At 50.0% G+C, this 143,657-nt stretch overlaps 1 protein-coding gene across 7 annotated transcripts; it reads right to left on the bottom strand.

Annotated features, from left to right (window-relative positions):
* Positions 1-26,485: 26,485 nt before the first annotated feature.
* On the bottom strand, positions 26,486-141,704 carry MAMLD1 (mastermind like domain containing 1). Of its 7 annotated transcripts, none has more exons than XM_057538266.1 (7): positions 140,963-141,227; positions 82,081-82,239; positions 61,308-62,999; positions 59,089-59,211; positions 35,786-36,029; positions 29,595-29,679; positions 28,532-28,670 (listed from the first exon to the last, which is right to left on the bottom strand). In XM_057538266.1, the coding sequence occupies exons 2-6, from the start codon at positions 82,174-82,176 to the stop codon at positions 29,639-29,641; spliced, it is 2,196 nt and encodes a 731-aa protein (XP_057394249.1). In that variant the 5' UTR covers positions 82,177-82,239; positions 140,963-141,227; the 3' UTR covers positions 28,532-28,670; positions 29,595-29,638. The 7 variants fall into 7 exon arrangements, with proteins under 7 accessions (XP_057394247.1, XP_057394246.1, XP_057394248.1 ...); XM_057538267.1 differs by having other exon boundaries at positions 61,308-62,993; XM_057538268.1 differs by lacking the exon at positions 59,089-59,211.
* Positions 141,705-143,657: the final 1,953 nt, after the last annotated feature.

Below are 143,657 nucleotides of genomic sequence, written 5' to 3'. Positions count from 1 at the left end.
GTCAAGCCCGCGCCAGGCGGGTCTTCACTCAGTGAAGAGTGCAGAGCGAAGAGTGGTAACTGTGCGAACAAAATGCCCCCAGCCTGACGCCCACAGCTTCCTGTCTGTGGGCCATTTATTTGCTCTGACTCTGACAAGAGGGTCCATTTCTTGAGCCCTGAACAGAGCTTCCCATACAGTATCTTATTAAATCCTCACAACTGCCCTGCAAGGTCAGGATGATCATTAGACCCATTTTAGAGATGAGGAAACAGAAGTTCAGAGAAGGTCGGGGGCCATCCCAAGGTCATGTGGCTCTTAAGTGGCACCCAAAGCAAACTGAAGCCAGGCCAGTCCTGCCCAGAGCCCACGCGTGTGCCCTCCACTGTGGAGAGGGCGAGCCTGGTGCTTCAGCCTGCACTGGGCCGCTGCTTCATCTGCTGGTTCGTTGTGGTTGTTTAACGGTCACTTCTGAGATGGATGGGCTACTTCCCAAGGCCTCCAATTCCTACAGTAAATGTATGGGAGCTAGAAAGAAGGCATTGCCCCTACCTTCCTCGGGGCAGGTGTGTGTGTGTGTGTGTGTGTGTGTGTGCGCACGCCTGTTTCAGGAGTGGAGCGATCTAGACCTTTAAAATACTGTCCCCCTCTAAAATGCTTCTAACTTGTGCAAAAGCAAACAAAATCATTGCTAGTTTGCAATTTCTTCCTGTTCGCATCTTTTATTATAGGCCAAATTAAGTTCTGGTTTTATGTGGGCCATGTACACTTTGTGTGACCTTGTACACTTTGTGTGTCCCGGGCCCTGTATAACCCATGTCCAGACAACATCCGTGCCCTGGTGAGCCCTGATACTCCCTTTTCTCTATTTTCAGTGCTTCTCGGGATTTAGAGAGCTGCTGCAGTTCCTGGGGGCCACACCTGCACCCTGGGAGCCCTGAGTTGCTGTCAGGACCAAAGCCACTCACGTTCCCTTCCCCAACTCGACCCCAAGCCCTGCTGGGGAAAATGACGAATTCCACAGCCTCTCGGAGTTCTCAGGGCATCGCTGGCCTGGAGCTCGGCAGTCCCTTCTAGAAATCCTCTCCAGGAAGCCTCTAACCCTTCAGGCCTTTATTCCGTGGGTGGGACTCATCCTAATTCCTCTCTTCCTCCCCTCCCCCACCGGGGGCTGCCCCTCCTTTATCACACAGGGTCCAGGGCACTACTGGACAACAGTTGCCGCTCGTTCCAGGGCTCCAAGTCGCTGTAGAGACAGTTTCATTCTAGGGGGTAGCGCCAGACTGGGGACTCTAGTCAATGACCCCACTGCTGCTCTTCCCAATGTCCCTTTGGGCCATTCCCACACGGCACTCCCCAAAGTTCCCAGATTTAGAAAATAAAAATACAGGTTGCCCAGTTACATTTGAATCTCATGTAAACAATGACTATTTTTAGTGTAAGTACATCCCATGCAATATTTGCAATATACCTATACCAAAGTGATGCCCTCACCCCCGTTTGTTTGTTTGCTTATCTGTAATTCAAACGTACCTGGGCATCCTGTATTTAACCCCATACCTCGCACCCTGCAGCCCCATGATTCACACCCCACCTTGGTGTTTGCACAGGGCAGCGAGTCCCGCTCGCAGCCCGCGCTGGAGCCTGAAATGACTGGTGTTAGCAGAAAGCCCAGGCCCGCTCACACTGCATTCTCTGGGCGCGCAGAGTCAGGCCTTGGGCACAGCACTTCCTGGCTTCCAGTCTAATTAGGGGTTTTCTCGTCTTACTCTCCACTGGGCTTTGGGAGCTTCTTGTGGGCTTCTTGTGGGGTGATTCATCTTGACTCTTGTCCCCCACTCTCTCCAGCCAGCCCTCCGTAAAATGCCCAGCAGAAGTCGGGACCCAGGGTGGGGAGAGCTCAGAGGAACACCCACAGAGATAAATGAGCCTCTGATGGCATCTAAATACAAAGGGCTGGGCCACTAGAATGGCGGGTCCCTAAGGGCAGGAATCTTACCTGTTTCCAGTCCTACTCTATCCCCGCCCCCCCCCCCCCCCCCCCCCCCCCGCTCACCCAGCAGGCGTCCAACACCCAGCAGATGCTCAGTAAACACACTTGGCTTGAATCAGCGGTTGCTTTCAAGGCGACTGGCCCACCGTGTCTGCTACCCACCTCCACTAACACTTCAGAGCTGCCGGGTCCCCAGCTCCCACGGAGGAGCTGAGCTGAGTTGACAGTGACCGGCTGTAAGTCCGCGGGCCGGAGGGCAGCGGGAGGGAGGCTGAGGGACGCAGAAGGGGCGCACGTAGGGAGGGAGCGAGCAGCGAGCCGGCGGCGGAGCGACACGGGGGCCCGAAGGGGTGGCCGCGCGCGGGGGACTTGCGAGAACCCGGCTCGGCGGCCGCTCTGAGCTGCCGCCCGCTGGTCAGGGCGGCCGCGCACGTGACCCGGCGGCCAATAGGGAGGAGGCGAGGCCCGCGGTCAAGGGCACGGGTAGCCGCAGAGGCCCTGGGAGGGCCGTGCTTTTCCGGGGCGCTGTGGGGTGGAGGGGGACGGGCTGCCCGGAACCGGCTGGGACTCCCCCTCCAGCCGAGTCCTCCGGGAACGGGACTCCTAGTGCGGCCCGACGGGGAAGGGGAGGCGGCCCCTTAGCAGCCGGCCTGCCCTCCCTCCCGGGGAGCCACCCTCTGATGTGCCCGGGACAGCTTCGGAGGCCCCCTCCTCCCTGTTCCACACACCTGGAGCCTGAAAGAGGGGCAGAGAGGTACCCAAACCCTAGGGGATGGTTAGTGAGGGAACCCCATTGTTCACGATCAGCTAGGCGGGGCTGGATCACTCAGCCCGCACCTCACAGCCCGCACCTAGTAGGTGCTTCCCAAGTATTTGTTGCTGAAGAAGCACGTGAACGGTTGAATGAATGAATGAATGAATGAGGCCTCGGCAAGTGCTGCAGAGGCTGAGGACTGGCCTCTTGGGGGATGCTTCCCGATCATCATCGTGGGTGTCTCCATCTGAGGGGCTGTGAGCATTCTCCAGTGAAGTGTGACTTTTGCTGCTGTTCTCTTGTTCCCAAATGGAGTGACCTCAAACCAAATAACCACAGTGCCCCCTCTGGGGGGGATATCGGAAGTCTGAACAATATGATAATACAAGTCTCCTTCTTGTCCCAATGTCCACTCCTTCCAGCACCGCTGTCTCAGGCAGGGACCCTCATGGGGTCCCCACTGCCACACTTTAGGGGCCCTCCAGTTCAGCAAAGCCAGCTGCTGGACCTCCTTCTTCCACCAGAGGCACGGACCCCTCCCTCCCCTGGACCTCCTGCACTTTGTGTCATAGTTCCACCCTCTGGGCGGGTCCAGTCTCCTGGAGTCTGAGAAACCTGGGTTGAAATCCTGGCATCCCCACCCCTAGCTTCTGTCTTTGAGCCTCTTTATCTGCATCTATAAAACTGGATGGTCATAATAACACTAGGATCATTATGAGGCCTGAACGCAACGATTCCTATAAAGTGTCTGGCACAGAAGTGGGCCTTGACAAATGGTAGTCCTGGGACTGCTGGAGGGCAGGGGCTGGATCTTCTTAGCTCACCACCGCATCAAGCTCCGAAGGCTCTCAGACAGCCTGGTGCAAGTAGGCACTCCCGGGAAAGGCGCTGAGTGAGCTGGGCAGGGCTGGGCTTGCAGGCTGCTGCTGGGGGAGGGAGGGAGGCTGACCAGTGTGGGGTAGTAGTTCAAAAGTCCCCACCACCGAGACCAGTTGGGTCTCTTTTAGAGCTGGGTGTGGAGAACTGCCTTCCTGGGAGCTGAACCCACAGACAGGAATCAGCGTGCTTGGCTGTCCCCCTAGTTCAGTGGCATCCACAAGATGGCTGCTTCTGGAGGGCTGGGCAGCCTTGAAACCCCACTGCAATTTGCCTAGTGACCCAGATTTGTGGCCAGGAGCCGGTCTAAATCCCAGCTGGTTTGGCTGGAGCCAGGGTTTCCAGTTTTAGCAAATAAAAATACAGGATGCGCAGTTAAATTTAAGTGTCAGATAAACAGTGAATAATTTTGTAGTATAAGTATGTTCCATGCCATCTTTGGGACATACTTACACTACAACACTATTTACTGTTTCTCTGAAAAATCCCATGTAACTGGACTCCCTGCATTTTCCCTGGCAAACCTAGCTGGAGCTTGTCCAGCCGCTGGGGATTGGAAGGGACTCAACCTTGGGGGAGTGGAGGGGGGGGACTGCTCCCACCCAAGGCACTTTGAATTGATGTCAGAACAAAGGCATGGGTTGTTCTGTTTTTCTTTGCATAGAAAAAGAGCATTCCATGTCACTCAAAAGAAAACAGAGCGGTGGATTGCAGCTCTGCCTTGCTCGACTGATGTTGACCCGGAACATGCCTGGATTCTGAAAGGGATATTGACTCTTAGACAAGTGGCTCTTTCATCTTTCTCTGCACCACGCCTTCTCATGGTTGGTGCCCACCACCCCGTGGCCTGTTTGAAATACACTCGGGATGGGATGGGCTGTGGCCATTTGCCTCTCCAGAGGTCCCTGTTCCGCTGGGCTATTTGGATGCTCCAAGTACAAAGGCCAATTAGTCAAGTGGCTTGAGCGGTGGACTACGGAACAGATACTGTAAAACAAAGAAGGGTAGTTCAATTTCCCGAGTACCTCTGAAGCATCGGGCCTTTTACGTCACATAACTTCTTCACAACAACTCTGAGAGGCCATGCCATTATTCCCATTTTACAGATGGGGAAACTGAGGCCCAGACAGGGAAAAGCCTTGTGTGGTATCATACAGCAAGCACGTGGTGAGGCTGTGGTTCAGACTCCGTTCTCTCCGAATCCAGTGCCTAAACTCTTCCCCCTCCAGCCCCCTGCCCTGTGACCCTTGTGCCTGCCAGCTTGCTCAGTCCCTGCTCCAGGCCTCAGTTTCCCCATTTGGTAAATGAGGGGAGACAGACGAGGTGATCCCTGAGGTCTGTGCAGAGATTGTCTTTTCACTCACCGTTTTCATGCATTCACTAGTGGCAGGAAAGAGACTTCTCAGGATATTATCCTTGTCTCAGAGCAAAAAGACTGACCAACATTCATATTGCAAAACTTGGCCAGTAACACCCCGTACCCCATAGCATGGGCCTGGTGGCTGTATAAACACACTGAAGGTCAAGGGCTCACAGCACTTCGTATGCAGGCTGCGGGCCACTGCAGAAAACCCTTGGTCTTCAGGCCTGAGTAGGAATGGGGCAGTAGGATTAGCTATGTGCCCAAAATACTGTGCACATAACCCACATGTAACTCATGAAGCATGGGGCCGGCCTCTTCACCTGGACTCCACTCCCCCAAACATCATGAGGACACAGGAAAAAGCAGGTCTGAGAAGACTTGCTCTGCCCTCCCCTCCCAGACCTGCTCTGACCCAGCAAGTGGCCAAGATGCCTCATAGATGCTGCCAAAGCACCTGCCAGTTGGCGGCTGTGCAGCAGCGTGACTGGAGTTGGCTGGGGCTGGGGACCAGGAGGCGACGCTCTTTCTCAGTGGGAGCAGCGTTGTGGTCTCAGGAGTTCAAGGCTTTCCCTTCTAATAGGGAAGAGCAAGTCTGACTGCCTATGAGATCTGTTCCTTTTACTTTAACCGTTTGTGCTTTGTTGCCTGTGCTTAGTCATGCTGGCTCTGCACCTTTTGTAGAAGAATGTTGCCAGTAGCCTGAAATATACAAGATAGACCATTCTCAGGACTCTGACCTTTAAGAGTCCATTCATATAGAGATAAAAAGTTGCAGAACAGAGAATAACATTTGTTCTGTTGGAGGTTTACAGGAACATCGTGACCTGACCTATGTGGACAGCGGCAGGAACGAAGGATTCCAGCACCAAGAAGTCTGCGGCAACCAACCTTGCCCCTCCCTCACCTTGCCTTTAAAAATGCTTTGCCGAAGCCCTTTGAGAATTGGGGGGGTTTGGAGGCAGGAGCCACCTGTCTTCTTGCATGACCCTGTAATAAACCTTTCTCTGCTCCGAACTCTGGCATTTCGGTTTGTTTGGCCTCACTGTGCGTCCGGCACACGAACTTGCGTTCCGTTAACACCCCTTCTTCTTGCCCTGGCTGACTCTTGCCCCATTCTTCGAGGGCCAGCTCAGGAATTGCCTCCTTCCCTGCCCTCACCTGCTCACCCAGACAGAGTCGGCACCCTCCTGTGTGTCCCCCCAGTACTCCATGCCTGTTGCTCTCGGAGTGATTTCACTGTCACTCAGCATGTCTCCCCCACTGGGCTGCGAAGGTGGAGTCCACGTCTTTCTCATCTTGTCCTGGAGTGGCCTTCTCCCAGCTCTTAGTGTGACAGGCTGATTACCTTCAAGTCTTAGCTTAAATGTCATTTCCTGTGAGAGGCCTTCATTGACCTCCCTGGCTAAAACCCACCCCACCCTGGTTGTTCTTTTTTCAATGTCTACATAGCACTAATTGCTACTGAAATCAAGTCATGTATTTGGTTTTCATGGAGGTGAAATTCACATAACCATCTTAACCTGTACAGTTCAGTGGCAGTTAGTATATTCACAGTGCTCTGCAACCATCACCTCTACCTAGTTCCAAAATATTCTCATCACCCCAAAAGGAAACCCAATCCCCATTAGCAGTCACTCTCCAGTACCCCCTCCCCCAGCTCCTGGCAACCACTATCTGCTATCTGTCTCTATGGATTTGCCTATTCTGGACATTACACATAAATGGCAGCATACAATACGTGGCCTTCTGTGTCTGGCTACTTTCACTCAGCATAATGTTTTCAGGGTTCCTCCATGTTGTAGCAGGTGTTAGTACTTCATTCCTTTTCATGGCTGAATTATACTCCATTGTATGTATCTAACACATTTTGCTTTCCCAGTCACCAGCGGATGGACTTTTGGGTTGTTTTCACCTTTTGGCTATTGTGAAATATGCTGCTATGAACATTGGTGCACAGGGTTTGGTGTGAACATCTGTTTTCAATTATTTTCTGTCTATAGCTAGGAGTAGAATTGCTGGCTCAAATGATGACTCAATGTTTAGCTTTTTGCACAACAGCCAAACTGTTTTCCAAAGTGGCTGCACCCTTCCACCTTCCCACCAGAAATGCACAAGGTCTGCAATTTCTCCACATCCTTGCCAACAATTGTTATTATTTGTCATTTTGATTAGAGTCATCCTGTGGGTGTGAAGTAGTATCTCATTGTGGTATTTTTTTAATATAAATTTATTTATTTTATTTATTTATTTTTGGCTGCGTTGGGTCTTCATTGCTGCTCACGGGCTTTATCTAGTTGCGACGAGCGGGGGCTACTCTTCGTTGTGGTGCATGGGCTTCTCATTGCAGTGGCTTCTCTTTGCTGTGGAGCACGGGCTCTAGGTGCGCAGGCTTCAGTAGTTGTGGCTCGAGGGCCCCGTGGCATGTGGGATCTTCCCAGACCAGGGCTCGAACCCGTGTCCCCTGCATTGGCAGGTGGATTCTTAACCACTGCGCCACCAGGGAAGCCCATTGTGGTATTTTTAAATTTCTTCTTGTCCTTCCCTCCTGAATGTGGGTTTCACGAGGTCAGGGGTCATGCCTGGCCTGGCCTTTCCTATATCCAGCTCCTGCCCCTGGCACATGGAAGGTTCTCAACACATGGAGGTCAAGTCAATGCATGAGTGAATTCGTTCTTGCTGAATCCTCGGCTCACAGCCCAGGGCCTGGCACAGAGAAGGCCAGTAGTGGCTGTGTGTTGCGTGTCCTGACCCAGTGGCCCCAGGATGTGGTCTGGCCCCCAGGGGAAGGGGCTCTCAAGGACCACCCAAAGGGAAGGACCCCAACCATGTGGGTTGTGGCTCAGAGAAGTGGTCCTGCCTCCATGGGACCTGGAGTAACAAGGCAGGGACTGGAGCTGGGGCTCAGCCCATGACAAGGATCCCTGTTCCAAGTGAGGGTTTGCAAGGAGGTGAGTAAGCAAGGCAGCGGCACCCCAGGAACACTGGCTCACAAGCTGACGGCTCCTTGGCAGTCCCCCTTCATAACTCCTCCTGTAGCAGCCCCTTGGGAAGTTCCTTCTAGCCTGGCCTCCCCATCTCATGTTGCCCTTTGGGATTTGGAGACCAGGCTCTGGGCTACCAGCCTGTGGGGACTGAACCTCTTCAGATGCAACTCCTGGTAATTATCTCTCAGCTGCAACCACAGGGATGGGGGGCTCCTCTCACTGCCTGGTGGGGGAAGTGTAATAGGGAAGAACAAATCTGACTCCATATTCAATCGGTTTCCTACTTTAACCTTCTTCTTCTATTGCTTTTGCTACAAGTTAAGAATGTTGCCTCTAGCCTGAAATATACAGCATAGACCATTCTCAAGGCTCTGACCTTTTCCATTCATATAGAGACAAAAAGTTGCAGAACAGAGAATACCATTTGTCTTGTTGGAGGTTTGCAGGAACATCATGACCTGACCTACTTGGACAGCTGCAAGAACAAAGGATTCCAACACCAAGAAGTTTGCAGCAACCAACCATACCCCCTCTCCTTTTAATATAGAAGAAGCCTGAATTCTGACTTGGGGAAGATGGTTCTTTGGGACACGAGTCCACCATCTTCTCGGTCTGCTGGCTTTCCGAATAAAGTCGATATTACTTGCCCCAGCAACTCGTCTCTTGATTTATTGGCCTGTTGTGTGGTGAGTAAGTAGTTCAAGCTTGGACTCGGTAACAGTTTCTCCAAAAGTTAAGCACATAGAGTTACCCTGTGACTCAGCAATTCCACTCCTAGGTTTGTACCCAAAAGAATTGAAGACAGATGTTCAAGCAAAAACTTGTGCACAAATGTTCATAACACCATTATTCACAATAGCCAAAAGGCAGAAACAACCCCAATGTCCATCAATGTACGAATGTATAAAATGTGGTATTTTATTAAACTATTAAAACATGAAGTATCAAATCAGTATGTTGTACACCTGAAACTAATATAATATGTCAATTATATCTAAATTTTTAAAAAAAGTAATAAAGTATTGATCCATGCTACACCATGGATCAACCTTGAAAGCATTATGCTAAGTAAAAGAAATCAGATATAAAAGGCCACTTAATGTATGATTCCATTTAAATGAAATGTCCAAAATAGGCAAATACACAGAGACAGAAAGTAGATTACTGGCTGCCAAGGCCTGGGGGTAGGATGGGGACTAATGGCTTAATGGGCACAGGGTTTCCTTTTGGGGTGATGGAAATGTTTTAAAAATAGGTAGAGATGTTAGTTGAACAACATTGTGAATATACTAAATGCCACTGATTATTTTTTTTTTGGCTGCGCCACGCTGCATGTACTAATAAGATCTTAGTTCCCCGACCAGGGATCGAACTGACGCCCCCTGCAGTGGAAGCACGGAGTCTTAACCGCTGGACCACCAGGGAAGTCCCACTGATTTATTTTAAATGGTTAATTTTATGTCATATGAATTTCACCTCTATTTAAAAAAAAAAAAAAGCAGTCTTCTCTACCCAATGCCCTTTTAGCCTCAGGATTGCAAGTCCTCATCAGGGCTCCGTTTCAGGTGAAGGCAAGAACATGGTAGGCAGCCTCATGCCAGGAATCACCGGACTTTGGCATAAGAGCCCGCTCAGGCCCTGTCACCCTGCTGACAGCTCAGGCCCATGGAGCCTCCCCGACCACGGCTTCCTGGCCTTTGTCCATCACCTAAACTTGCAGCGTCACTATGCCCACTTTAAAAAATTTAAACAGGAAGGAAAGTTATTCACTCATAACAGGAAGTCCAAAGGTAGGGCAGGCCCCACAATATCATCAAGCACTCAGATTTTTCTGCCCCTCTTCGCTGTCAGCCATAGCACTCATCCAAAGGCCGACCCCCCTGGGGCCCCTAATATGACAGCGGATAGCAATTCTGGCTCCGGGACTTCTTGTTTGCATCAAGAAGAGCCAGTAAAGAGCCAGTAAAGGTTTATGAAAGAGCCAGTAAAGGTTTCGATGGGCCCGCTTAGTTCACAGGCTCACCCGTGGATCAGTGACTGTCACGGAAGGAAATGCCACGTGCCTTTGGCTTAAACCTAGGTTCCCGCTTTTCACCCTGAACTTCGGAACTGCACGTGTGGCCAGGCCCCACCCAGTCCCCGCCCCCTCACCCCGGGCTGAGTCAGGCCTTCCCTTCTTGGGGCTCCCCCAGCCCCTGAGCCTCCTTATCACAGCGGCGCTGCCACTGTGTGTTCATGGAGGGTTTTCTTTTCACTATGATCTCTGGGAAGATGGGGGGTGGCGGGGCGGCTGTCTTGGATGCTCTGTGGCCCTAGGGACCGTCCCAGAAGAGCTGCTTTGCGTTACTTGTTGAATGAAGGAGAGGATGAGTGAGTGAGTAGTTGGGTGGGTGGAATGCCAGGGATAGGAAGGAGTGGGGGTGAGGGCAGGCCATTGCTACGGGCAGGTCCTGGGGAGTAGAGGCCAGAGTTGAAGCGGGATGTGCCTGCGTGTGAGCGCTTGGAGCAGCTTGAAGTCCCCAGAACTCTCCTCCCATCTGGAAGTCCTGAGCTGCAGCCACAGGGAGCCCCGGGTGACCAGAGGCCAGCCTGGTGTGGCTCGTTTAAGCAGCTGGGCCCGCACCAGGTCTCACCCACCCTCCCTCCCTCATACTGGCCTTTCCTGGCCACTGACCTCACTCCTCCTTTGCCTGCCTGTCTCACCCTCTGGATTTGACACACACTGGTGCCCTCTGGTTATTAATAATACTCCAGGGTCATGCTAACAGTGCCTGTTCCCGGAGAACTTTCTCAAAGCCAGGCCCTGCGCTAGGGGCTGCACCAGGCGCTGGATCTCCTTCCAGACACGCAGTGACGTGGGAGTCATCACCCTGATTCCCAGAGGGCACTGGGTTGGGGGCGCAGGAAGAGGGGTGCTGCCTGAGGGGTGGAGACTCTGCGGCTGTGCCTGGAGAGAACAAAGCTCAGTTGAGGCCGAAGTCAGGGTGCAGCACAGTGCAAAAGCTGCAGAGCCCTCTTTCCAGGGAAAACATAGGTGTGTCCCTGTAGAAAGATGGATGACGATGGACCTGCTGGGGCTGGGAGTTGGGGCCAGGAGCCCTGCCTCTTCAACTCCCCATTTCGTGCTCAGTGGACCCTGAGGCTCAGCCTGTGCTCGAATCTCATCTCTGCCACTTAGTAGCTTGGTGCCCTGAGCAAGTGGCCTTAGCTCCCTAAGCCTCCGGTGGACCATCTATAATGAGGGAGGGGGGAGGGGGAGAGCCGGGAGAGTCTTCGCCTCTGAGGATTCTTGTGAGCATTGCTTGGTGTGCTCGGTGGGCTGCCCAGCACACCTCCCTGCATTCCAAGGACCCCTTCAGAGTGCAAGCCTGCTTTCCCTGTAGCTCTCCCCATCCTCTCCCAGCCTGCCCTGTATCGCCTGTGTTCCCTCCCCATCCCTGCATCCGCCCATCCACTTATTCATGTGACAAATCTCTGTCGGGCACCTACTATGTGCCAGGCATTGAGCTGGGCATGGAGACCCCGCCAGGTCTCTGCCCTCACGGCGCACTTGTGATCATTCAGCGTCAGGAGAGTTGGACTAGGAAGGCATCCCTCTCCAGCCTCCAGCTGTTGCCACAGGACCAATCCATTAACATCTCCCCATGGCCCCTGCACTTGCTGCAGGGGAGGCTCTGGGGTGCGTCCTGATGGTGCTGGGAGAAGGCAAATGATGCTAGGCTAGCCTCCTGCCCCCCTCCCTTGGCCAGGCTTTCCCCAGGGTTCTGCTGGTGCCCTCAGCCATGCACATGTGCTGGACAGTCCTGAGCCCAGGAGACCCCCTCGGGGCCACTCTGGGTAAACCCTTTGGGGCTTGACTCAGGCAGCTGGAGAACCCCTCCCTCCGCTGTGAACCTAAAATCCCTTGAAATCACAGTCACTGTGGAGGGGAAGACAGCATTTGATTTACAAAAATCCTGTGCATATATGTCCAGCAGCCTTGAGTGACTTTCTGGGCACTCTGTGGTTTGCCACTCTCCTAGTCCATTTGGGCTGCTATGACAAAGTAGCACAGACTGGGTGGCTTATAAACAACAGAAACTTATTTCTCACTGTTTCGGAGCCTGGAAGCTGAGATCAGGGTGTCAGCATGGTCGAGTTCTGGTGTCAGCCCTCTTCCAGGTTGCAGACAGCTGACTTTTCGTTGTGTCCTCACATGGAAGAGAGCAGAGAGGAAGCAAGCTGTCTCGCATGACCCTTATAAGGGCACTAATCCCATTCACGAGGCTCCACCCTCATGACCTCATCTAATCCTAATTACTTCCCAAAGGCTTCATCTCCAAATACCATCACATTGGAGGGAAGCGCTTTAATGTGTGAATTTTGGGAGGACACATTCAGTCCATAGCAGCCCCCTTCCCCTGCCATAGGCATGGGCATGGGGAGTTAGGGGGATGCCCCTCGAATGAGACAGCTACACCCTCCCTTCCCCCCGGATCCCTGAACTGGGCCAATGGGGCCCTACTTTGGCAAGCCGGGATGCCAGGTGGGCGCACGAGCTGCTCATGTGCTCACGGGTGCTAATCCGGCCTGCCAGCCTGGTTCTCATAGCACACACGTGGAGGTACTTGGAGATCCTTAGCTGAAAAGGGTGGTCGGTTCTCTGATTATTGAAAGGTCAGCACAATGGCAGGAGCACGTGCTGTTGGCTTCACCTGGAACGCTTTTCCTTCCCCAGATTCTTAGGGGTCCTTCTTGCCTCATCGTACACATCACTTCCTCCAGGCGTGACCCCTCCCCCGGCACCCCCGGCCCTGGCCAGGCCTGGCCTCCTCCCTTGCGGTTTCACAGCTCCCGGAGCTTGCCTTGACCAAGACACCTACCAACCTACCATCCTGTACTATCATGTCTTTTTCCACCATGACCCTGTGATCACTTCCTTACACCCCAGCTCCTGGCCAAGGACCTGGCATAGAGTAAATGATCCAGAGCATGAATGAGTGAGCATTCCACTGTCGAGGATGTCTTCAAGGGCAGGAGAGATTAGCCATACGGAGCCCACCAAATGCCTCCGATCGCCCAAGCACAGCCCTGGCATCTCAAGTGGTGGGATGCAGGGCCCATTGCCAGGCCTGGGGGCATGTAGGGGCCCTGGGTCGCTGCCTGGCTGAGGTATGCAAGGCCTTGAGCCCTCACAGGGGCCAGGAGCACAGACGGCCAGCCAGGGACGGCATGGGGCCACCAGGAGGAACAGGTGCCAGTGCTGGGAGGGGGAGTGAGCAAGGTCAGGAGGACCTCTGCCCCGTGGGGAAGGGGGAAGTGGTGAGCACTTGTTAGTACTGAAAGGCAGCCTGGAGCAACGCCAGCTTTCTCCAGCTGGGATCCCTACAGCCTATGCCCTGTCTTCCTGGAGGGTAAATTTTGCTCCAAAACTGGGATGAAATAGTTACTTTAACTGGTCAGTAATGTAAAGATTAGGTTTTTCTGTTTAAACATCCATGGATGTAGTATGCCTTCGAATGCAAACTCCATATGGAGTTTTGAGCTATAACATGAGGTATCAAAATGGCAACTTTGGGCTATGACCCAGCCCATCCTCGGGGGCTGCACCTCACTCTGTTCAGTTGTTAGGGAGACGCAGCTGAAAAACATGAAGGGCACTGGCATGTTGGGGGGGCCTGGGGAAGGTGGCCTTCAGCGTCAGATGGGCTTGAATTTCCATCCCCCTTCCCTCCATAGCTTGACCTCCCTCCCCATGGATGAGACCTCTGGGAGCTTGAGCAGGCAATTCTTTTTTTTTTTTAATTTAATTTTTATTTTATATTGGATTATAGTTGATTTACAACGTTGTGCTAGTTTCAGGTGTACAGCAAAGTGATTCAGTTATACACATACGTATGACATATGTATATGTATCATTGAGCAGGCAATTCTAATACTTGGGAATGACGCCTACCTTTGAGATGGGCGCAGGATGAGAGACCAAGGAAGGATGGCAGGCCCTGCACCGACCCCGCCTGGGGCCAGGAACCCAACCACCTCCCCCCATGGGCATCCCCGTCGGAAGTGCCTGCTCTTGCTGTCTGGTGGAGGTGTGTGTGTGCTCCTGCGCGTGTGGGGCGCCTGCTGTGCCAGGCGCTGGGCTGAGCTTTTACCCCCATGATTCCCCGCCGTCTTCCTTGCAACTATGGACGAAGTTCGGGGGCCTCTGGGGCTTTGGGGGAGAAGGGAGACGGGGGCTTGAGGGCCCAGGAAGGCTCTAGTTTGGACACCGAGCGGTGATTGGCTGCTCCCACCCTTGGAGAAGCGCCCTCCCTCCCTCCTCTCTGGCCACCCCAGCTTGTGGGTCAGCCTTCCCCGGTCTGGACTCTACATGACCCCAAGCAGTAGACTGACTCAGCCTGACAGCCTGTTCTGCTCGCTTGGCCACAGTGACACCTGGGCCTCCATGTGGGGCAGTGGTCTGGTTCCCGGGCCCAGGCAGGACTCTGGCAGGGGCCGCCGTCCTTCCTCAGTCTCTTGTCCTCACACCAGCCTTTGAGCAGGTGTCATCAACCCCGAGTGTTAACATCACCTGCTCAAGGGCCCAACGATCTTCTCAAGGGTGAAGTCAAATTGCGGAGGGAGGTTGTATTAGTTTTCTGGGGCTATGATAACAAAGTCCCACAAACTGTAAACAACAGAAATGCATTGTCTCCCAGTTCTGGAGGCTGGAAGTCTGAGATCGAGGGGTGGGCAGGGTTGGTTTCTTCTAAGGGCTGTGAGGGAGAGTCAGTTCCAGGCCTCTCTCCCAGCATCTAGTATTTTGCTGGCCATCTTTGATGTTCCTTGGCTTATAGAAGCATCCCCCCAATCTCTGCCTTCATCTTCACTTGACTGTCTTCTCCCTGTGTGCTTGTCTGTGTCCAAATTTCCCCCTCTTTTAAGGACTCCAGTTGTATTGGGTGAGGGGCCCACCCTATTCCTCTAGGACCTCATCTTACCTAATCACATCTGCAACGACCCTATTTCCAAAGAAGTTTACATTCCGAGGTCCTGGGGGTTAGGATTGTAACATATGGATTCTGGGGCGGAGGTGGGTACGCAATTCAACCCATAACAGAAGTGAAGTGGAAATTTAAATTCATCTGATACCAAAGGCCGCCTTTGATCCCAATTTGCTGGTGCTTCTCAAATTTTGTCACCGAGTCTCCCTAACAACTGAAGAGAAGGAACTGCATTCCCTGGGCCTCCACTGGAGGACTTGGAGTGACCGACTCTAGTCCCACCCTCCCAGGGTGCCTTTGCTCAGGGCCACCTCCTGCTGCTTCACATGCCTTGGTCTCCCATTTCCCATCCCACCCCCAGCCCAGGCCAAGTCCAGGGTAGGTTTCAGCTCCCCAGTTTGTTCTAGAGTCCTAATTTTGATATCCCAGCCTTTCTTCCAGAAGGGAGGGCTGGGAGCTCTCACGCAGAGAGGATTCCCATTGGTCTACTACCCAGAGCATCCCTAGTGGCACCTGGGTTCGGTTTCCATGGGCACCCTTCCTGCATTTCATCATCCCACCCATCTCTGGCTTTCCCTAGGCTGGGAGAGACATCATCCTGGCCCAGGCGCCTGTGTTTGTTGGAAGCCTCCAGACTGCGCCTTGAAGAGCAACTGCTGGGGGGGCCACGTGGAGCCCTTCCCTGGAAACGTGCCTCCCCGTTTGTGCAGTCTGTGTCAGTCAGAGTGTGAGGTCTCTATGATTGCCTTTGCTGCATGCTAACCGCTCATTTATCTGGACTCCTCTCGGGAAAGCACCTGCGACTTGATTCCTTTCAGCCACACTGTTACGCTGCTCTACCCTATTTCTATTTAACAGTTTGAGCACTGAAGTGCCTTGATTAGAATAATCAATTCTGTACCAAGAAACAGCCTCCCTGGGAATGCAGAATCCAGCCAAGTGCCCAGATGCTGAGTAAACAGACCTCTCTTCCCAGCCACCTCCCCCAGACCTCAGGAGAGCTGTGCGTGGTGGGCTCCCCAGTCCCCAGGTCCTGCCACTGTGAAAAATGAAATCGATTTTTTTTTTTTAAAGATTTTTTTTTATTGATTGATTGATTGCTATGTTGGGTCTTCGTTTCTGTGCGAGGGCTTTCTCCAGTTGCGGCAAGTGGGGGCCACTCTTCATCGCGGTGCGCGGGCCTCTCACTGTCGTGGCCTCTCTTGTTGCGGAGCACAGGCTCCAGACGCGCAGGCTCAGTAGTTGTGGCTCACGGGCCCAGTTGCTCCGCGGCACGTGGGATCCTCCCAGACCAGGGCTCGAACCCGTGTCCCCTGCACTGGCAGGCAGACTCCCAACCACTGCGCCACCAGGGAAGCCCCAATGAAATCGATTTTGACTGGCTCCTTCTCACAGGATTTCCGAAGGCAGCCTGCCCCCTCCTGCACCGCAGCCGCAGGTTTGAGGCTGGTCAGCATTTTCCGCAATCCCGTTGGTGGTAGGTGCATTTCAGGACGATCAGGAGTGTGTGATAACAAGATGCGAATCGCTCGCCCTCCTGGAGCACCCCTGGGACAGCTGCTTTCCCTGCGTGAGGAATCTCACTTGATCCCTGCAAGCCTTCTTCAGGGCAGGTCTCATTATGACGCCCATTTTACTGATGAGTAGACTGGGGCTCAGAGGAGGTAAGTAGCTTTGGGATAATGTAGTTAGGAAGTGGCAGCGGCCAGATTCAAACCCAGATTGTCTGGCTCCAGGCCACCAGAATAGAATCACCCTGCGGAGTTGAGTGATGGTGCTAGAAAGAACTTGAGGATTTCATCAAACCCCTTCATCTCTAGGTGAGGAAACTGATGCCCAGGGAGGGAGGGGAACCTGCCCAAGTTCATAGAGCAAGTGTGATGTCACACGTCCCCACGGTGGGTGGGGGGGTGCGTCGAAGGGCACTGGTGGCGGGTTTAGTGGGAGACTCTAGTCCTTTGGTGAGGTCCACTCGCTGCTGCCCCTTCAGGGACACCTTGCAGTGGCATGGCTGCCAGAGGCGGTGGGCAGTGGCGGCAGCAGAGCAGAGGAGGAACGTGGCCTACGGCAGAGGTCAGCTTCTGGCCGGCCCTGGCAGGTGGTGACTTCCCGCCGGCAGCAGGGGACCAGCTGTCCCCTTCCTGCCACGGGCAAACTTGGTTTTCCCCAAGTCCTCTCGGGTATCAACTGCAACCGGAGCCTGAGTTCCTGATGCCCACAGGAAGAGTTCTTAGCCATCCGGGAGGTCTGTCTGAAGGACAACAGACACTGGACCCTCTCCTCAAACTTTGTGAAGCCTGAACTAGGCACCTGAGGAAGCCCCCTGAAGTCTTCACGCCAGGAGCCTCGCAGGGACCACTCAGGACCTGCCAAGCTTCTCATCTGCAGAACCTCGACTGGTGACTTTTATAAGAACTGACGTGGTGAACTGATGGCCCTGGAAACCCGACTGGAGTGGACTGGGGAGACAGTGGGAACGAAGAAATGACAGCAGGCTGTATAGATGACTCTTCTAAGAATTTATGCTGTGAAAGGAAGCGGGGAAGCGAGGCAGTTAGCTCAGGGAGATAAGGAGTTGGGGGAGGGAGATACTAGAGAACCGTGCAGAGAAGGGAGAAATTGACAGTGCAGCCGTGAAAGAGCATAGCTGTAGGAGCAAAGCTCTTTCAAAGGTGACGAGACTGGGATCCAGGATCCTGGGGAGGGGCCCGGGGCCAGGTCTCCTGTGGTAACAGCAGGGAAGGCAGGTGAGTGGTTCCAGTTATGAGGCCTTGGTAGGTATGGCGACCAGAAGATGAGACAGTTCTGGTCTGATTGTTTCTACTTGTGGGTGGGAGGGAGGTGAAAGTGTGAAATAGCTGTTTAGGGAAGTGGAAAAACACATGTACTTGGGGGGTGTAGTTGGATGATGGACAGTGTGGAGGGCTCAGATGGCGTGTATTGTTATCATTCTAATTCGGAAGACAGATAACATCATCTCCTGGCATCACTACTGGGCAATGTGGTATCACGGTTAAGAGCACTGGCTTTGAGCGTCTGCATCTTGGATTGGCCCTTCCTGGCTGGGGAGCCTTGACTGAGGCACCTGAGTTGCCCAGGATCACACCGCCAGAGAGGGACTGAGCTGTGACTCAAACCCAGAGCCTGCATGCAGCCTTCCCCCTGGGCCACGTGGCCTCTATTCACCAGAGAAAATGTCAAATACCAAGAAATAGCCAACATGCTTCTTGCCGTTAAGATATTGTTTGGGAAAACATGACTTTGGGGGCCCTGCACTTTGCCTTATGTTCATGTCCGGTTCTTCCAGCCTGGGTTTGAGAGACTCAGGAATGCTCCCTGGGCTGCCCCTGCCAGGTTCCCAGGCTCTGCTTCTTTCCTCCCCCCAACCCTTGGGCAGCTTGTCCCTGGCACCTCTGAGCCCCTCTCTTGGGGCCTGGAGCCCAGCCCAGCCCAGCTCAGCTCTGTGCATCGAGAGTTTTGAAGAGAGACAGCCTTTGTCAGGCTCTGTGGGATCCTTCCCTCATTTTCCCAGAACTATGAGGGGTGAGGCCTGGGACTCTCTGATGATCAAAAAAAAAAAAAAAAACAACCCCAAAACAAACAAACAAAAAGCTTCTCCAAGGATCTTGAAGAGACTGGCAGAGGGGCAAGCTTCCACCTCACCAGGCACCCATTAAAAACGCTCAGCCCAGTGCCGGGCATTCACAGAGAAAACACAGCAAGCACTATGATTGGTGTTGAAAAGAACTCTAGAGGCAAAGATATTTTAAGCCAAAGACAAAATCTCTTATCAGAATTTTGGGGGGAAATCTTCCATTTTTAAAAACGTTGGCAATGAACTCAAATCAGAACATGACATTGAGTGCCCTGCACTCCTGTCCTTGTCATAGCTGCACCCAGCAGAACATGAGCTAGTGGGAAGCAGCCGCATAGCACAGGGAGATCAGCTCGGTGCTTTGTGACCACCTAGAGGGGTGGGATAGGGAGGGTGGGAGGGAGGGAGACGCAAGAGGGAAGAGATATGGGGACATATGTATATGTATAACTGATTCACTTTGTTATAAAGTAGAAACTAATACACCATTGTAAAGCAATTAGACTCCCATAAAGATGTTAAAAAAAAAAAAAGATTCTTTGGCAAAATCCTGCATCTTGTTGCTACTTGTTCATTCCTCATTGCTTTCAATTCCTAGAAAGCATCTTTGCAAGGCAACATGGACATTCACACCTGTATCCAATCTGATCTCCATCCTATGAGTAACATAAGCCTTTACACATAAATCACTGGTGCCTCAGAGTTTCTCTTTCACGGAGAAATGCCAAGTCCCATTTCTGGTTGGATCTTTCCTTCTTTGTCCTGCTGTTGGAATAACTCTTCTAGTTGGTAGGACTGATGGCCAAGTTACTGAGGTCCTTAACTGGCATCCTGGATGAGGACAGATGAGAGGATCTGAACAAGAAGGTGATGCATGAGGCTCTCAAATTGGTAGAAGTTGGCCTGGGAGGGATTCCAGCCTATTTTGGACAGTGGAACCCAGACTTCCAACAAATGAGAAGTCGTGCATGCTTTTTAACAGCTGCGTAATACTCCACTGAACGGCTTTAACTGGCCCTTATTTTGGACACTTGGGTTGTTTGTAATTTAGGGCTAGGTCCAACAACGCTGTAATCAACAACTTTGTGCCCAGATCTTTGAATGCCTGTGTGAGTTTTCTCTGTAACAGACTCCTATCATGTCCAAAGCCAAGCCAGTTATCCTCAATCCTGGAGCTTTAAATACAGATTCCTGGGCCCCACCCTAGCCCCTCTAAATGATATTCTTTGAGGTTAGGGCACAGGCAGGTGTATTTTTCAAAAGCTCCATGGGTGGTTCTGATGCACGGCCAAAGTTGAAATTCGCCCAATAATTGCCAAACTGTGCCCACAAAAGTTGCATGAGTTTGTCCTCCACTCAGGAGTGGAGGAGAGAGAACACCTGTGTGCCCAGGCCCCAGCTTCACCGACTATTATTTGTTGTTACGTCTGAGGCGAATCTGATAGAAAGGGCTTGACAGAGCACCATTGGTGCTATTGGTCTTCCTTTCATTACGGGGGAGGTTTAGCATCCTCTCTGTGTTCACTGGCAATTTCCGTCTCTTCTGTTAACTGACTACTCGTGTCCTTTGCTCATTTCCTCCTCCTTGGGCAGTTAGTCTTTCTCTTAGTGATTTGAAAGAGCTCTATTTTAATTTTTTATGTAGTACATACAAAAGAATAAATGCTTATCAAGGTAAATACTTTAACTAAGAAGATGAAGATAGAAACATTTAAAAAGAACAGTTAAAAAAATATTGACAGACATAGAAAACAAACTTATGGCTACCAAAGCGGAAAGGTGGGGGGAGGGATACATTAGGAGATTGGGATTGCCATATACACACTACTATATATAAAATAGATAACCAGCGAGGACCTACTGTATAGCACAGGGAACTCTACTCAATATCTTGTACTAACCTATAAGGGAAAAGAATCTGAAAAAGGATACATATATAGCATAACTGAATCACTTTGCTGTACACCTGAAACTAACACATTGTAAATCAACTATATTTCAATAAAAATTAAAAAAAAAAACACTTACCTGTGATGAAAAAAAGAATATTGAGCCTGTAGAGATAATTCAAGTGAGCAAAATGTTGTCAGAAGAGGTGAGATAAAACCAATTTGTCTGGTCCTTTCACGTAGTGATTGGCTGTTGAGGTGCCTGTAGTTTTGTGCTCAGCTATGCTGGCTTCCGGAGAAGAGGCCGTAGGAAAATCAAACATTCCTCTTCCTTCTCGCAAATACAAACTTGGTCTCTATGGCCTTTTTCTTCCACCTCAAATTGCTAGATTTGTATTTAAAAAGCACCCTTGTACTTTTAAAAATTATTTTCCCCCAATATTTGATTATGAAAATTTTTAAGTCATCAGAAAAGTTCGAAGAAATGCATATTGAATCCTTATAGACCCACCTCCTAGATTCTAAGATTAACACATTTTTCTACTTGCTTGATCACATCTCTCTATCTCTCTACCCATCCCTCTATCCATCCATCAAGCATCTTTTTTTATGTGTTTCGAAGTCAGTTGCAGACATGAGTATACTTCACCCCTAAGCACTCCAGCAGATCATTAACTAGAGTTCAATATTTAAGATTTTTCTATTTTAGGCAAAATGTACTTAACAACAAGATGTCCTGATCTTCAGTGAACCATTCTCTAAGTTTTGGCAATGCATACACACGTGTAACCCACATCCTTAGCAAGACAGAGAATTGACCATCACTCCAGAAAGTTCCCTTGTGCCCCTTTTCAGTCAACCCCCCTACTTGTTCTGATTATTTTTCACCACAGATGACTTTTGTCTATTTTACCACTTTATATAAATGGAATCATACAGTACGTGTGTTTTTGTGTCTGGCTTCTTTCTGGCAGCATTTGACACGTGGCCGAGGAGTATCACTCTGTGTTGATGCTGGTATTGCATTGCATGGATACACTGGAGTTGGTTTATCCCTTCTCCTATTGATAGACACCTGGGCTGTTGGCAGGTTTTGGTTACGGTGAATGAAAGTGTCATGAATTCTTGTACTTGTCTTTTTGGAGACAATCTACTACTTTTATTTGTAAGTATTGAGTAAATCACCCTGTGTCTGTCATGTGTTCCAAATCTTTGTTTTCTAAATTTGTCATTTATCTTCTGACTTTCATGGTGTGTTTTTCTGTATGCAAGTTTCAAAATTCTATGTGGGCAACTTTATCAGTTTTTTCCTTTATGGCTTCTGGATTTCATGTCATGATAGGAGAAGGTTGATCGACCCTGATATTATAAAAATACCCACCCTTGTTTCCTTATAGTGCTTTTCTGGGTTCTTTTTTCTATTTTAATCTTCGAATCATCTGAATTTATCTTGATGTCAGGAGTGAGGTAGAATACCCAGATTTATTGTGCAGATGGCCAGTCAGTTTTTCCAGCACTGTGTATTTGAAATGCCACCTTGCTCATTGTCTTAATTCCCATATATGCTTTTCATCTATTTCCTTTCCACTGACTCATCTGTCTTTTCCTGTGTCAGGGCCACATTGTTTTAAATACGGTAGCTTCACGATACATTTTAATATCTGGTAGTGCTAGAACCCTTTCTTGATTCTTCTTTTTTAGAAGTTTCCTGGCTATTCTTGTCTTGTTGACCCACCAGATGAGTCACCTTGAATCATTTTGTCATGTTCCAGAAAGTAATCCTGCTGGGATTTTTATTGTGATCACAGAGATTTTGCAGATGGATGTGGGGGAGAAATCCCATCTTCCCAGGATACAGAAGGGGTGAGAGAAAGACAAACATCGAGGATGACTCCCAGGTCTGGACTTGGAGACCAAGTGGATTTGGGTCCCTCAGCAGGGTATGATGACCGCTTTCCACCGAGCAGGAGGATGCCCAGGCTTGCAGGCATGATGAGGAGTTCAGCTTAGACCTCCAGAGCTGGGGATGTCCAGGGGAAGTCCTCATGGAGAAGGAGGCCTTCCACACTGGCCGCCCTCATTCTTTCTGGAGTCCATCCTCCACATGGGTTCAGGAGTGACCCAAGACTTCCCTTGAGGAATCAAGACAGCCTCCAGGGCCCTGCCCTCCTCCACACCCCCTCTCCTGCCTCCCCCCCATCTTGCTCACTGGCCCCACCCACCGACTTCTTTTCCCTTCCTCCCCGCATTTGTACGTGCTTTTTCCTCTCCCCGGAATATCCCTGCCCGAGCTCTTTGCGTGGCTTGCTCCCTCCCATCCTTTAATCTCAGCTCAAATTTCACTCCCTGAGAGTTGTCTTTCCCAAGTGTCCCCACCAGCGCTACCACACTGGGGTCTCTCACTCTCTGCCCCTTTTGTGTTTCCTTTGTAGACCTTAATGCAACTTGTTACAATTTTCTTTGTTAATGTGTCAATCATCTGTCCCCCCGTCAACTCGGGTTGGCTGTATGGGCCAGTTATTTAATCAAACACTGACCTGCTGCTGTGAAGGTATCCTGTAGATGGGGTTAGCAGCTATAGTCACGTAAGGTGAAGGAGACTACCCTGAATGATCTGGTGGGCCTCAGCCCATCAGCTGAAAGGCCTTAAGGGCAAAACTGAGGTTTCCTCGAGGAAGAGAAAATTCTGTCTGTGGACTGCAGTGCCAACTCCTGCCTGAGTTTCCAGCCTGCTCTTCCTGATAGCTTGTCCTGTGGATTTCAGACCTCAGACTGGGGTTTACACCACCGGCTCCCCTGGTTCTCCGGCCTTAGGAATGACACTCCCGGCTTTCCTGGGGCCCCGGCTTGCAGATGGCAGATCATGTGGCTGTGGAGAACACACACCCACACACACACACCGCACACACACATCTCCCCCTGGTTCTGTTTCTGTGCATGACCTTGACAGACGCACCCCCTGGTGTACTCCATGAGGCTGGGGACCATGTCTGTGTACCTCCCGGTGCCTGGCACAAGCATGCTTGTTGAATCATGGAATGGCCACACACTAGTGAAGCCAACAGCGTGTGCTTTTTCCGAACCTCGTGTCCACTGCCAGATCCCCTGACTTTCTAGGCTGAAGGGGGACAGATGATAAACAGACCTCCAGGGGCCTGAGCCTGCTCTAAGGGAGGACGGGGGCTCCGGGGGTCTCACACACCTCCCTGGGGACTTCTGGCATTTACCCCGGGGCTGGCCTCAGAGTTGGGGAGCGGGGTGATGGGACAGAGTGCGTAGTCACCAGCCTCCCAGCTGGTGACTGCGGGTCTTTGTGCGGAGGCCTCAGGCCCCACCTGCAAGCTCCTCCCAGCCCTCCCAGTGAAGGACCTGTGCAGGCCGGGGCCTGGGAGGGGCTCCCATCAAGGTTGCTGTCTGATGCAGGCTGAGGGGTGAACCCTCTTGGTGGGGCTCATCCAGCAGCCTCCAAACTCTTTCACTTTTTCTTCAAGGGGCCTAGAAGGCTTCAGCCCAACGTGCAGACCGGTCCAGCAGCGACCCCCTGGGGACTGAAACTTAGGGCCCTGCCCAGACATACGACGCTCTTTGTGGCTGGACTGTCAAGATGCTGAGATGCTGGGGTGCTGGATGCGGGCTCAGGGACCTGCTCGTCTCCCAGGGGAAGGAACCGGAAAATAGGGAGAGAGGGAGAAGCCCTAGTTGGGTGAGAGGAAGCTACGGAAGGAGCAACGTCTCCTTACAGAGCGACAGGAGAGAAGGGACCTCAGAGGGGAAGAAGCGTCCCAGGGGACTGTAGCTCCCGGGACCCCGGGGGCGGTGCTGTTCTGGAAGGAGGGAGAGTCCTATGCTGCTAGAGGGGCAAGTCCACTGAGAACTGAGAAGCTTCCATTGGGTTCAGGCCTGGAGGGAGTTGGTCCTCTGGCCAGTGTCCTCGGGGAGGAGCGGGGACGGGAGCCAGATGGCTCTGGGCTGAGGAGTGAGTGCGGGCCGTGGCAGCAGGGCGTTGGAGCTGGAGCTGGCCGGGCTGAGGTGGTGAGGACCTTTCTCACGCAGCCCAGTTCAAAGCCCCTGAGAAGAATGCAGGAGAGGAGAGGCTGACGGTGCCGGGGGTGCAGGAGTGAGGGGAACGGAACGATGGCAGAGTGGGGGGAGCTGGTGTCTCCGGGCAGGAACAGCCTGGGACGACCACCGCCAGGAGCAACAGAGAGGGCAAGGCCTGCTGGGGGTAGTGAGGCCGGGCTGGGCTCAGGTAGCAGGAAGTGCTGGCCTTGAGGTCAGCACGTGCTTGAGGTGAGAAGTGAGCCCTCTGGGAGTGGAAGGCGGGACAGTTCAGCAGGCCAAGCTCAGCTTTTATTTCGGACTCTGAGGGCTGGCAGAGCTGAGCGGGGACAGCTGTGGCTGCAGAAGCCCTGGGGTGCGCTGAGGAGGCCCCGCTTCACGGGCTGGCCTTCAACACCCCAACTGGCTGGCTGTGAACAACAGTCTCTGGGCAGGTGGGTCCAACCCTTCCTGCCCCTGGGCCCGCAGGAGAAGTGGGCCCAAATGCCCCGGTGTGGCCCTGAGGGGCAGCCGGGGCCTGCCTGGGGCCTGGCACCACTGGGGCGCTTCAGTCAACACTGGGGGAACAGAGGTCAAGCCCGAGACCCAGAGTCGTGACTGGCGCTGAGGGACGCCCGCGGCACGTATCCGTTCCCCAGACCTAAGAGGAACGCTCTGCAGGAAGCAGGAGGGGCCTTGTGAGCAGGTGGGCCAATTGCCCAGGCTTTGTGGCCATGACTGTTTCCACGACCCCTCTGGCCCACGGACTAGGGAGGCCTGCTTCCCCCTGTGGATCTTTGCCCTCAGTCACAGCCATTGAGAGTGGCGCGTGGCGGCATCTTCTTAGCATTTCAGGCTCTGCTGGACACGACAGGCCTGCCTCCGTGCACCTGGCTTCTTCAGCCCCCAAAGTTCCAAAATGTGTTGGAACATTTCGTACCTTGAGGATGAGGATATAAACTCTCCCTGCCAGTTAGGGGACTAAATGTGTGTATTCAGTCTGGACCACACCTGATCGCAGCTGCTGCTTCAGCTGCGCTCTTACAGCACACGGTGTGTGTGTGTGTGTGTGTGTGTGTGTGGGTTCCCAGCTAGCTTCCGGACTACCTTTGCGGAGATGTGCTTCCACCTGCAACACCCCTGCCACCTACGCGCCAGATCCTGGCCACCTCGTGGGAAAGGCACAGGTCCCACCCATCTCTTTAGGGTCCCCTTCAGAATGAGGCCACATTTCGATGAAGCTCTGTGGCAGCCCCCTTCTTGCTGTGAGGGGGGGGCCCGAGTGTGAGGTGACAGGAGTCCCTGTAGATTTCGTGCAGTTTAAATTGGAAACAGCCTGCAGCCAAGATGCTGGCTGCAACTGCTGGCGGGGAGGGCGGGGAGAGGAGGAGGCCGAGCGGGGATTGAGTAGCAGGTTGGGGCGGGGCTCCAGGAGCCCGACGTGGGAGGGACGGCGGCACAGCCCCTGCGTCCCATCCGCTCAGCACCCCTGGCCGCTGAGCTCTACCCGCTCCAGTGCTAAGGACGAACAGGGCTGGCCTTAGCTTAGACTTTGGGGGAGGGGCAGGGGACGAGGAGGCGGGAAGACCCTTCTCTCCCGGGACCACGCCTTCACCAGGCTCTTCTGACTCTGTGAAGTGATGGACAACCTCCAGCCGCCCTATGTGGGTCCCCCTTATGTGGGAGGAGCTGGATCTTTAGTTGGGTGTGTCACTCTCTCAGTGGAATGAGGCTGGTGGTGGGAGAGTCTAGATTCTCAGCGCAAGCCTCCCCCCGCCCCCTGCCCCCAGCGCAGAGTCACCTTAGCGGCTCCCGTTTCGTCCTCTGTAGGAGGCATTCGAGTCAGAAATGATGTGCTTCTATGCTGTGATGTGAAAGGATCGCGGCGCACGCTACACAAGCTTCTCACCCCTCTCCCCTCGGTGCCCAAGCATCCCAAGACAGGCAGTGGCCTCAGAAAGGCCCGAAGACACTAGCGGGCTTAGCTGACAGGGGTTTGTAGATACTGAATGCTCCCTGGAGAAATGAAAACATAGAGGCAGTTTTCTCCTGGCTGTTTATTACAGTACGAAGAAAAAATGCACTGGTTTGAAACAGAAGCCAGGTTTCAAATGTAGAGGTGAAATACGAGGTGGCAAGTAAAATGTGATTACACAGAATTTGGACACTGAGAAAAGTTTACAGGACAGTGGGTGTGGGTTTTCTATAACAGACACTTAAATACACATGACTATAATTGCAGATAGAAACCATCAAAGACAAAGCCCGAATCAACAATTAATGTTTACAGACTCATTTTCCCCCAGACCACAGAGCCTGACATCAAAACAAATACCGAAAGGCTTTAAACCGGGGGGCATCTCGCCTCCACCCTGCAAGGTGCGGCTGGAGTAGTGCCAACCGTCTGAGTGATAAAGGGAGGGCGCTCAAGATACTCAGACAGTGCCCAGCTCACACATTCTCTCTTTGCTTCTCCCAAATCTACAGAACTCTCCGGCCTCCTAGCAAATAATTCCTCTGAGGGGCACTTAACGATAAAACGGCTTGTGCTGTAATATGCTCACCAGGAAAGAGCTAGCAGAGACTGAAAGGTTTGCGAAAGAGGTTAAGAACCACACAGGGCGACAGAAGTTTCAGTGGAAATGGCAATAAATGGCCAAGTGAGTTTCTATTTGGTATTCGTCAGTTTGCACAACACCTCTTGATCACATCCACCATTGCATCTAAAGCGTACATGACTCCACCACCTGGTTGATAAGGTATGGCTGGAGCGAGGAACACAGTCTGCGTATTTGCAACAATGTACAATAAACACAGACAATGCATGATGAACACAGCTCTACTGAAAGGAAAGCCGTCACTTTATTTACAAAGTCACAAAACGAAGTATAAATACTTCTGTCATGAATGTTTAGGAAAACCATTTACAAAATTTTCAGATATGTACAGGTAGCTTGAAAAATCACCAGCTTTCCATTTTGTCACAGGTAGAGAGAGGGGTGGGCGTGGGCTGACGCCCCTCAAATTGTAATGAGGCAACAAGCGTGTGGCTATGTGGGACCAGCTGCGAATTTGCTGTGGACTCACACCGCTCCCCACGTGGAGGTTTCTCTGGGCATTTAAAGCTCGCCAGCGTCCTGCGGGATGTGGCCAGCCTGCTCAGGGACGTGGCCGGCACTCTGGGCTGCGGCAGTCTGGGCAGCAGCGTGCTGTTCTAGAACGTCATCGATCAGCCTCAGGTTGCACACCCAGTTTTCATCTGGGCTCACGTCGGGGCCTTTCAAGAGAGCTTCGATGAAATCCACCTCAGTGCAGTCAGGGGGTGAGGTGAGATCATTCAGTGAGGCCTGGGGCAACAAGGCATAGGGTGGCAACTCAGGGGGGCTCCCCACGCTGTTGAAGGGACCGGGGGACGGGCTGGCAGCGACGGTGGAGGCGGCGGCGGTGGTGGCAGTGGCAGCCACATAGCTTGGTGGCTCGATGGCCTGGATGGGACTCATGGGCCTGAAGCTGGCCATGCCTTGCTGGAGGGACTTGGTGGCGTGCGGCGGGCTCTGTCTGAGGCTCTGGTGGCCCAGCAGGCTGAAGCTGGGGTTGGCGGGGGCAGCACCCGCCTTCTGGCCGGGTCTGCCTCCCGGGGCCACCTGACTAGGGGACACAACTGCCTGTTGTGAAGGAAACGCTGGGGCTCCCAGGGGGACTCTCACGGGGGCCTTGACGAAGAGGGAGTTGCTATCGAAGTGCTGCTGGATGCCACAGGCTGCTTGGTTCGGGGGCAGCTCCCTCAACACCGTGGTGGTCAGAGCTGCTGCCGCCACCCAGGCAGTGCTGTGCAGCACGGTGGGCACTCTCGGCACGCAGGGCTGTCTGGACTGGGGGGGACTCAGGGGCTGGCTGCCCAGGGGGCTGGGACAGAAGCCGGGCAGGGGCACTCCCGTGGGGGCGGCCTTGGGAATCCGCGTGCGCCGGCAGATGGACCCGAGGCTGCCCGCGGGGTTGTGGCTCAAGTGCAAGGGTGTGGGAAACGGGGGGCTGAAGCTGAAAATCCCTTGCTGCTTGCCTGGAGTTGGTGAGATCAGGCCCACGCCCTCCCGGCTCCGGTGCCTGGTGGGTGGGAGCATTCCTGGACTCAGACTGTTCTGAAGGAGCCCAGCTCTGGGTGGCATCATGGGTTGGCTAGGTAGGGAGCTTGCCTTGGTCCGGCTACACTTGGAGGTGACTTGATCTTGGACGGCTACAGAAAAGAGAGGAGTGGGGGTCAGTTCCAAAGGCGTCTTCAACTTGGGCCGCAGCTGCTGGCGGGGAGCCTCCAGCCCAGCACTGACCTCTCACCTTCCACCCCTGGCGCCTCCCGAGTGTCCCCCGCTCCCCTGGTTCCTCCACCCTCAGCCTGGACGGCAGTTCTTGGCGGAAGCCCTCCCAGACCCCCTGGGTCTGTGCTCACAGCTCCCCCTCCACCCAAGAGCAGATCATGTTGCACTGAAAATGCCAGTAGGTTGTAAGCTCCATGAAGCCAGGGTCTGGGTCTACTTTTCTACTCAGTAGCCGTACGCAGGCCTGGCACCGCCCACCCCCTGAAGGATGTCCACTCCAGCCTGGGCAGGTGCGACATTCAGCTGGTATCAGGCCCAAAGGAACAGGGGTCTTTGCAAGAGAATGGAGGAGCAATGGGCCATTGCCGGTCCCTGGGCTACAGTGAAGCTGCTGAACGCCTGTCGGAGGGCAAGCAGCTTCCCCCAAACCCCAGGCAAGAATACCCTTGGGCTGGTCCAATGTCACTACTGGCTGGGGAGGACTGCTTAACGCATGTCTCCCCTGCTAGTCTGGCAGAGACCATGTCTGGTTTTTGGCTAACAGCTGTATCTGCGGCCAATCAATGTTGATTACAGTCATAGCTCCCATGGTTGAATCAATCTCTTGAATCAAACAGTGATTTCAGAGTCATTAAGACTGAGCGTTTAATTGGGACTCTGCTTAAGCTTTCCATGTGACAGATCCAACCAGGCTGCTATGGAAGTGCCTTGCAGGCCTCCTCGCTTTCCCTCAATGCTTTTCGGAAACATCTCAGTAACTGTTTATGCTGGAATGAATTCTCCCCCAACCTCACGCACACTCCCCCTGGCCCACCCTTTCGAGAACATTGACTTTAAGTGCTTACCTTGAAATTGTCTCAACTGTTGGGCGAGATATGCTCTCTGCTGTTCAGGGATCATTGCCATAAGACCTGATTTCTGCTTCTCTTGCTAAATAGAAGACGAAAAAGAAGTGTTAGATTAGGGCTACCGAGAAATACTAGCCTTGGGATCTCTGTGTGGGGACTCAGGACTTGGCTTTGGTGTAGCAGAAAGCATGAGTGAACACACCAACACACACTTGCATGCATGCCCCACCCTCCCAAGCAAAACTCCGCAGGTATAAATAAAGTAGGATTCTGCACCTGGGTTAAAAAACCAACTGCGACAGCGTAGGATGGGGCGGGAGACACAGAGCTTAACAGCAAGAGCACGGAGGAAAAAGATTTAGGCATTCTGGATGTCCTCCTGCTCGGGATGGGGCAGCAGTGAGATGTGGTCACCAGAAGAGCAAATGTGACATTAGGCTGCATTAATAGAAGCAGAGTATGTAGAAGGAGGGAGGTGACAGTCCTACACTACTCTGCCTTGGCCAGACCATGTCTACGGTGCTGACAAGAGTTTGGGCATGCCAGCCTCAGGCAGACCCGGACAAACTGGCCGCGCTCGGAGGACACTAAGTGATGGAGGTAGGGCTCGGACTCCCAACCACGAGGGCAAAGAATGGCTGAGCGAACCGGGGATGTCGGGGCCGTCATGGGGAAAGGGCCAAGGCTTGTTCCGGGTGGTCCTGGCACGAAGGGCGGGATGATCACACGATCACTCGGTCCCAGCTTCCCTTCGCTTGCCTGACTGGCCGCACATGGGCCATGGGAACGGGCTCCCGGTCTCCATCTCCAAGCTGGGTGGGCAGGGGGAGGAGCCGCGCTTGAGGGCTGCGGTCCCAGCCCTGAGTCTGGGAGGCGCTCAAGGGGACAGCCGCGAGAGCGCCAGCTGAGGGCCAGGAGAAGGCACGCCTGGCCCCAAGCCCCTCAGCCCTTCGGTGCCAGGTTGAGACTGGGCCCCAGCTCTGACTCCCAGGCCAGACTGCTCACCCGCTGCCACCTCTCTCCCCTTCTCAGGAAGTCTGCTCCCGCGTGCGCCACCCACCAAGGCGGCTCTGTCGGGGAGCACACCTCCCTGAGTTTACTTTCGGAACTGCGTCCCCCGGCCCCCCCAGATGCCAGAAGACTTGACCCGACAACACAGGCTGCCCGGGGCCTGCTTCTCTGCACTCGGAGGGCCGGCGCCCGGGAAAGTGCCCGGCTCCCAGGCCTGTCGGGCAGCTCTCGGCCTCGGGTCCTGCCAAGGCAGAGAGGACTGACACGTGGCAGCGGGCGGACCACGCCGCAAGCGATTTCAGCATCCCGCCCTCAGCCTGCTTCCTGTCCGAGCTCTTGCCCCCCTTGCCCTGGGGCTGCTGGGAGGTGGGTGTCAGGGACGCTGTTCTTCAGCCCTGGAGCTGCCGTCTTCCTGCTAAAGCGTGGGGTGCGGAGACAGGGCCTGAGGAGCACAGGGGTCACATGACCATCCCAGGCCAACCCCCCGCCCCGGGAACTGGGGGAGCCCTGTGCTCTGCCTGAGCTGCTCAGGGCGGGCGGGCCTTTCTGAAGGCAGCCCTCTCACCTCTGTTCTTCCCATCGAACCTCCCACCAGCCCTAGGAGATCTGGGCAGAAGACCTATGGCCCCAGCTTACTGACATGACAACTGAGGCTCACAGAGGGTAAATGACTTGCTCAAGGCGACACGGCTGGGGAAGCGCAGGGTCTCCTAACCGCAGATCCAGTGCTTCTGCCTCCCCAGCCCGCTGCTGCCAGGAACCGGCTCCTGGGCCCTGCTGTCTACACCAGCCCTAACGCCATCCCCACCAGCTGCTCCAGTAGGGTCATCAGGTAACAGAAAGTTGTACAGAGTGGGGGAAGGGCAGGGGGAGGCTACAGAGTGCGACCAAAGACAAAGCAGGGGACAGGCAGAAGAGTCCAAAGGGAAGGAGGTAGAGAGGAAAGACACCCCCAGGGCCTGGGAAACCAAAGTGAAGGCAAGGCTGGGGCAGAGGTCAGAGTGGAGGAAGTGGGCAGTGTCTGCCAGATGAAAGGGAGTGCTTCTCGAACGGTCCACGGTTACAGGGACAACGGGATGTTGGCCAGTGTTCATCCAAGGAAGCACAAAACTCCAGAGCATCCAGAGTTCAAGCGAAAGTCTGGTGAGCGGCACGGCTACAGAAACTCCCAAGTCCAAAGGGCACGGCCGACGCCGGCCTGGGGGACGGGCCTCTGCCATCCTGGGGTGCCGCCATCAAGCGGGGGTCTCTTCACGCTGCCGGGGCATCCGGGGGGCACCGCCAGCCCTCTGCTCCCGGCCTGGCCTGTTGTCCCTGGCAGAGCAGCCAGAGCATTCTCTCCAGGCCTCCCGAGGAGGCTGCTTCCTTTGTTTTGCAGACGGAGGCCCCCATCCTTTGTTCTGAATCAGTGTGCTCCAAAGATAAGCCCCAAGAAAACAGTTGTTGCCTTTTGACACTGACAATTAGAATCGTTGGAAAATGGAGAAAACAGGAAATGACAAATGTTTTCAGTGACCAGGAGGAAGCAGTGGCTGAAAGTGGCTGCTTAGTGATGGACACTCCGAAGGATGGCCCAGGCAACCTGTGGCTTCTCACCAGCATGGTTACAGAGGAGCTCATCCAAGGACTGCTTTTCCTAGGGCTGCGGTCGGTTGTCATGGAGCTGGGTGCTGCTGTACCAGGTGACGCCGGCGGGGCAGCGTCAGGTGGGCCCTGTGTGAACCTAGGTGTGCTTCCCCACGTGGTCCCCGGAAGGAAGTCTCCCCAGGAACGAGGGCCCTGGCTCCTCCTCCCACCTGGCCAAGGGGCCACCTTCACAGACAGGCCTCAGCCAGGATGGTGATCCAGGAAGTCCTGGGGCTGCCTTTCTAGGAGCTTCTTGCTGATGCCCAGGAAGCTCTGGGGGCTCACTTGAGGGCTAGCGTTCACCTGTGGGTGCTAGGCACAGGCAGCAGAGACAGGCGAAGGGCCGGCCCGAACCCCAACACAGCAGAGCCCAACCCTGGGCCCCCCAGGAGGCCAGGCCGCCCTATGGGCCTCACCCTTTGGCCACCACAGGAGGATGGCTCCTGTGAGCCCCAGAGCACGCACCTGATGCGTCCTCTCCCCACTGCAGACCAAGAATGGTCTCATGACTGATTCAACCACTTCAAGAGACCCGGGGACGCTCTAACTGGATGGGGGAGGGGGCAGAGGCAGAATATCAGCAAGCCTTCCACACGGATGCGCACCCAGGGTTCCTGCGTTTCGGGCAGATTCGGCCTGAAGTTACTTGCCCCACGATCCCCAAGAGGAGAGCGTTCTGACTGGGAAGGGGACTCCAAGGGAATAGCTCTGGGGGAATGCAGGGATGGATCTGAAGCCTTATTTTGTGCAGCACAGTTAAGAGAGGGAAGGAGGGGGGAGGGAGAGAGAGGGGAGGACAGAGAAGGGAGAGAGGGAGGGGAGGGGGGAGAGGGAGACAGACAGGAGGAAGAGGAGGAGAAAGGGGGAGGAGGGGGAGGGGGAGGAGGAAAAGGGGCAGAGGGAGGGGCTTTCTTTTTCCAGCACCAGGCAGCTCCTTGCTCCTCTCTCAGTAGACGAGGCCCTGGGTGCCCCACGCAGAGCCAGCCTGCCACAGCAGAAGCCACTCGCCTCTGTGTTAAAGGTTCAAAGGTTAGTGAGCTCTAGTGTGTGGGTTGGTTGGTTTGTTTCTTCCTCCAATAGGAAAAGCACCTTCTTTTGTGGTTTCGGGAAGCCAGATTTGGAAACAACTCACCCACTCTTCTGACTTTTCCTTTGAAATGACGGGAAGACAGCGTTCTGCATGGAGATCTGAATTCTAGGGACTCCCACACGCCTGTGGACGGGGACCCCTCAGACCCGAAGCCCTGTTTGAGGGGGCACAATTGCTCTTAGGCTAAACTCTCCCCACGTGTCCTTCAGAAACGGGCTGCCCACAGCGAATGGCAGGCCAGCTCCAGTGTTTCCTAACCCCGGCTCCTAACTCTCTGAGCCCGTGACTCAGTTTCTCCAGAGTGCCTCCAGATGGGAGTGCCGAGTGGGTCATCAGGCCACTACTCTTCCCTGCGGACCTCAGGGGCCAAGACCAGGGCGGGGGCAGGGGCGGCCGCACACCTGCCCTTTCCTCGGGCCTCTGCTCAATGCCTTTCCCTGCCCGGAGGGCAGCCTCCCTGACCCGGGTGGGAGGTGAGCCCCTCTGTCAGTCAGCTGATAGACATTTCTCATGGGTCTGCCATGGGCCAGGCTCTGTCCCAGGCATGGGGGTGGCACTGTGTGTCTCTACTCTCATGAAGCTTACAATGGAGGGGGCCACTGACAAGACGCAAGCAAACCAATCAAAGAAAGTCACCGCCAGTGCTGGCACATCTACTGAAGAGACTACAACAGAGTGAAGGGATGGGGAGTGGGCGGGCATGGCAGAAACCCAGGCTCGGGCCGTGGGGCCCTCAGGGTACACGGGAACCAGCCACACCCGGAGGCCGGGGCACCGGTGGCCTGCTGGGGTCTTTCTTTGACCCTTGGGGCCTCTGGAGCAGGAGCCAGGGACCTCCCCCACGGGTCATGATGCTGCCCTTGGGTTTGAACCGATCTGAAGCTGCCGCTGGGGACTTCACAAAATCAACGCCATCGAAAATGACCAGAGCTGTAGTTCAGCTTTTTTCTTTTCCATTTTCTGCCTTTGCAGTTGACCTCCAACTATATGAACTCTCTCCTGACTCCACCTCCATCTCGGTGGTTCCAGGGCCGCCTGGTCCCGGAAGGGCTGGGTCTACATGCTGGGACTGATCTGGCCGCAAAGGAAACAAATGTCTTTGCAGCTCGCCTTTCTTCTTCCCCTGGGGTGCCTGCATCCTCCGTCTCACACTGTGTCTGGTCTTCCTGAGTCATGGCTGAGCTGGAGGTCCTGTCCCTCAAAGCCCCCCGAGGTGGGCCCAACTTCCAAAGCTTCGTAGGGAAGATGTGAGGGCCAAGCCTCTGCCCCACCCTCCAGCGCAGGGTGGAAGGCCTGGCTTGGCTTTGAAGAGAGATAATAAGGTGGGGAAATGAATTCTCTCGAGGCAAGCTAGCTTGGATCCCTCATTTTTTTGCCTTTTGGGGACAGGGCAAAACAGGTCAGACCAGGGTGGAACTCAGAGACGTCCTGAATGGACGATGTCCCCATCCATTTTGTTAATTCTGTTTCCCTGGCAGCTTCGTGCTGGACAAGCCGAAGAGCACTGTCACTCTGAGAGCACGCAGAGAAAAGGGGAAAAAAAAGAGAGAGGAAAATCGATAGCCCTTGACTGGAAAGCACTGCTTGTTCTTGCGGGCCGAGGCAGGTGGGGTGGGGAGAGCAAGGCCTCACATACCGAAGCAGCATTTCCATTAAAGGCCAGAATCCCGGAGGTCCTTTCAGCTGGATGAGCATCTTCTGATCGCTATCACTCAGCCAATGCTCATTTCTCTAGCTTTCTCTGCAGAGAGGTCTGACATCCTGTACACACTGATATTTCATGCACCAGAACAACAACTCCACGAGCCAAATGAAATTCTCTGCAAAGGCCCGCTCTGGCTGGCGTCCACCATCTTGCTCTCAGGACCACTAACGTGACTCTTCAGGGCATATGCAAACTCACAGCCATCTTGGACAGGCTTGGCTTGGCTTCCTTCTGCCCCCGCCCCGGGGCTACCAGTCCTCCAACGGGGCGATCCAGCTTCCCACTTCCTGGGGTGCGTGAGTCCCAGGTGGGGTCAAAGAACACCTCGGGGTGCGGAGTCCACAGCAGATCGCTGGAGGGAGAGGCGGTTCCCGAGCAGGCAGGCACGGGGTCGGGGCGGCGGGGAGGGATTCGGAGGTGCAGAAGCGCAGCCCCTGTGCCCCACGGACTCACAGCCTGGCCGCACGGACAGACAGGCAGGGAATGCGCTGGGGTGCTGGAAGGCCAACAGCAGGGAGGGAGCAACTGCGCCCAGGGCGACCCCCACTCAATGCCCCGGAGATGAGGTGCCTGGAGCACTCGCTTGCTTGGGTGGTCTCTCTGCTAGAAATCCCTCCTAGGTGAACAGAGCTTTACCGGCCGGGCTGTCACCTCCTCTGTGCCTCCCAACAACCCTGTGCGGCAGGCGGGCAGGCTGAGCAGGGGACGGTGCCCAGCTGACAGATGAGGAAAGCGAGGCTGGGGGAAGTGACTTACCGACAGCGTCGCAGCTAGGCAGTAGTGGAGCGGGCACCTGCCTCCAGGCCTTCGGATCCCAGCCGCCCCAGGGCGCTGCCTCTGAGGTGCTGTACGAGGAGGTGACTCGGGCCAGCTCCTGAGCAAAGGAGCTGCCGGGCAGGAAGGACTCACTCCCCAGGGCCTGGCAGGATGGGGGCTGTCGCCCGAGGCTGACCTGGGGGGGCCTGGCTTCCCCAAGCTTGCAGGCTTTGTCTACATGAGTCTACAACAACCATTGAACAGTCCATCAGCGGCGTGGCCACGACATGCCTCTGACTGCTCTTGTCACTGCCCTGACCGCCTAGCGGGGTCGTCTGGGTGCTTGGTTAGACACACCAACTGGTCTGGGCCAACCAAACCCAACAGCTTTGTGGTCTTAATTATTGTCTTGGGTCACAGACTCCTTTGAGAACCGGTTAAAAGCTATGGTCTCTCTCCACAGAAAAAGCACTTATGCTGGTGTCTCCCCCTTCCCAGCCCACCGACATCTTACCTATAATCTCAGGGGTTTTCTGGACCACTTACTACCCATCCGTGGGTCTCAGTTAAGGAGCCTCTGCCTCCATCAGTCACTGTCTTGTTGGAAATGGGAGTCAAGCTAGGTCATCAGCAATGACCTTGACCAATCCCGATCCCTCCCCACGCCCCTCCCCCCCAACAGAGCACACCATTCTAAACTGGTTTGTAGGTACGTGTGTGTAGACACATGCTGAGGAATCTGCAAAACCAAATGGTGAGTGCAAAACCAAGCAGTCAAGTGGCAATCTCACAGCAGCCCAGCCCTGAGCGGCAGCCCTCACTGTACTTCACCTTGCCGGGGCCCCCACGTCTCAGGACTTGCGTGTGAGTGGCACCTCCCCTTTCCGTCATATTTTAGAAGGCAGGGATTTCGCCCGAATTGAACATCTGACCCACTTCTTTCAGCCAAAGGCAATTAAAACCCCTCACACTTGATATCCACGTCACAGGAAGCCTCAAGACTCCAAGGAGCTGCCGAGACAGCTCTGACATCCTGCCGAGCGCACCGAGCGCTCGGCCACAGGGGTGCCCAAGAGGACCAGGGGGAGCCTGCCTTGAGGAGAAGGTCTTTCTACGTGAAGCAGCCTCTTCACTCTCGTGCTTTTAACACCTGAGCTTTGCATGATCACCTGTGTCTATCAAATAGCCCAGTAGAAAGGGAGATATTTATCCTCCGAATCTAAGCTAAACAGTCGGAGTCAATTCAATTCATGACAATAAACACGACTAAGCGCCTACTGTGGGCAAGTCTCTGCGATGGATGACAGGCCAGTAGATATTTGGATGCCGTATTTGAATTAACGATAAAAACTGCCACCACTGAATTTATCGAGCATTTGCTACGTACCAGGCACTAACCCAAGTGCTTTCAATACTCAGTCTCACTCAATCCTTGAAACAGCTGTATATGAGGCAGGAACGATTATTGCCCTTATTTTACAGATAAGGACACTGAGGCCCAGAGAGGTTAACGAAGTTGCCCAAAGTCACACAGCTAGTTAGTAGCAGGGGAAGATGCAGATCCAGGTTTGCCTGGTTCCCAAGTCCACATGAAGTTTGGCATGGTGTGTGCGTGTGTGTGATTAGCTTGTCATACGGAAAACAAGTTTTGAAATGTAGAAACTGTTCAAGTGTGTCATTAAGAAAAGTACAGGCCAGGTTTTACAAGGGACCCCCAGGCAAAATTTTAAGAACACATTATAAATACTTAAAGATGGGATTAGGAAGAAAACCTAACTACTTGGAGAGTTTTAGAGATGACACCCCTCTCCCCAAAGAAAAACAAAACCAAAAAACCACGTGAAATACGCTTAGCAAGTGAACTCACTGCACGTGGGAAAGAAAACTTCTTTGCCATTCTGACGATAAGCCAACTACAGAGGGCCCGGCGCCCCTCCCCTTGGGCTGGTGCATTAGTGCAGAGCTGAGCTCACTGGCCACCTGAAGCTTCGCTTCGTCAAGCTCCAATTTGTCCTTGGACCAAGGTCATCTGGGACATGAGCAGAAACGTCGCTCTCTACAATGGACTATTCTTTCTGCCTGCATACCTAGCGCCTTGATAATTCAAAACACTATTTTATAGCCACGTAGGAGTTTTTACAATCCCGATACGCAACTATTCCTAGAGGTCTGATTCCTTGCCCACCCCATGACGACACAGTCTGAAAGCAATGAGTGGGGCTGATTTGTAGGGAACTGAAGCATTTTAAGCTTTTGCTCAGGAATCCCTGGTAGCTTCATGTGACTTGTAGGATATTAATGACGGGTCAAGAAGCAAGAACCCCCATCAGCACGAACATACGCTCACAGTGCCTCGGTAGTTCATCAGGCAGAAAAAAACCTGCAGATGGCACATGGAAATTACCAGAGGCAGAAGATGCCCCGACCGTGTGGGCAGTTCTGTTTCGGCAGCAGTTGGGAACGGGGCTGCAACCACCCATTCGAGTGGAGCAGAATGGGAGCAGGCGCTTCGCGGACCGGTGTAATCCTCGGTTAGAAAAAGAAAAGAAATAAACTAGATGAGATTCAATCTTGACTCTGACTGACAAGGAGCTTTGTAGCTGATGCTTGTGTGTCTTCTCCGTTTTATTTACTTTGGAAAAGAAACTGCTGTCACACGCCCTGTAAGTGGGAGGTCCAGCTTCCAAAGAAAAAGTGGTTGGGACTTTTCAACGCCTAGAGGTTTCCACACATAAGGTAAACCCATCTCTCTCTTTGGAATCACCGAAAATCTCAGAAAAGCAAGTCAATCCATAATTGGTGGGCATGATTACTACCTCTCAGACTGGCTGGTTCCGCGTGATTCCAAATTTCAGAGAATCAGACCCTGGGATGGATAGTGCCTGATGTGGTGCCCGACTTCACAGAGCTCACACCCACTGGGCTCCCCGTGATTGCTAGAGAACTTGCTGGAACGAGGTTGTCCCTGGGTCCCTCTGATGGCTTGCAGCCACTTAGAGCCCCAAGCACATCCTGCTAAACTTTGCAATTAGGGCTCTTTGTCCCTTGGCCTCCTGCCTTCTTGGCAGGCAGGTTTCCTGTCCCATGGTGTCAGGTACACTACCCCGCAGTCATACCCATGTCCTTGGAGTTCCCCAGACAGGCTGCCGCCTGTGTTCAGTCCCCTGTGCTCGCGCTCCTTGCTTCGCCAGCCCAGAGAGCCCTTTCTCCAAGTTTCCCGTCTGGAACCCTGCGTGTCCTTGGAGATCCACCCTGGGAATTCTGTCTCTCCTTTGGTCCAGCTCCTCTGGCTGACTGATACATCCTTGTCGGGCCAAGTCTTAATCATCCTTAAACCCCTCTGGTGCCCAGACAGTGCCTGGCACAGGCAAAGGGTTCAGCAAATATTTGGAAAATTCAACTGACTGTATCTGTTATGAGCTTGGCATGATATCCCAGGCACTCGGGATATGAGAGTCCAGTGAGCACTGTTAATGATAAAAGTGAGCCTTGACCCTCATTTTAAGCACATTTACTCATCTCTTTTCAACGCTGTTGGGTTAATAAGACCCATCAGCAGAACAGAGATCATCATCACACCGTGGAAATCACATCAGCTAACATTTACTGCACTAACTGTGCACACACACATACATTTGAGACTGTCGCCAGTTTACAAGACAAGGAAGTGGAGATAGGTTTACCCAGGACGCACAGCAGGAAGGTGGGTACAGGCCTGGACCTGATTTACAGAGTGACTAAAACCCAAGCAAGTGCTGGGTTTGGGAGAAGAGGGCTCCTTCTCTGCACACGGAGAGAAGCAGTCGGGTGTCCTTCATCCACACTGGAGTAACTCCACGTTGTTGGCTATTCTGTGACCTCACCGTAGAACAAATGGGCTCTGGTGTAAGGAGCTCAGATTATGACTAACCTCCACAGATACTCAGACGCTTTGCAAGAAGCAGATGACTGCTCTGGCTTTATCAATTATTGACTGGATTAGATCTTGGTCCAGTCTTCGCCGTGGAGGTCAGAAGGAAATATATGTGCATTCACAAGGTTACAGTTGTGTACTGTAATTCCACTGGCTTCTGGGAGCTTGTTGATCTCTAGACTTACTCATCCTGAAAGTTCAGGCAACAAATCCTGTTTAACTCCTCCTTTACTTTACTAACCGTGTAACAGAGGCGAGCAGAGAGAGCCCAGAAGAAGGAACAGGAGACTTGGTGCATCTGCCAGAGACTCTCAGAGGCCAAGGTCACTCACGGCTGGGCTGACTTCAGAAGCCAGCCCCAGCTGTTCAAGTCACGAGTGAGATGAACATGCTAGGGTACTAAATGCTATCCAGATAAGCTCAAAGAGGGCAAGGCAGAGCTGCAGAAGAAGCTGGATCTCTGGGCAAATGGATGAATGTGCCGACTTGTCAGAGGTGACAGGAGACAACTTTGTAAATGTGAAGTAATGCTTTGGGAAACCAGGAAAATGTAATGTGAGTCAGACTTCTTGGCCTCTTACTTGCCATTACACTACTTGGCCAAATGCAAATGGGATTTCAATATATCACAAGCATGCATCTATTAATAACACTAGGAGAAAGCTATACAACTCAAGCCTGAGATTTTGTAAGAAATAGAATCGTAGAAGCTCAACAAAGCAGCATAGTCCCACAGAACTTTGCGATGATGCTGAATCATCCTCCAGAAAGAACGGAATGCTCTATACCTGCACTGTCCAGTATGGTAGCGCCTGACCACATGCGACAGTAGAGCACCTGAAATGTATCTAGTGCAAATGAAGAACTGAATTCTGAATTGTATTCACTTTTAATGAATTTAAATAGCCCCCTGTGAATGCTGGTGACAGTAACGGACAGCACAGTTCTTCACCATACTGGCTAAGAGTGCAGGCTCTGGAGAGAGAGGGTCTGGACTCGAATCGTGGATTTGCCACTTCTTAGCTATGTAATTGGGGGAAGTTACTTAACCTTTCTGTGCCTTGATATCCGCATCTGTAAAGGGGAAGTAATAGAAGTGCGTCATTCACAGAGTGGCGGAGGTTATGAGGATTCACCGAATTAATTAACACACGTGTAGTGCCTGCATGCTGTATTCTCTGAAGGTTAGTCAGTGGTAGTCTTAATCAACAATAATACCTCTGCCATGTATCAAGCACTTTTACGATGTTCCAGGCACTGTCCTGTGGGAGGAGGTGAGTTGCACGTCCCTTTATTCCACCATCTTGATCCACTCCTCCTAGAACTGAACATGCTCTAAGGCGTGGTCTGGCCAACATAGCTCAGCGGAGCTATCACTTTTCCTATCTCTTGGTAAAATAGACTAATAATAATAATAAACGACGATGATAATATTAGAAACATTTACTGAGAACTTAATCTAAGGCACTGGGTTCAGCCCTTCCCTGGAGTCATTTCAATTAATTAATTCTTAGAACAATCCGAAGACGGAGGCACTGTTATGATCTCATTGTAAAGATGAGGAAACTGAGGCACAAAGAGAAAAGGTTAAGCAACTAGCTTGATGGAGGTCACTTGTTAGTAAGTGCCAGGGCCTGGACTAGAATCCAGACATTGTCTGACTACAAAGCCCGGGCCCCGAGTTTTGCTTGATCCAATTGCCCGACTGAAACTTTTGCTAATGTGATACATAAGCAGACCAGCAGCAAGAAGATTCTGGAGTGCTGCTAGGGTCTTATAGCTGTGCAAGGGCTGCTGGGTGGGCTACTGTGTGACCCAGGTGTTGTTTTCCTTTTATAACAACTGTATCCTAAAGTGAGGAGAAGTCCAAGTTGAGGGATTTCTGTTCTGATACATGTGGTACAGGGGAGTGGGAGGGTCACTAGAGAGATTCTGCAAGAAACCCTCTAAGGCAGCACCAATCCTATCATTTGCTGGATCTCTTCTGTACATTTGCATTTTGTAAAAGTTTCCTTTCAGCTTTTCTGGACTTTTCCTCTATAAATGTATATAATTCAATGTTAGTATTTCCAGGTTTAAATGTCTGGAGCTGTTTTTCCGTGGGGCGTTTTTGCAGAGTGGCCAGGACGGTGCCCGTCGTTGGTAACGCTGGGTTATAGAGAAGGAAGACTACGTGTCTGGTCAGGCTACGTGGGCCACTGGGAATCACTCTACGAGCAAGGTGAGGTCAAGATCACTGCTACGAGGAGCGTCAGGGACTGGGTCAAAGGACACCAAAGCTCTCGAGAGTCCAGAGCCTCTGGAGCCAGGCTCTGACAGCTTCTGGAAGGCTCCGATCGTCTCATGATGACGGGGGTGATGACGATGAACAGCTGCCACATCCAGCACATAACCCTTCTGCTTCTGCGTGCTGAATCCTCCCCCGTTCCGTCCAGTGTCTCCCTGCCGGGTGCAGTAAGCACTGCTGACAGGCCCCGGGGTTCCAAAGAAGCCATCCGACTAACCATCACATTCAGGCAACCGAGGAAGGGAGCGGCAGGATTTCCTTTGGAGACTTCCGGATCGAGACAGCAGATCTAATGCATGCATCTAAATTCACTCCCTCACAAAGCCCCACTAAAAGTCCCGTGAGGGGTTGGCCTGGTTTGGTTTTTAAAGACACAATCCTGCAAGGATAAGGCGAATGCATTATCCCAAGCTCAAAAGCAGTCAGACCAGGGTTAACTGGCTCCACGGCCCCAAGGAAGCTGCATCACAGAATGGCAGAGGGGAGAGTGGAAAAGCAGCTTGGTCCACATGGCAGGCTCAGGAACAGCAGCCCCAGGTAGTCTCTGGCGCTGGCAGGTGAAGTGCACGTGGGTGGCCAACACAATGAGGCAGACGCCTGGGTGGCCATCCCGCCTCCACACCCCTGGGTATCTGCCTCTCCTCCACTCTGGCAGAGACCTGGCTTGACCATTTGCTGCTGAATTTCCTGCTCTGCCTTCCATATCCTGCTGCCCGGATTTGCTTCACCCCACAGAGGTGTTCTCTGTTGACCTCCACCTGGAAGCTGGAGGGCCTGGAGGCAGGCTGTGGCGAGAAAAAGCCCTCGGGCCAGATTTCTTCTGCCTGTCCGGTACCATGCCCATGACTCCGGTACCATGCCCATGACTCCGCCAGGAGTCCTGACGGCGGTGGGCTCTACACGTGGCCGGATCCGTCGTACCTTTAGTCACTGACTTCCCTAAGAGGGGAGCGGCTTCTCTTCTGGAAGCCTCCACTGAATAGTGGCACCCTGACCCTTTGCTGCCTAAGCACCTAGATGGTGGCGGCCACTTGGTTCTTCAAAACAAATCGATCGCTTGTTGAAGAGTTCATGAATAAGTAGTGGAACCATATAGAAAAGCAAGAGAACGTTGGAATCAAGATAGTGGTTAATTCTACCAGAAGGGGCACATGGCAGCAGGGGTATGGGGTCTATTCGGGGGTCGACCATGTTCTATTTCTCAACCTAACCAGTAGTGACACAGGTTTTCACTTTATACTTCTTTAAACTGTTCATATAGGCCTTGCATACTTTTCTGTATCTATGTCACGTTTCACAATAAAAGGAAATGTTATATACACAGCTCAACGCCAGTCATGTGAAATACATATTTTGGCACAGAATAAAAATAATGTGTATTCCAGCACATTAACAGTGGTTATCCCTGGCTAATTTATACATTGTATATTTATGTATTTTATTATCTCATGGGATTTGTGTTTTCGCTACACTTTTCTGCATTTTCAAAGTTTACTACAAAGAGCATATATTATTCTTGTAATCAGAAGATCTTAAAACATGAAAAAAGACAAGGTCTCCAGTTAAGATTGAAACTGGTAAGGATCAACACAAAAGAGATGGGACGATCCATCTGTGGGAATCTATGCAGAAAATAAGTACCTAAAGAGACTGGTGATGCACCTAATCTAACTAGAATGAGCTCGAAGGTCACCAAGGAGCATGACTCATAAAAGGAAATATTGATAAATTAGACTTTATCAAAAGTAAAATCTTTTGCTCTGTGAAAGACCCTGTGAATAGGATGAAAAACACAACTAGGAGAAAATATCTGCAAACCTCCTATCTGATAAAGGACTAGTATCTAGAATATATAAAGAATCTCAACAACTCAACAGCAGGAAAACAAACTACCCAATTAGAAAATGGGAGAAAGACATGAAAAGACATTCCACTGAAGAGTTTCTACGGAAGGCAAATAAGCACATACAAAGATGTTCAATATCATTAACCATTAGAGAACTGCAAATGAAAGCCACAATGAGATACCACTACTTACCTATTAGAATGGCTAAAATAAACAGCAGTGGGAACACCAAAAGCTGGTCAGAAAGTGGAGAAACTGGACCACTCACCGCTGGTGGGAAATGGAAAACTAGCCATGCAGCCGCAGGATGACACAGCACTTGCACTCTAGGGCCTTTGTTCCAGGGTATACTACTGGTCAGTTTGTAGACTTCATCTGTAATAAATAATCTGCCTTCTCTAAAAAAACAATTTTCAGGTTGGGTTGAATTTCATTATAAAATTATATTTAATAGCAGGGAATTACAGCATTGGGGATAAAAAGTGTACTAAGTTCATATCTCATTCCTAGATCTGAAGCCACCTGTCTGCTCCAAGATGCAGAATTTGTGAGCCCAGAGTCTGAGCCAGGAGTCAGGAGACTCAGGCTGTTGCTTGGGGCCAGGCATTTCAGGGCCTAGCTAGACTCACACCACCCCAGGGGGAAAATGCGGGCTTCGCCCAGACCAGCTCTCTAGGCCCTGCTGGGTGGGGCATGCTGTGAGCTGCGGGGGGCTTCCACTGACTTCACCCAAATGCCTATCTCCAAACTATGGGTGTGGGAGGGGTGGAGCTGGGCGTTCAGGAAGCTGCTGTCTGGAGAGAGGAGGCCCAGGGTGCCTGGTAAGGAGATACCTAGTTCCCAGGTGCCAGGTTCCCAGAGAGGAGGCAGGAGGGGTATGAAAGATTTGGCTGCAGTTGCCAGGGACCCTGAGGCTCTCTATCAGTGTGTTTGTTTCTTCTGAGGGCTTGTCTGTTTCGTTCCTTTGGAGCAACCATCACTGCACACAGTAGAACGTATAGTATAGATTGTTCGATAGCTTTCCTTGTAATAAAATACGGTGGCTGGAATCTGCTCACAGTCTGCCTTTTATAGCATTCGTGCAACACATATTTACTGAGCACCCACCAGGATCCAGGCCCTGTGCTGTGATAACACTGGTGGCCAAAGCAGAGATGGTGTTGCCCTTTTAGAGCAGGCACGTTCATGTAATGGAGATCACTTAAACGGAATTTGTAACAAAGGTGGTAAGTGCTATACAGGAACACTGCAGAGAACAACAACAGGAGAACCCAGCCTGGCTGGGGTGAGGGGTTAGTGAGAGGAGGCTTCTTGGGGGAACTGAACTTTAAGCTGTGATCTGAAGGACAAAGAGATGTTGTCCAGGTGAGGGGGGGTCCTGGGCAGAAAATTGGCAAAGTTCTCAAATCAACTTTATCTACATTACAGCTTCACCCAGTGCCACTCCTATCACAAGACCTGATGGATACGCAGATTATGTAGGGAGAAGGCTTTCAAAATGAGGCCTAAGGATCTGGGTTCTCCCTGGAAAAAGGGATGCTTTCTGGAGTCACACAGAGTCAACCCAAAGAACATCGTGCTGCAGTGGATGGGGGCGGGGAAGACGGATGAACAATCTTCGTATTTCTATTCCTAACTTATTAAATTCAAGAAAGTTGTTGGCTCTCCTGAAGCCCTAAGCCCACTTGCTGAAAATCAGATAACAAACCAAAGCTGGGGGTCTGAGATGTTTTTAGCTATTCACATGGTAGGGTAGGGTGTGTCCCATTTATAGAACAATCTGTTGTAAATCAACGTAGAACGAAAGAGATAGCTAAGAAAAAGCTGAGTCCCAAATGTCAGAATCAGCAGGGCCTGTGGGACTCATCTACACCAGAAGTTCTCAAAGTGCGAGTCGCTGGGCCAACAGCAGCAGTTAGAAATGCACGTGTCTGGGTCCCACCCGGACCTACTGAGTCAGAAACTCTGCAGGTGGGGCCCAGTACTCTGCACTTTCACAAACCCTCCAGGACACACTCCAGAGAGAACCACTGCTTTAATCCAACCCTCTCGTTATACAGAAGAGGAGACTGAGGCCCGGAGAAGCAAGGAACCCCTAAGCCCGTGGATGCTGGGCTAGTGACCACCGTGTGTTGCTTTCCAATTCCTCCTTTCCAAACGGGAGCTTCTTTTTTTTTTTTTCCTGTCCTGTACTTCTGCTTCTTCTCTGCCAAGGTGAGCACGATGGCCAGGGGTCCCGGGAACAGGAGGGGCTACGCTCTGACCAAACTGAGGGGATGGCACGACATCTGCAGTTTCTGGATTGGAACTGAACCCCTCTGGGGAGGGTGTACATAGGTTTTCTGGAGGAGTGAGCATTTTGGGAGGCATACGCATGGCAAAGAGGGAGGGTATGACTGTGGATGGCCAAAGAGGCCGATTACAGCAAAGACAGATGATGGCTAAGCTGGCACCTAGACCTCCTGCTCTCAGTGCCTTCCACAGTTTCCGTTCAGGCGGCCTCACTTGCCCCATGTGCCCATGTGCTTTGGGGAAACCTGGCTCCACCTGGGCTTGCAGAGGCCGGGCACCGAGTTCCGCTTACACGAAGCCGAATAGTAGGCATGTGATCAATTCAGGCCACTGTGCCCAAAGTGCCAGGGGCTTTCTGGGAAAGACGCTTCCTTGCTCTTCTGACAGACCTTCTCGAAGCAACTCTCTCTTCTGCTCCCCTGGATGAGGGCAGGAGGAGGCCTGCAGCCCCTGGAGTTGCTGAGGGCTATCGTGTGCCCACAAGGGGGAGCCGGCCTGAGGATGAAGCAGGGAGGAAAGAGCATCTTCGGTGACACTACCTACAGTTTGCCCAAGCGCCGGACTTCCACTTACAGGACTCAGTCAGTTCCCTTTATTATTTCCTGCTATTTGCGACTCAATACATCCTAACTGCTAAAGACTCTAGCCTGGCCGGACCTTCACGACGTCTGCATCACACCTCCAGCCTCACGCTGGAGGACAGCCCATCTCTGACGATGAAGCCTGGGGCCTGTGGGACCCTGCTCAGCCTTGAGTCATCTTCCTTTACCCACAGACCAGTTCATCTAAAGAGAATTCTAGCACGCCTAAGCTGTCTGTACAACGTGACCCAGCAAACGCATCGAGTGCGGATCCCAGATTGCAATCTTGGGCTCTTTGCTCAGATCTCAAGTGTGGTACTCAAGCTCTTAAATACTCTATTTTGCATTAGTTGAATGTGATCCACGTTTTAGCAGCAATAATCTAGCTTAACAACATTATGAATTCCTGGATCAAATTCAATTCCGACGCTAACTCGAATATGTACTTTGTGGCTTTCTGTGAAGAAAATAATTGACAATCCAAACTGGAATTCATCTATAGCAAATAAGCAGTGCTGGCTCCTAAAAGCAATTACTGGCACCGAGCTCCTAAATTTTTAAATCCCTTGAAAAGTCCAAGACCATACCAGAAAGTCAAGATTTGATTTCAGAGGTAATAACTGTAAACAAAAAATTAAAAGCCTGTAAGAGGTGTTGGTGACTCGGGTGCTGATGGCTCTAGGAGGGTTCATTCTCTCTCTCAAACCCTAGTCCAATATTATATCAAAACTTTATCGATTAGCAGATATACACTAAGGTATATAAAGTAGATAACCAACAAGGACCTACTGTATAGCACAGGGAACTCTACTCAATATCCCATAATAACCTATAATGGAAAAGAATCTGCAAAAAATATATATAAAGGAATCACTTTGCTGCACACCTGAAACTAACACAGCATTGTAAATCACCTATACTACAATATAAAAAAAGAGTGCCAAAAACAATACCCTTTATCTACTGAAGAGTGGGAAATAGACATGGGAAGGCGGAGTCACAAGTTGGAGTTGCCTGGGCAACGAGTGCGGGCAGGGCAGGTGGGCCTGTGGCTACTGCCATGGCAGGTGAGATGGAGGAGCAGGAATGAAGCAGCAGCGTTGCTGGGAACAAGGGGAATGACCCTCCTGCTCTCCCCTGCGCAGGGCTCATGCACCTGGAGCATTTGGGGCAGTCCAGTAAAGCCTTACCCACCCAGAGGGCCTCACGCCAATGCCCTGTGCTCAGTTCAGAGAGAAATAGCCAGGAAACGGGCAAAGAATTGGGGGTGGGAACATCCCAGTTGTCTTCAAACCTCTGAACGGCTCTGAATTCTCAGAGGGCATATTGGACTACAATGTCTTTTATTATTTTTTTAATTTTTTAAATTTTATTTATTTTTTTATACAGCAGGTTCTTATTAGTTATCCATTTTATACATATTAGTGTATATATGTCAATCTGGACTACAATGTTGATCAACCTCACGATTTTGTAATTTGTTTCCAAAAATGGGGCACATGGAGAAGGATTCTAAACTCTAAACTGGATGTCAATCTAGCTCTGACAAGTCACAAGCATATTTGTTGCTTGCAGCAGAGTCCGGTCAGTTCCTGAGGCCATGAGGTCATTCCGATAGTCGGCTGACATAGTTTCATCAAAGGATGGGTCCTCTGCTACAATCCTGCCTTTTGCAGTGAGGATGGGGTAACTACAGCGCTTGGAAGAGCAGTACTGCCCACCGGCTGCTGAGGAAAGGGCCAGGCAGAACAGATCTATATGATGCTGGAGCTCTGTGAGTTCAGAGGGAATCGACAGGGTCAAGGCCATTGCCAGAAGCTGCCCTTTTCAACCCCATTCTGCTACTTTGATCTGTACCAATCTCAAACTCTAACAGCTAATATAGCAATAGGGGACATCAGGAGATCTTTCTGGAGGGTGCCAGGAAGGAATCTCTGTGATGTAATTATTCTGCTAAAGAAGACACTTCCAAATGAAAAGTGAATCAAGCAAATAGAAGAAGCTAACAATACAGCTGTCAAAATGACAAAAACAAACAAATCAAAACGAAACCCCCAAAGATCATTTCCACAAAGGATATAAAAATCTGTGCTCATGAACTAGTAAAAAAAAACCTTTTAATTCTTTTAAACCAATGGGGAAAGCTTATTCAAATACAACCAACTGTTCTTATAAGTTAACATTTAAAGTCTGACAGGACAAGAACACACGCTGAGCAGCCTTCAAAACTGAAATTGATTGGGTTACGTTAGGAATAACAGTGCTGCCCCAGAGCGGCATAAGCGAATCTGAACTGGGGAAAAAAGCAATGGAATGAGTAGCCTGAATTTCTAAGCCAGCTTTTTTTTCTTTTCTTATATCATGTGCTGCTATCATTGTGGTATGTGAAATAGCAGCCAGAGGTCTTGTTTGTCCTTCTAAAATGCATGAAACAACCGCTACCACCGCAACAGAACAACCAGTGCAAATTACCCCTGGAGGTCCAAAACTGTGCTATTTGTTAGAGTTTGAAGAAATCAAACGTATTCAGATAGTGCACTTGTAGAATTGTAGGCAAGTGTCTGTCCTCGTGGACAGTCACAGTCAGGGGGTAGGGACCCTGCGTGCAGAGGCGGAGCTCTCCCTTCAGTCCAACACAAGAATCTGAGCTCATCAGCCTCCTGGGCTTCGAACACTGGGGATTTCTACCAATAATTACTCTAAAACACTCAAAATAATCTCAGGAGCTTCATTCTCAGAGGCCAGCAGATGCAACTGATTTATAGGTTCATTCCTTCCTGCCTTCTTCCAGTCATTTGTTCAAAGGCTCCTCGAGCTCACGTTTACAGACCTAGATAAGACATCATGTGCCTGAGGAATCTGCTAGCAAATGGGGGCACAGGCAAGACACAAATGACTCTGATTAAAAAGTGGACACTGCCCGGCCCTGAAAGGCAGAAACCGAAGGTCTTGAGAGCTGGGGTGTGAGTGGGGACACAGTGACCAGGTGTGTCAACTTCCCAAAAGTCATTTGGACAACGGTTAGAGGCTCCTGTTTCCTACTTTGTGTGTCAGTGTCACGCCTGGTTCTCACCGTAGCCGAGACCCTTAACCTTTTCCAGAACTCGACCCCAGGGCCTAGCACTTGCTCCAGAGGGACACTGTGCACAGAAAGTGAGTCCCTGGCATTGTTCTGTTGGCTCTTGTATTAATCAGCAAACTGTGAGCCATCCTAGCGTTTCTAGGCTTGCAGATGCACCAGAGAACCCATGAAGCCAGTGGGCTTTCTTACCCCATTCTGTCTACATCACTTCTTTGTTCCCCCATCCACATGTTGTCATTTCTCTAAAATGCCCAGAAAAGGACAGAAGTTGTGATCAATTTATCAGGAAAGTTCTTTCTAAGCGTTGGCTATGCCCAGGAACCCTACGCCGTGCGTGTAACATGCGTGCACTAAGTGAAAAGGGGAAGTGTGCGCATGTCACTAAGGCATCTAGGAAGTGCAGCCGGCCTGCACAGAAGAAACATGGGTATGGTACCCGTGCAGTCAGTACTCTCCTCTCCATGAAGGAGGACAGGCAGCTCAGCTGCTGCCACCTCGACATCACACGTTAATATTATCAAAATTAAATACTGCCTTGACTAGGAGAGGATTAGCTCATGTTTTAAAATTTGCTTTTTCTTTTCTTTTTTTCTTGCTGTTAAGCTGACCGTTTTAAGCGCATAGTTCCATGGCATTAAGTACATTCACAGCATCGTGCAAGCATCCCCACCATCCATCTCCAGGACTTTTTCATCTTCCCAAACTGAAACTCTGTCCCCATTAGACACTAACCCCCAGTGCCCCAGCCCCAGGCAAGGACCACTCTGCTTTCTGTCTCTATGAATCTGACTCCTAGGTCCCTGTTATAAGTAGAATAATATGGTATTTGTCCTTTGGTGACTGGCTGGTTTCACTTAGCATAATGTCTTCAAAGTTATTCCATGTTGTAACAGGTATTGGAATTTCCTTCCTTTTAAGGCTCAATAATATTCCACTCTGTGAATGCATCACATTTTGTTCATCCATTCTTCTCTCTATGGACATTTTGGTTGCATCTACCTTTTGGACATTGTGAAAATGCTGCTAGGAACACTGGTGAACAGATATCTGGTCAAGAACCTGCTTTCAATTCTTTTGGGTATATACCCAAGAATGGAATTGTTGGGTCGTATGGTAATTGCATGTTTAATTTTCTGAGGAACCACCCTACTGTTTTCCACGGCAGCTGTACCATTTTACATTCCTACTAAGAGTGCATATGGTTTCCAGTTTCTCCACATCTCACCAACACTAGTTTTTTCTATTTTTTAAAAAATAATAGCCATCCTAATGGGTGTCAAGATTTTGTTTTTTGACGACATGAAACTAGAAAGCCATATTTGAGAGCTTTGCCTGTTCACATTTTCTAGAGCTCATCTTTGAAAGTGTTGCCTGATAGAGGGAAAGGTCATGGAATTGTTCCCACTTACTGCCACTCAAGGGTGGTTGGGGGCCTCCCACATCTTTCAAAGCTTTGTCACATGGAAATAAATGATCATTATGCAAAATTGCGAATAAGGGGTCCACCTTCATCTACTGGCCTCCTGAGTCAGCTGGCTTGGCAAATTCTTTTCACGTGCCACCCAGACATGGGCCTGTAGAAAAGTCTGGGTCCCCACAATTCTGCTCACTTCCTCTGCTCAAAAATGGCCAAACATGGTAGCATGCTGCAGGGGGTAAGGCCAGATAGAACCTCCGCATTCAGCTTCAAATCCAAAGCTCCCAAAAGCAAAGCAAGAGTTGGAGTAATTTCTGATGAAGTAGGGCTATGCATCTTTCAGGCTTCCAAGGTCACATTTAGGCCAGGACTTTGTGATCATTTCCTGGACTGCCCACTTCCCCTTTTCCCGTGCACCTAGCTCTCCATCACTGAGTCAAGGTCTACGGGCTCTGTGCGAGTCCATGCTGCCCACTTTCTAATCTAACATGAAACTCGGTTCACATGGGGAGGAGCGAAGGATGGAAGAAATGGAGAAATGCTGCCCCTTTCTTCCACTGTCTTAGAAGCTGTTATTCCCCTGGGAGGCAGGAGCCAGGGAAGGCTCAGCTCGGGGCACCGCATGGGCTCTCAGGACCGCCACGCACGCACGTGGGCCTGGGGTGGAGGTGTGATCTCTTTGGACCTTTACGCTGCTTTTAGCTCTCAACAACCTCACTGCTTTTGTTGGGAGAAGCTAACATGATAAGCCCTCATCCAACAACAACAAAGCACAATCAAACAAAGCAGCGCTTGTCATTGTGGGCAAAATTCACAAGATCAAATCAAAACCTAAACTTTTTCAACTCCTTAGGAAGAAGCAGAAACTCTTTCTCTGGGGGTAGGGGTGGGGTGGGCTGCTTCCATCCGCTGCCCCCTTCAAGCTCGCAAGCCACCAGGAGCAGATGCACACTGTTGCTTTGCCCAGCGGGCCCAGGTTGTGCGATCTGACAACCCCCAAGGGACAGAAGAGGCTGAACGTACAAACGGGCTCAGGAGAGGTTGCCATAAATTTGTGCTATGGGGCCACGAATGGATTTGAGAGAGGGAAGCTGGGGAGGGTGCAGGAAGGAGGGGCAGGGGTGCAGTGGAGCCCCCTTAGGACACATCCCTTGCTCGCCCGGAGGGTCGCATCTCTGACCTGCGTTGCTCCTCTGGCGCCGTCCTGAACTCAGCAACAACGCTGGCTGTAGGTGTTAGGGTCACAGCCGAATGGTGCAAATCCACTGTGACCCTCCATCTGCCCTAGACATTTTTTCTATTTTGCTAACTTTTCACTTGGAGTCACAACAGTAGCTGACCACTTCACTTTCAAACCTGTTTTATGTGTGGAAGTGGACGGCCTCTCCTTGACGTGGTCTACATTTTGGGTTCGTAGATACTCATAAGCAGTTACAGTTTAAAGGAACATAACACAATGATTTCTTTCTGTCCTCTTCGACTCTTTGAAAACTGAAGTCAGATTCCTTTCCTTGCTTTACAGTGACAAATATGCAGCTTGTTTCAATGAACTTAGTATAAAATAATTTACACACTTCATTTTTAAAACGTCTCATTTTGGGCACCCCAACTTCAGCAAAGTTTAGTGTTCCTTTCAGGTATGTAAAGACAAAAGGAACAAACAAAAAACCAAACAAAAACTTCACAGGAGGTTTCTGAAAATGGCTGCCTTTCTAGCTTTCATGAGTCAATTGTCAAGCAATTAAAAATTAAGGCTGGTGATTGCCATTATGGAGGCATCTGAATTGGGGGGCTTTGTGCATCCCCATTAATTTTGTTGTTGACCTTACTAAGTGATGGATCATTACTCCAGGGGCAAAAAGTAATGCTGCTTCATTGCAACGCGACGTCTCACTTATTCTTCAGCTTCCGACACAGAAAAAGCTTGATGTTTAAAAAGTTAGCATTTGATAGGCAGTTCATTTAAAATTTCCACTTCTTGAAAAAGGGACATAGCTTTGAGGTGGAGGATCATTAATGGTACTTAGAAACTAAAAAAGAAACTGAAAAAAAAAAATCTGATTCTTGGTAACATTAGTACCAAGTTCTGAGCCTGCGTTTTGCCAAACAGACTTTCATTTCCTGGCAATTCAGAGTGGTTAAAACAAAACTTATTCAACACACAGATGTCGGTCTCTAAATTATCAAAATGTATTATTACAGTAAGTCCCCTACATATGAATGAGTTCTGTTCTGAGAGCGCATTTGTAAGTCCAATTTGTTTGAGGTCCAACAAAGTTAGCCTAGGTACCCAACTAACACAGTCGGCTATATATTACTGTATTGTAATAGGTTTATAGTATTTTTCAGACAAATAATACCTAAAAAACTAACAAAGACAAAAAATAAAGAAAAATTTTTAAAAAATTCATTATTTATTTTTGGCTGCATTGGGTCTTTGTTGCTGCAAGTGGGCTTTTTCTAGTTGTGGCGAGCGGGGGCTGCTCTTCGTTGAGATGCGCAGGCTTCTCATTGCAGTGGCTTCTCTTGTGCGGAGCACGGGCTCTAGGTGTGCAGGCTTCAGTAGTTGTGGCACGCAGGCTTAGTTGCTCCGTGGCATGTGGGATCTTCCTCGAACCCATGTCCCCTGCATTGGCAGGCGGATTCTTAACCACTGAACCACTGGGGAAGTCCCGGCAGGCGGATTCTTAACCACTGTGCCACCAGGCAAGTCCCAAGAAAACATTTTTAATCTTACAGTACAGTACCTTGAACAGTACTGTAGTACAGTACAACAGCTGGCATACAGGGGCACGTGCGCATCTTTGAAAGCTCACAACTTGGAGGTTCGTATGTAGGGGACTTATTGTAAACTTTGTCTAATTATATTTCCTCCCAAAGCAGCTAAAAAATGTTTCCCCAAACTAAATAGTTCTTTGCTGCCCAATTTAAAAAAAGAAAGGAAAAACTAAGCTTGTATGTACAATACAAAAGAAAGATGCTCAGGGACTTCCTTGGTGGTCTAGTGGTTGAGAATCCATCTTGCAATGCAGGGGACACCGGTTCGATCCCTGGTCAGGGATCCCACGTGCCGCAGGGCAACTAAGCCCATGCGCCGCAATTACTGAGCCTGAGTGCTACAACTAGAGAAAAGCCCGCGTGCCGCAACTAAGACCCAACACAGCCAAAAATGAATAAATAAATAAATCTTAAAAATAATAATAATTTAAAAACAAAATAAAGATGCTTATTCAGGAAAATGTCCTCATGTCTGGTAGAGAAGACGTGTGTAAGGCGAGGCCCGAGCTTGGACACATGGGCTCTTTGAAATCTGACTTGCCTGCCCCGCTTCTTCCTTAGTGCACCCAGAGCTTCCCCCAGGGGCCTCTGCTCTTGCATTTCAGCAGTACCAACCTTTGAAATGAAATCTGTGATGCTTCTCACCAGAATTCGTAGAAGACAAAGGCGAAGAAACTTTCCTCATTACACGGGGAGCAGTGCCGCTCTGCCCTGCCTCTTAGCCTCAAAATAGCAGAAGAATTAAGGGAAGCTGGTGAAAGGACTTTCAAGTCCAAGGTCACAGGCCCTTCCTTGACAACGTGTGGTACATCTGATTCCACGGGGGTGTAGTATTCTGGCAAGATAGTGGTCACTTGCTTTTAAAGGGTCATGAACGACGCTGAGGCTAGGAGCAGACTCACACGCTGCCACTTCTCCTGATTCTCTTCCTCCAGTGGAAAATGGAGCCGGCGTAACTTTGACAAGAATAGGGAATTCTCTCGGTCTAACTAACCTGGTTTTATCATTTTGGTTTGCAATGGGAGGTCACGGTGTGAAGGGAAAGATTTTAATTTGCAGTGTTAATCGAGACAGCAGTAATTCAAGGTTCTGCTCTACCGAGCAGTCGAGTCCAACCTCGGAAGTCCAAACCAAGTGACCACGCTGAACCAGTGCTCCTGGCGGCGTTGGCGCCGGGGGGCCGGCAAGGCTGGCCCTCACTTGCCCTCCATTCTTTCTCTCTGCCCATCAGCAGCAGTCCCTCTGGATCTAGAAACCCAGGCAGCCCTTGGCCTGCTGCAAGCGGCGGGGTTGGGGCCCAGCTGAATGCAGGCAGAATTTGTTACTGCCGTTTGTTACTCAGCACACACGTGGGGATGGTGCAGCCCCCCGCATGGCTCCCAGCACCTCTGCCATCTGTGCTTGGAGGGAGAATGGCCAGCACTGTCCCCTCCCCACTGGCCAGGGTGCTCGAGAAGCTGCAGCCGGGCCCGGCTGCCCTGCTCCTTTCGGGGGTCACCAGTCTGTGTCTGCCACTTGGCCTCCCTGACACCCCACGGCTGGAGGGCACTCCCCCGCCCCTCCTCTGCAAGCCACCACCCAACTCTGGGAGCCGGAGAGGAGCCTGGCAGTCTAAACGCATTCCACTGGGTGCCGAGTTTCAAGGGCTTTCTTGAAACAGTAGAGCTAACATCGGTGGAGCGTTATTGTGTGCCAGGCCCTGGGCCAGGCACTTTTACCTCATCTCGTTGAATCCTCTCAGCAGCCCCATTTGATAGCTATACTAGTATCTCCATTTTGCAGATGGAGAGCCTGAGGCACAGAGAGAGGAAGGAGCGTGCCAAATGAAAAAGTGGCAGAGCCGGGATTTGGACCTCAGTGATCCAAGCCTCAAGCCCAGTCCCGGGGCCTGCACCCTGCCAGGAACCAAGGGCCAAGGCCCCGCTGTCCCTGGCTCTGTGCTGTCTCTCCCTCCAGGCCCTGGGTGCTGGGAGTGCTGTGCTTCAGGGGCTCAGTTCCCAGGGACAAGAGGCACCCACGGGTGAGGGTGACAAGAGGGCTTCCTCACGATCCCACTTCAGACCGAGGCGCCCAGATCCCCCTCCAGCCCAGCCCTCCAGGAGGGTGGATGGCAAGTTCCCCCGATGAGCCCGCGCCTCCGCCATTGCTGGGTGCTCACTGCTGCCTAAGCACGGGAGACTGGCGGCTGGCATTAAAGGCGGAAAACGGGGCAGACGCAGGCGAGGGTTCGTCCAGCCTTCCCAGAGGCAGGCTCAGGTCCCCTCTCTCGCCCCTCTCAAAATCTCTCCAAACCATAGCATGCGCCTCTTTGGTCTATTTCTCTGCAGCTGCCCACCCCACCACCCCCACCCCTGCTCGGCCTGCCTCAAGGATCAGATTTCAGGCTTTTTTGTTCTTATTCCAACTGGCCACCATCCTCATTCCTCCTCCCTGCCATGCTACACTCCCAGCTCTGCAATCGCACGTGCACCCAGGGCGCTCTTGCTGCCTCTTGCTTCCCCGACTCTTCCAGAGCACAAGTCCCATCTCCTGGACAGAACTGTCTCTGTCTTTGAGTAAATGTCAGTTCCTCTGCCAGTGGCTGATAGTCAAATTGAAGTCCGAACCCTGATGTTCACAATACCCTAAGGTATCTATCCTCAATGGTTTTCAGCGAGAAGGGGCATTCAATTATGGCAACAAAATTCATTTTGCCTCACTTCGATTAAAAACAGAGAGAAGGGCTTCCCTGGTGGCGCAGTGGTTGAGAATCCGCCTGCCAATGCAGGGGACACGGGTTCGAGCCCTGGTCTGGGAAGATCCCACATGCCGCAGAGCAACTAGGCCCGTGAGCCACAATTACTGAGCCTGCGCGTCTGGAGCCTGTGCTCCGCAACAAGAGAGGCCGCGATAATGAGAGGCCCGCGCACCGTGATGAACAGTGGCCCCCACTCGCCACAACTGGAGAAAGCCCTCGCACAGAAACGAAGACCCAACACAGCCAAAAATAAATAAATAAATAAAAAACCAACAACAACAAAAACAAAACAGAAGTCACCCAGCCTTGGGAGTAGGGTGGGGAATACAGTGAGGAGATTTGGGGACCTTGAAAGTCAACACACCAGGGCTGGGTGTCATGACTCCATAGTCCTTTGCTTAATAATTCTAGGTCCACATCCCTTATCTGTAATTTCAAGGCCAAAAGCTCTGAAAGCCTATTTTATTTTTGTAAATTTGGTGCCAAAATTTATTTGGGAACAAAACTTGACCTGGGCTTAGTTAAATATTCATATTTCTCTGCAAAAATAATAAAATGCTGCCCCAGATTCCACCGGAGGGTCGTGTCATATTTGGTATATGCACCATATTACTTTTCTAAAGTCCCCAAAGTTCTGAATTTGGAAATGCGTCTGACCCCAGGGGTTCCAGATCCAAGTCCGGGAGCCCACGCCTGCCGTGCCTGGGCGCGGAGTGTGGGCTGGGCAGGGGTCTGAGCGGTATCGGTTCAGCATCTCCTGTCTTTCAAGGCCTTATGAGATGGGGCCCATTCCTTTCCCCAGGTACAGCTGAGGCTCAGGGGGCTTAAGTGACACTGCTCCTGGCACACTGCCCACTTAGAGTTGCTGTCTGGACTTGAACCCCAATCTGTCTGCCTCCAGGGCCCTTGCCATGCTGAACTGCTGCCCTGATGCCAGATGGCATTTACCTTTCGCCTTCAGTGCAAGCAAGCGGGTCACTGAAATTGGATTGCTCACGTAACTGGTAAAGTGAAATCCCCCAAACTGAGAAAAACTAGTCTGAAAATAAGAACGAGCTCCTTGTGACAGCTGGATTTGGCATTTCTGGTTTAACATGAATGCCCAGTCCTTCTGTGGTAACCACTACCATCCCCAGAGGTGCGACGAGCTAGTTAACGCCATCCAGGGGGTAACGAGTGTTTCCTGAGGCTCAGCTTGGCCATCAGTAAAACACGGCAAGTTCTCCCTGCTGGGAGCAAGAAGCATGTACTTGCCCACCACGGGGGCCTCAAACACTCGCCTCTCCCTTTCTTCCACCTTCTCCTGGACAACTGACCAGAGCTGGGTTCTCAGGCCTTAAACTGAATGCGGAAAGGCCACGAGAAGGAACAGCGGAGCTGCTGATGCACCCGTTTGGAGGCCTCGTCAGTGCATCTTGGCTAAAAGAACGCCGTGCACAGAGCAGGGTGCTGGGAAGTGGGGCGGAGCCAGCGCGAAAGCACAAAGGCGGCTCCTTCCCCTCGTCCAGCGGGCCTGCGGTGGTCTAGGCAGGGCAGGGCCTAGGACGAGAAGAGCCCACGAAGCTAGTGGGCCCCACCACTCCTGTCCATCTCACTGGCAGGCATGGGGTCTGGAGAGAGCACTGCTCATATTCTGCCCCGACACAGCCCCAGGTTTGAGAACCATCTTCGCCCCCAGGAAACAGATCTGGAGACTCATGACTAGGAGTGAGAGCAAGCTTTCGTTGGCAGCTTTTGCGCCAGGCTGTTTGGAGTGCTTCAGATGCACTGAATCGACGCTTTTAATCCTCAGACAACCTCAAACAACCTACCATCACACCCACTTTGTAGAAGAGGCAACAGTTAGGAGGTCAAGGCAGGAACAAAGGGCTCTGGAGGCAGGGCCCCGTGCGTGGGGTTACAAGTGTGGGCTCTCTAGCCGGACTCCCTGCTCTGGCCCCGACTTGCTGTGTGACTGTGGGCAACCCTGGGGACTTCTCAGCTTTAAAGAGAATGATAACAGCCCCTACCCCTGAGGACTAAGACGAGAAAAGGCAGGTGAAGTACCAGGTGGCACGCCCAGCCCCTGGGCACTGGCCAGTGCCGGCTGGGAAGGTAGCTCTTGGCAGCAAGAGCATACCATTGGGGAGCCCAGCCTCCTGCCTCTGTCGGCAGAGATCACCTGAGCCCCTCCTGGCCTGGGGAGCTCGGCTGCATGCGCTTTCTCCCGGACACTTTCTCCAGCCCCACCTAGCGAATCAGTCCGGTGTGATTTTCACGACCCTAATCATGAAGGATTCTCTCTGTGAGCCAGCTGGTCTGGCTCCGAGGCAACACAGTCAGGCGACACACGTTCCCCCACTGAACACAAAAGAAACCAAAAAGGCTCACAATGTTAGATGGTGACACAGCTCCAGGCTGAGGATCTTGCCTGCTAGGATAAGGGCTCCGGTGCTGACGCTGGCGCTCCCCCAAGCCAGCTGCAGAAGTCCACGAAAACAGTTGGCAACAGGCCTATAACAAAATCAAACCAAAGTGCTCCTGAACTGTGGACAAGGGCTGGCCGCTCACCCTGGCCACCCCCACGGGTGCTCCCATTGAAGGACCGATCCCTGGCGTGGAGCGCTCAGCTTGGTGATGCTTCATGAGACCTGGATGAAAAAGACATGGTCTCTCTCCTCTGGGGACTGCCACGGCCATGGTCATCCAGGGCCCTCAGCAAAGAGGTCAGCCCACACCAGGAGCTTCCCTTGAGCCACATTCCCAGCCAAGCACTTTACGGCCACCTACTCCTTGGCTTCTCTACAGAAGAAGGAGGCAGAGTGGGAGACGGAAGTCCAGAGGACAGTTGGGGAAAAGCTTCCTGGGGGGCGGGGGAGATGGTGACTGAGCCTTAGGAGCTGTAAGAGTGGGACAGGAGAGCAAAGGTGGGCAGGGAAGGCCAGACACAGGCAACAGTGGGAGTCAAGGCCAAGAACGCAGAGTGGGCCGGGAGCTGCAAGCACTTTGGAGCCCGATGGACACTGAGGCTAAGGAGGTAGATGGAGCCAGCTTATGGGCCTCCAGAATCTTCCGAGCAAGTGTGAACATGATCAGGTCTGTGTTATAGCAAGGTAATTCTCAGAGAAACGGATGGTTTATTGGGGCGACCAGTTTAAGAGTCAACTGTACGAGTTCGGATGAAGAATCAAGAGGGCCTGAACTTGGGCAGGCCTGAGAGCAATGGAAAAGAGAAAGCATGAAAGATGGTATTTAGGGCAGGGAGACATCTAACGTGGTTCCCAGGGATCCCTGCCTCCTGGTACCCTCCCCAGCCTGTAATCCCCTGCTGGTATTCACATCTTCATGCTCGCGTGTAATGAGCAGAATACTGCACACGTGATGCAATGTCACTTCCCAGACTAGGTGATACAGACTGTGACTTCTGACTTGCTGGCACTCCCCCTGCCTCTCTTGCTGGCACATTCTCTTTTGCTTCCTCTGATGAAGCTGGCCGTCATGTTGTGAGAGGCTCTATGAAGAGGTCCACGTGGCAAGGAACCAAGGGAGGCCTCTGGCCAACAGCTCATGAGGGACCGAGACCTCAGTCCAACAACCCGCAAGGAACTGCTTCCTGCCAACAACCACAGCAGTGAGTTTGGAAGCCAGTCCTTCCCAGTTGAACCTTAAGATGACTGCAACCTTGTGAGAGACCTGGGGCCAGAAGGCCCTGCTAAGCTGTGCCAGGATTCCCAGCCCCCAGAAACTGTGAAGTTATGTATGTGTCTTGTTTTAAGCAGTAGTTACGGGCTAATTTGTTACGCGGCCATAGGTAACTAATACAGGCAGAGATCAGAGCAAATGAAAAGTGGGAACTATGATAGACACCACCCAGGGAGAAGTAGCTGAACTGAGTGATTGACAAGACTGTAGGAGATGAGAGAGACATCATGGGGATTTTGAGAAGAGCACGGGCTCTGGAGCAAGCCCGCCTGCCTTCAAGTTGCTGCTGGGCCTCTGGCTAACTGTGTGACTCTGGGCGAGTCATTTCAACACTCTGAGCCTCAGTTACTTCGTCTGTAAAATGGGGATGGTTAAGAGTAACTACCTGACACGTCTCTGACATTTTCATTTAGGACCTGCCTCAGCACCTGGTGCAGGGGTGAATGGCACGCTGCCGCTGCCCAGCAGACGTTTGCTGTGACACTTCTAGAAGGCTCGGTGTGCAGCCTTACGCCAGCAGGGAGAAAATTTAAATGCTTCAATGCAATTTCCTTGCATCCTATGAAGGCTTCACTGGTCCTGGGTGAGGGAACGTGCCTCACGGCCCAGTTCTGTGTGATTCTGACTCGTCTGCCCTGGTTCCTTCCCCTGGCGGCACCTTGTGGGTGCACTTTTCTCCCAGGGAAGCTAAGCGACCTGCACAGGAACTGAAACCATAACCTTGACCTCATGAATACTGTGCTTCGACCGCGCAGAATAAGTTGGCTTCAACAGACTTTTCCAGAGTGAAGTCCACTCTCAAAGAGGACTACAGCCTGGATCTGCCTCCAAAGCCGGCTCTCAATACCATGAAACATGGTTCTTATTTCCAAAACCAAGGGATGCAACCAGAGATGAGATCGGCTTACCTGTCTGGGCAGAGAAGGCATGGAATCCGAGGCCGCCGACCGCCGAACGCGCTGCGGCTGCTGCGTCACGTGCTGCAGAAGGAACGAAGCAGCGTCCGGCTGCTGCTGCAGCTGCAAGCTGGCTGTGGCCGTGGACGAGGCCGTGGCAGAAGAGGCCGGCGTCAGCGTCGGCTGCTGCAGGTAGTGGAGCAGGGCAGGCTGCCGAGACGCGGCGGGCACCGAGGGCATCTTCAGGGGGCCCGGCTCAGAGACGAAATGTGACAAGGGCTTGGTGTGGCCGAAAGTAAAAGGCTCCGGGGCTCCCGGGCTGGGGCCGGCCAGCCCCTGCTGCGTGATCAGGCTCAGGGTTCTGGGTGAGCTGGTGGCCATGGGCTTGAGGATGGCACTGGCTGGTGGCGGCAGCGGCGGCAGCTGCAGCTGCGGGCCGAGCGGACTGCTGGTGGGAGTGAGGCTCCGGATCAGGGGGCACTGCGGCAGGCTGGAGCTGGACAGCTTCTCTGGGTGGTAGGGAGTGGAGGGCCCCGGGTTGCTGGTGGGCAGAGTGGATAGCAGGTGCCCTTGAGGGTGTTTGATGGTGGAGGACACCAGGTTGGCGAGGATGGAGGGCTGCGGGCTGAACTGCGGCTGCTGCTGGAGCGCGGGGCTGGGGAGCTTCTCGGGGGCATAGGTCATGGCCGGCCCCAGGGCAGCGCCGCTGCTGGGCGCCACGCTGCACAATAAGGCATTGGGAGAGCCCTGCAGAGCACTCGCTGGCAGGCTGCTCGACGACATGCAGGACACCATGAGGCCCTGAGGGCTGAAGGGCTGCAGCGGCTGCGGTGAGGGCAGCGGGCGGTAAGGCGGGGAGAGGCCGGGAAGAGGCAGGCCAGACCATCTGGGAGCGGGGCCCGGCTGCTTCGTACTAGAGCCCTGCTTGCTGGCCGCCAGCGCCTTCAGCTGGTGGGCGTGGTGCCACTGAGGCACCGGGAGCGGGGGCAAGGCAGCCGCAGGGAGCGGCGCCTGGACCTGGCTCTTGGCCTGTGCTGTTGAAGAACTGGGGGAGACCATCTGCTTACTGGTGGAGGGAATGACGTAGCTGATCCCCGCGGAGGAGGGCGGGATTTGAAGCGACACCCCAGGGACCTGGCTGCAGCTCGAAGCGAAGTCCTTGCTGGAACCAAGGCTCTCCAAGTGTGGCATCTGAACCGCAGGCTTGGGAGTCACGCCTAGGGTGGCCGGGGGGTGATCTAAGACCAGCAGTTCTTCCGGCTTGCTCCCCAGGATTTTTTCAAGGTCGAGCTCACTCGGAGAAGGTTCTTGAATTTTTGTTAGCTCCTCCAGCAGATCTTGAAGTTCCTGGTCCACAGCAGGCACAGTGTTGGTCTTGTCATAGTAAGAAAGAGGGGGGCCTTTCAGTCCCATTTCCGCAGTTGGTGGCACCACAAATGGTGAGCCCATTACGCTGCCGTTCATGGGGTTATTTTCGAGTAGTAATGAATGGCCAGCTGCTCCCATCGCTGCAGAGCTAGGGTTCATGGCTAATGCAGGAACCTGCAGCTCTGCACAGGCTGTGCTGGGATGGGCGCCGGGGCCCATCGAAAGGGTGACATCTTCAAGGCATGGTCTCTTAATTTTATTAGGGTAACCTCCTTCAGCCATGCCTGAAAGCTGGAAAGTTTCTCCTTCCTGTCTCCTCTTAACGGTTCCCTGTGGCTGGAAGAGAAAAGAGGGGTGGGGAGGAAGGGCGGGAGGGAGGGAGAGGGAAGGGGGGGAGACAGAGGAATGTTTATAAAGGCTTGGCACATTAAAGCTATTGAACAGGAAACTTGCAAGATAAAACAGATCTCTCAGTTTCAAGACTTAGAAAGAGTTGTCAAAACTATACAATACAGCCTATTTTTAGAACCATGAGGCTTGTTCTTTTGTTGCTGTGTTTCATTTAGACTGTCGTGTTACAGTTCAAATAAAGCATTATGCTGTCTCTACACCAAACACTACAGAAAGTCACGCGAAGGATATTCTCTGCCCACTTAAAGGAGCTTTCAGCGAAACTATGCAGAAGGCACGGAGTGCACTGGGCCGCGGGCAGACATTGGAGGGCAAAGGAGAATCGCTAAGAAACTTGCAATTCCCACCTGTCTACTGGTAACCTGATTTTTTAAAAGGAAAAGCGTGACGTAGACATTGAACTTTTTAGGTTGCTTCCCTGTCTCGGTTAAATGCATCAGGCTCTGGTGAGAAAATGGGATAAAGCAGAGGCTTTGGAGGAGTGAAGTAGATCTGGCGTGTTCTTTTGGGCAGCTGTCTGAGAGACACTGGAGTGTAACACAACTGCATAACAGTCACTATAGCATGGTTCCATTTATCTGTACACACACACAGACACACACATGTGCACGCACATACACACACATTGCTATGAGTGCACAGAAACACCTTGGAAGGAAGTATATGCAACTCTTTGGAGTAGTCGTCTTTTGGGGGTGACTGGAAACTCACTTTCTATTCTCTGTATTTTTCTATTGCTTGTTTTTCATGGAATAACTTACAATCCTCCACCAAAAAAGTATAAAGCTATCTAATTAAGAAATGCCTCCGTGCAGATGCATCCTCAGGTTGGGGAGATAGGAAACAACAGGAAAAGGCCCCGATCTGTGATAGGCACTTGGGGGAACTGCCCGCCATTTATAAAAGCCTAGCCTTTGGGAACAAATCAAAGAAGTTACTAATGCCGTATTTCCTACTCTTTCAAGGCTTCATACAGTCATCCGTGGCTGTCTTGTAAATGACCATGACCTGCAGTGAAGGGGAAGGGAGTGGAGTGGAGGATTATGTCTGGGAAGAGATGGGCCTGGAAATCACGTAAAGGCCAGCGCTCTACCAGATACATTTCCCCTGAAGCACTTTTGCACGAAGAAACCTCTTCCCAGCTTTGAAGTCTTACTGGGACATCCAGTGCTGATCCTCTGACGTCCCCTTACGTTTGGCTCACTGGAGGGTCAAGGCGTGTGTGAGGGCCACCTACTAGCACGACAGTGGCCGTGACTCTTACAGCAGAGTGAACGTCAAAAGAGATCCCCCAGGGCTGCACATCTGGAGCCTTGGCACCCATCAGATGCACTTAGAAACCCCCAGATTCCCAGGCTCTCCTACCACAGCTGAACTGCTTCCGTCTCCTCCGGGGCGGGGGTGGGGCCCAGGCACCCAAGGTTTGTTACAGCTCCCTGGCTGACTCTCAGTGGACTGCCAGGTTGAGAGCATGGGTGGAGGCAGGATGGCCTAGGGCCCCGGTCCCGAGGCAGACGCAAGCACTACGTATTGGCCTCCACACAGAATCTCTTGAGTTCTGTCTCTTCATTTGTAAAATGAGTGTCATTTTAGTTCCCATCTCAGGATGCTGCTCGGGCTATTATGTGAGACGGGACAGATTCCACGGCACCTAGTGGACCCTCATTAACTAGTAGCTGGCATTACAGAGGGCAAATCTGGAAGTGCTCTGGGAGTCCAACCCTGGCCTTTAAAGACAGGGAGGGCCCCTGAGACCCTGGGATGGGCAAGGCTTGCCCCGAGCGGCTCAGCTAGAGGGCCCCAGGGCCCGGGCAGATACAGGGGCCTGCCACCGTCACTCAGCTGCTCCCCGACCCGCAGCCTCCATCCTCCCCCGCCGATGGCTGGACACTGACCGCCCCATCCCTGCAGAAAGGGCTCCCCCTCTCTTAGCGAGGGGACTTGCCTACTTCCCTGCCTTTCCTTTTGAGATGTCCACCACCCGGAAAAGGGCACTTTGAGGGGCAGGTCCGCCACCAGATTCACCCGAGGCCTGACTACCACGGGGCAGGCAGGAAGGGGTTGGGGGGCAAGGTAGAGTAGGCACAGGAAGAGGCCTCTCCAGTCATCTGCTCCACTCTCCCACCCAGGAGTGCTCACTAGGTATTTGGCCCACGGCAGGTGCTCAGTAAACAGAAGCTGAATGAATCCGTGGACCAATGAACACAAATGACTCAGCACCCAGCGAGCTCCGCCTCGTGTTTTCCTGGCCATTCACTCAATCAATTATGGGCCACAGAGAAGTCACTGCATTTCAGGCTGAAATTTGGTCTCTTCCACATTTTCCCAAAGACTTAAAACAAATCCAATATACTGAAAACAGAAAAGTCTAAAATGGATCAGTAAGGAACGACTCAGTGTGGGCTTTACATAGGATCCCCTGCCGGGAGTCCGAGCTGGCGATGGCCGTGCCCAATGCGCTATTCGTGATGTCTTGGACTCAGGGCGAGTTTAATGCCAGTGAAGTCTGCATAGGACCAGGCGGGGGAAGGATGGGCTTGGGGGATGGGAGGGAAAGGAGGGAGGGCAGGAGCTGTGAGTTGGAACGGCCCGGCAGATACTAGGGCTTTCATTTAATTGTTGGTCTGCCATTATCCTGTTGGGACTAAGGTGGCAGGAGGTGGGGAAGGTGGGACATGACCACCAGATGCTGAAGTTAATACTGGGAACCACTGGCGAAGGAAAGGGGTCTCCAGCTCTCTGAACTGAGAGTGTGTGTGCCCCCAACTTTTCAGGCCCTCAACCCCACAGCAGACCCCAGGATGCCCCTGCGAGGTGCTGGGGGCCGCCGTGCTGCTGGTGGATCCCATCTGCTGGAGCAGGTGCTATCCTTGCTGTGCCAAGCCTGCAGCCGGACGCCGCTGGTGCTAGCTTCCCTGAACGCTATGGGAGGCTCCCTAGTCGGCGGGCAGGCTGGCCTTGCTGTCCCTGGGGGTGCAATGGGGGGCGCTGGTTGACTCCGCAATCTCAGCGGCGGGGCAGGCGGGAGCCTCTTCCCAGCTTTCCTTTCTCAGTGGACTAAACGAGACTCCACTTTGCTAGAGGCCACAGCTCTGCATTTCAGATTTTACGGGGAGAGCTTTCAACAGATTGCCTAAAGCACCCTGGCCGGATGGCCAGATCCCCAGCCAAGCCTAAACAAGCCGAGGGAAGGCGGCTGTGTTGACATCTACTACGAGTTAATTTCACCCCTAGACCCAGGCTGCTGCCACCACCGAGGTCAGCCTGTCTGGGCTGTTGTGCTTGACTGAACCCCGTGGCCACCCTTCTAGATCAAGTGCGGCAGAGAGCTTGCTACCCCGGAATGACTTCCCCTCTCAGCGTCATGCTGGGGGTGGCAGGTCCCCACCAAACTTCCAGACCCTTCTAAACAGCTTTACCTATGTGCCGTTTGCCAGTCCCTGTGGACTCTGTACAGCAAGCTATGGGTCCCAGCTCCCAGCCAGCCCCTACTTCCTTCAGGCCTTGTACTACACGTGACCCTGCCCACTCACTGGGAGGACATTTTTTCTTTTTACCATAAGTGAATCAGTAGCCGCTAGCAGGATTGCTAGACAACACATCTCAACCTTCACTTTTTACAGAAAACAGAATGGGTGGTGATTTGCTTGTGGTCCCACGGCTAGTTAGGGGCCAACACCAACACTAGACCCCAGGAGGCCCAGCCCTCACAGGTCCGGGCAGTGGCAGGGCAGGGAGGGGGAATGAGGGACGGTGTCCTGGCGTCTTTTAGAAAGGAATGACTTTATCTCCATCCACCAGTGCCGGCGGAGTCCCATTTCATAATCGGGCAGACAAAGCCACCAATGTGATCCCCACGACCTTATAAACATTCATTAAAATGCATTTCAAAGCATGTGATGCCTTCCACACCCCCTAAATAATGAGAAAACAAAGGCAACCCTTCTGATAGAGGCCAAGTTCAGCTCTGAAGTCAACATTATTTCTGGTTCTGTCTGAACAATGACATATGGCAATTCTTCCCTTTCTACATTTTTTTAGTCCAGAATGGCAAAAAGGGCAAAGATTTCTTGGGATAAGAGTACAGTCCAGGCTCAGAAAATGGGCATAAGGAGAAGAACATATATATATAATATATTATATATATATTATATATATATAACTCTTTCCAAAGAAGTCTGGCAGGTTGCTATAAACACTTCATTTTGAACACTCTAGCTGGAGGTTTAACACAGACATCTACAAAAGGCCAGCAAAAATATGCACAGTCCCTCCTGGGTAAGAATGCAGGAAGCCAAAGGTGTCCAGGAGAGATTGGCTCAGGCAGCCTCGTTTCTCCCTCCAGAGAGCTCCGGGCAAGATCGTCAAAAAGCTGGAAATCGCCTGTGGCGTATTTAGTCTCCCCTTCCTCTCTCATTAGCGCCTCCCGCGGGGCAGCCCCGGCCAATCTGCTTCTGCTTCTCCCAGCCTCTCTCACACGAGTCCACGCGTGCTCCATCAACACCTTTCCTCAGTACTGTTACATATGCTCCGTGGGAGTTCCCAAGAACCTCACGCTGGCCAACTAGCTTGCATTTCAAGCCCTCTGAGACAGGAGTGTTCCCCAGTAGACTTGCTCAGAAGAAAGGAGAATAGCTAGGACACGATGCAGCAGGACTGGGTTTGCAGGAAGAGAGACAAGGAGGGAAGGAGGGAGAGAGAGGGAACCTGCCTGCGTGTAGACATGGGATCAGAGGAGCACCCATAGCTGCCTGTACTTGAGCTGATGTATCATTTGCACAGTTGTTTTGCAGAACGACGTCCCCGCAAACTGATCTTTCTGTAGAACAAACAGGACTTTCAGCATTTCCAGAATTGCAAGACCTGAGGCTCTGGAGAATCCCAGGGTGGATGGGAACTGCAGGGAATCCTGACTGGCTTCAAGAGGAGTCGGTTTGTCTCAGGAATGAATCTCTGCTAACAGGTGGTTTGAAGCAAGAATCTCACCCTAGAAAGAGGGGCTGTATTGGCGCCCCGGGCTTGCCCCGAAGTGACAGAGACTGCACGCTCTGCAGGCAGAGGCGGGCTGGGGTGGAGGGAGGAGCATTGGAGTAGGCAGCAAAAGACCTGATGGAAGTCCTAGCTCCTCCATTTGCTGTGTGACTGTGGGCAAGTCACTCCCCCTCTCTGAGCCTCAATTTTTCTTCTGTAGAATGAGTCCTCGGCCTGCCCTGGGTGCCTCACAGCACCTTTGAGGAGCGCACATCAGAAGCAGTCACTGTCACTGATGTCACTCTCCAGGCCCTGGGTCCCCAGGCTGCCCCAGTGCCCTCCAGTGTGGGCCTCGGCTTGCTCTCTGGCAAATAAGGACACATGCTCTAGAATCGGGACATGGGGTGGGAGTGGAGGGAGACGAGCAGCCTGGCAACGATGGCACCGACCTGACAGCCAGCGCCCACCACTCTGGGCTCCACCGCACCGTCTGCACCCTCACGCTTCCCAACATGAGGGTGTGGCTTCAACAAGCTTCAACCAGAGCGGCCCCAACAAATGCAGAAATGAGCAGACCTGGGGGTTTTTGAGAACCGTGCTCTCCCTTTCTGTAGTGTAGACACACCAGCTGGAAGAACTGGCAACTCTAAGAATGGCCCCAAACCGATAGATGCATGTGAATTTGATGGGCTCATAATTCAGCTGTACCACCCCCCGAGACGCCTCCAAGTATTCCGTCATTGACCAGGCGTTTCTGGAGTGCGAGCCTTGCACTCCTAGGCTGTCAGAACTGCCAGGTCCTTAGTGACAGGCCAGTCCCTCCCATTCACATGAGGGCTCATGAGGCTGAGAGCCAGGAAGAGATGTGCCCGTGGGCCAGTTTCTCTGACTGCCAGGTTGGCCTCTTTCCACTGGAAGAAACCCTGCCCCGGTTTCCTCCAAAGGCCTTCCCACGTAGCATCATTAGTGGGATAAAGATGACCACTTGCGGGGAGAAGAGAAAGATGGAGTTGGTTTCAAGCACCTGGACTTGATGAGGTTGGCCTAGAGATCAAGCAGGTACTGCCTGCGGAGCCAGACTAGAAGCCGAAGGTCAAAGGCAAGGGCATCGTCTCAGCCCCGCTGAGCCTGTCTGCGCAGGACTCAGGTTGACAAGCGTCATCTGTGTCTCACCTGAATTAGGCTGATGCGCCCGGGAACATGCAGGCAAGAGGAAAAGCGAACGCAGAGCCGAGGCTGGAGACCACCAGGGCCACTGGGCAGACCTGGGTTTCTACATATGAAGAGGGCAGAAGGACCCTCGGAGTTCATTTAAGCCCAACTTTCTCACTTCTCCCAGGGATCTGCTTCTAAGTATTGATACCTTGTGGTGTGACCTCTCATAGGTCCCTTACTCACTCTGAGCCTCAGTTTCCCCACCCACAAAGTGAACGGGTCCCAGCTTTGGTAAGCTGATGCCATGACTTTCTTTCTGAACTGCTCCTGCAGAGAAAAGATGAATGCTCTTCTCCCCCACCTAAGAGGGCCTCTCTCCCTGGGGTGCAGATAGGCCAAGAAGAGCCTCGTGGTTCACAAGAGTCCTTGCCATGGGCAGGAGGTGTACATCACCTCCAATTCCAGACCATGTTAAAGAAAGCACAGCTTGCCCCAGACCAGCTGGGGTCAAATTATGATCTTCCCCAAATAGCTCTCCATGCCCTTTCAACAAGGAATGACTGGAACACTGTGTGTGTGTGTGTGTGTGTGTGTGTGTGTGTGTGCGTGCACGTGTGTGTGTGCATGTGTGTGCGCGTGCGCGCATGTGTGTGTGTACTAGCTGTGGCAGCCACGTCTGAGGAGCCAGTAGCAAGTGGGAAGAAGAGAAAACCAGCTGGGGATTGATCAGTACCTCCTTCCCTGCGCCCAGGTTCAGACCTCTGCTTTGTGGGGACTGAAGTTTATACAATGTGAGGCACCAGCTTTATAAAAGGGAATATAAGGTTCAGAGAAGAAAATTACGTCCCAGGCTTTGTAAGGTTCGAAGGCCAGTCCTAAAGCTTAAGCAGAAGGGGACTTTGCTTCTGCCCGTGTCCCAACAACGGGCTAAATAAAATGGCGACAGGCTTTAGACCATGGCAGGAAGTTCCCTGCATGAGAAACCCAACAGCTGTGTAGGTGGGGGAAGAATCCAGAGACACCCGGTTAGTCCAGTGTATTCTGGAGGTCACATGCTTACTGAATAAGCACATTTTAGTGGCTAGGTGCCAACTTCTGGCTCTAAAATATACTAATGGCCTGCAAATGTACGCACCCTAGTTAGTAGATCTTTGAGCCAGGCTGTTGGAGCTCTGATGCCACAGAAGCAGAGGCTACGAGGGGACATGGGCTAAGGAGCTTCAGGTCAGTGCAGAGACCCTCCCCATGGTCTAGGTCCTCTCTTTTTTCCAGCTTTACTGAGGTATGATCAACAGCTAAAAATTATACGTATTGAAGTTGTACAATGTGATTTTTTGAAAAGTGTGCAACGTGATGATTTAACATATGTATACACTGTGAAATGGCTTAGGTCCTCTTGTTTTTTGAAATTGAGGCAAAATTTACAGAGCGTGAAATTAAGCTTTTGCAAGTGTACAATTCAGTGGCCTTTGGTACATTCACAGTGCTGTGCAACCAAGACGGGGAGAGTTGAGGCCACCTCACAAACTTGTTATCAGAATCACATGAGCTTAGAGGTGGAGATGGTGTGAGCGTAGTGCCTGGCATGGTGTTCATACCGAATAAATACTCTCTCTCTTTCCACTCTTGAAAATGCAAACACATTCTTGGTGGTCCTAAAATAGCCTGTAACATAGTTACTCAGCAGCATTTGCCATTCAAGGCAGATCTGCCTTTACTCATTGGCTGCATTCCTGAACAGCTGTGTGCAAGGCTAACTTTTGTCAACCAAATCATAATAAAATGCAACAAGAATCTGCCATTGAAAGGAAATCCTCAGTAAATCCTTTTATGAAGTGAAGATCTCTCATCCAAACTTATCTGTCTTAAAGGTGTAGTACTCGGAGATATTAGCCTTTCTTGTAATGAATCCTAGTTTAATTTTGGCCACAAACACATGCTGATGTTCCATAGTCCCAAAGCTCACAGCAACAAGAGTAGATTACATAATGAAAATAATGAAAACCTGAAAATATTTCTTTCTTTCACTGTGTGTGGAAGGTGTCTGCGATTACATCAGGGAGCATGTCATAGAACCTGAAAAATTTCCCGTGTGTGTGTGTCTGTGTGATGGTGTTGGTGGTGGTGGTGGTGGTGGTGGAGATGGTGTTGGTGTAGGAGATGGTGTTGGTGGTGGATGTGGTGATGCTGGTGGAGATGGTGTTGGTGGAGGTGGTAGTGATGGTGTTGGTGGTGGAGGTGGTGATGGTGGAGGCGGTGTTGATGTAGGAGATGGTGTTGGTGGTGGTAGAGATGGTGTTGGTGTAGGAGATGGTGGTTGTGGTGGAGGTGGTGATGCTGGTGGTGGTGGTGGTTGGTGGTGATGGTCTTGGTGGTGGACGTGGAGGGGTAGTGATGCTGGTACTGGTAGTGGCCGGAGTGCTGACAGTCAAGGGGCTGTTCCTACAGAGTGATTCCTCCTCGCTCCACCTCACTGTAAGGAGCTGCCCTGAGTGGGCCGGAGAAAGAAGACTCGCCCTGAATGTGTTATTAACAGAGACCTCAAAACTGTCTCCTTGCCATCATTCGTAATTACTTTTTTCTCACTTGGAAAATTGAAGCTGAATTACCGGTGAAAACACAGGAGATTTTTGTTTGTTAAAATGCTGCCAATAAAGTAATTTTATGTCAGATTTAACTACAGGAAAGGGCAAGGCATTTCTAAGTTCCTTAGCTGTCCTGTGGCTTAAAAACATAGGACGGACAGCACTTAGCTACTGTACACTTAGCTCTTTGAAGCCATATATTCAGAAAGCAGATGTTGGATGTTGGTGTTTGGGGGCTGACTTCCTGGAGGTATTTTATATCGGCCAAGTTCATTGTTCTAAAGCCCGAAGGCTTGACTTAAAGGAGAAAAAGAGGCAAGAAAATGTTGAGATTTTCTGACAGCGTCACAGACAGCCCTAACACTAGACAACTTTATTGCCTCAAGTTTATTTGAGAAAAAGAGGCAGCTAGCGAGTGGCACTGAGCACCTGCCCACTACAGAGACGGAGGCGTCTACCTGTACAGAGCAGGGCTGTCGAGGGGGCCCGGAACAGAGAGCCCCTGAGAATGAGCACATGCCGGGTGAGGGGCGGGGAACCAGAATGAGATGGAGCTGGAGTTCTAGTGGAACAGACGGTATGGAAACGGCAAGAACAAGAACAGGGTGTGAGCAGGATCCTTCAGGGGACTGAAGGAGCAGTGATGTGACAGAGTGGCCAGGAGAAGGCCTGGGAGCAGAACGCTCCAGGCAGGAGGGCAGAAGGGAGAGGTCCTGGGGAAAAGCTCTCGGCGTGCTCTTAGGACAGGCAGGTGGCCACTGTGCTTGGTGCACAGCGAGCCAGGGGGACAGCCGTGGCTCACAGAGGGACCTGCAGCCCTGGGAAGCGGGCGGACTGTCAGATGTCTGCGGTGGGAAACCACTGGGCAGGGCGTTACACCGAGGAACGGTCGGCTCCATCTGTTTGTAAAAGGTCTGCCTGGATGCTGATGGGAGAGAGAAAGGGATGTTGCAGGAAGGACAAGGAAGAGTTAGAGAGGCCAGGCCTCTGGAGAAGGGATAGGTCCAGAGGGGGGTCAGGCCAGCTGCGGCACAGGAGAGGAAGCAGAATGCCTGGAGAGGTGCCAGGATCTGTGATTGTCCCTCAAGTGGCACAGAGCCGAGCACCCACTTATGGGAGGAAACTGCGGCCTCGGAAAATATGATCCAAAGCCCAGTGACCTAGATCAGGGGCTCATAAACTTTCTGTAAAGGCCCAAAGAGTAACTATCTTCGGCTTTGCAGACCAAGTGGTCCCTGTTGTAATTCCAGATGATGTGTTAATGACTAGGTGTGGCTTGTGCTAATAAAACTTTATTTACAAGAACAGGCTGCGGGCTGGATTTAGCCCGCGGGTGGGAGTTTGCCAAGCCCTGACCTACAGCACAGGCTGGGCATCTCCCCCAAGGCACAGAGGTTATTTCCAAATTGCCCTCCTCACACTGCAGGGGGCCACGTAGGCCTACTGTTCACGAGACAGTGGCAGGCAACATTTTCGGAGCTGAAAATCTTCAAGATCTCTACCATCGTACAAGTTAGGTGACCATTTCTGAATGGGTGAGGCATGTAGCAGTCGCAAACGCCACGTTTAACCTTCACTAACGGTGGTTATTGTTACTGCCCATCTGTCGGGCGCTCCATGGGGTCCATGAAAGAGAACGCCGCCTCCCGCAGAAGGCCCGGCCGTCTGCTTGCTCTACCAGCCTTCGTATCCGCGGCAACAATTCGCACCTTGTCCAGCAGATGAAAGCGCACCCTCCTCCCTCGGGCCTTCAAGGGTCTCTAGGATAACCCAGCCCCGAGTCCCACCCCTTCCACCCCTGGCCTCCACAACGCAGCTCTCAGAAGGCTGGGGCTGTCTCCTCCTCATCTCTGTACCCGCAGAGCACCTAGTGTCGTGACAGGGCTCAGCTGGCATCTGCAGATGTGAATTAAGCCCCGGAGCAGGTTTCCTACAAATGATCCTGTTCTCTTCCATTCCCAGCACAAGGCCCAGAGGCAATCGCTTTCCAGAAATGGTGATGAATTCACTAACTGGCCCCGTGAAGGACACGCCTTCTCCTTCGTGTGTCTGGGCCTCTTGTGGTCAACAAAGGAGGCGACCTGGACGATTTCTAAGGGACCTTCTGGCCAAGAGGAAGGGCAACCGCTGTCCACCGAGCATTTACTCAGGGTCACGAGAGTGTCTGTGTGCCAGCTGACAGCCTTGGAGGGGGGCGACCGGCCTGGAGAAACGGCTCTGGATGGAGTCAGAAGAGGGACCGCACCCTGCTGCACCAGGGGGAGGCACACAGAAGGGGTTTGTGAGGAAGGGCGGGGGGGGGGCAGGGAGGGAGGGGTGGCAGCAGCCACGCCTGGGCCTTGGGTCTGGGCCCTCAGGGGTCGAGTCCGGCCTGGGCTCCTGCCTGTCTTTCTAACTTTGGTACTTTGGGGTTGGCGATCTGGTGAGACAGGGGAGGTGGTAGATGAGGAGGAGAAAGGAAAGGCCAAGGGGCAGGAGGCAGGGTTCTGACAGATTCTTCTATGTCAACTGCAGAAATCAGAATCTGTAGCCTCATCTTCAGAAGTGCATGCTTCCTGTCGCCTCCCCAGCCTGAGGTCTAGAACTGGGTACCCCAGGGGCAGCTTATGACCCAAATATCTGTCTGCAATCAGAGCCACGTTGAGTTCTCCAGCTGGGGATTTTCAACAAAAGCAAGGGGCCTCAGCCTGCACAGGCCAAGCCAGAGTTTGAGGAGCCCTGGGTCTGCGTCCCAGGGCTGCCCCCCTCTGGTTTGCACACACCCTAGATGGGTCGTGCCTGAGTGTCAGCTCAGCTAGACTCTCCTGACACCCTGACCTGGGGTCCAAGAGTGTCCACCCTCCCCCTCCCCCAGGCAGCTCAAGCTCCAGACACCTGTCACCTCGGGCCTGATGTCAAGGAAGCTGTGGGCAGAGGCCAGGCAGGAACGCAGACACGGCTAACGTGGGCTCCTGGAAGTTCAGAAATAGGCAGTGCCGAGCGCCCAGATGCCAGTGGGCGCCAGCTGCCAAACAGACCTCCTCCTCCCGGCAGCACCCCCTGCAAACTGACTGCGATTTTCAGGTCACTGCTTTGCTGGACGGGGCTACCCAGGTGGGACCCGGAGGCAGAGCCCAGTGGTGTCCTGCCAGCCGAGCAGCGCGCAGCCTTCGCAGAAGAGCCGAGCTGAAGGCAAGGCCTCTGCCTGGTGGCCCAGCCCGGCGGGGTGTCTGGAACAGGGCCGGGCCCTCACTGCAGGAGGAGGGGGCGGGAGGAAAAGGAGCGAACAGCTGCGTGCTCCGTGGGGAGGATCCCCAAATAGAAAGGCACATACGCACTGCAGGCTTTGACCCAGAATGCTCAGAGCTACACCATAAACCCAGCGCTCCTCGGGCAGCGGGGCTGTTGATGAGCCTGAGATATCCTCAGGGGCCCTGTGTCTCTACCTGAGCTCCAAGGACACTTGCCTCTCATCGCCTTTCTGAACCAATGCCCATCTCTGATCATTAAAAAAAAAAGTGCTCACAGCGGCAATACCCTGTGTGGTTTACACTGCGTTCATATCCACACCGTGTTCATCGTCATCTGACGTGGGCAGAGGGCACAGCCTCGTGCAGGATCCCAGTAACTGTCGGGGACAGCTGCCTCCCCAGTGAGCTGATTCCTGGACCCCCTGGTTCCTGGAAGCCGGGGCCATACACCCTGCTCCCTTCTCCTGGGGCCAGTGCACCCTGCCCACAGCCGGCATGAAGCAGGGGACACTGGGGCGCCTCTCCAGGCTTCCAAGAGAGCTGTTTACACAACTCAGCCCAGGTCCTGGCTGGCTGTCCCTACTCCCTGCGGGGTTTTAATTAGCCTGGCTCTTGGCTCACAGGCTGGGCATTGGACGATGCTGGTCAGGGCACCTGGGTTTGAGATCGGAATTTCCAACCTACTGCCCGCGCCACACTGGGAAAGTCCCTCGGTCTCCTCCCCGGTGAAGTGGAAATATTAGTCCCTGTGTCACAGGAGTGGACGAGCTATTGTCTACAAAGGAACGTGCACAAGGGAGCCACTTGGCCATCCTCTCCTCCCGGCTTCCGAGGAGGACAGGCAGAACTACAGAGTAGGACACATCTGTTCCCAGTGCAGGAAGCCTGGGAAGAGTCTACCTACCCCTTGACTGGGAGCTGCTGTAGCCCATGGTCTAGCACAGGGCTGGGCACACAGGAGGGACCCTGGAAATGTGGCAGGAGGCCTGAGATATGCAGGCCCTCTGACCTCAAGAGCAAAGGGACTTACCCAAGGGCTCACAAAGTGCTAGTTAGAGCCCTGGGATGAAATTTGAGGTCTCCTTACTGAGTTCCCTGCGCTTTTTGCAAAGAAAAGTGTGTGCTTCTGAGGATGAGGGGTACAAACCCCCAACCTGACCACACGCCATGGCAGCCGGTGAACGGCCCTCCTCCTACCGGGCATATCTAAGGTCACCAGTCTAAAGCAGACGGACAAACAGGACTCCTTTCTGCCTCTTCCTCAGCTCCATTTGCATTCGAGGTGACAAGAAGGAGAAGAAGGGGTGAGCCGTTGGTTTAGGTCATACTGCAGGTGGAAAGCAGGCTGCACTTGGGGCCACCCAAATGGGGACCCTTGATAGAGCTCCCCACCTTCGCCATGAGCATCTTACTACAAGTCACGGGATTTCTTGGATCTTAGCGTCCTCATCCATAAAGAGGGGCAATGGCTGGGAAGGCCGGAAGGAAGACTGGGCATGCCAACTCATGGTAACCGTAGAGTCAGCCATTCATTATCATCACATGACGACACACAGAAGGTGCGCCGTGAGCGCAGCGTCCCGTTCCTTCTCCGACTGTATGTCTAATGCCCTTCATGCCTCCATTTTCTCGGGAGCTGCCTTATGAACGGAATAGGCGGCTGCTCAGAGCTGGGGAATCTTCGCAACTTTGGGTGCAGACTGAGACGGAGACGACTGGGTTCCAATTCCATGTGGGCTCTGAAGCGCTCCCATCTGGAGTGCTAGTATTTTAGAGATTCGTGCACTAGTAATCAATCCACTCACCGTTCTGGGGGAGGAGTGGAGATCTTAACTTCAAAAGGAGGGAGCAAACATTCTGCCTCCTGTTGAAACTCCATACACTCACTGCAGAGACTGGATGCCTTATTAAACTTGGGTGGATGCCCAAGTGTTCAAAAGGTAAAACTCCAGATCACGAGTCATTAAGCAATCAGGCTGCTGAATGAATGAACAAATGCTGAGAGGGTGCTGCACTTTCTTACGACAACTACTCCCACCTGATATGTGCTTGGAGCTTTGTGGTTTTCAACATGCTTCAGATCCAAGAGGCAGCAGAGCACAGTGGTGAAGAAAGCAGGCTCTGAGCTCTGTGTCTTGCCTCTGTGACTTTGTCAAGTTGCTTAACCTCCCTGAGCCTCAGTTTCCTGGAGCTAACCTCTTCATCTCAGGGTTATCCTAAGGATTACAGGAGATAAGGCGCCCCGAATGCTTAGCGAGTGCGTAGCACCTAGTCAGTGCTCAACTAAACGTGGCTGTTCTTACTCTTGGTTCATTTGATCTTTGTCCTCAGGGTGGGCAAAGGATGGACAAAGCCCCATAGCTAGTTAGGAGCAGAAGCAAGACTGGAATCAGGTGTCCTGGGCCCTGGTCTTAGGCCAAGAAAAATCATCACATCAGATGCACGTTTTCCTGCAAGGGGACTCTCAATAATTCACATGGAGAAATGTCTATTTAGGTCTTCTGCCCATTTTTAAATTGGGTTGTTTGTTTTTTTGATATTGAGCTGCATGAGCTGCTTGTATATTTTGGAGATTAATCCTTTGTCAGTTGCTTCATTTGCAAATATTTTCTCCCATTCTGAGCGTTGTCTTTTTGTCTTATTTATGGTTTCCTTTGCTATGCAATAGGTCCCATTTGTTTATTTTTGTTTGTACTTCCATTTCTCGAGGAGGTGGGTCAAAAAGGATCTTGCTGTGATGTATGTCATAGAGTGTTCTGCCTATGTTTCCCTCTAAGAGTTTTATAGTGTCTGGCCTTATATTTAGGTCTTTAATCCATTTTGAGTTTATTTCTTGTGTATGGTGTTAGGGAGTGTTCTAATTTCATTCTTTTACATGTAGCTGTCCAGTTTTCCCAGCACCACTTATTGAAGAGGCTGTCTTTTCTCCATTGTATATTCTTGCCTCCTTTGTCAAAGATAAGGTGACCATATGTGCATGGGTTTATTTCTGGGCTTTCTATCCTGTTGCACTCATCTATGTTTCTGTTTTTGTGCTAGTACCATACTGTCTGGATTACTGTAGCTTTGTAGTATAGTCTGAAGTCAGGGAGCCTGATTCCTCCAGCTCTGTTTTTCTTTCTCAAGATTGCTTTGGCTATTCGGGGTCTTTTGTGTTTCCATACAGATTGTAAAATTTTTTGTTCTAGTTCTGTGAAAAATGCCATTGGTATCACCTCACAGCAGTCAGAATGGCCATCATCAAAAAATCTACACACAGTAAATGCTGGAGAGGGTGTGGAGAAAAGGGAACCCTCTCGCACTGTTGGTGGGAATGTAAATTGATACAGCCACTATGCAGAACAGTATGGAGGTTCCTTAAAAAACTAAAAATAGAACTACCATATGACCCAGCAATCCCACTCCTGGGCATATACCCTGAGAAAACCATAATTCAAAAAGAGACATGTACCACAATGTTCATTGCAGCACTATTTACAACAGCCAGAACATGGAAGCAACCTAAGTGTCCACTGACGGATGAATGGATAAAGAAGATGTGGCACATATATACAATGGAATATTACTCAACCATAAAAAGAAATGAAATTGGGCTTCCCTGGTGGCGCAGTGGTTGAGAATCTGCCTGCCAATGCAGGGGATACGGGTTCGAGCCCTGGTCTGGGAAGATCCCACATGCCACGGAGCAACTAGGCCCATAAGCCACAACTACTGAGCGAGCCATAACTACTGAGCCTGCGCGTCTGGAGCCTGTGCTCCGCAACAAGAGAGGCTGCAATAGTGAGAGGCCCGCGAACCGCAATGAAGAGTGGCCCCCGCTTGCTGCAACTAGAGAAAGCCCTCGCACAGAAACGAAGACCCAACACAGCCAAAAATAAATAAATAAATATTAAAAAAAAAAGAAATTAAATTGAGTTATTTGTAGTGAGGTGGATGGACCTAGAGTCTGTCCTACAGAGTGAAGTCAGTCAGAAAGAGAAAAAGAAATACTGTATGCTAACACATATGTATGGAATCTAAAAAAAAAAAAAGGTTCTAATGAACCTAGGAGCAGGACGGGAATAAAGACGCAGACATAGAGAATGGACGTGAGGACACAGGGAGGGGGAAGGGTAAGCTGGGATGAAGTGAGAGAGTGGCATGGACATATATACACTACCAAACGTAAAATAGGTAGCTAGTGGGAAGCAGCTGCATAGCACAGGGAGATCAGCTCGGTGCTTTGTGTCCATCTACAGGGGTGGGATACGGAGGGTGGGAGGGAGACCCAAGAGGGACGGATATGCAGATATGTGTATACATATAGCTGATTCACTTTGTTATACAGCAGAAACTAACACAACACTGTAAAGCAATTATACTCCAATAAAAATGTTAAAAAAAAAATTCACATGGAAATCCCAGGGCTGTTTCAAAGAACTCTCCTTTGGGACTGGTATAATTTTATTAACAGAACTTGACTTGAAATTTGTTTTTTGTTGTTGTTGTTGTTAGTCTGTTTCTTGGGAAAGGACAAAAAAACCCAAGTAAGCTGAATGTCTGTGTCAGACCTCTCTGCTGAGGATGCTGGCAGGACAAGGGAGGGTGGTGCTAGGGATGTGCTTCCAGAGGCACACAGTTTCCTGGGGTGGGGTGTGGGGTGTCATCCCTGGATGTTATAAAGCATCCGAGGGAGCGCAAGCATTGGAAACAGCCGAGATCCAGTCCAGGCCACACCTGGGAGGTGCCAGCCCAGCTCCCACAAAGGACTGCTTTCTGCTGCTGCCATCCTGGGCCCTGTATTAACTTATCTGGACAGCAGGTTTCATGGTGAACTGACTGGCCATTCTGCTTTGAATCTGTCCGTCTCTGTCCACAAACACGGGGCTGCTGAGCTACTCAGTGTGTGGAGCAGAGCTCCGTGTGGGCACCAGGTACCTTCCTGAAGCTGCAGGGATTGACCAGCTGCGAGAATTCAGCTGTGCTCAAACCAGGAACTGCTCAAACCAGAACTGGCTGCATCAGCAGTGCCTGGCCCGGCCAGACTCTAAGCATAGCCATCAGGCACAGCCATCAGGCACAGCCAAAGGAGCAGGTGCCCTGTGTCAGCTCCTTCAGAGGCCATGTGCATCTTCTAAAGCAATTAATGTGAATTTTTGGCAAGACTTACAAAGGACTCTAAAGGCCACCTGCAAAGAGAAGCTTAGCCCGGAAATGGCGTGAGCAAGGGCCGCTTCTCCAGAGTGAGGGCATGGGTGGCAGCTCCAAGAACCTGTTCTAGGAAAAACCCATCCTGCGCTGAGATCTACACTGATCAAAACCAAAACAATTACTTACTAGTCACACTTTTTAAAAGGGTGTTGGTTGGGCACATGGGGGGAAGGGGAAAAGGATCCTGCATCTACAACCCACCCACTCTTTTCCCCTAGGGATAGAAACAAGCCTGAAACAAAGGAGAAACTGCAAGGCCCGTTGAAACTGACCACGAACGCTGGATGAAACAAAGGAGAAACTGCAAGGCCCCTTGAAACTGACCATCAATTCTGGATGCATTATGGAGAGGCTTTCCTTCACTGACTTACTTCTTGACCATAAAAGAGAAGCAAGAGGGGCTTCCCCGGTGGCGCAGTGGTTGAGAATCTGCCTGCCAATGCAGGGGACAGGGGTTCGAGCCCTGGTCTGGGAAGATCCCACATGCCGCGGAGCAACTAAGCCCGTGTGCCACAACTACTGAGCCTGCGCGTCTGGAGCCTGTGCTCCGCAACGAGAGGCCGCGACAGTGAGAGGCCCGCGCACCGCGATGAAGAGTGGTCCCCGCTTGCCGCAGCTGGAGAAAGCCCTCGCACAGAAACGAAGACCCAACACAGCCATAAATAAATAAATAAATAAATTAATTAAAAAAAAAAAAAAGGCAACAGCTTAAAAAAAAAAAAAAAAGAGAAGCAAGAACTAAAAAGGGTAATTAGGATGGAGGGTAGAGATTGCCATGGAAAGATGCCTGACGGGAGGGCTGGCAATTTGGAGCACAGGCCAAAGTAATTGCTCCCTCTCTGCCATCCCATCTTTCCGCCATCTCTGTGAGAGCTGGAACTCCAGTAAACAAAGTTTTGTAAATGTCTCAACTGGATACCACATTTTCAGTACATTGTTGGTGGCAGACAACCAGGGCAAAAAAGAGCAACAGGATTGCAACAATGTGCCCGCACACTTGTGCACAGATCAGAATCCTCAACTAAATAGAAAACTGACTTACTGAAAGTGGATTGCCCTTGGAATTGGAGAAGCCAGGCCCTCTAGTTATGTGAAATGACATTACCTCAGGGCCCCCAGCTCCCAGTTCTCTGAACAGGAAGGAAGCAGACCCACGGGTCTAGAAGAGCCATTTCCTCTCTGCTCTATTAATTGCAGAGATTAAGTGAGCCACTCCTTTGTGGACCTAATACACTGAGATAACAGCCATTGTGTTTGCGGCACCTCCTACTAACTGAGCTAACCCTGGTAGACTGGCGACGTTGCAGGCTTTTATTGTCAGATTCAACCAACCAATGGCTCTCTGGAATCCCTAACCCTGAGGTTCGGACCCATGGATGACATCTGAGTTCCAAGGGAGGAAAGCAGAAATTTGTCAAATGAGTTTTTGAAAGGACATCAGAGCCAGAGAATCGAATGGGAATATCTTTCTGTGCCCCACTCACCGGCTTCCTGCTCTCAGTGGTACTAGGAAGCTAATATAATATATCTAGTGCCTGTCATCCCCACATTCCTGGTTTCTATTAAGGGAAAAAGTAGGTCTTTTTCCCTTTGCACCCTTCATCTCTTTCCAGTTGAACGGGTGCAGTACAGAGAGAGCTGGACTGGGAATCCACATGGAACCTTGGACTCTATTTCCTGCTCTTCCAAAAACTCACAAGGGGCAAGGTCAGCTCATCTCCTAGATCCTTTCTAGGTCAGATTTCAGTTCCTTACATTTTGGGTTGGTTGCTTGCCACCAAGTTCGCACAGAGAATTTCAATAACACATCTTACGTTCAAGTTTAAGATTAGAAGCATTCAAAACCCCCCTCCCCCCGATAGCCCATTGTCTGACCGATTCCTGGAGCTTTCTGGGCTCCTGACGATTTCCCACCACGGCGAAATGGGGAAGCATGCTCTTGATTACAAGCCGACTTTTCCAGTCATCCATTGTTTGACCTGCAATTTTATTCTTGACTCTCCAAGGCGCTTCCCAAACGACCTAGACACAGGGCTTAGGGAGACAAAAAGTACACTGTCTTTCAGATATGAAGATGAGACCATTGACCCCGTGAATCACAGACTTGCATTCTGAGGACAGGTTTAGGTGGAGTCAGCCACGTTCGTTTTCCTGTCTCTCTTCCCACCCCACCACCCTCATGGAGCCCCTCCCACCTCCAGGGATGAAGGGCACCAATGGGAGGCACTTGGCTGGGATGAGAGCGCAGTCCCTGGCCATGGGGCAGAGTGAAGTTCACTGGAGAGCTGAGGGATGGGTGGAGAAGCAGCCCAATTTACCTTAAATAACAGCGGGCTTAAAGGCAGGGAATGGGGCTCCTGGGTCTGGCTTTGCTTGTGTGGTACGCAGTGAGATCTGGGGAAAGGCTTTTCTGTTTTCTGACACAGTTTTTTTTTGTTTTTTAAATATGAAAACCATGGTGGTTCGATCAGGTGATGGCTTATTGCCCCTTCAGCTCTACTGAAGCCTTTGGCCCATAGAAGGAGCAACTCCCCACTCTGCCCGTTAGCACCCAGCCAAGTGAGCTGACTAACAGGTCATAACCTGACAGTCAATGGAAAGAAGCAATGGATGTTGGAAGGGGCTCATGAAACCCTGGTGCACTGGTTTACAAAAAACTAACCGAGCCGGCTGCGATCATGGCTGCCCCAATTTATGCCCTCCATGACAGATGAGCGGACACGTGCAAACCCAGGTACAGAGGATTTTTTTCCTTTTGTTTTGTTTCATTGCTTTTTGTTCTCACAATGTAGACATGGAATAAGAGCTCTGCTAAGACATTCATATGTGAGGGAAGCTCTCCCTCCCATAGATCTACTTGGCAGTACAAAACCAGGTCTAAAATTTCCATGTCCAGATGCCTGGCTCTGGAAAAATGGAGAAGTACTTTCCCCATTCTCCCACTGAGTACAACTGAAACCTCTGGACATTACATATAAAACAAACATAAGAAGACCCTGAAAGGTGGAGAGAAGAAAACAGGCTGGGTAGGGACCTTGGGACCTAAGGAACAACACGGTGGCGAGCTCCCTGGGTTTTCATTCTGCCTCACAGATCCCAGATCAGGACCTGAAGAAGCCAACAATCCAAAGTGCCAATGAACACAGACAAAGAGTCTCCAGCAAAAGCCAAAGGACCGGGAAAGGGGCAGCCTCCTAAGACCGAAAACTTTTATACAAGAACCACTCTAATTCAGCTAAACACCATAGAAAAAAAGGGTGGTCCCACCCAGCCCCATCAGTAAAGGCCAACTGGGGGCCTAGAATCCACTCCCACAGAGCAGTAATGAGTCATCTCTCCCTGTCCCTGCTAGGGTGGTGTTAGAAGAGGCCTCATAGAGAGCCAGGACCTTTGCCCCTGGCACAGTGGTAATAGGTCCACATCCCATCCCTTCCAGTGTCAGTGGAGATCACATGGGGAACAGTAATGAGGCACTCCTACCCATCCCAGCCAGGGTGGCATTAGTGGAAGCCCAGTGGGGAGCTGGAACTGTCACCACTGCCCAGCAGTAATGAGAAGCCCCGACCTCCCCGGTGTCAATGAAGGCTAAGTGGGGAACCTGGATTTCCATAGCTACCTGGCAGAAATGAGAGCGTGCTCCCCTTTCCCTGCCAGAGCATTGTCAGAGAAAGTCAGCTAAAACAGAAGATCTAAATAAGTGCTGAAAAATATGCTTCAGGTATGGAAGGGGAATCAAGACATTCTTAGATGAAGGAAAACTAAAAAGGAAAACTAAAAAGGAAAACTAGGGGCTTCCCTGGTGGCGCAGTGGTTGAGAATCTGCCTGCCAATGCAGGGGACACGGGTTCGAGCCCTGGTCTGGGAAGAGCCCACGTGCCGTGGAGCAACTAGGCCCGTGAGCCACAACTACTGAGCCTGCGCGTCTGGAGCCTGTGCTCCGCAACAAGAGAGGCCACGACAGTGAGAGGACCGCGCACCGCGATGAAGAGTGGCCCCCGCTTGCCACAACTAGAGAAAGCCCTCGCACAGAAACAAAGACCCAACACAACCAAAAATAAATAAATAAATAAATAAATTTAAAAAAAAAAAAGGAAAACTAAAAGAATTTGTTAACAACAGACCTCTCCTAAGAGAATGGCTAAAGGAAGTTCTCTGAACAGAAAGGAAATGATAAAAGAAGAAATTCTGGACATCACCAAGGAAGAAAGAACAATGGAAAGAGAAAAAATATGGGTAAATAGAATAGACTTTCCTTTTCCTTTCAAGTTTTCTAAATTATGTTTGGTGGTTGAAGCACCAATTATAACAGTGCATGCTGTGGTTCTAAATGTATGTGGGAGAAATATTTAACGATTACATTATAAACAGAGGAGGGTGGTAAAGCAGTGGTAAGAGAGGTAAGGTTTCTATACTTCACTTGAACTGGTAAAATGTTGACATCAGTAGACGCTTGTAAGTTATGTATATACGATGTAATACCTAGAGCCACCAAGAAAAATGGTATACGAAAAGAAACATGCAAAACACTGTACGTGAATCATCAAATGTAATTCTAAAAAATATTCAAGTCACCCACAGGAAGACAGGAAAAAGAAAATAGAGAAACAAAAATAGAGAGCAAACAGAAATTAAAAATAAATTGGCAGAATTAAGCACTAACATCAATAGCTACATTAAGTGAAAATGATCTAAATACACCTATTAAAAGACAGAAATTGACAGAGTCAATAAAAAAACATAAGCCAACTATATGACGTCTGCAAGATGCTCACCTCAAATATAATGATATGGGCACGTAGAAAGTAAAAGGATGAAAAACGTGCAAATGTTAATTTAAAGAAAAAGGAGCAGGGGTGGCTCTAGTAATACCAGATAAAGTAACTTCAGAACAAAGAAAATTACCAGGCACAGAGAGGGGCATTATATTATGGAAAAAGGGTCAATCTACCAGGAAGAAAAAGTAATCCTAAATGTGTATGCACCAAACCACAGAGCTACATGATATATGGAGCAAAAATTAACATAACTGAAAGGAGAAATTTACATTTATAGTGGAGACTTCAATGTCCTCTCTCAATAATTGACAGAACAATTAGACAGAAAATCAGCAAGATATAGAAGAACTCAACACCACCACCATCTAATAGGATCTAATTGACATTTATAGAACACTCCACCAAGAAACAGGAAAATTTACATTCTTTTCAAGCATTCAAGAAATATATACCAAGATAGACATATTCTGGACTATAAGACAATCCACAACATTTTTAAAAAGTTGAAGTAATACATGATGGCTTAGTACATTGTGAATGTACTAATGCCACTGAATTGTTACGTGAATTTCACCTTTATTTAAAAAACTCAATACCACCAAATACTGGCAACAATGGGAGAAACTGGATTACTCATACATTGTTGGAGGGAATGAAAACTGGCACTTTCTTAAAAACTGAACATGCAACTCCTACATGACCCAGCAATTGCACTCCTGGGTATTCATCCCACAGGAATGAAAACTTGCAGTCATACAAAAATTTGTAAACAAGTGTTTACAGTAGATTTATTCATGATAGCCCCAAACTGGAAACAACCCAGAAATCTTTCAATGAATGAAGGATTAAACAAACTGGTACCTGTATACCATGGTATACTCCTCAGCAAAAAAAAGACACGACTGTTGATATATATATAATGACCTGGATGAATCTGCAGAGAATTATGCTGAGTGAAAAAAAAATAAGGCAAACCCTCCAAACTTACATACTGTTTGATTCCATTTATATAATTCTTAAAATGACAAAACTATAGAAATGGACTGATTAGACGTTGCCAAAGGGTAAGGAGGAGGTTGGCATGGGAAGGAAGTGGATGTGTCCATAAACAGGCAAAACGAGGGATTCATGTGGAGATGGAAATGTTCTGTACCTTGACTATACCCATGTCGGCATCCTGGTTGTGATATTATACTACAGTTTTGCAAGATGTTTTCATTAGGCGAAGCTGGCTAAAGGGTACGTGGGATCTATTTGCATTATTTCTTACACCTGCATGTGAATCTACAATTATCTCAAAACGACAAATTCAATTAAAATCATATGACCGTATCATGTGATGCAGAAAACGGACTTCGCAAAATTCAACACCCATTCACAATGAAAACTCTCAGAAAACCAGAACTAGAGGGGAACTTCCTCAACTTGATAAAGAACATCTACAGTATATCTACAGCTAACATCACACTTAATGATTAAAGACTGAATGCTTTCCCTCCACGATTGGTAGCAAGGCAAGGATATCTTCTCTCTTCACTGCTTGTACCAAATGGGTATGTTGTACATCTTAAACTTACACCATGTTGTGTGTCAAATATATCTCAATAAAACAAAAACACAGTACTGGAAGTTCTAGCTAGTTCATTAAGGCAAGAAAACTAATAAAAGGCATACATATTAGAAGCAAAACTATATTTATAGGTGATATGATTGTCTACATGGAAATCTTAAGAAATTTACAAAGTAACTCATAGAACTAATAAGTAAGTTCAGGAAGTTCTCAGGATACAAGATCAACATATAAAAATCAATTGCACTGGGACTTCCCCGGTGGCGCAGTGGTTGAGAGTCTGCCTGCTAATGCAGGGGACACGGGTTCGAGCCCTGGTCCGGGAAGATCCCACATGCCACGGAGCAACTAAGCCCGTGCGCCACAACTACTGAGCCTCCGCCCTAGAGCCCGCGAGCCACAACTACTGAGCCCACGTACTGCAACTACTGAAGCCCACGCGCCTAGAGCCCGTGCTCCGCAACAAGAGAAGCCACTGCAGTGGGAAGCCACGCACCGCAACGAAGAGTAGCCCCCGCTCGCTACAACTAGAGAGAACCCGCGCACAGCCTAAATAAATAAATAAATAAATAAATAAATAAAATCAATTGCACTTATAAATACCAGCAATTAATGCATGGAATTAAAAATACGATGCCGCTTACTATTGCTCAAAATCTTCTTAGGTGAAAACCAAGCAAAACGCGCATAGAACTTGCATGCTAAAAGCTATGCAACACTCATGAAAGATCAAAGATGATCTAAACGAATGGAGGGATACTCCGTGTTCACAGAATGAAAGGCTCAACATTCTAAAGATGTCATTTTTTCTCAAATTGATATACAGCTGTAACCAATTCCTATCAAAATCCCAGCACGATTTTTTGCAGATATAGACAAAATTATTCTAAAATTTTTATGGAAATTGCAAAGGAAGTAGAAGAGCTGAAACAATTTTGACAAAGAAGAATCAAGTGGAAGGAATCAACCTACCCGGTTTCAAGACTTATCATATGACTGCATTAGAGAAGATAGTGTGGTGTTGGCAGAGGGACAGACACATAGATTACTGGAACAGAACAGAGATTCCAGAAATAGACCCACACAAATATGCCCAACTGATTTTTGACAAAAATGCAAAAGCAATTCAGTGCAGGAATGGTAGTATTTTCAACACATGGTTCTGGAACAACTGAACATCTACATCTATAGGCAAAAAATGAACTTCAAACTCAACCTCATACCTTACCCAAAAGTTAACTCAAAATGGACCATATAGTTAAATGTAAGATGTAAAATTATACAAGTTTTAGAAAAAGGTAGGAGAAAATCTTCAGGATGTAAAGCTAGGCAAAAAGTTCTTTCTTAGACTTGACAGCAAAAGCATGACTCATAAAAGGAAATATTGATAAATTAGACTTTATCAAAAGTAAAATCTTTTGCTCTGTGAAAGACCCTGTGAATGGGATGAAAAACACGACTAGGAGAAAATATCTGCAAACCTCCTATCTGATAAAGGACTAGTATCTAGAATATATAAAGAATCTCAAAAACTCAACAGCAGGAAAACAAACTACCCAATTAGAAAATGGGAGAAAGACATGAAAAGACATTCCACTGAAGAGTTTCTACGGAAGGCAAATAAGCACAAACAAAGATGTTCAATATCATTAACCATTAGAGAATTGCAAATGAAAGCCACAATGAGATACTACTACTTACCTATCAGAATGGCTAAAATAAACAGCAGTGGGAACACGAAAAGCTGGTCAGAAAGTGGAGAAACTGGACCACTCACCGCTGGTGGGAAATGGAAAACTAGCCATGCAGCTGTAGGATGACACAGCACTTGCACTCTAGGGCCTTTATTCCAGGTAAATTTATGTCCTCAGAAAAACCTGCAGCGATATCAATTTTCTGGTTTTGATACTGCACAACTATTTTATAAGAGGTAACCATCCAGGGCCTCTCCGGACCCTGTTTGCAACTTCCAGTGAATCTATAATTATTTCAAAAAAAGAAGCTAACTTCTATTCAAAAAAGATTTCAGTGTCCAGACCCACGGGGACACATTCTTCTTATTGCTTCTGGGGCACGTCCAAGGTGGCATTTTTTAAAAGTTACTTATGTATTTATTTTTGGCTGCCTTGGGTCTTCGTTGATGCGTGGGTTTTCTCTAGTTGCGGGGAGCGGGGGGGGGGTACTCTTCGTTGTGGTGCACGGGCTTCTTGTTGCAGTGTCTTCTTTTGTTGCAGAGCACGGGTTCTAGGCGCACGGGCTTCAGTAGTTGTGGCTCTCGGGCTCTAAAGCACAGGCTCAGTAGTTGTGACGCATGGGCTTAGTTGCTCCACGGCATGTGGGATCTTCCCGGACGAGGGCTCGAACCCGTGTCCCCTGCATTGGCAGGCAGATTCTTAAGCACTTTGCCACCAGGGAAGCCCCTAAGTGGCATTCTTTTTTCAAGCAATGTACAGAAGTTTGCGCAGACCTTTTTATTCTTGAAAATACAAGTCCCACCCAAATCTTTGTTGAGTGTTTCAGGGGCCAAGCCCAAGGCCTCAGCTGTGACCACACTCAAATACTAGGGTCTAGAGACACCCTAACGAGGACAAAATGTCATATAATATGCAGTGCATCCAAATAAAAATGGAAAAAGGAGACCTCATTTACTGCTGAAGCATCACTAACTCCCTGGCCCAGCATCTCGAGCCTGTGTGAGGGATGGAGGCCCAGATCTCATTTTAGCACTGGCAACACAAAACCTACCAATACCAAACAAGCTACCCATTTAGCTCTAAGGAAAAAAAGGCAAAATTAAAAAAAGAAAACGCCGCTTTGGCTCTTAAAGATTCCACTCTACTGATTTCTTGACCCGCCCCTTTGCAGTTCCCAGCAGCCAATGTAGAGAGAACAGGTGGAGGTAGCGGCCAGAGCTCCGAGGATGCTCTGGTCTGCAGGAGCGGCCTACTGACTCAGCACCGCATCACGGAGCTTGGGTACCGGCTGGGCCCAGGGCTGGAGAGCGTGACCAACAGAGGAAACGCAGGTGAGAGTTCCTTGCCTGGAAATTGACTTTGTTTGGTCCAAGTCAGAGGGCGTCTCCTGCCGTCGGCACGCCAGTCTCTGTGGCCATGGTATCGTTTCCTCTTTCCCTGGAGATGAATCTGGGCCTGGGAAACAGCCCTTGGGCAGACCTCCCTGCCACAGCAGGGGTATGCTACCTTCCCACCCTCTCAGCAGCATCCATGAACACCTGCACAGGAAGCCTATGTCCCCCACAAAAAGAAACCAATCCTCAGCAATGTTTCTCCCCCAAGCACAATCCAGGACTGTGGATGAACCCCCCAGATCATCTGCCATACACACTTAATTTTGATTTCTGCTTTGCCATCATTTCTCTGTGCTGTGCTGTTCACCCTCAGAAATCCATGTGAATTCAGTTTTCTATATCCGTGTCGGGTTTAATACACAAAGAAAATGCCCCCCACACCACCCATCATCAAGGAAGTCGATGCTCCAGGGAGAGGCTTTGCTCTGGGGCTCCGGAGCCTGTTCACGTGCGGAGCGCGGTGGGCTGAGGGCTGTACTCACACTTCAGGTTCAGAGCAGAGGCCTGAGGGCAGTCTCTCTTTCCCCGTCAGCCTGGGCTCTGAAGGCACCCGAGGGCCCCCAGGGTTATCACTGGCTCACCCCTCTCCATCTTAGCCAAGGCCTCTACTACTGGACCTCCTGCTGCCCAGACCTGTGGACTCTGCCAGATGCCTGATGTCCACGTCAAAGTGCCAGTCGGGGTCAGATCTACGTTGTGGCCCCTGAGTCTGGACATGACAGAGGAAGGAAACGAAGAACCAAATCAGAGGCACTTGGCAAGGAGGCAAGCAGAGCGTGAAGACGGAGCAACCCTGAAGGACTGAAACCTTTCCGAGCGCTAAAGAGTCCCAGTCCCCTGCCCCCCAGGAGCTAAGGAACAGAAAGAGGCTCGGGCTTCAGACTGGAAGGTATACAGGTGAGCTGCGCTGTGAAGCCAAGCTGGGCGCACCCCACATCCCCGAGTGCGTCCCCCATCTTAGCTGCTTCTTCCTCTGTGCTCCCCGGATGAGGTGACGGGACAGGTCCTGCTCAGTCACTCCCAAAGGAATCTCTGACACCATGATGTCCCATCCTGGGTCTCTGGCTTGTTGGGCATATTTTTTTTTTAGCAACTTTTTTTTTTTTTTTTTTTTTTTTTTTAAGATTTCTTTATTGACTGATTGATTGCTATGTTGGGTCTTCGTTTTTGTGCTATGGCTTTCTCCAGTTGTGGCAAGTGGGGGCCACTCTTCATCGCGGTGCGCGGGCCTCTCACTATTGTGGCCTCTCTTGTTGCGGAGCACAGGCTCCAGACGCGCAGGCTCAGTAGTTGTGGCTCACGGGCCTAGTTGCTCCGCGGCATGTGGGATCTTCCCAGACCAGGGCTCGAACCCGTGTTTCCTGCATTAGCAGGCAGATTCTCAACCACTGCGCCACCAGGGAAGCCCTGTTGGGCATATTTTTGGTCAGGATAGGAGACATTGGATATTAGAGTCCTCATTTTTGCAAGGGTGAAATTGAGCTTCCAAACCAAAGAAAAAGCCAAAAGATCTCTGGACTTCAAATGGGCTTACAGAGGAATGGAACACATCTAGTCGGGTGAAGATAATGTGGATGGCAAAATAATTCAAATCTGTCTTCAGACGTGTACATTGGTGTTAACACTGAATTGTGTCTCCCCCTCCCCATTCATGAGTTGAAGTCCTAACCTTCAGTATTTCAGAATGAGACCTTATTTGGAAATAGGGTCATTGCAGATGTGACTGGTTAAGGTGAGGTCATACTGGAGTAGGGTGGGCCCCTAATTCGGTATGACGGCTGTCCTTATAAAAAGGGGAAATTTGGACACAGAGGCATGCACACAGGCAAGGGCCACGTGAAGACTAGAGTTATGCTGTCATAAGCCAAGGAACTAGCAGGCACTGGAAGAAAGCTGGAAGGGACCCTTGTGTGGCCCCTTCAGAGGGAGTGCAGTCCTCCTGACACCTTGATCTCAGACTTTACCTTCCAAGACTGTGAGAAAATTCTTGTCTATGGTTTAAGCCACCCAGTCTGCGGAACTTTCCCACGGCAGCCGTAGCGAACTCATACACTGGGGATAAAAACCTTTCTATAGCAAAGGCGTGGATGCCACTGAGGGCCGGCCTGTGCCAGAGAGGGCTCCCTCCGGGAGCTTTGGGGCTTGTTTACTCTTCGGTTGTGAAGGATCCTCTCTCGTTTGGATGACTAGGAGCTGGAGCGTTCTGAGCCCAGGGCCGTCTTTGGCTCTCGGCACTTAGAGAACGCCCTGTTCTGGACCCTTATTACTCTGCCTGCCCCATGAACCTGCAGCCAGGAGTCATCTGATCCCAGGCAGCTCTGGAGTGGAGCACCCAGCACAGGGCTCTGCTCATGGCAAACGCATCACAAACTTTTGTAGACAGAACTGGGGTGCAGGGCCATGCGGAAAGCGAGAGGAAGCAATGGGAAGGAGGGACCTCTAGTGAAGAGTCACACGGCTTGATGGCGGGCTGAATACAGGCCAGGAGGCTAAGGCCATTACTACCGTCCAGACTTCCAGCAGAGAACGCCTCGTGCGGAAGAGATCCAGAAGCTCACTGCCGTCAGTCATGGGCACTTTGGGCTGTAATCGCAGCACATGACCCCACTCGAAAGGAACTGGATGCTGCTAATTCCGATCTGCCGCGAGCAATCTTGGTGTGAAGGTGTAACGAGTCAAGTGAGACGCCCCGGTCCAGCGGGAGCCAGTCCTGGGAGAGGCAGGCAGAGCCCAGGCTGGAGACAGGCGGGTCGAGAGTGAAGAAGGTCGGCCTTCTAGATGTTAGGAGAGTCAGGGCCTCGGAGCCCAAGGAGAGACCGTGAAGCAGGAAGGCTGGCTGCTAGGTCATGAGTTATGGGGCTCTGGGAAAGCTGCTTAACCTTGAAGAGTGAGTTTCTTCATGTGTAAAACACAAAGTTCTGTACAGAAATCTAAGAGCTACCACTGCGTGTGAACGGATTCAAGCTTGGGTGGCGGCTGCCCTAGAACCATTTGAAGGAGTCCCTCAGCCTAGAGCCTTGGTGACTCGTTGGGTTGGAGCCCATGTGTCCTTAGGAAGGCATAACACGCTGTTCAATATTTCTGTGCATTTGAAAGGACTGCTTTGACAGTATTCAAGAGCCACAAGGCATATAATTATAGCCTTGTGTTAATAAATACAACAATATTCTAAAACACACCACTTTTCATTTTTAAAAGTTGACTTGAAAAAGCCCAAAGTGATGTGGAGAAATTGGAACCGTCACATATTGCTGGTGGGAATGTAAATGGTGCAGCCATTCTGGAAAACAGTTTGGCAGTTCCAGAATAAGTTAAACATAGAATAGCCATATGGCCCAGCAATTCCACTCTTGGGTATATATCCAAGAGAAATGAAAACATGTCTACACCAAAGCTTGTACATGACTGTTCACAGAAGCACTATTCATGACAGCCAAGAGGTGGAAACAACCCAAATGTCCATCAACTGGTGACTGGATAAGCAAAAATGTGGTCTCTCCATACAATGGAGTATTATGCAGCCATAAAAAGTCGTGAAGTACTGGTACACGCTACAATATGGATGAACCCTGACAACATCATGCCAAGTGAAAGATGCCAGGCACAAAAGACCACACAATGTATGCTTCCATTTATATGAAATGTCCAGAATAGACAAGTCAAAACAGTAAAACACATTGAATTGTATACTTTCAAAGAGTGCATTATATGGTATGTAAATTATATACTAATTAAGCTTTTAAAATAAAGCCCAAATTATTATCACTCCTTAATCTCACTTGGGGTTTTAGAAAGTTGTTCCTTTTAGAGAAACGATGAAGCCACATCTTTTAAGTTTGGGGAGAAAAAAAAAGTTTGTATCCTGCACTCTTAGCAGGACTAGCTCCCTTTGAAATGGGGTGTCGACAGGCCTTTTCTTCCCTTAATGACACAGTGGTGCCGCGACCTTTCCCTAGTGACCCACGTCATCGATAAACAACTTACAAAGTTGGTTTGGAAATAATACCTCAAGATCTGGTTGACTTGAATTTTGACAGCCACTGCCAGGGACCTCCCGAGTCCCCCTCCTTTTGGATTTGGGATGTCATGCCACTGAGGTTACAAAGGCCTGTCCTCCACACACACCCCTGACCGTCCCATGCCACCCAGTGATGAATCCGCTTGGGGCCGGGGCTTCCTGGCAAGTACAAATGTTCTACGACCCCATACAGTGGGCTCGGACGGCAGAATCCTGCTTTAAGGAGACAAGACTTGCCCAAACCAACAAGTCAGCTGGGGTCACTGTGTCTCCAGCTGGCCCTGCCCGGAAATGGATTCGACTCTAAAACCGAGTGGCACACAGTGTCCATCCATGATAGCAAGCAGAGAACAGAGTTTTCTGGAACTTGGGGACACCCAGAAATGAGGGCAGACCGAGACAGTCTTACAGCAGGGAAAACAATGCGGATCTTGTCACGTGATCGACTGCAGCAGAAACAGCCTCAAGGTGATGTGAGGCCAAGTTTCGTCAAGACCTCATTTCTCCCTGAACTTGTTCAGCATCATCTTTTTCTGTTCCGGACATCATGTGCTTTGAAAATTGAAAGAGCCCTGGGATTTAAAGTGGTAGTCCAGACGGCCCTTCTAGGTGCTGGCTTTCCTGTGTGCTGAACGCCCACAAGCTGAGTTCCCCTAAGCGTCCCCACAGCTGATCACCAAGGTTGGGGTTGGCCTGGGGGGGGTGGGTGCCAGGAAACTGTCCCGGTGTCCTCTGCAGGGCCAAACCATGCCACTCACATGGTGGTACACACACAGACACAGATGCACACATGTACACACAAATGCACATACAAATAGACACACACGTGCACACAGATAAGAGACATGCACACAGACACAAAGACATAAAAATACAGAGGCACACACAAGCATGCAGACAGATACACACGGGCACACACATACAGACACACACAAAGACAGGCACAGACAGAGACTCTCTCTCTCTCTCTCTTTCTCTTTCTCTCTCTCTGTCCTAGAAAGTACCCAAGCACTAGAGGCCCAGGGGGAAAGGCTCCCTTTCTATGTCCCCATCAGTCCCAGTGGGTGCCTGGCCCCTCTACCTTGCCATCCAACTGGGCTTCTGCTCAGCAGCCCTCGGGCGGCCCTGGCACTGCCAGCAGAGGGGAGAGAACCTAAGGTGCTCGCCTCCCTTCCTGCCCCTGCTCTCCCCTCAGCGGTGGCCCTGAAGGTAGATATGCAAGCAAGATTCTTTTCCCCTCGAAATGATTTTTTAAACAATGCTGTCCTTAGACTTATCGTACAATAACTGGAGATGCTGGGCTAGGGAGGAAGTGGCTTGGTTTTGTGGCAATTTCGGCACGCGACAGCTTCAGCGTGTAGAAACAACTTATCAACGTGTGCCACTTGGGCCCTGATGCCAGCCGTCACAGCAGGCCAAAGCAGGCAAGTGAAGGTTTGCAAAGTGTTTGTAGCTGGTGACCTAGGAGAAATTGTGGGCGGAACACCGGAGCCAGGAGACCTGGCTTCCACTTATATCTTAAACAAATCATTGACTCTCTGACCCTCAGATTCCTCATCTGCAAAGCAGGGCTGATGCCTTTTGCTCTTCGCCTTTCACGTATACCGTGTGAGGGTCAGATGATAACTTGAACCTGAAAGTCCCTGTGACAGAGGCTCTGGGGGAAGGCAGCCCCTTTCTGCACCTCTGAGCAAATGAACTGAACAAAAGGAAGTAGTCCCCTTTGTCCCCCGCCCCTTTATAGCGATGCTTGGTTAGAGCCCTAGAATCAGTTTTGGGAGGCAAACTAGAGATTGTAAGGTAACCCTCTTCTTGAGCAGAGAGGGAAATCAAGGCAGAGACTGGAATGAGGCAGATCCTTGGATGAGGATCGCAAGGAACGGAGGGCAGGAGGTTCACTGACTCCCGAGATTGCGGTGGGCTGGGCTGGACACAGACACCCCATCTAATGCCCCCTCTGGTCCACATTGCAAAAGGTACTGACCCAAGAAGCCTAATAAATATCCGAGGCCGCCTCCCAGGCCGTCCAGTGACCCCGCCTCTCTTCAAAGTGTCGGCAGCACTGAGGTTGCTGCCTCCCTCTGCCAAGGCCGACGAGCGCGCCGCTTCACCTCTCCGGGGTTCACTTTCTTTCAACAGACGAAAGAGTCTGGCCTGGACGATCCTATGAGCCTTGCCGGCTGGCGCCACCTCGATGGTCATCCGCCTACTATGAGTCCCCGGCCGGAGTGTACAGACTTCCCTGCAGCGGCTGTTGGAAAGACCCTCAGCTACCTTTGGATTCCTAGTGGGGCCGGGCAGAGTTTGGGGTCCCCTCTTTCCACATTCAACCAAACACTCGTGTGACCCCCGTCCCCAGATTCTAAACAAGGCCATCTGGGGATCAGAGCCCTGCATCGTGAATCAGGACAAGGCTCAAGAATTCAGCAACCTCAGGGTCCAGAGCACTCTCAAAAGAAAGTGGGAGGAAACAAGGAAGGCCACAGCTGCGAAATGTGGCACTTGTCACCGTGCATTGCACGGAGGTGTCCCCGAGGTCTGCATCCACGGTCCAGCCTTCTGTCTCCATCTACACTGTGGCGGGTCCAACTTAGAAAATTACCTAAGAAGGCGTGTCGGGGGAGGGGAGGGTACATAACAAGTGGCCTAAGGAGCAGTGACATAAAAGAGCAACCTTTTTTTTTTTTTTTTTTAAATAAAGACCATTAGGCTAGAAAAGATTTGTGAAGAGTTCATGTTTAAATTGCCTTCCTGGGGACTTCTCTGGTGGTGCAGTGGTTAAGAATCCGCCTGCCAATGCAGGGCACACGGGTTCGAGCCCTAGTCCGGGAAGATCCCACATGCCATGGAACAACAAAGCCCGTGCGACACAAGTACTGAGCCTGCGCCCTAGAGCCCGTGAGCCACAACTACTGAAGCCCACGCGCCTAGAGCCCGTGCTCTGCAACAAGAGAAGCCACCGCAACGAGAAGCACACGCACTGCGAAGAAGAGTAGCCCCTGCTCGCTGCACCTAGAGAAAGCCTGCGCACAGCAACGAAGACCCGACGCAGCCAAAAAAAAAAAAAAATTACCTTCCTGAATACATTCCACTCTCCTGATGGATTTCGAATAATAAGAAAAACCTTACTGTTGCACTTAGAGACTTCATGTGAAATCCCATTTGATGGGAGGAAATGTGCCTTCAGTACTTACTCTGACGCAATAAATTCTCTCCATTCTTGGAAATCCTTCTCTGCAAATATTTTAGATATTATTTCATAAATGAAAGAAAACAGTCAAGGCTGCTACCATCAGCTTTGGAGGAAACAATCTAATTTCGAAGATATTTATCTATTGCAAGTTGGCAACAATGGCTCCAGTTACTAAAGAAAGTGGGAAAATGGCTGTGCGTTTCAGTAATGGTCCCCAGACATTTCCCTTCCAGAACACAGTTAAACAAAATGCATAGAAGCAGGCATTAAAGACGAATGCAATTTAATAGGCAAGAGCAATGTTGAACACACGGCCCGATTCTGGCTTCTAGAAGAGCTGGAGGGGAACACTGACGTGAATGCTTTTGGTAGGCTACTCGGGTTGAGAGCAAGAGCGGATCTCCACAGTTCAAACTACACAAGTTGATGTCTATGGCCAGCCCTATGCAAAGTTAGCCTACTTATCAAGCAAAAACTATTCCAACCCAGAAGCCCAAGTGCTAATACCAGGGCAAATAGGACATTTTTGCTTGATCAAAAGTGTCTTCCCTGAGCCAGAAAAAACCGATGTCCTTGGCTGGAGCTTAAAACTGGGGGGTGAGGTGGGGGGTGGGGGGAGGGGCCCTGTGCAGTGTGCTAGTTTAGCAGGAGGAAGAAGGTTCAGGAAAACGAACCAAGTCCTGCTTCAGGCTCTGTGCACCTGAGGAGGCAGCCAGGAAACATGAAGTTCTGGTTTCTCCTTGATTTTTATCCACTGTATTCTTCTAAACTGATTTCTTCGAAACCCAAATCAGGAGCACCTAACTCCATTGTGGGTCAAATACAAATGTATATTTCTGTTGTTTAAGGGTTCCAACAGCTAAAGCTTCAAAGGCATATTCCTAAGACCATTACAGACCCACAGAGCTCAAGACTCAGATGGAGTCTCACCCATTCCTGATGCTCAAATGTGCACAGAGTTGATTTGGAATTCAGAAACGCTACAAATAAACACTTCTGTGCCAAGACTTTGCAGTTCTTTCATCCCGTCAGCCATCCGTTTATTCATCCAATCAAGCTGCCTGTGTCATACTGATTCATCCTTCCTCTTTTTCCTTATACTAAGCAAGTCTGAGAGAGTCGTAGAGAAGGTATAAGAAAAGAGACAAACTTTCCATTTTGTACTGCAGCGAAGTTAAGGCTCAGTAGAGTCCTGTTACCTCTCTAACCTTGGTGCATCCAAAAGGTACCGTTTTAATAACGCTTTTGTTTTTAATGGTTAAGAAGCCTACGGTGGTTCATGAAATTCATTTCATAGTCGTATAAGAAACTGCTTTTTATGAGAGAGGATCTCTGCTGAGTCTCCCTTGGGCACTGGCAGTTAGAGGCCGATAGGGTCTCTGCTTTCCATGACGGTGTTTTCCAACTCTCAAAGCATTTGTCAATATACTCAGAAGAATCAGAAGGAAATGAGCCCAAGGCTTGGTATTCGGTACGCGGCAGACTACGATGCTGCCTGCGGGGTCGTACTCAGCCGCTCACTACAAAGCTCTGAAGTTGGAATCGGGAGCCCTGGGTTCAAGTCCCAGCTCGGGGAGGTCACTGGTTACACCGCCTGTAATTTGGGACCTGCCCATCACCCTGTCTTTCCCCAGCTTGACGACCTCCACTTGTGTATATCGCTGGATGGGAAGTGGGGAGCGCCAGGCTCCAGGGGCGGCCGCGGCAGGCACTGCACCTTCACACCCAGTGGGTCATGGCAGACGCTGCCGCCTGAGGCCATGGTCACCCTGACGGCAGGCCCAGCTCACTGCTGAATCACGGTCACGGTCAACTAGAAGCTCCCTGTTTTTTTTTCTCAAACCCCCGTTCCCCCATCCTATTCTTGGACAGATGGATTCAGGACCCAAATATAGGACCTTGCCATTTGTCCGTGTTCAATCTCGCATGTCAATCTGGAGCTCGTCAAGATCTCTTTGGATTCTAACTTCCCGCTACAGAGAATTCATCACCCTCTGGCACTACGTCAGGGCCAAACCTGGTAAGAGCAATGGGAAAAAGCGAAGCAGGCCAGGAGGCACTTGCCTTGAGACTTCCCTCTCTAAGGGGGGACACGAATCCATGATCCACAGCCTTTGGATTCATTCCTTTCATTGGTTACACAATCACATAACTGAGCTGTAAACGAGGATTTCACAACCGCCGCTGCCAAATGTTCTGCTGAGGTCCAAAAACACTTGCCTGCTTTTCTCTGCCCTACCTGCCCAGGGGGCTCCTCCAACAGAAAAGAAGATTCTAAGCCGACGCGCTGCTCCCGTGAGCCAGTGGTGGCTCTGAGTGAGTCTGCTCCTTCTGCTTTCGTTTCGGACCTGCTTTTTGCTGGCCTCTTGTCTAACTACCCACTCGCTCGCGATTGCTCTGGGAGCCACGTCAAGCTAACTAGAACCACATAAGCTATCCAGTTTAAGGAATTTCTTTTCTGGAAATTTGGAAGTAGCTGCCTGTCTGGTGGTTTATGGTTCTTTTTGGCAGTTCTGCGTGATTCCAGAATGCTCTCCCTCCCTCTGTGCCCAGGCCTGTCATTCACCCCGGCCCTCAGTGAGCAGGCAGCCTCCCGAACCCCTTCATCCATCACCATCTTCTAGTCTAGCTGAACCGTCTCACCAGCTGATCTATCACTCCCCGGTTGAAGGGCATTCTCTTCTACAAAGAAGCCCGAAGTTTTTCTCCCAAGAGCCTGGGTTCTCCTTCTGTGGGAATGAGTCTCTTCACCAGCCCGGGGCTCCCTGGGTATGGGGTCTCTTTACCTTCTACTCTGTCTCAGGTCACATTCCCCCTGTGCTCCACCTCTGACTCAGATGCATCTCGGCTGCTTCTGTCCGATATTGCTGCCTCTCCAGATGGTCTGGAGCTTTGAGCTTACAACTGGTTGTTTCTTGCTCATGGAACAGGGTTTCTTCTCTTCTTCCCTGTCTCATGCCTCTCTCCACTTTCCTGACTTTATCTTCTGTCTTCAGAACAGTGTTCTTGGGTAACCGGGGGAGGGGAGAGCCACACCTCCATAACAAACTCCGAAGTGTCCAGCGCAGGCTTATGATGACTTGCCCTGGGCTCAGAGCCGCCCAGTGAGTGTCAATCGCTGCATTTCCAAAACAGGAAGCACGTGACGCTTACACAGAAGGGAGGGAATCTGAGAAATACTGTGCAAGAGAAGCCAAGCGGGAGCAAGGGAACAAAAAGACATCTCAGATGATTTCTCAAGATCCCTGAATAAGTAGGAGAGGTGATCTGATCATCTGCAGTAACTAGAAAGAAGATGTGGTCTATATATAAACTGGAATATTACTCAGCCATAAAAAAGAATGAAATAATGCCATTCGCAGCAACATGGATGGACTTAGAGATTACCGTACTAAGTGAAGCAAGTCAGACAGAGAAAGACAAATACCATATGATATCACTTATATGTGGAATCGAATAAAAAACGATACAAACGAACTTATTTACAAAACAGAAACAGACTCACAGACATAGAAAACAAATTTATGGTTACCAAAGGGGAAAGGCAGCGGGAGGGATAAATTAGGAGTCTGGGATTAACAGATACACACTACTATATATAAAATAGATAAACAACAAGGACCTACTGTATATAGCACAGGGATCTCTACTCAGTATATTGTAATACTGTGTAATGGAAAAGAATATGAAAAAGAATATATATATAACAGTCACTTTGCTGTACATCAGAAACTAAAACAACATTGTGAATTAACTATACTTCAATAAAAAAATTTGAAAAGAAAGAAAGATAGGGACCAGCAAGTGCACACCTCAAAAATTCCAAAGTTGGGTTTGTGATGCCTGACGGTAGCTAAAGGAGTATAGCAATTGGAATAAAATGAATAGTATTCACTTTGATTAATAACAAACTTGTCAGGCTATTTATGAGAGACGGAGAGATCAAATTAGTGGCAGAGGTTGTCACAGCTCCATATGGACCTGAGGCAAAGCCCATCCACCCAGGCCGCGTCCACTGGGCTGGGCTCTAGTTGCCAACAAGGTGCACAGTTGGACCAGGGGAGGGACTGGCCACAGGACACAAAGGGCTGCAGAATGGCAGGGAGCTGGCCGAGAAGGACAGGCCACCTTGAGGGATGCAGGAAGGGGAGAGGCTGAGTCTGGAGGTGGCCCTGCGAGGCGGGGAGTGGGTCTCTGTCCTGGGGGATGGTTGAGTCAGCCAGAGCCTGGAAGGGGCAGGGTGCCGGCTGAGGGCACAGTGTTAGGACAGGGGAGAGCTTCACACGTTGTTCCCCAGTGAATAACAGGATTTTCTTTCCTTCACAGTCAGGATTGTTTTGAGGTGTTCTGATGTCGGGTCATGGGCCTCAGGGTTGCACAAAATAGCATCCCAGGGCTGTTGATTTGCTGATTTGCTAATTCCGCCTCCTTATGAGTGACTATGTTTCTTTCTATGAAAATCGGTATGACCACATTAACACCATACTAGCTTTCGAACATTCTGTGTGGTCATTTTCAATCCTTGACTTTTAATATGGTTCTAGATCTTATGTTTTTGTTTCTTTAATTGATTAATTTTATTTATTTATTTTTGGCTGCATTGGGTCTTCGTTGCTGTGCACAGGCTTTCTCTAGCTGCGGCGAGCAGGGGCTACTCTTCCTTGCGGCACGCGGGCTTCTCATTGCGGTGGCTTCTCTTGTTGTGCAGCAGGGGCTCCAGGCACGTGGGCTTCAGTAGTTGTGGCACGTGGGCTCAGTAGTTGTGGCTCGTGGGCTCTAGAGCACAGGCTCAGTAGTTGTGGCACACGGGCTTAGTTGCTTCGTGGCATGTGGGATCTTCCCGGACCAGGGCTCGAACCTGTGTCCCCTGCACTGGCAGGTGGATTCTTAATCACTGTGCCACCAGGGCCCGACCATATGGTTTTAATGACTAAATTTTGATTCCCTAAATCTGACTCTAAATAATGTGACGTGCAAAGCGAACAGGCCAGTCGTACAAAGTGGACTCAGTTCACTTGTGGCCCGCCTGCTTCTCCCGTCAGGAAGTGCAGTTTCTGCTCCCAGGGCTCTGACAGCTTGCGACAGCTGGCTTCCTGGGACCCAGGAAAGAAGGAAATGGGCCAGAGAAAGCCACCTTGGCAGCAAAGGGTCCCACTGGGCAGGTCTGTAGGGCAAGCTTGAGATCAGGGCAGTGTGGGATGTGGTGACAGCCTCCCAGACACGGGACAAACAGCCTCTGGGCAGCCTCTGGTCCAACTTGTTGCTCACGACGCCCCTGCTCACCACAGCGGCCTCGGCTAGAGCCTCCCCGCCTGGCTTGGAGGCCAAACCCAAGAGGCACCGTGCGCACCAAAGGCTGAAACGGCCTTGCAGCTGGCAAGACTGCTCCTTGGTACAGGCAGTGGTGGTAACCAGCTCACCCGGCATGACACGGTCTCCCATTCTCTGCAAAACCTGGTGCCCCAGCTTGGATCCCAGAGTGACGGTGGAAGGTAGTCAGTGCTAATACACTTTTGGGTGGGGAGCTGGTGTGATCAGAGCTGGCGCCTCAGAGCCTCTTCGTGATTCTGTGAAGCAAACAGGGCTGGGCTTCCTTCCCGGTGGAGGTGTTTGGGCTGAGAAAGGGGAACGGGGCACTGGCCAGGACTGGCCAGATAGCACCTGGCTGTCTCAGAGCTCCTTCCAGGGTGAAGGTACCCACCCTTAGTAGGGAGGACCTAGGGCTGGACCCTGGCCTGGGCCTTCCTTGAACGTGGTGACTTCAGATTCTGCCCCATCCAGACTTCAGATTCTGTCCCAAACTGAGAGTGCAGTAGCTGAGCAGTTAAAGCATGGACTCTGGCGCCCAATGGCCTGGGTTTGAATCTCAGCTCTGCTGCTCATTAGCTGTGTGGCTTTGGGGAAGTTACTCAACCTCTCTGTGCATCTGTTTCCTTATCAGTAAAAGAGATGACAGTAATAGCATCTGCCCCGTAGGATCGTGGTGAAGATCAAAGGCACGGTATTTGTAATGTGCTTTAAACAGTCGCTGACGTGTGGTAAGCCCCATCAAACATTAGCTAGTGGCACTGTCTTCCTCTAGACCGCCCTCCAGGTCCTGGCAGAGGGGAACCTGGCCACAGTGGCCATAGCTGTTGGGTGGGGTGAAATGTTGTCATGGCGCAGACAGCCACGTTGACTCTTTTTCTTTCCAGTCTCTCCTGACTAGAATACGAGCCCATGCTATCTGTCAGTCCCTAGAAGAGAGCCGGGCATGGGGCAGGTACACAGCGACCAGCGATGAGCAGGGGCCGGGAATCCCCCCTTGCAGCGGATGACCCTGAAAAGGGTCTCAACATTCAAAAATTACTCACTTGGCTGCAAACACTTTTGGGTGACAGAGAGCAAAAGAGACCAATGCAGGCTGCAGACATTCTACTGGGACAGAACTACGAGCTGGCCTAGGAGTCAAGAGGCCGGGCTTTGAAAGGTTTTGCTGCTCCCTCGCTGTGGGGCTTCGGCAGTCCCTGACCCTTTCTGGGCCTCAGTGTCGTCTCTGGATGACAAACAATGTAAGGTGGGCCCCTGCTCTGCGCCCTCCAGGAAGTTCCTTTCCCATCAGGGCCCAGAACACACAGGGCACTAGCCAAACAAGAGGGGAAGGGACACACCCAGTTCCGAGGCTCAGGCTCACTCCTGTCAAGTTCAAGGTCAGGCTCAATTTCTGACAGCCACATCCACACACTATTTCTATGTCAACTCTAGGAGCCAATTTCTCTGGCTTACTTTCTAAAATGTTCATTTCCCTTCCCCCCAGTTCCTAAATGTGAAACTCACACTTAAAAAAGACATTTTGGAAAAACGGGTACACTTTCCCTTCTGGAGCACCCCGTGGCATCCCCACAGGAGAGGCTGCCTGGTCTCTGCCTCCTCTGCCGCATTCTACGTCTCTGTAGTTTGAAGTTCTCTTGCTTGCCACCCCCATCGTATTTCCTTTCTCCATCATGTGTTAGCACATTTCACAAGCGGAGAGCAGCATATACAAGTGGCTTATAGACTGTGGCAAGCTAGCAGAGAAGCATCTGAAAACAGTTCATGCTGCGCTGCCATTCGCAGACATAAACATCCACTTACGAGTTCCGAAAACACCGTCTAAGCCAACATTTGGACCCAAGGAACGCTAACAGGGCTGCATAATCAGCCAAGTGACTTTTCTGCTGTGTGCCTTTACAGAACTCTCTGGGAAGGACGCACTGGAATCTTACAGGTAAGAGTTGATCAGTACATAGAAATACTGGATTGTAAGTTAAAAAAAAAAAAATTGCACTCTGCAGATAAAGAGAACAGAGATTTCTTTTCTCCTCACCTGAGAATAGATCCTTTTACAGAATTGCTGAAATGGAAGTAATTATCAAGAACTGAGAACATTCGTTAAGAAAAACCTGTTCTTTCCTTGATCTAAAACTGTGTAGATGGAAGAGCCAATCGACTGAAAATGAAATTAACTTGGACCACAAGAAACATTTAGTTTTCTCTCCCCAAACCCATCTGATGTTTTACATTTTTCCCAAACACAGTATAGGTTGTCCCACCGTCACTGTAGTAAGAGCGGCCTCCCATCGCCCCCCCGCCCCAACCAAGTAGCGTGCAGTAAATGTTGAACAAGCAGCTTTCCAGGGAAAAAAAAAGCTCTGATTAAAAGCTCTGTCACACATATATACACTAATATGTATAAAATAGATAACTAATAAGAACCTGCTGTATAGCACAGGGAACTCCACTTCGCTGTACACAGAAACTAACACAACATTGTAAAACAACAATACCCCAATTAAAAAAAAAAACAAAAAAAACCCCAAGAGCTCTGTCACAGCACTTGATGATTTCTGTTGAAACTATTCTCATATTCTTACTGTGGCTGATTTTGAGCTACCAACATGCTATCAACCAGCTGGTAAATTTCCTGAAAACAATTGGCTTTGGGGAGCCAGTATGAGCCAACTCCACCGCACCACTGCCCCCTCCGCTGTCTGTGTATCCTATGCGTTCTATTCTGGGATCATGGAGACAGCAAAGAGATAAATCACCAAAGAATAAGGCAGATTGCTACAATGGTCCCCACGTGCTGCCTTTTGGTTGATAAATTCTTTCCATAATAATATATTATAGCTGACCTTTATGAAGGACCGACGCAGTGCCAGGACGTTTGACAAGTATTATCTCATTTAATTCTTGTGTCAACACTACGAGATAGGTCCTGTTATCATCCCTGTTTCACAGGGCAGAAGACGGGTGTTCAGAGAGGTTCAGCAATTCACCCAAAGTCACACAGCTCATAAGTGGGGGAGCTAGGACTGGAATCTAAGTTCCCTGCCTGTGCTTTGGCAGTAAGAGGAAAGTGCGGTACAAGAGAAATGTGTAAGGTCGACAGTTTCACTCAGCTGAGGAATCAGGGGAAAAAAATCCCACCTAATTAAATAGGTTTCAGTGTTGCCTTAGCAGGGGACTCTTAACCTAGGGCTCGTGAACAGAATCCAGCGAGTCTGTAAACTCGAATGAGGAAAAAAATCACATTTCTATTTTCACTAACCTCTAACAGAAATTTAGCATTTCCGTCAATTATGAATGTTGGCAACAAACCACAGTAATATTTACAGAACCTGTGACTGTGTCGCCAAGAGAAATCACAGATATTTTTATTTCACATTACAGTCATAGCAGGGATCTCCAAATATCACTACTTTGAAGTTACAGTAATTATGAGACCTACTGCTAGATCTTATTTACTGTGTTAAGAAACACATCTATAAATATGTCACAAATTTGTTTTGTTAATAACTATTTTGATACTATTTTGACCTGACTGCTATCCTTTGTGATAGCATTGTTTTCTTTCGTGCATTTTAAAACATTTCTTTCTTTCTTTTTGACAAAGGTCCATAAGTTTCACCGGAAAGCCAAGGGCAACCATAGCACAGAAAGAGTTAAGAATCCCAGCCTCTGAGAGGAATTTCACCAGCACCCAGTACTAAGCCTCTTCCCTTCCAGGTTTGAGAACCAGCTCGGCCCCAGTGAGCTCAGAAACCACCCATCACAATTGCTGTAAGGATCCTATGACCTACAGCCCTCCGTGCCCCATGCCCAGGTATAATGAGCCTTTTGATGGCTAGTTAGAGGTTCTCCTGAGAGCTCCATGTCTGGTTTCCAGAAACAGGCCTACTTGTTTATTTAGAATGGCTGGGCCCATTCGGACAGAGGCTGTGCCCATGGCCTGGGATCATCGACGGGCACTCCAACATTCTTCCCGAGTGAGACAGCTTGGGATCATGAGTCAGTCCTTCCTGGGAAATAGCTGAGACGCAGCTTGCCGAGATGAAAACTGGAGTGGAGAGGGCGCTGAGGGAGAGGCCGGGGAGAGGCTGAGGCAGGCCCCTGACGGCTCTCGTAGGCTATCCTGCAAGCCCTGCTCCTCTGCCTGCATCCCCTTGGTGGGGGCCCAAACCCGGCCAATGTCTGCCACATAGAAATTCTAGAACGAGTGCGTTACTATTTTAGTGGAAAAATATGAACAGGGTGGGCCATCCAGGCAGTAATGGGACACAGCTCGCCTTGGCTGAGCATCAAGGGATCCCATCGGCACCCAGACGATCCCGGGGCACCTGTATTTTAACAGACTAAGGAAGCAGAGCTGCAGTCTGGGATTTTTGGAGCAGTTCAGTTTGGGCGGCGCTTGTTTTTGCTCATTTTTCCCCAGGCTCTGCGAGGTGATGGAGGTCCGAGGGCAGCGTGCCTTTCCTTCCTGACTTGCATGTTTGGATTTCATCTTGCTGGAAAAGGAGGTCCTTGCACGAATTCTTTTTCTTCTGAACAGCTCTGCCACTCCCTGGCCACGTGACAGGGATCAAAGACTTTACCCTTTCCGTGCCTCAGCGCCCTCCTCTGTAAACGGCAATAATAATAGAATCTACCCATCAGGTGCTCTTTTAAAGCCACCCTAGGAGCAGGTCTGCTCCAGAGGATCAACTGCACGCTTGGCTAAAGGGCAGGCCCAGTACATGTTCAGACCTTTCTCTTCCTCCTCATCCCATCACTTCCACCCCGAGGGTGGCCAGAGGAGACGGTACCGCGCCGGGGTGGGAAAGACCCCGGCAAGTGCTGGCCGTGTACATTTCAGAGATGCAGAGACGAGAGCTTTGACGTGAAACGTCTGCAACACACTCCTTTCTGCAAGTCAAGGACTAGGACGAGGCCCTGGGGCTGGGCTCAAGTTCTACTCCTTGGAGTCAAGGACCGAACACAACCCCGGAGAGCCACAGAGGAACGCCTGGCACAAAGACCTCTGTCCCTCCGGTAGGGGACTTCCAGGAGAAGGCGTGGTGTCACCCAAGCCCCCTCTCCACCTTGCCTCTCTCCAGTCAGCCTTTAAAGAGATAACAGGAGAGAGAAGGGTTTACAAAACAGTCAACGCTCCAAGGGTGGAAAACAGGTAACGGCACAACTGCCCTCTCTTTCTAAGAAACTCATTCCAAGTTAGAGGCCAAGTGTCTGCCGCCCCGTTACAACGGGTTCCCCAAAGCAGGCAATAACATGGCCACACAGATGGGCTCCAGGGCCTAGAAGTGGGCGCCCAGAAAAACTGTCCACTCATTCTCCAGAAAGTTTCCGTTTCTTCAGCAGGCAGCTAGAGCAAGGCTCTGAGCACTTCGTGGGCCCCTCCCTTCCCGAAACCTCTGACCCCCTCATCCAGTTTTCCCTTCACCACTTGCCCCTCCTTCCCATCTTGTTTCATAATATAGACCAAAGGTTATTTCTGGATCAAGCCCAATGTCTAATTTGCTGCAGGACCTGTGAAAAGCCACGGACTTCTGTCAACCCCATAGAAAGCCATGGATTTAAAAAATCACACCAGCATGCAATGCGATATGGTACAACTCCTTCGAAACAACTACTTCGAAAAAACACCTTATGACCCAAGCATCCTACTGCTGGGTATGTAGCCTAAGAGAAACGAAAGGGTACGTCCATGCAAACACTTGTATGCTTATGTTGACAGCCACTGTATTGATGGTCGCCCCAAACTGGAAAAAACCCAGATACCCATCAACAGGTGAAGGATAAATAAACCGTGGCATAATCCATACAACAGAATAATCCTCAGCAATAAAAAAAAAAAAGAATGAACAGTGGATACACACAGCATCACAACATGAGTTGGATCTCAGTCATTAAGCTGAATGAAAGAAGCCAGACACAAAAAAAGAATCCCTATTCTCTGATTCCATTTATACAAAACTCCAGAAAATGCAAGCTACTCAGGATTGACAGAAAACAGATCACTGGTCGCCTGGAGGTGGTGGAGAGGGGCAAGAGGGAGGGATTACCAACGGGCATAAGGAAACCGTGGGAGGTGATGAGTATCTTCATTATCGACTGTGGTGATGTATACATGTGACAAAACTAATCCAATGGTGCTTCAAATATGTATAGTAATTGTCTGTCAATCACACCTCAACAAAGCGCTGAAACCATCCCACCAGCAGCTCAGTTTCCAGAGCCTCAGAGTACGGCAGTGTGCGCCGTGTTCGGCCTTTCATAGGATGTGTCAATGCACTTTGCTCAGCCGGTGCTTTCCCAGCTTTCTGGGTGAGAGTCTCCCGTATAATTTCACTTGGACTTTGTGGAGGGCTCCCAGCAAGCGACCGCACGAATGCACTGGGCCTGTCCACCCAGGGGGCACTCAATCCACCCAGAAGTGATGCCCAGGAGGGTCTGGCGACCTTGCCCTTCATTCCAAATGAGAGCCAGTGTCCGCTCACTCGGGCCCTCCGGGCTGCCCGGCCCTCCTCAAGGCCACAGATAGGATTACTGATTTCCAAATTTTCAGAAACCAAATAATAAAATATGGTTGGTTTCAAGCCCACAATAATTTTGTTTATTGGGGTAAAAATCACAAACCCAAGTTAGCCATTTTATTTTATTTATTTTTTAACATCTTTATTGGAGTATAATTGCTTTACAATGGTGTGTTAGTTTCTGCTGTATAACAAAGTGAATCAGTTATATGTATACATATATCCCCATATCCCCTCCCTCTTGCGTCTCCCTCCCACCCTCCCTATCCCACCCCTCTAGGTGGTCACAGAGCACCGAGCTGATCTCCCTGTCAAGTTAGCCATTTTAAAGTGTACAATTCAGTCGCGTTCACAATGCTGCACAGCCATCACGTCTATCTGGTCCCCAGATACCTTCCTGAGCCCAAAAGGAAACCCTGTGCCCATGAGCTGTCGCTCCCCAACCCCCAGTCCTCACCCCTGGCAACCATTAATTTGCTTTCTGGCTCTTCTGGACATTTCCTATAATGGGGTCATACACTACGTGATCATCAGGGTCTGGCTTCTGGTCCTTGGCATCATGTTGTGGAGGTCCCTCCACGTAGCGTGGCTCAGTATGTCACTCCTTTTCTGAGTTATATCCCAGTGTTTGGGTTGTGATGACCAGCCTTCTCAGGGAACTTCCGGTCTGTGCCCAGGAGGTTACCGCGATGTTACCACTGAAGCCACAGGGCAGAAGGAATTTGTAGATCTCTTAGGTTACCATCTTGTGTCTCTGACAATAGCACGTGACAAGTTCTGAGCAACACCCAGTATTTTTTTATTCTAATGAGCATCTCTTTAGAGAGCAATGGGGCAAGCTGGGTTACAAATATAAGACGATCTCTTCCCAAGCCGCCAATATAATCGCTGCCAGATTTCTACACCATGAATATTTCCTCCTAAACCCCCTCAAGAGTCCCTGAGAGCCCATTCAATTGTTCTTTCATACCGTTCATATTAGTTTTCTGTGGCTGCCATAACAAATCACCACAAACCAGGTGGCTTGAAAACAACAGAAATTGATTCTTTCACAGTTTGGGAAGCCGGAAGTCAGAAATCAGCGTGTCAACAGGGTTGGTTCCTTCTGGAGGCGATGAGGGAGAGCCTGGTCCAGGCCCCTCTTCCAGCTTCTGGTGCTGCCAGCAGCCTTTGGTGGTCCTTGGCTTCTAGATACATCACTGTATGTCTGTCTCCGTCTTCACGGGGCCTTCTTCTCTCTGTGTGTCTGTGTCCAACTTTCCCTCTTCTTACAAGGACACCAGTCATACTGGCTTAGGGCCCATTCTAATGACCTTATCTTGACTTGATTACATCTGCAAAGACCTTACTTCCCATGCTTAGGTTGTGGAGGTTAGGACTTCAGAACATATCTTTTGGGGGGAACAGAATTCAACCCATGACACCATTCAAGTCTCTGAGTTGTTGACAACGGTAGTTCCATCGCAGATTCTAGCCCACATCTCTGTATGGGTGAAACATCCATGAAGCCTGTCTTTGGAGCGATAGCCATCTGTTGATTGTGCCTCTTAAGCGTCTGTCTGGTCTGTCTGCTTCCACTGCCCTGGCTTAGCCTCATCGTCTTTCCCCTGGAACCCTGCCACATTCCTCCCAGGGAACCTCTCCTGCCTCCAGTCTCTGCTTCCCGCTTTGTCATCTACGCTGCAGTCAGAGCAATCTTTCCCAAACACTGATCTGACCACCTTCCCGGCTCAAAAATCTGGGTGGTTCCACAACCCCTCTGGGGAAAGTTCCAAAGCACGGCCCCTCCCTGGCCTGCCTTCGGGCCTCTGGACCCCCTGCTGGTCCCGAATTTGCCACCTGAGAGCCTAAGCAAAGGCCAACCGCCAACCTGCTTGGGGGATGCCTTCTGCCCGGCATGACCCGCTACTCATTGTGCGTGGCCTCTGAGCTGTACGTCCCCCTTCTTTCCCTGAATGCGAATACTTGGTTTGGACCTTTCTAGCATCCATCCACCTAACCCCTGAGAGCTTACTCTGAGCTGGGCACTGGGCTAGTGGGAGAGGTTGACCTATGACACACATCAGATGGTGCTGGAAACCAAAATTGAAGGCCGTGAGGGTGACAAAGCCCGGCCTGATGGTAAGCTCCTGCACGGCAGAAAGCATCCCTCCCCAGCATTTCATATTCAGTGCCTCGCCTGGCCCAGAGCACATGCTCAGGAAATGCTGTGGAGTGAATTCTGACAAAGGAGATGACAGAGAGCTTTCCAGAAGAAGTGACATATGAGTGAGACCCTAACGAGTGAATGGGATTCTGATGGGGAAAGAGACAGTGGAAGATCCAGAGGTGGAGCCAAGACAGTCCCTGCCCTAAAGGAACTAACCTTCTAGAAATAATTCCACTACAAGGCTGCAAATAACCAATACCTTCCAAAGAAAGAACTATGCTATTGGGGTCCACAGAGGAGGCTGCCTTCTATCGTTTGCTTTGTACTTATGGCCACTGATACATTTATTTATTGGCCTGTCTCTTCCACTAGCCTGGACGCTCCCTGATGGCAGCAGATGTGTGTCGCACACTCCAACTGTGTCAAGGGAGTAGGAAATGGCTGCTGAAATCCATTATTGAGTCCACGTCAAAAATGCCCCCCCAAAAAAATGCCCCAGTGTATTTGCAGCAACATGGATGCAACTGGAGATCATCATACTAAGAAGTGAAGTAAGCCAGGCAGAGAAAGACAAATACCATATGATGTCACTTATATGTGGAAGCTAAAATATGACACAAATGAACTTATCTATGAAACAGAAACAGACTCACAGACACAGAGAACAGACTTGTGGTCGCCAAGGAGGAGGGGGGTGGGGAGGGATGGATTGGGAGTTTGGGATGAGCAGATACAAACTAGTATATATAGGATGGATAAACAACAAGGCCCTACTGTATAGCACAGGGAACTATATTCAGTATCCTGGGATAAACCATAATGGAAAAGACTATGAAAAAGAATGTACATATATGTCTAACTGAATCACTTCGCTGTACAGCAGAAATTAACACAACATTGTAAATCAACTATACGTCAATAAAATGAATGCCGCAGTGTAACTATCACTGACTGTCTTGCTACTAAAGAGGCCGATGCTGCCCGTTCTCTTCAGCTCCATGGATAGAGGAAGAAAGAAGGAATATCCGCAACCACTGTCAATAAGGGCCTTTGGAAAGCTAATGTCTTCTCGATCCTTCCTCCTGCCCCTCCTCCTTCTCCTCTTTCTTCTGGACTGCCACATAAAGAAGTGACTTTCCTGCCCCTGGAAATGTATGTTCAAGCGTATGCCGGGAAACCACTGAATGGAGGCACTGAATACAGAATTTAGGCATCAGAAGTATGGTTAGGCTAGAAAACTTTATGATCCTGTCTGACTCGGAGATTACATGATCACAGCTTCTAAAATGCTAGAGAATCAGGACTTTGTGACCAATTAGCTAGTGAGGGGGTGTAAAACGACGAGTTGGAAGTAACGCCCCAGTTTCTGGTGACTGTTTACTATTACTGGAGTGAGGGTGAGGGTGAGGGTGAGCAGGGAGGAAGAGAAGTTGATTCTTGCACGCAGGGAGCTGAGGGTGTAACAGAGCTACCAGGTAAGCAGGTGGAACAGACTGTGACAAATCTGGGTCTTGAGCTCACACGACACGCTGGAGATCCAGACGTGAGAGTTACAGGTTTACTTCCTATACCCAACTAACCTTAGGGAGGAGACGCACATGATAGGAAAGAAAACCCCATTTACAAAAACAACAAGGAAAATGGCACCCTTAGGAAGAAACCTAACAAGCATGTACAAAACCTCTCTGAAGGAAATGCTAAAACACTCCGCAAAGACTTGAAAGGAGACCTGAACAAATGGAAAGACACTTTTTGCTTTTGAATAGGGTGACTCGACATCATAAAGATGTCAGTTCTCACTTACTTAGTTTATAAATATCAAATGCAATCCCAATAAAAATACCAACAAGCTTTTTAACGGTGCTAGACAAGTTGATACTAAATTTCATACGAGAAAAGCAAACATACAAGAATAGCCAGGGAGACATACTATAGGACTCTTCTGGTTCTGACCAAGATGGAGTAGCCCCATTCCTCCCAGGTCCTCCCTCTATAATTAAAAAAACAACCTTGCACATTGTCCAACAACATGAATATACTTAATAATATTGAACTGTACGCTTGCAAATGGTTAAGATGATAAATTTCACGTTATGTGTATTTTACCACAATTAGAAATGTTTTCAAAAGCAAATTGCAGAGACAAGCAAAACCTGGACATAATACAACAAACTAGCAAAGGCAGATTCTAGAAGGTAAAAAGAAAAGGCAGTCAACCTAGAGACTTGAGGAACAGGACAGCAGGGAGTTTCCTGGGTTGCCTCGTTGACTCTCACATATCCTGGACACATTGCTGCAGAAGCCTCCAACATGGAACCTCCAATGGGTACAGGCACACACGTGCACGCGGGCGTGCACACACACACACACACACCCTCTAATAAAAGCCTTTCCCCTCAGTCAAAGGACTGTGAAGAAGGTAGCCTATGTGACAGAAAGCTTTCTTGAACATACTCACTCTGCTCTAGCCAACACCAACAAAAAAGCCATCCCCATCCTGTGGCTTCCGCCAGGCAAAGTGCGTTCCACCTCACCCCAGCCCCACCCTCATGTAAGCAGGTTGCGCCACTCTGATTCCTCCACCCAGAGGTGTCAGGGGTCTAAGCACACTCCCAATCCCTCATCTGGGTAGTGTCAGCCAGGTCCAGAGGGGAGCTGAGCCCTCCACATCCTCCTGGCAGGCGTAAGGAGGTGTTGTGAGTTGCAGGTCATCAGCACTAGACTTGACCAAGTCCTCCCCTCCCCAGGTATCAGTGAGATCATATGGGAAGCTTAACATCCACCCCCCAGCCAGCACTGATGACACTGAACAAGGTCTTGCAAGTCTGGGCTGGACAGGACTCCACTTTCCACCTGACCACTGGTGTGAGTTAAAAAGGACCAGTGATGGGCTTCCCTGGTGGCGCAGTGGTTGAGAATCTGCCTGCTAATGCAGGGGACACGGGTTCGAGCCCTGGCCTGGGAAGATCCCACATGCCGCAGAGCGGCTGGGCCCGTGAGCCACAACTGCTGAGCCTGCGCGTCTGGAGCCTGTGCTCCGCAACGAGAGAGGCCCGCGCAGCGCGATGAAGAGTGGCCCCCGCTTGCCACAACTGGAGAAAGCCCTCGCACAGAAACGAAGACCCAACACAGCCAAAATCAATCAATCAATCAAACATACGCATCTGATTCAAGATCCTCATTAAAAAAAAAAAAAAAAAAAAAAAAAAAAAAAGGACCAGTGAGGAACTGAACCTCCACACCCTCACCTGCAACAACAAGACTGAATGAAGCAGAGTGAGGCAGGCCGACACTGCCCTTTTGTCCCCCCTCCTGGCCTGATGTCAGCTGGACCCAGCAGGGATCTGAGATTCTGCTCTCACCGTGCAGCAAAATGACAATGTGGGTCAGGCCTCCACTTCCCCCCTCCCCAGCAGGACCTAGTGGGGAGCTGAGCTTACACCCCACTCAGAGGCTAGGTGAAGCAAGGCAAGGCAAGTCCATGCTCCACTTTGCCAAGGAAGGTATCGGCACAGCCCAGGGGTAGCTAAACATCCACTCCAGCCATCAGCAATAAGGCTATGTCAGTTCAGCTCTCTACTTTTGCCAGGGAGGCGTTAGTGGGGCCCAGCAAGAAATTAAACATACATACCCAGTAAGCCCTCACATTACACCTCGACAGGGGGACTGCCTGCCTAAAAGTGAGATGGAATACCATCCAAGGTCTCATAATATAGCATGCAAAATGTCTAGGATATGATTTTTTTAAAAAAAATCACTCATCACAACAAGAACCAGAAAAATCACAGTGTGAATGACAAATGATGATCAACAAATGCCAACACCAACATTATTCAAATTTTGGAATTATTCAGTAAGAATTTTAAAGCAATTATCATAAAAATGCTCAACAAGAAATTATAAATACTTGAGTCAAACTGACAAAATAGAAAATCTCAGCAAATAAATAAAAGTTATAAAAAAGAACCAAGTGGAAATTATAGAACTGAAAAATAAAATAAAAAAATAAAGTAACCCACTGAATGGACTTAGAGTAGAGGAGGTAGCCCTCAGGGAAATGGGGCAACAAAAGTTCAAACACTTGCATCATTGGAGGCCCAGAAGAAGAGAAGATTGAAAAATTAGTCAAAGAAATAATGGCTGAAAATTTTCAAAATTTGGCAAAACCATAAACCCACAGATTCCAGGATCCAAGATAATCCCAAACAGGAAAAATCCAAAGAAATCCATGCCAAAACACTTCAGAATGAAACTTCTGAAACTAAAAGACAAAGAAAAAAATCTTGAGAACGACCAGCCAATAATGACACATTATGTAAAGAGAGCTATCAAGTCAAATGACAGGGGATTTCTTTTCAGGAACCATGGGGTGCAGAAGGAAGTAGCATAACATTTTTCAAGTGTTGAAATCAAAGAACTGTCCACTCCAAATTATATATTTGGCCAAAAATATCCTTCAGGAATGAAAGGGAAATCAAGACGTTTTCAGATGAAGGAAAACTAAGAGATGTTGTTGCTAATAATCCCACCATTAAAAGATGGCTAAAGGAAGTTCTCTAAGCAGAAAGGAAATGATAACAGAAAAAGATCTCAAACTTCATAAAGGAATGAAGAAATTCAGAACAGGTAAAAATAGTGATAAGCATAATAAACGATTCGCCTGAGTTTCTTAAATCACATTTGATGGGTGAAGCAAAAATCATAACACCATCTCATCTGATACTCAATGTATACAAAAGAAATGGTTAACACAATTTTATTTTAAAAGTGGGGAGGTTAAAGGAGTTTAGATGAAGTTAAAGGGATTTAGATGGAATTAATATTTCTATACTTAAAGTGATAAAATGTAGACTGTGGACTGTGATAAATTACTTATAGCACACTGTTATTAGAGTAACGACTAAGAAAACTATGCAATGTGATATACTCAAAAACGCTAAATAAAAATCAAGATGGAATCCTAAAATATGTCTAAGTAACCCACAGGAATGCAAGAAAAGAGAACAAGAGGAAGCGAACAGAAAACAAATAATAAAACAGCACACTTAAGCTGGAGCATATCAACAATCACCTTACATTTATGTGGTATAAATATACCAATTAAAAGACTGACAGTAGCAAAGTAGATTTTTTTAAAAAAGGACCTTACTATATTCTATCTAGAAGATACTCCAAATACAATAGCACAGGTAGGTTGAAAGTAAAAGGATGGAAAAAAAGATATACCATGCAAACATTGTTTTAAAAAGCAGTAGTGGCTATATTAATATCAGAAAAAGACTTCAGAGCAAAGCAAATTATTGGAAATAGACAGACATTACATAATGATAAAAGAATCAATCCACTAGTAAGATATAATGTACCAAACAAAAGAGTCTCAAAACACATGAAGCAAAAACTGAGAGCTAACAGGACACATAGACAAATTCACATTATATTTGGGGACTTCAACACCCCACTCTCAGCAACAGATACAACCACTAGTTGGCACCAACAAAGATGAACTCAAGAATATTTCATTTATAAAACACTCCACCCACAACAGGTGATTACACATTTGTTTCAAGAGCCCACAGAACATATGCCAAGATAGACCATACCTTGGGCCCTAAAACACACCTCAACAAATTTAAAAGAATGGAAATCACACAGAGTATGTTCTTTTATCACAATGGAATCATACTAGACATCAACAACAGAAAGAAATCCGGAAAATCTCCAAACACTTGAAAATTAAACAACACACTTTTAAGTTATCCATGGGTCAAAGGGGACGTCTCAAAAGAAATAAAAAATGGCATTGAACTGAATGAAAATGAAAACACAACTTATAAAAATATGTGGGACACGGCTAAAGCAGTGTTAAGAGGGAAATGTATAGCGTCAAATGCGTATATTAGAAAAAAGGAATGGTCTCAATTTAGTAACTAACTTAAATCAATAATCTAAGCTTACACCTCAAGAACCTTGGAAAAGAAGTGCAAAATAAACCCAAAGCAGCAGAAGGTAAGAAATAAAGATAGGATTAAAAAAAAAAAACAACAATGAAACTGAAAACAGAAAAACAATAGAGAAAAATCCACGTACAAAAAGCCAGTTATTTGAAAAGATCAGTAAAATTGACCCTAGCAAGACTGAAAATAAAGAAGAGAAAAATGACCAGTATCAGAAATGAAGGGGATAACATTTACAAGACCTGGCAGACATCAAAAGGATAATAAGGGAATATTACGAAAAACTCTATACACATAAATTTGACAACTTAGATGAAATGGACCAATTCCTTGCAAACCACCAAAATAGATTATTTGAATAGCCCCATCACTATCATTCTTAAAGAAAATGAATTCATAGTTTAAAAACTTCCCCCCAAGACACCAGATCCAGATGGTTTCATTATAGAATTCTACCAAACATTAAAGATAAATTAATACCAATTCTATACATTCTCTTCCAGAAACTAAAGGGAAGACTTTCCAATTCATTTCATGAGGTTAGTATTACCCTGATATAAAAACCAGATAAAGACAGTACAAAAAAAGAAAACTAGAGGCCAAGGCCCATTATGAACATAGATGCAAAAATACTCAAGAAATTATTAGCAAACTACCACAACTCACACAATATGAATTATAGAACCCAAGTCACCCTATAACTATCAAGGAGATTAATTTGTAGTTTAAAAATCCTCAGAAAGGAAATCTCCAAACCTAGGTGGTTTCATGGGAGAATTTTACCAGATGTTTAAAGAAGAATCAGTACTGCTTTTACACACTCTCCTTCAGAAAATAGAAAAGGCAGGAAAACTCACCAAAACCAGTCAATCACAGCACAGAAAAAGAAAATTACAAGCCAATTTAAAAGACTTGAATTAAAAAAAAATTAGCAAATCAAATCCAGGAATATATAAAAGGAATAATACACAATGACTAAGTGAGGTTTATCCCAGCATTCCAAGGCTGTTTCACTTTAAAAAAATTAATCCAGAGAAAGACAAATATACGATATCACTTGTATGTGGAATCTAAAAAAATAGTACAAATGAACTTATTTACAATACAGAAACAGACTCACAGACATAGGGAAGACTTACGGTTACCAACAGGGGAAGGGGAAGGGATAAATTAGGAGTATGAGATTAACAGATACACACTACTATATATAAATTAGATAAACAACAAGGATTTACTGTATAGCACAGGGAACTATATTCAATATCTTATAATAACCTATAATGGAAAAGAACTGAAAAAAAGAATATATAAATATACACCAAATCACTTTGCTGTACATCTGAAACTAACACAATATTGTAAATCAACTATACTTTAGTTTAAAAAAACAATGAAATAAGAAAAAAATTAATCCATGTTATCCACAATATCAACAGGCTAAAAAAGAAAAACCACATGATTATATCAATTGATGTGGAAAAAGTATCTGACAAATTCAACGCCCAGTCACAATAAAAAAAGAACTCTCATAAAAGTAAGACTATGTAAACAAGAACCTTCGTCAACTTGATGTAAAGCATCTACAAACTCTACAGCTAACATTATACTTAACGGAGACAGACCGGATGCTTTCTCCCCACGATCAGAAACAAGGCAAGGATGTCTGCTCTCACCACTGCTATTCAACAAAGTACCTGTAGTTCTAGCTAGTGTAATAAGCTACGAGAATGAAGTAAAAGCCATACAAATCAGAAAGGAGGAACTACATCTGTCTCTATCTGCAGATGACATGATTGCCCATATGGAAAATTCCAAAGACTTGACAAAATAACTCCTAGAACTAATATGTGAGTTCAGCAAGGTTGCAGGATATAAGATCCACAAACAAAAACCAATCATATTTTTATATTCTAACAACAAACATTTGGAAATGTTTGATTCCAAATTAAAAAATTTTAAATTAAAAACACAATACTCTACTGGCATAAGGATAGATGTATATAGATCAATGACATAGAAATGAGGGCCAAGACCTAATCAAATTTATAAGCTTTTGCACAGCAAAGGAAACCATAAAAAAAATGAAAAGACGATCTACAGACTGGGAGAAAATATTTGCAAATGATGCAACCAACAAGGGGTTAATTTCCAAAATATACAGAAAGCTCATACAACTCAGTATCAAAAAAACAACCTAATCAAAAAATGGGCATAAGACCTTAACAGACATTTCTCCAAAGAAGACATACAGATGGCCAATAGGCACATGAAAAGATGCTCAACATCACTAATTACTAGAGAAATGCAAATCAAAACTACAATGAGGTTATCACCTCATACCTGTCAGAATGGCCATCATCAAAAAGTCTACAAGTAATAAATGCTGGAGAGGGTGTGAAGAAAAAGGAACCCTCCTACACTGTTGGTGGGAATGTAAATTGGTGCAGCCACTATGGAAAACAGAATGAAGGTTCCTTGAAAAACTAAAAACAGAGTTACCATAGGATCTAGCAATCCCACTCCTGGGCATGTATTCAGAGAAAACTCTTAATTCAAAAAGATACATGCAACCCCATGTTCACATCAGCACTATTCACAATAGCCAAGACATGGAAGCAACCTAAATGTCCACCTATAGATGGATAGATGTGGTATGTGTGTGTGTTCATATATATATATGATGGAATATCACTCAGCCATAAAAAAGTATGAAATATTGCCATTTGCAGCAACATGGACGGACCTAGAGATTATCATACTAAGGCAGAGAAAGACAAATATTCTATGATATCATTTATATGTAGAATCTAAAAAAAATGACACAAATCAACTTATTTACAAAACAGAAACAGACTCACAAACAGAAAACAAACTTATGGTTACCAAAGGGGAAAGGGGAGGGGGAGGATAAATTAGGAGTATGGGATTAACAGACACATACCACTATATACAAAATAGATAGTCAACAAAGATTTACTGTATAGCACAGGGAACTATATTCATTATCTTGTAATAACCTATAACCTGAAATAACACAATATTGTAAATCAACTATAGTTAAATTTAAAAAATAGATAAAAGAAATGAGGGTCAAGAAATAAATCTTACATTTATGTTCAATTGATTTTTGACAGGAGTGCCAAGACAAAATAATAGTCTTTGCAATAAATGGTGCTGTGACAACTCGATATCCACATGCAAAAGAATGATGTTAGACCCTTTTTTCACTATACACAAAAATTAACTCAAAATGGAAGACAGACCTAAATGTAAGAACTAAAACTATCAAAGTCATAGAAGAAACATAGGAGTAAATCTTTGTGATCTTGAATTAGGCAATGGTTTTTTTTGGATATTGGCATCAAAAGCGCAAGTGATAAAAGAAAAAATAGATAAATTAGCCTACATCAAAATTAAAACTTTTGTGCTCCAAATAATACCATCAAGAAAGTGGAAAAATGACTCAGAGAGTGGAAGAGAAGATTTGCAATTCGTATAACGTATAATAGTTATAGGTATAGTATTCGGGATATATAAAGAACCCTTAAAAATCAACAATAGAAAGACAAACACCCTAATTTTAAAATGAGCAAAGGATCTGAACAAATATTTCTCCAAAGAAGGTATACAAATGGCCAGTAAACACATGAACAGTGGATTGACATCAGTGGCTATAATGAAAAAGACAGGAAATTACAAGTGTTGGTGAGGATGTGGAAAAATTGAAACCCTTATATATTGTTGGTGAGATTGTAAAATGGTACAACTACTTTGCAAAAGTCTGGCAGTTCCTCAAAATGTTAAACATAGTACCACCATATGATCCAGAAATTCCACTCCTAGGTATCTACACAAGAGAAACGAAAGCTATCCCTACAAAAAAACTATACACGGATGTTCATAGCACCTTTATTCATAATAGTCAAAAAGTGGTAAGAATCCACATTTCAATCAACTGATGAATGATACAATGGATTATTTGGCAATGAAAAAGAATGAAGTAGTAATTCAGGCTAAAACATGGGTGAAACTTGAAAATATTATGGTAAGGGAAAGAAATCAGTCACAAAAGGCTGCCTATTGTATGGCTGCAATTATAGGAATGTACAGAAGAGTCAGACCCATAGACACCTAAATCAGATTACTGGTTGCTAAAGGCTGAGGGTGAGGAGAAATGGGGAATGGCTGCTAATGGTTTCTTTTGGGGGTAACTAAAATGTTCTGAAATTAGGTAGTGGTGATGGTTGCACAGCTCTGTGAATATACTACAAAGCACTGAATTGAACACTTTAAATGAATTTTGTGGTTATGTGAACTATATCAATAACTCTGTGTTCAAAAAACACAATACCATTTACAATTGCTCCAAAGAAAATGCAAAGTAAATCTAAGAAAATGTGCACAGAATCTGTATCCAGAATATTACAAACTGCTTATGAAAGAAATGAAGATCTAAATAATGAAGAGACACACTGTGTTTATTGATTAGAAGACTCAACATAGTAAACATTTCAATTGTCCTCAAATTGATCTACGATTTTAATGCAATTCCCATAAAAATCTCAGCAAGATTTTTTTTTTTTTGTAGCCAAGACAAGCTTATTCTAAAATTTATACGGAAAGGTTCAGGTCCCAGAATAACACAATTTTGAAAAACAAGAATAAAATAGGAGTCACTGTACCTGATATCAATGTTTATTATATAAAAAACATTAATCAGGAGTGTGTGATATTGGCAGAAGAATAGGCACATAGATTAATGGAGCAGAAATAGACCCACGCAGATGTGCCCCATTAATTTTTGACAAAGATGCAAAAGTAATTCAATAGAGGGACAGCCTTTTCAACAAATGGTGCTGGAGCAACTGGCCATCCATGGGCAAAAAAAAATGAACCTCAATCTAAATCTCACACCTTGGGCTTCCCTGGTGGCGCAGTGGTTGAGAATCTGCCTGCCAATGCAGGGGACACGGGTTCGAGCCCTGGTCTGGGAAGATCCCACATGTCGCGGAGCAACTGGGCCCGTGAGCCACAACTACTGAGCCTGCGCGTCTGGAGCCTGTGCTCCGCAACAAGAGAGGCCGCGATAGTGAGAGGCCCACGCACCGCGATGAAGAGTGGCCCCCGCTCGCCGCAACTGGGGAAAGCCTTCGCACAGAAACGAAGGCCCAACACAGCCAAAAATGAATAAATAAATAATTAATAAATCTCACACCTTATACAAAAATTAACTTGAAATAGATCACAATCTTAAATGTAAAATGTACGGCTATAAAACTTTTTCAAAAATGAGAAAATCTTGGTGATGTAGGGCTTTATGAAGAATTCTTAGACTCAACAACAAAAGTATGGTCCATGAAGCAAGTTCTCTGTGAAAGAACCTGTTAAAAGAATGAAAGGACAAGCTACAGACTGGAAGAAAATATTTTCAAATAACATATCAGACAATGGACAAGTATGTAAAAAAAATAAAAAGATGTTCCAAGTCACTCATAATTAGAAAAATGCTAATTAAAATTACTGAGGTACCATTTCTCACCTATCAGATTTACAAAAAATTAAAAAGTATAGCAAACATTTTGTTGGCGAAGCTTTAGGGGAAAAGGCACTCTCACGCATTGCTGATAGCAATACAAACTGATAACAACCTTTCCGAAGGGGAATTAGGCAATACCTACGAAAACTACCTACGTGTTTACTTTTTGACACACAAATTTCACTTCTAGGAATCTACCCTGAAGATGCACCTCCAACAAAATGAAAAATACATCTGCATGCGCTTGCCTTATGGCATTGCTTGTAATCGCTAAATACTGGAAACAACATACATGCTCAAACATAGGAGGGTGGTCGAATTAGCTACAGTCCATCAACACAATGCCATACTATGCAGCTGTAATAAATGCATGAGGAAGATCTCTATGAATTGATACGGAGTGATTGCTAGGACATACTGTCACATCAAGCAAAGCCCAAAAGAGTATCTATAGTACACTACCTTCATGTAAGAATGAAAGGGGTATAGGAAAATACACAGATACCTGCTCATTTGTGCAAAAAGAAACCCAGGAAAAAGAATGAGGTTGGTTACTTAGAGGGCACGAATGGAAGGTACAGTTTTAACCTTTGGAATTATGTTATTTCACATGCTAAAAAAATTAAAATGAACAAAGATGGCGAAATAAACATCCTCAAAGGAATCGAGACAGAAACATGTGAACTGAACCATATTCAAATGAGCACATGGGGGCAAGGGGGATGAAGAAGTAGCCCAGGTGATTTTGGTAACAGTCTTCCAGCAACACACCCTTAAGCTAAACACAAAAAGAATTCTAAACAAATATTTTACTCTAGTTAGTAGGCTTCTTTTCATAGACTTATGGACTAGCAATTCTGAAACTCCTTTCTGTGTATTCTAGAATTCAGTAAGTAAGTAAATCTATTAGGGATAATAGCTGAGAGATTTCTGTCATGGAAGGGTTTACAAATACGGAAAGGGGAAAAGACAGAACGAACTCTGGTGTTGGACTGGAATTTTGAGGTAACAGTGTGAACTCATGGTTTATAGATAGGTAGGTAAGTGATAGATTACCACAATAATAAAAATGAATAAAATAATAAAATGAAATATTGATGGAGATAATTACTTCATTTCCTAGCTTTGTGGACTGAGAGGGTCTACCAGCAATAGCACTCCTGTAGAAGTGAGCACACATTTAGTTCCCACACTTTGATTTCTAAATACTATTCTCCACCAAAAGAAACTAAGGCTCCTTGGAAAAATGGCTGCTTTTTAGGGCTGGAGCAGAAAATGTACAGATGAGCCTGGAGCATCTTCTTGTGCCATAAATTAAGGCCATGCTCAGGGAATGATTAGGGACATGTCAAAAAGACCTAAGAGCCAACATAAAGGGGCTCCCACTGGCCAAACCTGGGACAATTTGAACATCAAAATAAATAACAATAGTCAAGGATCATAACTCACTGAATAAAATCATAATCCATGAGTTCACCTGATATAAATAAAGACATAAGTAAATAAATGATGGCGGAAAGAACACTCTCTTCCAGTAGAAAGCCAAATATAGAAGGGATAATGGAATTAGAAATTCATTATTTGGCAACCAGAATGATAAACTTGCCTCAGGCAAGGATCATTGATGGATGCTAAGCTAGGGAGTGAAACTTTGCAGAGTAGCAATTTATCGACATATTTTCAAAATATATTCCCATAAGATCCTTATTAATTACCAAGGAAAAACTAGTAATTTGATTGTGGAGAAACATGGCCGACGACCACATTAAGCAAGTGCAGAACCTGAATGTAATCATGAGGAAACATCAGACAAACCCCAAATAAGGGACATTCTGCAAAATGACTAACCTGTACTCTTCACAAATATCAATGATACAAAGATGAACTGAAGAACTGTCTCAGTTTAAAGGAGACGTAAGAGACATAATGACCGAATGCACCATATGATCCTGAATTTTCTTTTGTGATAAAGGACATTATTGAGACAATCACTAAAATCTGAAGAAGGTCTTTAGATTAGATTGGTACCAATGTTAGCTTCCTGATTTTGATCAACGTTCTGTGCTTATGCAAGAGAATGTCTTTATTCTTAGGAAATATACATTCAAGTGTTTTGAGATAAAAGTGCATTGTGTCTGCAATGTATTATCACACAATTTAGAAAAAGAAATGTATGTGCGTGTGTGTGTGTGTGCGGGCATGTGTGTGTGTAGAGGGGGGAGTAGATAAACAGAGAAAATGTGGTAAAATGTTGATATTTGTGGACTTGAGTAGAAAGATATTCAGAAATTATTTGAATTCATCTAGAAAAATGGTACAGATCAACCGGTATGCAAGGCAGAAATAGAGACACAGATGTAGAGAACAAACATATGGACACCAAGGGGGGGAAAGCAGGGGTGTGGGTGGTGGTGGTGGGATGAACTGGGAGATTGAGATTGACATATATACACTAATATGTATAAAATAGATAATAAGAACCTGCTGTATAAAAAAATAAGAAAAAAGAAATTATTTGTATTATTCTTATAGCTTTTCTTTTTTTGTTGTTTTTGTAAATTAATTAATTTATTTATTTATTTTTGGCAGCATTGGGTCTTCGCTGCTGCACACAGGCTTTCTCTAGTTGCGGTGAGCGGGGGCTACTCTTCATTGCAGTGCACGGGCTTCTCACTGCGGTGGCTTCTCTTGTTGCGGAGCACGGGCTCTAGGTGCGTGGGCTTCAGTAGTTGTGGCACGTGGGCTTCAGTAGTTGTGGCGTGCGGGCTTAGTTGCTCCGTGGCATGTGGGATCTTCCCAGACCAGGGCTTGAACCCATGTCCCCTGCATTGGCAGGTGGATTCTTAACCACTGCGCCACCAGGGAAGTCCCAACTTTTCTTGGGGTCTGAATTTGTCAAGCTAAAACTTAAATTTAAAAAGCTTAGAAGTGATCAATTAACCCACCAGAGAGATGGTGTAGACTAGAGGCCTGAGGGCCAACCGTTAGAAAATATTCACAGTTGATGCATGGGTTTACAAGAGGCAACGGGACAGGAGTCTCAGGTACACACAGGCATTCGGGGAATGCTAACTGATGTTTTGATAAATTTCAAGTCAAAACTGGAGCCTCTTCCCAACAAACGACCTGTCTCCAATGACCCTCAAACCCGGCTCAGTGTGGCGGACAACAGCTGGTCCACTGAACTCCTTCTAGGTCCGCATTCAGAACCCAGAACACGAGGCAGAAAAACTGAGAATCCGAGGGCTCCTTTCCAGTAGAGCCAATTTGGAGAATGGATGGATGGATGGATGGGTGGATGGATGGGTGGATGGATAGATGGACAGTAGACATATGAGACTTAAGATATAAAAGGCTACTAAATACCCATAGTGAAAAAACTTATGTAAGTTAATGATGATTAGCAGTATTAGTTGTTTTAAATAATTTCAGCCCAGTCAGCAAAGAAAGCACTCTATAAAGTACAGTTCATCAGTGACCTGCTAAAATGAGAATGTTTAACTTGAATAGTCTAGTTGTGTGCTTTCCAATATGGTAGCCACTAACCACATGTGGCTACTGAGCACTTGCAGTGTGGTTAGTCTGAATTGAGATGTGCCGCAAGTGCAAACTATACACTGGAATGTGAGGACTTAGCATCATAAAACAAAAACTGTGTACAATATCTCAATAATTTTTGGACTGGTTACATGCTGAAATCATAATTTTAGATAGATTGGGTTAAATAAAACATGTTATTCAAATTAATTTCATGTTTCTTTTTTACTTTTTTAATATGGCCACTAGAAAATTTTAAATTGTATATGTGTGGCTCGTATTTATGGCTTGCATTATATTTCTAGTGGGCAGAACTGGCCTAGTTGATAAATGGTTTTGCAAGTTTTTGCTCAAATCTTACCTTCTCATCAAGGTCCTTGCTGGCCACCCTATTTAAAAGTGTACCCTTGAGGTAAAAGACTTACACTCTGAGAACTCAACACTCAGTAGAACATTGATAAATGAAATTGAAGATGATTCAAAGAAATGGAAAGATATCCTATGCTCTTGGATTAGAAGAATTAACATTGTTAAAATGGCCATACTACCCAAAGCAATCTACAGACTTAATGCCATCCCTATCAAATTACCCATGACATTTCTCACAGAACTGGAACACATAATCCTAAAATTTATATGGAACTGCAAAAGACCCAGAATTGACAAAGCAATCATGAGGAAAAAGAACAAAGCTGGAGGCATAACCCTCCCAGACTTCAGACAATACTACAAAGCTACAGTAATCAAAACAGTGTGGTATTGGCACAAAAACAAACACATAGATCAATGGAACAGAATCGAGCCCAGAAATAAACCCACACACCTATGGTCAATTAATTTTAGACAAAGGAGACAAGACTATGCAATGGAGAAAAGACAGTCTCTTCAGCAAGTGGTGTTGGGAAAGCTGGACAGCCGCATGTAAATCAATGAAGTTAGAACACACCCTCACACCATACACAAAAAGAAACTCTCAAAATAGCTTAAAAACTTAAATATAAGACATGACAGCATAAAACTCCTAGAAGAGAACATAGGCAGAACACTCTGACATAAATCGCAACAATATTTTTTGGATCTCTCTCCTAGAGTAATGGAAATAAAAGCAAAAATAAACAAATGGGACCTAATTAAACTTAAAAGCTTTTGCACAGCAAACTACAAACAAAATGAATTGGAATGGGAGAAAATATTTGCAAGCAATGTGACCAACAAGGGATTAATCTCCAAAATATACAAACAGCTCATACAGCTCAGTATCAAAAAAAAAATCCAATCAAAAAATGGACAGAAGACCTAAATAGACATCTCTCCAAAGAAGACACACAGATGGTAAACAGGCACATGAAAAGATGCTCAATATTGCTAATTATTGGAGAAATGCAAATCAAAAGTACAATGAGGTATCACCTCACACCGGCTAGAATGGCCATGATCAAAAAATCTACAAATAATAAATGCTGGAGAAGGTGTGGAGAAAAGGGAACCCTCCTACACTGTTGGTGGGAATGTAAATTGGTGTAGCCACTATGGAGAACAGTATGGAGGTTCCTTAAAAAACTAAAAATAGAGTTGCCATATGATCCAGCAATCCCACTCCTGGGCATATATCTGGAAAAGACAAGAACTCTACTTTGAAAAGATACATGCACCCCAATGTTTACAGCAGCACTGTTTACAATAGTCAAGACATGGAAACAACCTAAGTGCCCACTGACAGATGAATAAATAAAGATGTGGTATATATACACAATGGAATATTACTCAACCCTTAAAAAAAAGAATGAAATATTGCCATTTGCAGCAACATGCATGGACCTAGAGCTTATCATACTAAATAAGTCAGACAGAAAGACAAATATCATGTGATATCACTTATATGTGGAATCTAGAAAAATGATACAGATGAACTTATTTGCAAAGCAGAAACAGACTCACAGACATAGAAACAGACTCACAGACATAGAAAACAAACTTACCAAGTGGGAAAAGGGTGGGGGAAGGATAAATTAGGAGTATGGGATTAGCAGATAAACTAACATATATAAAATAGACAAGCAACAAGGTTCTACTGTATAGCACAGAGAACTTATCTTCAATATCTTGTAATAAACTACAATGGAAAAGACTCTGAAAAAGAATAGTTGCTGTACACCAGAAACTAACACAGCATTGTAAATCAACTACACTTTAATAGAAAAAAAAATAAAGTACCTCCTAAGGAGAAAAAAAAAAGTGCACCCTGACGCGACATCCCCCAACTCCCTTCCCTGATTTATTTTGCTTCAAGACACATCACCTCAAGCATACTATAGTTTTTACTTATTAATCTTGCCTATTGTTGGTCTCCCCCACTAGACTATCATCCATGAGGCTTTTTGTGTTTTGTTCACGCTTGTATCCATGACACATCATTAACTGGCATAAGTTCTTTCACCTTGGGTATTTTTTTTCAATTTATTTATTTATTTATTTTTATTTTTGGCTGTGTTGGGTCTTCGCCGCTGTGCACAGGCCTTCTCTAGTTGCAGCGAGCAGTGCGCGGGCTTCTCATTGTTGTGGCCTCTCCCGCCGCACAGCACGGGCTCCAGGCGCACAGGCTTCAGTTGTTGTGGCTCACGGGCTCTAGAGCGCAGGCTCAGTAGCTGTGGCGCATGGGCTTAGCTGCTCCGCAGCATGTGGGATCTTCCCGAGCCAGGGATCAAACCCGTGTCCCCTGCATTGGCAGGTGGACTCCCAACCACTGCGTCACCAGGGAAGCCCCACCTTGGGTATTTAGTAGCCTTTTACATCTTAACTCTCATGTATCTGCTTATTCTTCCTTCCATCCATCTGTCCACCCATCTATCCCCATCCATCCATTTTCCAACAGTGCCTGGCACATAGTAGACACACACACAAAATCTTTGCTGAATCAATCTTTCAAAATGACTTCTGACCAGTTCCTGAATTGACCAGCATCCAAGTTCCAGTTTCATCCTGACCCCACCTTTCCTGCTGTTCAAGTGGCAGACGAGAGGCAGCCCCATGCGCCCTCCCCCCCGCCCACCTGAGAAGGTCCACAGGAGAGAGGAGGGTCTTGGGCACTGCCCTCCTTTCCGACCTCCCTTTTTGCTTTGATTTCAAGGCCAAAGCTCTTTAATCTGTGTGAGGGGGAGGGAACAGATACATTTTTCCAAAAGGCAGACAGCCATCAGGAACTATGTGGGCAGAGAAGCACATATACTTAAAAGTGCCAGAGCATTTCTTTTTTTTTTTGGACTTGTCTCCCTTCCTCTTTCAGACAATCACTGAATTTTACCACTAGAAAAGATTTAAAGGTAATATACTCCACTGGTCAAATCATATTCTCCAAATAGAACAATCCAATCCAATGAGAGGAAAATCTCAGAGAGTCCGCCATCCCTCTAGCCAGCCCCTCATTGTAACCAAGGGAACCACGGGGCCCAGAGAGGGAAAGGGACTCATCCAAGGCCACACAGTGAGGCAGCAGAGCTGAGCCTGGCACCCAGGCTGCCTCCCTCCCAGACCAGGCCCTCCTGGACTCTGCATCCCCACACAGGTCCTATTCCAGGACAGAGCGGGTGGTGGCCTGGCCCAGACAAGAGGTGGTTGGGCCAGGACCAAGTGAAACAGTCCCAGAGCTGGTGGCCGTGTGGGGATGAGCGGGCAGCTTTTGTCATAAGCACCCCATGAACCACAGGTGGCCAACACATTTCTGTGATTTGAAAACAAACAAATACGCAAACTTGGCGAGTACTATGGTGCAAAAGCTTCTTCTAGACAAGACAAACTGTTACTCATTACAAAAATCAGGGTGGGGTGTCTTGTTTTTTCATAGTGAAAATTAGCAAGTATGAAGTTAAAACGAAAACATCCTATATGTTTAAATTAAAATCATTTCAAATAATAAGCCGCCAACGACCACCCCTCCAATTATTAAAAAAAAATCTGGTTTATTTAAAATTAAGGGCAACAAAGGTATTTACTTTAGCTGAGACCAACTCGGATGCTGGGGGCAGAAATGGGGACAAAAATCCCTTTTTTGGTAAGCTGCTATCTGATTGCTAGAAATGAAAATCTCTCAGTCCTTTATTCTGCTGACTGCAGGCCCATCCCAGCTGGAAGACCGTATGCTTCTTCTGTAAGGGTCTGTGACCTACGGGGTGGGGCAAACAGCCCCCAGGTGGGCTGACAGCAGGAGTGCCTGAGCCCTGGGCCAGCATCCTCATGTGCAAAACCAGGGATATCTAAGGGAACTTGTGGTTTCCCCATTCTTTAGCCCTACATAAATCCATATCCACTTTTTGTCTTTACCCAAACGTCTGGAAGTGTTCTTGTCTCTGTAACAGTCATAGCCACGACCTACCAAAGTGGAATGAAACCCCACGCTTTCAAGTCTCAGGTCATTTCAAATAGAACAAATTATGATTTATGCTTTTCAAATACTGTAATTAACTTAGAGTTTAATTTGCAACTCAGAGAATCATGAAATGGCAGAGGGGGAGGAGCCTTCAGACGTCCCTAGTCAATTCCTTCACTGCACAGATGGGGAAACTGAGGCTCCCAGCTGGACCTGGAGCACATGTTGGCCAACCCCCAGGTGAACAGTCTTCCCACTGTGGCACTAGGGACCCTCCCAGACTCAGAAATTTGGATGTAAACAGGGACTCTTCCAAAGGGCAAGGACCAACTGCCATACTTTCCGATTTAAAAAGCACTGTTGTTTTGGTTGATTATGTGATGATGCCTGAAATTGCTGGGTGGCACCTGCTTTCCAGTGACCTGCACGACTCCTTCCCCTCCAGGTTAACAATGAAGCTAAGGCCGAGACACTCCAGCAAAGGACAGGAATGGGCAGCACGCCACATGATGGGCCGGTACCAAACATCCGTGTTCATCATCGTCTCCACTGACCCAGCCTTGGCAAATCTGGCTGCTTTAACGAAAGAAAGAAAGGGTGGGAGGAACACCTCAACCTGTCTGCAAGCCAGCTCGAAGCCAACCAGCTCTCTTCTTTACAAAGGAGAGGGGAAGCCCAAGCTCCTAGCAACACACTCTCTTCCAAAAGGTTCCTAACCTGGGGCTGTGGGGAGGGGAGAAACAGCTCTACAGAGCCGCCGAGCGGCCAGGATCATCGTCTGAGGGTTCCAAAGGGCTTTCCAAACCTGCTACTGACTCTCTCGAGCCGACCCTGATGACTGGAGCATTCCCAGGTGAATCCGATGACGGGCTTGTATTTTTAAGAGGAGAAAGACACTATTGTGAGGATCCGGAGAGCCTGGAGGGAGCACAGGCCCCACAGGGGCCAAGGACATGTCTTCTTGGCTGGCCCCTGACTTGTCCTGTGACCTTGGGCAAGCACTGAGCCCTCCCAGGGCCTCAGTTTCGCCATCTGTGATTTACGGGCCCTCCTGGCCTTGCCAGGCAGATCCCGCCCAATGCGGCTTCTCTCCAAGGAGAACACGACGCTCTTCTCCCTCAGGACACGGCCCTAGACATATCCCAGGCAGGTCCACTACCCATCTTTCACCAGGAGCTGGCCAGACTTTTTTGGTGATTTGGGGGGGGGAGAGTCAAGGATCCACTTTGGCCTCCAGGTGTGACAGTACTGGACTGTGGAAGACTGAACCCAACCATTTGCCTTCTCAGATCCCGTTTGCTAACTTCCGTGGCAGGCAGACGCGGAGCTCCTCCAGGGCACGGGGCCGGGGACACACCCCCTGACCCCACTCCAGAGCCAAGGAGGGCTGGGCAAGCAGGACCCCTAACCAGGTGTGGCCTCGGGAGCAGTCTAGATCCCAAGACACACATGCCCTTGCAGGGCCCTCGCAAGCCAGAAACTCTTTTATACTCGTTTGCCTGGGTGTAACTTATGTAAGGTCAAAAGAAGGGACAAAAAGACTGTTCACGTCAAAAGAGACCTGCCTTTCTTTTGTTTAATTTCTCAGGCCAAATGGTAAGTCAGCAACCCAAGAGTGTGGCCGAGCTTGCCGTTTGCAGGACGGACTCTCCAACACCATCTAGTTGGAATCTCCCACGATGCCATTGCACTGGGCGGGGCCAGCCTTCTCATATTCCGACCTGACAAGTGAGGACACTGAGGGCAGGTTCATGGACCTGATTAAAATCCTGCAGCTGGCCAACGCCAGGCACCAATGGCAAAGCGCACTGTTCTTCGCACCACAGCACAGCGCTTCTGCCCGTGTGGTAACCAGCGGTGACCCCGCAATCCGGCACAGCCCAAGGCATCATGCTGAGGTGTTCTTAACCTGTCTCGAAGGATCCCTGAGGGAACCATGAATGGGCTTCTAGAAGGGTCTATGAGCCCCTGCAATTAGACGCAACATTGCATATAATTCGCAAAGAAGTCCGTGACCCACAAAAGGCAAAGAGCTGCCCCTGCCCCAGAGAGACAGGAATCAGTTTTGTTATGATCTGGGTCTCAGGAGACCAGCTAAGGTCGGCTTCCCTGAAATCAACCTCAGACGAGGCTTGGCAGCCAGGTGATCCTGGCCGTGTTCCAATCTCATGGACAGAACCAGCTTTACGTGGGCAAGATGCCACTTGGGGGGGCCCAGAGGCCCTCTCTAACCCTTGAACCCCTCCTACCTGAGCACTGAAGAGCACGTGCTCTCCAAGGCATGGCAACCCTTACGTACCATAATTCAAGTCAGAGGTTCCAGATTCTCCCAAGGAAGGGCTGAGGATGGTGCCTTTGCGGCTAAGGGAGAGGGGACAGGTCTAGGACCCAGGAAGGGAAAAATGGGGGGACTGAACCCAAACGAGTTTGCTCAGAATTTTGCAAAGGGCCAACCCCAAGGCATGACTGAAAAGGCCAGGCAGCCTGTCCTCAGCCATGGGGGGAACAAGGGCTGCTGACTTAGCCCTTTCTATCTGGGTCCCGCCTTCCAGAAAGGATGGGCTGAGGATACTAAGAGAAACAATGTCAGCATCTTGTTTTTGACTCCTGGGACAAAACATGCTCTAAAAGGCAAAGTGCCTCTCCTTTCTGGGAGGAAATGAAGAGCGATCATGCTTCTCGGCTCCTGAGATAGGGGTGCGAGTGTACGAGTCTGGCTCTCCACGACTGCCGGGCCGGGAGGCGAAGCCCCACAACTGGCTCACCCGCTCGGCACTCCCATCCCACAGGTCTATTTCCGTGCACTTGGAAAGAGGAAGCAAAGGATGCTGCGAAGGCCTCCTGCCCCGGGTCTGAGAAGCCAGACTTTCCAGCCACCCCGGGGTGGGGGACGGGCCTCTGACCGCCACAGTCGCTGCCGCTGTTTGGGGAGGGCTGCTGCTCCGGCGGGGGTGGGGCGCAGGGAGGAGGAGGGAGATCAGCCTGCTTGGAGAACCCCTGTAGCTTAATCCTGCAATTTCCCTGTCGCTGCGCTCTGAACGGGTTCTGCCTTGGGAGCAGGCCCTCGGGAGGCTCCAATTTGATAATGGCCTCACCTCTACTGAGGGTCCAGACCTCGCCACCTTGCCCTATTAGTGGGCAGGAAGCGCCTCCAGGCTGCCCTCCCGTGCAGGGCATTAGTCACGCTCCAAAGGCAACACACGGGCCACGTGTCGGGAGCACTGGCTGCCCCAGTGGGACTGATGTGGTGACTCTCCCATATTTTCAGGGCTCATTTTGAGGGCTGCGAGGACCATGATAATAATATACAATCATAGCATATAACCATAATACTCTGTACTCCATCGCTGGGGGATTACTAGAAACAACCAGATTGTTCACTTTCATTCGAACGTCAGCACCATCATTATTTTAACACTTAGTGTGTCCGATTTGACTCTGTATCCCCCCCCAGACGAATTTGAGAGCGGCGGCGAAACGAAATGGCATACTTCTTTGAGCTTTTGTTACAACATGTTTGTGCAGCAAACTGCGAAGAAAATGTAGTAATTAGAGGTTAAATTAATCCTTGACAGACAAGCGGCTTAGAAACGCCCTCCGCCCCAAACCCAGCATAACGCACGCCAGTCTTTGAGAATTAGACACGCAAAGCATGTGACGCTGGCAACTGCACCGAAACTACTCTCCCACTTAAAATTCCGAGGTCGGCGCTGCAACTTCCAGAGACAGATCTTGACACTGAGATCTCATTAAGAGCAAAACCCAAACAACCGTTGCCACTGCCAACAGAGCCCACCCAGCCAAGCCCTCCAAGGGGCTGGCGGCCCAACTCTCTGTCAGCAACTTGAAAACAAGACATGACACACGCCTTTTGGAGGCACCAAAGCCTGGGCCCCAGTCTGATCCTTCATTTACAACCTCCGATTTCAACTGGTTCTAAGCTTTGGCTTCTGATGCCAGCATGGCCCTCCGCCATCCTAACAATGCTAAGCAAAGCACACACTGATCCAGGGCAAATCACGTTACCCCACAATTAAACGTGGTTCTTCTCCACGCGCTGCATCTCCTGTCATATCTGCTCTTCCTCAAAAAGGGAAGCCCGTGTGCCCACAGCATGGGTGCCAAGTGGGCATTCCGGACCCAAGTACTTGACTGAGAGCAGGAGACCGGAGTTCTATCTCCTTAGGGCTCCCCTCACTGTGTCTCCTCAGGAAGGTCGGGCCCCCTCTCTGGGCCCCAGTTTTTCTTTTGTAAAGTCACAGGGCTTTACTCCTCCAGCTTGAAAATTCTTTCAGCATCTGAGTATGTAGGTGCCTTGATTCATCTATGCCAGCTATGTGCAGGAACTCGGGTCAGCTGGCTACTGGGCCCGCGAAAAGGAAGGCAAAGCTAGATCCTCTCCCCCTCGCCCTCCATGTCATATGGGGGTTTCAGGTTCAAACGCTGGGCAGAACAGAAAAGCACTGTTAGGGACGGGGGAGGGGGACTCGGGACAACTGGACAGAGGACCCGAGGTTGTCCGAAGCATTCAGGATGACTTGACTTGGTTTTTGTCCTGTCTTCAGTTCCCAAAGGCCCACACTTCCCCTCCAAAGAGGGAAGGCACCAGCCGGGGCCACCAGGCCCTTCCGACGCAGATGCCATTCACTATCTCAGGCCCCGCGGCGTCCAGTGGCTTCTTCTGGAATCAGCAGAAATGTGTCCCTGTGGCCTCGAGTCCAGGTACTCCCACAGGTGGAGGAAAGGGGGAAGCACGTGATGAAATCCCACGATCGGCCCCATCCTCCTCTGGGCCTCGTGCAACAATTCTCAGTCTTAAGAAAGTGGCATTTCCCAAACCGCACTTAATGGTTATTTACTGGGCAGAGCCAGCAGCAGGGCACACCGGGAGGGGAAGGTGGCTGGGACCCCACTTCGAGGCTGGGACTGGGCTGTATGTAAAGGGGCGCTGTGTGCGCCAGGGTCAGAGGGCAGCCGGGGCGGGACTTAAGCCCTGTCTCTGGAAGCCTTCACTCTGCAGAGCCCACAGTCAGCAAAGCCCCTCGCTATGCCTCACTCCGGGGGAGCTTTCTGGGCTGTGACAAGTCTGATTGCTTTGGAAATTATGAAGAGGTCAGATTTTAGGTGGGGGGACTTGAGGCCCTAAGGAAACTGGAGAGATTCTGTGAATGGGGAGAAAAAAGAAAGCAATGGGATGGGGGAGGGAGGGAACCCCAACTTTTTGCTTCCATCCTCTCCCCTGGAAGAAAATGCTCCTGGGGCTTCAGTTGCCCAGGCTGGTCATTTGTGAGCAGGACCCCACTGGGACTGTGCATCGAAATCGTCCCAGGTAAACCGTGTAACACAAGCCACGCCCCTCATCCCCACAGGGACCCGCCCCAGACTTGCTGCCCGAGGGCTCCCCGCTGTTCCTCCTTTACTACATTTGCAGATGAAATGATGACACAGTGATGACAGAAACAAGTAATAAGCACTGCCATAAAACCCCGTCAGGTTCATACAGATTTATGAAGTTTCTCTCCTCAAAGTCCGGAAGATGTTTCAGGACTCAATGTCTGAAAAATCAGACTGTTCCAACTGAGCTTCGTGACGCTGCTTTCCTGCCGTACAGTTGACTGCTGCTGCCTAGGTTACCTCGGTGGCTGGCGTTGTGAGAGGTGTATGATGGGAATTGGTTTATTGTGCTGATCCATAGTAACTGACTCCTGGTCCCCCATCATTTATCTCCCTCCCCAGCACATCTGGGTCAGTCTATTCACACTCTCAGCATTCTATCTGCTCCAACAAACACTCAGCCTTTTCTGCTTGGATAAGGAGATTTTTTAGTTACATCCATTATATGTGTATCAACATTTATGGCAGCAAGATAATTGCCAAAGAGCTCAGAGGATAAAAGGTCCTCCTTCATAATGTCTACCCCCGCCATCCGTTAAAAAAAAATCAATATTAACATCAAGCAGGACAGTGGCAGATTCTTGCATGGCTGCTGCGTCCTCCAAGTTGGTAATGTGATTTTTAAAAAATACCCAGGTGGACTAGGAAGAAACGGTTCAGCACTTAGTTCAGAGCCTGCACTCCAGTGGGGCACGTGTGTGGAGACGGAAGGCCTTTTTGTCCTTGAAACCTTTGCTGAATAACTGCAAAGCAGCATATCTGTTCTACATTAGATGAGTCCTTTGGAAACATGCCAGTCTAATTTCAGAGAGTTTGGATCCCGTTAACTGGAAACCAACCCGATGATGAGAAGGCCTGCCGTCAGTAGGTCCTGAGACCACCGGATTAAGGGTACCGGACAGGAAGCCCTCAGGGTTGCTTCCCAGCCTCCACCATCCAGGCTTCTGGGTTAGATGTTCACATGGGTGAAAGATACAGAGAGGGAACAATTCCGACTTCTATGTTGTTTGGATTGGCCTTCTGTCCTTTTTTCCTCCCCCCTCTTCTCGCTGCCCCTCAAAATCTCAGTCCCATTTCTTTATCAATCTAGCTGCTTTCCCCCACAGCATTTCATTTGCCCAGAAAATGACTATTTCATTCACAAATCACAGTATGTTAGAGCTGGAAGGGACTCGGACTCCGAGGTCACGGTGGTAGGGGGACAAGGAGGGAGGACTGACTTGCCCAAGACCACTGTGCTAATTAGTTGGGAGACTGTTCTAGAACACAAGTTTCCCAGCTCCTAGGCTAATTATCTCTCCGACGCAGCGCTGCAGAAAGAAAAAATCAGAATCATAAAAAAAGTTTACTGCAGATAGGAAGCCCCCTTAAAGGAGGAGAGTGGTTCTACTGTCAGAAGGACCACTTGCCTTAAGATCAGTTTCTGCCCATTTCAGAAGCCTAAACAGCAATTGAGTTTCCTAGGGATGATCTATTAACAGGTGCATTTTAAGCCTTTAGGTGATCCACTTAAAAGGGAAAAAAATGATATTAAATGTGCTGGCCAAGCTTGACAAAATCCCTTTCCTTAGTGAAAAGAATCAACAACAGTAAATCTCCTACCTTAAGATGCAATGAATGTATGGCCCCGCTCCCACCCAAGCAACAGGCTATTTCCTGGTTGAGTTTAAAAATTCAATGACGTTCCTGTTTCAACCCACACATCTGTGTCACTGTCAGCGTCAGTGGCAGGAAAAGACGAAGTCACCCTTTGCTAATGATTTCCTAACATGGAATTTCCTCGTATCTCCTCAAGCCTTTCTTCTTCCAATGCCAAACTGTTTTTTTTTCCCCCCTTCTCAAACACACTGTACTGAAGGAAAACTGAAAATGGTCACAGCCGGAAGAGGATGATTTTTAAGGAGATCTTATAAGGAAGAGCTGCAGCTCTTTGTGATATTTTTAAGGGGTGGGGAGAGAACTGCTAGTTTTTCTAAAGCCAGTACCAACAAAACAGACTTCCTCCTGGGCATCTGGGAATCTCTCAGCCTGGCTCTCTTTCCCTTTTCCCGCCTCCTTCCCAAGTTCCACTTTGGGCAACGTTCGTACATCAGTGTGGAAGGAAACACACTCAAACGCTGGAGGCACGCGTGGGGTGAGGCCAAGGCAGCCCTCAGGGCAGGGGACCAGCTTTGGAGAACTACCAAAGCACAAAGCAATATAGGAGCCCATCACGTTTCTCCTCTGGAGAATATCCTATTTAATATGCAAACTGGTCATCAAGAGAAAAGAGGGCTGTTACTTTAAGAGGAAGACGCTGATTAGCTGCTCTGGCTGGCAGCAAACAGCTGGTCTGTCCGGCAGGTTCAAGGCCATTTCAGCTTCTCTCTTATGGAGGCACCATATGTTCCATCTCGCACATCAGCAGCTTTATTTTCCAATGATCTTGTTCCAGAAGGGAAGCACAAAGGGGGAGGAGAAGGTAGAGCCCACAGTTTACCCTTTGAGTACTTTCTTGTGGTTTTAGATGCAGTTGGGATGTGTGTGTTTCGAGGGTGGGGGGAGTGAACGCTTCCCCTTCTGTTCCAAAGACCAGAAAACAAATGTTCGACCAGCACTTACGAATACCCTCCAGAGATCGGAGGAGAGCGCAGTAGGGGAAAGATATGTGAAACAGCACACACACTGTGTCGCCGGGAGATTAAATGGGAAGAGGGGGTGGAGCTGGCGAGAGACCGGGAGGAATTTGACTTCGCTCAGGAGACCTACCAGTCGAGTTTGGGCCCCGCCCACTTCTCCTTATTTGTCAATTTTTCTTATTGTCAGTATTCCCCTTCCGAACAAACTTTACAAGTAGAGAGGCGGACCGGTCCGGGGGGCGGGGGCGGGGCCGGCCAGGCCGACAGGCTGGCTAAAGGTTACTCCAAACATTATGTTTAACATTCCTCCGCGCAAGCCCGAGTTCCCGCAAGTTTGGGGGGCAGGGCAGGTGTAAGGGATAGGGGCCGGCTGAATCCTCACTCCAGCTAATGCCGGGAACCCGTGGGTCCTGGACACCCCCAAATGCAGGGCCTTGGCTCCGTCAGAGGCGGTAGGCTGACGCACGTTCCGGAGGTGCATCCTCGTCCCTACCGCCTGCCGAGCTACACGAGCCTCGGAGGTGGCAGTTCCAACGCCCTCCCTCCGTGCAAACAAAGAGGCCCCGCGGAGCGTTTGAGCCCCTGTGTAGGAGGTTGGGGGTGGCAGGAGGGCGCGGGAGGAGGGAGGAGTGCAGCCGCGGGGTGGCGTTAGCCTCAGAGTCGCCGCCGTCGTCTCAGCCGTCGTCTTGGCCACCGGCAGGTGCGACAGCCGCCCTGAGTCTAGGCGGCGAGGGGCGCGGGCTGCAAAGCGAAACCGAGGAAAGAGCGCCCCCTATGCCCGCGCCCGGCGAGCGGCGTCTGCCCAACCCGCCGAGCGTGCGCCGCCTCTGGCCTCCGCGCCGGCCCGCTAGCCGAGCCGCCCGCCCAGCCGTCCGGGCCGCGGGGGCCCCGGGGGTCCACCGCCCGGCTGCCGGGCGCGCTGCAGGCGCCAGGAGCCGGGGGCTCCCCACGCCTTCTGGGGTTCCCGTGGAGGGGCTTCGAGACTCAGCCTCCTCCCCACCGCCTACACTTGCCCTCCTGTCCCGGGCGGCTCGCCCCCGCCCCCTGCCTCTGCGTCCCTTTCCCCTTCCCTCTCTCCAGCCTCCAGGGAAACAAAGGGGCTTTTTATAAAGCGGATTGTCGGCGGCAGCAGCGGCGGCGGGGGTGGGAGGGAGGAGAGAATCTATAAAGACAAGAAAAGGTGGAGTGGGGGAAGAAGCTGCGCGGCCTCCGGGAGCCCCGAGCGGCGGCGGCGGCCGGGAAGCCCCAGCGGGAGCGAGGCCGACACCACCCGGCCCGTGGGCACCCGGGAGGCGGCCCGCGCCTGCGGAGAGCTGGGCTGCCCCGCTGCGATGCTGCCCTCCGGCTTGCCGCAGCCTGGGAACGGGATCGCCCGGCCGCGGGGCCCGGGCCGGCGGGGGCGGCGCGATCCCCGCGGGGGTCTCCCCCGGGAGACTCGGGCCCTCTTCCCAGCCAACTCTTTCGAAATTGCTCAGGCTCGGGGAGACTTTGCGTCTTTGTTCCAGCGCGACCGCCTCTCGTACGCCCGGCTCGCTCGCCCTCACAATGTCCCGGAGCTAGCCTTGGTTGGCTACCCGCAAAGGGCACGTTCGCCGTGGGGACGGCGCCCTGGGGCGGGGGGGGGGATTCCTCCTGCTGCCAAAAAACGGCAAGCCACCCCAGCAAGTGGAGTCGCTTCTCTCCACCTCCCTCAGCCATCCTGTGCTCCCGCCCGCGCACACTCTCCCACCCACACCCGGGGTGTCCCGCTCGGCCGCACCCAGCTGCAGAAGCGCGGCGGGGCGAAGCCCCCGGCCCGAAGTGCGTCTGTTTGCTCAGATTCCGACGACTTCAGGGCAGTTTACTGCAAGCTAATCCTGTTAGTGTCTGCTCAGTCCGAATTTAATCACGGATCAAAATAAGACCGTATGGCTAGCTTTCCAAGCAGCTTCGGACACGCTGCATCGGGACGGAGCCTGGCCGAGCCAACTGGCCGTGAAAAGTATTTGGCGGCGCTCCGGGGGGCTTCCCGCCCGCCCTCGCTGGCGCCGGGCTGTGCTGCCGCTCCGAGGCCTGGGAGCTCGGGGCGCGGGGGCGCCGGGAGCTCCGGGCAGGAGCCCAGTCGGGGCTGCCTCGAGCCGCCAGCTCTGCTCGGGGCTGCTCTCCAGAGGAGAATTTGGCAGGGGAGGGAGCGAAAGGCGGCGGGCTCGGCGCGCGCACACTCCACACTCCCGCTCGGTGGCGGCAAACTGGGTACGGGTGGGGTTGGGGGAAATCCTGCGCCCAGCGCCCACTGCCGACTGGCCCGAGCTCTGGGAGCCGGTATGCGAAAGCAGCGTCGCCGGTGGCATCCGGGCTGCGAGCGGCCCGGGGTGCATCGGGTCGGAGCGGGAGCCTACCGGTAGCCCGGCGCGGCCGGGGGAGCCCTCGTGGCCCGCGCCCCTCTGCCTTCCTTCCTCGGTACTCGACTGCCCCTGCCCGATTCCAGACGCCCGGCGGGCGCCGGGGTGCAGGCACAGGCCACAGTCCCGGGCGATGCGAGCTGCGCTCAGCTCGGCCCAGCCAGTCCGAGAAGAGGGCGACCACGCGCAGCGCCAGGTGGGCCGTGTGCTCGGAGCAAACTTCGGGGTCCCTCGGCTCTCGGTATCCCCGGGCCCCCGCTTCTCCGCGACGGGGACCACAAGTGCGGGCCACAAGTGCAGCCCGGCGCCCCCAGACCAGTCGGACCTCCCGCGCCCGCCCTCAGCCTTACCGTGCTGCGGAGCTCCCGCGGCGGCGGCGGCGGGGGCAGTGCCCGAGGGGCGGGCGGCCACCGGCGCGGGCAGCCTGGCCTCCGGCGCCCGCCGAGCGGCCCGGCCCGATTGCAGATCACCTCTGGCTAGCGGCCGGTGCCCCCGCGCCCGCCCGCGTCCGGCCGCTTCAGCTCGCAGCCAAGTTCATGCCGGCGGCGCTGCAGCGGCGGCCTCAATCTGCTTGCTCCATTCCCACCGCCCGGCTCCGCGCCGCGCGCCCGGAAGGTGGAGTTTCGGGGGTTTAAGTTACTGATAGGCATTTCTCACTGCTGTGTCACTCGGGGAGGAGGAGACACGCACGCCGCACACTCACACACCCTCACACTCGCGGCGACGAGCGGCTCTGGCCTTAAAGGGGAAGCCACGCCGCCCCGCCCGCGACCCCGCCGGCCCCGAGCCCCGAAACGCCGAGTTTCCAGGCCCGGAGGGGGCCGGGGTTAGCAGAAGCGCGGCGGCCGCCCGAGAGGCCTACCGGGCCCTCCGGTCACTCTTTAAAAGGGAAAGCGGCCGCAGGCTGGCTTCGCCACGGTTGCCTCGTTTCTCCACTCAACTCGAGCCAGGACAGCCGGGCAGCAGCGGGAGGGAAGGAAGGGGCACGGGCGCACTCACCTCGGTGGCTCCGCACGCAGCGGGAAGCGGTCGGTGTTTTAGGTGGCAGGTGGCCCGCCTAGACGGTGCGCTGCTGGCGAGAGGCGACAGCGGGGTGACCGTGCGCCCCCGGGCACGAGCGGATGGAGCTCGCCCGAGGGCGGCAGGCGGAGCCCCGCGCGCTCGGGAAGCCGGCTCACGGCAGGTAGACTTCCCGCTTCTGGGCCGAGCGAGCTGGTGAGCGGCGCGCGCCCCTGACGGACGCGGAACGAGCAGGGAGAGCGGGAGAGCCGGCGCTCACCGGCGACAGGGTCGGAGAGCGCTCCAGACGAACCGAGACCGAGGGAGACGAGAGACAGAGAGAGACCGAATCCCAGAGAGACCCTGGCGAGAGAAAGAATGAGAGAGATGGCAGCTCCCCGAAGGACCCCGGATCGTCACCCGGCCCGGGGCGTCAGCGTCAAGTAGCCAGTTCCATCCCCTCCTCCCCCTTTTCCCGTCCTCGGCAGACACTGACCTCGAGCAGCGGCCGGGCCTCCTCCCCCTCGCCCCGGAAGGGTGCTCACCTTCCGCGGGCGGCTGCGGGCCGAGGAGCGCCGGTCTCACGGCCGCCGCGTCTGCCCGCTGGCTCCCGCCCAGACGGCCAAGGCGAACCGCTGTGACGGCAATGGGGACCAGGGCTCTCAGGTGGCGACTGCCGAACTGCACCCGCCCCGCTCCTGGCCTAGCGGCCCCCCTCCCCCCACCGGGCCCCCCGCCGGGCCCCCGCCCCCCCCCCCCTCGTGCACTCCCCCGCCCCCCGCCCCCGCCCAGGTGCAGACCCTGTCTGTGCCGCCCGCCGAGGAGCCCGGGCGCGCCAGCCAGTCTCCCGCCTCGCTGGCCTCGGGCCGGCGGAGCCCCCACGGGAGCTGGGCCGGCCTGGCCTCTCGCAGCACGGGGTTATCCAGGGGCAGACACCTGCGGCTTCTACAGGAACACGGGTTCCTCGTGAGCTGCCCGGCGGCGAGCCGGAGCGCGCCGTCCTCCCTCTGCCCGGGCGCCGAGGCCGGTGGCTCCTCTCCCCGTCTCCCCGGGGGCTGGCCCGCGCCCCTCCTCCGGGGTCCCCAACCGGGCCGCGTTTCCTAACCTGCACTTCCCGGGCGGCGGCAGGGAGCGAGCTCAGCTCGCGGACGCCGCGTCCGGCCCGACAGCAGCAGCGCCGAGCGCAGCCCCAGAGCGGGCTCCGGGCTCCCGCCTGCACCTCTGAGGAGCGACCTGTCACCAGCACATCTGGTCACAGTCGGCCGAGCTGCGGGCCGGGAATAAAGGGGTGGGCCCACCGCCCACGCGGCCCCTCCTTCCCTGCACGCCCACGCCCTCGGCCCGCGGGAAGCGCGGGGCCCCCTCCCAGAAGCGAGCGAAGTCCTTTCGTGGGCTGCGTAGGCGCGACGGAGCCGGGCGCTTGCCTCTGAGCGTTTCCCAAGTTTCTTGACTGAGGAGCGGCGTCCGGGCCCCACCGCGGGGTACAGGTGTCGGACTCCTGCTCCGCGGCCCCGGTAGCGGGGCGAGCGCGGCCCAGCGGGCGCGGCGGGGGTCCGCGGCTCAGCCGGGCTACTGGGAAGGAATCCACCTTGGCCGGGCCCAGCCGGGGCTGCCCTGGAGAAGGCCAGCGGCCAGGAGAGGGTATTGCTCTCTGGTGACTGAACTGATGGCAGCCCTCACCTTCACTCCCGACAAGGCCGCGATGGAGTCCCGGTCCCCGGCCTGTTGGGCTACTGCGAGGAGGGGGGTGGCCATCCTGGAGCGAGTTCGTGTCGGCCGGCTTCCCGCGGGCCGAGGGCGAGTTCGTGTCTTGAAGGGAATCGGATTAAACAAAACCGAACCAGGGATACCTGTGTCTATCACCGAGCACGGCCCAGTGTTTTTAAAATTCGATTCCCGCCCGTCTCAAGGTGCACTGGTCCCAGAGGTGGAAAATGGGGACCTGTTCCCAGAAACCTTCACTCCACCCTCATGTCCCTTCCCGTCTGCTTCCCCAGTGGAGCGGGTGATGCCCACTCCCCCCGTGGGTCCTGGGAGCCTGTGAGA

This window comes from Balaenoptera acutorostrata, chromosome X (genome assembly GCF_949987535.1).
Source record: "Balaenoptera acutorostrata chromosome X, mBalAcu1.1, whole genome shotgun sequence".
In the NCBI taxonomy this organism is placed as follows: Eukaryota; Metazoa; Chordata; class Mammalia; order Artiodactyla; family Balaenopteridae; genus Balaenoptera; species Balaenoptera acutorostrata.
The sequence above is the reverse complement of the archived record's forward strand: the minus strand, read 5'-3'. Positions and strand labels throughout refer to the sequence as shown.

What these genes read in the sequence shown, in the direction of transcription:
- MAMLD1 (XM_057538264.1), bottom strand. Translation starts at nt 82,176, where the DNA reads ATGGATGACTGGAAAAGTCGGCTTGTAATCAAGAGCATGCTTCCCCAT. An exon ending in TGCCTTCTCTGCCCAGACAG is followed by an intron (nt 29,680 to 61,307) that starts GTAAGCCGATCT and finishes TCTTCTATTTAG; the next exon opens with CAAGAGAAGCAGAAATCAGG. An exon ending in ACAGTTGAGACAATTTCAAG is followed by an intron (nt 28,671 to 29,594) that starts GTAAGCACTTAA and finishes TCTTTTCTGTAG; the next exon opens with CCGTCCAAGATCAAGTCACC.